The sequence below is a fragment of the Acanthochromis polyacanthus genome, chromosome 15 (assembly GCF_021347895.1).
Source record: "Acanthochromis polyacanthus isolate Apoly-LR-REF ecotype Palm Island chromosome 15, KAUST_Apoly_ChrSc, whole genome shotgun sequence".
Taxonomy (NCBI): Eukaryota; Metazoa; Chordata; class Actinopteri; family Pomacentridae; genus Acanthochromis; species Acanthochromis polyacanthus.
Window position 1 is genome coordinate 22,147,167 of NC_067127.1, and position 144,179 is coordinate 22,291,345.

The following is a 144,179-nucleotide window of genomic DNA, read 5'->3' on the forward strand; positions in this document are numbered from 1 at the left end:
TCCATTAATGAGTTTAAATATATCATAAAGAATACAGTGAAAGAGGAATGCCAGGGTTTTTCTTGAGAGGTCACTGTCCATGACTAGCTGTTACTCTGTTTTGTTGTTTATTTGTGCATCATGTATTTGTTTTACATGACTTTTTAAATTTTGTATGACTGCTACCTTGTTCAGGTCTCCCTTGCACAGGAGATCTCTAATTTCAGTGGGACTTCGTGTTTACATAAAGGTAAAAAATAAGGCTGGACAAGACACCTGCTGAACAACTTTATAAACTGATGCAAAAATGTGTCAAAAGTGACCCAAATCCAATGGAAAATCTCCTGACCCACGCTGCACATCAAAGGGTTAAAGCTGCACCTTATTCGTTTTTAATTCATGCAAATCATTCATTTAACTATTCACTGGTCTATTTGCATCACTCTTCTATTGTCACAGAGTCACATATAGAGACAAACAATCACACTCACATTCACACCTACAGACAATTAAGAATCACCAATTAACCTCTGCATGTTTTTAGACAGTGGGAGGAAGCCAGACTACTTGGCGAAAACCCACGTATGTACAGGGAGAACATGCAAACTCCATACGTGAACCGGGATCTTCTAGCTGCAAGGCGACAGTGCTAACCATCGAACCACTGTGCAGCCCATTCTTTAATCATCCATCCATCCATTCTCTATACACAGCTTTATCCTCACTAGGGTCACGGGGGGTGCTGGAGCCTATCCCAGGTGATTCGGGCGAAGGCAGGGGACACCCTGGACAGGTCACCAGTCTGTCACAGGGCTACATTTTCAGACAAACAATCACACTCACATTCACACCTACGGACAATTTAGAGTAACCAGTTAATCTCAACATGGTTTTGGACTGTAGGAGGAAGCCGGAGTGCCCGGAGAAAACCCACGCATGCACAGGGAGAACATGCAAACTCCATGCAGAAAGATCCCAGGCTCACCCCGGGATTTGAACCGGGATCTTCTAGCTGCAAGGCAACATTGCTAACCATCGACCCACTGTGCAGCCCATTCTTTAATCAGTTTAATCAAATTATATACTGACAGTTAATAGAAACTTTGAGGTAGAAATGTATGCAGAATTCTACTTGTAGGGGGGTTGTAATTATTCATTGTGGATTTACTGATGATCTAGTGCCCTGGTAGTTGAGATAATGATGAGTTGTCATTTTGTCATGATTCATTGCACATCGGTTGGTCGCTTTGCAAAAGTGAACCAAATACACACCAAGCAATACTCAGTGAGTATCTGCACAATTTGAAAATGGGGTTTGAAGGCCTATATAAAGGCCCAAAAAAGGCCACCATTGTTAGTCCAGTGAACAGCATCATGCCGCGTCTATAACATGAACAACGTCTCCTGGCACTGGGTATGGTGGAGGCCGGTTTGAGCTACAGTGATGTAGCCAGGCGTATGGGCTGTTCCCAACCCACAATCAGAAGCCTGGTCCAAAGCATGCGCCGACGGATCGCTGCCTGCATCGAAGCAAATGGAGGCCATACTCGGTATTGACTGTTGTGACTTTGTGTTTGGCGGGTGCCGTTTTCTTTTGTGAAATTCTTTATTTTGAAATCATTCTTGAAACTTTCGATTTTTGTTTCTGTATGCCAATATGCTAAACATATGATTCATATGAAGAAAATCCAGTTCCGGGCTTCGAAATAAAAATTATGTTGAAAAATATGGTCTCAAAGTTTTTAATGACTGTCAGTGTACAATACACACACATAGAATGATGAATTCAAGATACGCCACATGTCTATATTAAATTTCTTACATTTAAACACGTACTGCGCTTTTTACTGTGGTTATTTAATCTTCCATCACATTAAGCAAACACAGATAGAACAATCGTGTGTGTTGTTTGTCTTTAGGTCAGATGATAAAGTATGTTTTTGCTGCGCAGCTCTTTCTGTATTCCTCCACCCTTCCTTCTCTCAATAGAATCAGATCCGCTGGGACTGTATTTTATTTCTGTCAGGGGTTTTCGGTCTTTAGGGGGGAAGGGGAATGTGGGTGGGGAGGAAATAGTTTGTTTCCAGTGTAGATTGAAGAAACATATCACACAGTGGCATTTATTTCTTCTTTGGTCTTATTTTGCGAGTGCAAAGGACCACCTGTATATCCTCTACTGTTATCTTATTATTGAGCTGTCATCTAGCATGTTTTTCTGGATTATCTTTATTTACATGCATTTATTAATATAACATAAGAAACATTATATAAATGTTACAGGCACTGGTTCAGTTAAAAGATGATTGAGACACTTAAATTAAACTGAATTCTATAGGATCACATCAGTAAGACATTTGATTTATTTTCCAGCAGTAAATAGAAATCAGCAAACTGCTTTCCCAAGGACAATGAAGTAAAGTGAAAAACATAAAGTAGTTAGATTAAACACTAGCAGCAAACACAACGTACATATAAAAGCTCGTGACAAGTAAAAAAAAAAGAATTTTTTTAGTAAGGCACCACTACATTAGTGTTGAGTCTCTAAGTTTATGAACTCTGCTGGAGGGATGAGCAGCATCCTTCCAAAAAGTCAGTCCAAGAAGGTGTTTAGTTTATCATTAATTAATCATCAAACCGTTCAGTGACTCCTTGTTCCCTATGGATGAAGAGACTGCCATCAGGATGAAACTGCTTCATCAAATCATAAATCTGATCACTCAGAATGATTTTATGTTGATTTGCAGTGAATGATCCCTCTCAGGGGACAAGTACACTCAATTTTTCTTTCCAACAAAAAGCCATTTAATGTTATCTTCATTGGGAAAAAAAGCGTTTATTTCAAAAATAAGGACATGTCTAAGTGACCCCAAACCTTGAACAGTAGAGTGTGTATATGTATATATATGTATATATATATATATATATATATACACACAGAGACAAACATGAAAACATATAATACCACACATCTTTGTTTAGATTTTTTTTTAAATCAAAGAGTAATTATTTTAATAAGAATGTTTTTTGGTAAAACTTACATGAGCAAATATAAAACAGGCCAGCAAAACACAGTTGCCATTTGCTATTTCATTGGTATGCTCATAAGGACATTGGGATATTATGTCAACAACATGTAACTATTAAGTGTGCCACCACAGTGGGGTCCGGGGCTTTCACTTTTTTACACTCAGAAATGACAGATACAACATTTCTAAAACACTTGACTGAAATTTTGTTTGTAATTATTCCTATTATGAATAATATGACTAAGAAAACAGGTGAAAACTAACCACTGCTGCCTGCTTTCAGGTCTGCAGAGTGTTTGGTTCGTTCTGTGTTTTTTAATCAGTGAGTTCAAGTGAGTGAGCTTTATATAGCACCACTTTGATGTGGCAAGAACAATATACAAACTGGTATCTTCATTAAAGTGAATCAGTTGCTGCTCAATCCAATGAATGCATGAGTCATATTTCAGAAATATTTTAAGCATGATTAATATAATAGAAACTGCGGAAAAGTGAAATACATAGTAAGAGCAATATACTGTCAAGTGTCAAAAACTAAATTTTCCCATCAACGAGCTCACATCTTATGAAGAGGAGCCCACATCCACCCAGCTTGTAGTTCACACTCTGCAGCTATTTTTTAACTTAGGCAACATGATCTTTTGGGATTATATACAAATAGAATGCCACTTCAAGGACATTTTGTGTGTCATGCACATTTGAAGCTTTTCACACGTCACTGGTGACCTTGTCAAACATTAAGGTGAGATGGTTAGATGATAATAATCATAGAAAGCAGGTTAAGGTGAGGTCAGTACAGAGTACAGGGTGTGAACTGACACATGAAAAGCAAAACATGCATCTTGATAACACAAGAAAGAACATTGTGTACTATTCATATGCATTTTAATAATACCAGGATGAAGTACCAGTATCCTCTGGAATATCTGCACAATGACTTTGTGAAAACAATATCTATTTTAAATCCAGAAAGTGAAATTTAAAACTGAAAAAGTCAAAAGTCAAAGATAATTCTGACAGTGTGCACGAGGATGAGGGAGGAGTCTAAGTTTAATCTGCTTTTTACTTTGTTCTGATCTGTTTCCTTTGCTGTTTGTACTGAATGTACTGAATACTTTTGCTGTACATGGGCAACAAACAGATAACTTAACAGGAAGTTCTGATACAAAAGAAAGCAATTGATAATTATTCTACTGTCATTTGCGGTCACTTAGAAATGTCCTTATTTTTGAAAAAAAAAGCATTTTTTTTTTCAATGAGACAACATGAAATGAATCAGAAATACAGTCTCGACATTGTTAACGTGAAAGGTAGTGTACATTTTAACAGAAAAATCATAGAGAGCAAGTGTACACAATTACTGTCTGTAAAAGACCATTTTAAAACTCTAAGCATTTTTTATAAATTCATTGTTCTTGTGCTGCAGCACAATTTGAAAATTAAAATTTGCTTGATCTACAGTGCCTTGCGAAAGTATTCGGCCCCCTTGAACTTTTCAACCTTTCGCCACATTTCAGGCTTCAAACATAAAGATATAAAATTTTAATTTTTTGTCAAGAATCAACAACAATTGGGACACAATCGTGAAGTGGAACGAAATTTATTGGATATTTTATACTTTTTTAACAAATAAAAAACTGAAAAGTGGGGTGTGCAATATTATTCGGCCCCTTTACTTTCAGTGCAGCAAACTCACTCCAGAAGTTCAGTGAGGATCTCTGAATGATCCAATGTTGTCCTAAATGACTGATGATGATAAATAGAATCCACCTGTGTGTAATCAAGTCTCCGTATAAATGCACCTGCTCTGTGATAGTCTCAGGGTTCTGTTTAAAGTGCAGAGAGCATCATGAAGACCAAGGAACATACCAGGCAGGTCCGAGATACTGTTGTGGAGAAGTTTAAAGCCGGATTTGGATACGAAAAGATTTCCCAAGCTTTAAACATCTCAAGGAGCACTGTGCAAGCAATCATATTGAAATGGAAGGAGTATCAGACCACTGCAAATCTACCAAGACCCGGCCGTCCCTCTAAACTTTCACCTCCAACAAGGAGAAGACTGATCAGAGATGCAGCCAAGAGGCCCATGATCACTCTGGATGAACTGCAGAGATCTACAGCTGAGGTGGGAGAGTCTGTCCATAGGACAACAATCAGTCGTACACTGCACAAATCTGGCCTTTATGGAAGAGTGGCAAGAAGAAAGCCATTTCTCAAAGATATCCATAAAAAGTCTCGTTTGAAGTTTGCCACAAGCCACCTGGGAGACACACCAAACATGTGGAAGAAGGTGCTCTGGTCAGATGAAAACAAAATCGAACTGTTTGGCCACAATGCAAAACGATATGTTTGGTGTAAAAGCAACACAGCTCATTACCCTGAACACACCATCCCCACTGTCAAACATGGTGGTGGCAGCCTCATGGTTCGGGCCTGCTTTTCTTCAGCAGGGACAGGGAAGATGGTTAAAATTGATGGGAAGATGAATGGAGCCAAATACAGGACCATTCTGGAAGAAAACCTGTTGGAGTCTGCAAAAGACCTGAGACTGGGACGGAGATTTATCTTCCAACAGGACAATGATCCAAAACATAAAGCCAAATCTACAATGGAATGGTTCACAAATAAACGTATCCAGGTGTTAGAATGGCCAAGTCAAAGTCCAGACCTGAATCCAATCGAGAATCTGTGGGCAGAGCTGAAGACTGCTGTTCACAAACGCTCTCCATCCAACCTCACTGAGCTCGAGCTGTTTTGCAAGGAAGAATGGGCAAGAATTTCAGTCTCTCGATGTGCAAAACTGATAGAGACATACCCCAAGCGACTTGCAGCTGTAATTGCAGCAAAAGGCGGCGCTACAAAGTATTAATGCAAGGGGGCCGAATAATATTGCACGCCCCACTTTTCAGGTTTTTATTTGTTAAAAAAGTTTAAAATATCCAATAAATTTTGTTCCACTTCACGATTGTGTCCCAATTGTTGTTGATTCTTGACAAAAAATTAAAATTTCATATCTTTATGTTTGAAGCCTGAAATGTGGCGAAAGGTTGAAAAGTTCAAGGGGGCCGAATACTTTCACAAGGCACTGTATCTCAGTGAAATGTGTTTTAGTGTTTACCTGACACCAGGACAAAAAAACAGAGCCTCACCACCACCTAACCTGCTTCCATATGACTATCTGATGAACTCTGATGCTGTATCAGCAGCAACCCCAGCCTCAAAGGAAATTCCAGCTTCCCTACGAAACAATAAGCTAAGAATATACAGTCCAGAGCTGGACTGGACTATAATAGAAGACTTCATGTGGATTCCCCCTGTAAGACTTATGACCCAACAATGCCCTTAAAGCTCGTGTCCGGAGTTTGAATCGCAGCATCTCCCAAAACACTGGTGGTCCCACCCTCCCTCCCTCTGATTTCGTCCCCGTTATTTGTGCACACACGCAGTACATGAGAGAAGTGCCCGGAGTGATGCAGCATCTTGCCTGTTTTGCTGTTTTCCACTCTTCTACATTTAGTAAATAAAGGAATTACGTTAGAATGCTGTATTGAGTCTAACTTGTCCTAATACCAAAATAACATGAATCTGCTAGGACGAATGAGTAAAGTTTCAATATGTGATTACACTCGTGTATCCCTGTCGATGACGTTGTTTATCAAACTTAGTGCATTTACACGTGTATATGTGTTACATTGTTTATTTATTTCTATCTAGAGTTCAGAATTGCATGACTCCTCTGACGAAGAGTATGTCCCAGACGCCCCAACATCTTCCTCCAGAGGTCGGGCATCTAAACGAAGCCGTCAGGCGGGCTATGGAGGCCGTGGTCGGGGAGCGACGCAAGCACCCCGAGCCAAAAAACGTCCTGCAGTCTCTTGGCCTGACAAGCTGTGGGATTGGTAACTTTTCTGGAAGTTGCTGATCCCTGATGCTCTCTCCTCTACAAGCAAAACAAATGTGCGCGCGGTTGCGTAGTGCGTAGCTCGCCCACCTCTGCATGGGCTTGCTTGCTGTGCGCGTAACCGTTGATTGACAGCATGACAAAGCTGAAGCTCGAACTTGATTGGTCGGCAGCAACCGGCGCTTTTTGGAATAACATGGGGGTCTATGAGAGGAAGGCGGAGCTCATGAATAAATTTTCATATCGCATCATACTAACATTATATTATAGTATCGAACTAGACTAACACATTTAAGCTTTGTTAAACAATGATACATAAATTGAAAACAAACGGAAACTCCGGACACGAGCTTTAATGAACTGCACACAACTGCATTTTGCAATCAGTTGATTAATAAAAGACAGTATAAGCTGTAAAATAACCTCTTAAAGGACCATACCAAGCGCTTTGCATATTTTCTAGATTTCTAGACGTGGCAGCTCAGGTGGTGTTCTTTCTTTCTTTCTTTCTTTCTTTCTTTCTTTCTTTCTTTCTTTCTTTCTTTCGCTGTTTTAGCCTTCCTTTACACAATTCAAGCTTAAAAACTCTAAATATGCTAAGTGACTGTCATTGCAATAATTAATAGATTTGAGAAGTCTGATAATCTAAACTGTACATACAAATCCTAATACAATTCAAAAATGTGTTCCAAAAGAGCAAATAAAAATGTAAAGCATACATGTATATATCAGAATGTATTCAATGGTACTAAAAAGGACTTAAGCATCTTTTTAAAAGTGCACAAGGAAGCCTTAAAGAATTAATGGCACTCAAGTGTTAAAACTTGACAAAAAAATAGGATTACACTTTTCAGAATTCAAACATTAAAGGGCCAAAACTGGCAAAATACAGGAATGGTTTTCATCACGCAAATTACTGGTATAAAATGTGTCCATGCAATAACCTTTCAGTGATGGATATGATCTACATCATGATGAAAATCATAAAGCCAGCTACACACTTTGGCGAATCCAGCTATACCTCCTTCTCTCCGTCTTTCGGTATAGCCGATTCATTCCAAAGTATTGCAGCAGAACAGCAGAGGTCCATCAAAATGAAATGTGGAATTAGCAGCTAATGGTTATTTTTGTACTGTAAGGATTTCCTCTATCTTCATAATGAATCCGTGGAACACAGGAGATGAGAGCACATTTTTTCCAGCATTGTTGTCCAGGATACAAGAGCCATTAGAACAAAACCTCAGATGAATGTAGGCAGTCTGAAGAAGCACAGAAAACGGAAGAAGCAGCAAGAGATCACCTCAGGCATTAAAAAAAAGCATCCCAGAATACAGTCCAGTTTGTAGAATCTTCAGATTAAAGTCCTCATGATGATCTTCCTCTAAAAGCACAATCTCACATAGCATTCATGTTTCTATGACACTAAGATGCAGTATAAAACTTTAAAAATCTGTGGCTGCAACATTCACTTTCTTGGGATCCAGTATCAGATTATTCCACAGTTGTGGCTGGGCATTTTATACACCCTTTGTTTTCACATGACTGGCAAAATAAGTCACAGTTTAATGCTTCAGAGGACTGATGCTGGATTTGTTTGGGGTTTACCAGCCATGAAGACACAAACATAAGACAACAATCTGTAAAGTGATACAAAGGCTGAGAGTTTTCATAGAACTGGGACATCGGTGTCTTTTCCCACTAGAACTACAGCTTATTAATGCCATTTTAGTGTTGTTCATGCTTGAACTAAAAGGGAATTCCACAATTTCCCATACACATTGTCATGAGGACGTACACTACCAGTCAAACGTTTCGACACACATTCTCATTTAATGGTTTTTCTTCATTTTTATGACTATTTACACTGTAGATTCTCACTAAAGGCATCAAAACTATGAATGAACACATATGGAATTATGTAGTAAACAAAAAAGTGTGAAATACATCACAACATGTTTTATAATTTGGATTCTTCAAAGTAGTCACCCTTTGCTTTGATGACTGCTTGCACACTCTTTGCCTTCTCTCAATGAGCTTCATGAGGTAGTCACCTGAAATGGTTTTCACTTCACAGGAGTGCCTTGTCAAGGTTAATTTGTGGAACTTCTCGCCTTCTTAATGGGTCCATCTGATGGTTGCGACCACAAGTTGTGTTGTGTAGAAGTCAGATTGGTACACAGTTGACAGCACTATTTGACAACTGTTAGAATCCATATTATGGCAAGAATCAATCAGCTAAGTAAAGAGAAACGACAGTCCATCATTAATTTAAGAACTGAAGGTCAGTCAGTCCAGAAAATTGCAAAAACTTTGAATGTATCCTCAAGTGCAGTCACAAAAACCATCAGAAGTTACAATGAAACTGGCTCACATGACTACGGCTACAGGAAAGGAAGACCAAGAGTCACCTCTGCTGTCGAGGATAAGTTCATCCGAGTCACCAGCCTCAGAAATCGCAAGTCAACAGCACCTCAGAATAGAGCCCAGATAAATGCCGCACAGAGTTCTAGTAGCAGACACATCTCTACATCAACTGTTCATAGGAGACTGACCAATCAGGACATTATGGTCAGATAGCTGCTAAGAAACCACTACTAAGGAAAAACAACAAGCAAAAAAGATTTATTTGGGCCAAGGAATGGACATTAGACCAGTAGAAATCTGGGCTTTGTTCTGATGAGTCTCAATTTGAGATCTTTGGTTCTATCCGCCATGTCTGTGCAACACAAGACAGGTGAACGGATGGTCTCTACATGCATGGTTCCCATCGTGAAGCATGGAGGAGGAGGTGTGATGGTGTGGGGGTGCTTTGCTGGTGACACTGTTGGAGATTTATTCAAATTGAAGGCACACTGAACCAGCATGGCTATCACAACATCCTGCAGCAACATGTCACCCCATTTGGTTTGTGTTTAGTTGGACTATCATTTATTTTTCAACAGGAAAATGACCCCAAACACAACCTCCAGGCTGTGTAAAGGCTGTTTGACCAAGAAGGAGAGTGATGGATGACCTGACCTCCACAGTCACCTGACCTAAACCCAGTCACAAATGGTTTGGGATGAGATGGACCACAGAGTGAAGGTCCAAAGGTCATCAAGTGTTTAGAATCTCTGGGAACTCCTTCAAGACTGCTGGAAAACCATTTCAGGTGACTACCTCATGAAGCTCATCAAGAGAATGCCAAGAGTGTGCAAAGCAGTAATCTAAGCAAATGGTGGCTATTTAGAAGAATCTTAAATATAAAACATGTTTTGACCTATTTCAAACATTTTTGTTTACTACATAGTTCCATATGTGTTCATTCATAATTTTGATGCCTACAGTGAGAATCTACAATGTAAAAAGTCATATAAATAAAGAAACACCATTAAATGAGAATGTGCGTCCAAATTTTTTACCATTAGTGTATATCTTCTGTGGCTCTGGATGAAGCTTTTTAAAGACTGGGAGCGTAACTGTCAGGACGTCATCATGTTTATCTTGACATCAGTTTGGTTGCAACATAGTCACAGCACAAAACCTGAGCTGCGAACAGAGGACATGGACTTAAAAAGAACTGAGATGCATCACAGGGCAGGAAAGCAACAACATAAAGATGCTTCTGGAATGGGAAATGTAAGATCCAGTGTAATTTGGAGCTAAATGTTTGAAAATGCGTGCCTCTTTCTTTACCCATCTTTTCTTTAGTCAAGTCAAGAATCTTTATTGTCATTGTGTTTCCACGCAGCGAAATTATGATTGGTGACTCCCAGCTATAGATAAAAAATAGAAAAAGACACACTATATACGAATAAAATAAAATCACATTCTAAAAAAATCCTCAAAAATATAAATATGTAAACAGAGTTAGTACACATGAGCAATAGGATGAGTGTAAAGTGCAGTCCAGTGCAAGACTCTTTATTGCACATAGTGTGTCTGTTGTGTGTTTGGGGGAAATGGATTGGACAGCTCTGGGATAAAAAGTGTTTTTCAGTCTAGAGGTCAGAGTTTTTATGCTCCTGTACCGTTTGCCCGTGGGCAGCGGAACAAAGAGTCCATTTTTACTCCATCAAAGTACAATAATAAAGTGCTGATGGAGAACTTTTCTTCATGTTGCATGACAGGTAGCTTGTATAGTCTAAAGTGTTCTCCGTCCTGACATCATTATGACCTTTCTGCCGGGCTAATTACTGCTCATCACAGCTGTGAACTTTCTCCTTCTCCAAACATCGCTGCTTCGGTACATATGGTACATAGGAGCTCTGTGTGGGACAAGAAGCAGCTCTTTGCGTGACTTCCACCTCTGCGGGCCGCAGCCTATTGTGCATGATTGTCCATCATCGTTACTTTCTTGTAAAAACACCAAAGACAGACTCAGGGAGGGGGTCGCCGAGGAGAGGCTTAGCTTCCCTTTGAGCACTGCTTTACCTTTGACCTCTCACAGGGGGAAGAGATAAACACAAGGGGGGAGACAACAAAGCTTCGGTGACTTTTAATGACAGTCCTGGTTTGGGTTAGAATAGCAACACTGTCATCATGCAGAGACTAGATAAGATTTGGCCTCATCAGCCGAGGTTAGCCCCTGCTGCTCTGTTGTCCTCAGCATTCGTCTGTGTGTTTGCACTGATGTGTATATTGCGTGTTAGCATTACATTTATACACTATGCACTAACATCAGATGTGTCTCGGAGGTCGTTTGGTTCAGAATTTCCTTCAGGAAGCAGACATTTACAAACACGCCACTTCTTGGAGCAGCAAAAATGTGACTTCCACAAATGTTCTATCTGAGGCCCTGATCAAACTTGTCATCAACGTTCATTTTCACATAATCCTCACTTCATTCCTTTCACACAGTAATCCGCAAAAACAAAACACCTCCGCCTTCATTAAAAGCTCTTCACATTCTATTCACTGGTTATTTTTCCACGGGTTTCTTTTCAGTCTCTTCAATTAGGCCAATAAAAACAATGACTGATGACAACAGTTTCGAGGATAGACGCGGGCAAGGCTGTTTTGAGTTGGCGTCGATTTGAAAAGCGCAGTCATGCGGCGGAAGACATAATAAGCCTCCCATTCTTTCCAAAGCTGTACCAGCAGTTTAGCTGGACTCTGCAGACCCCTGAAAGGTTTTCCTTCAGTAGCACAAAAAAATCCGACATGCACGGCGATTCAGAATTCAGGGGGAAAATGCCCTTTTAGTGTGAGAATGGAGGGGAGTCGCCGTCACGGGCTGCTGACTACGCTTTGGCAATTGCCTCTGCAGCACTTGGCTGGACAAAAAACGACCATAGAGATAGAAGTACCTCAAAGAGCCCTCCATTAATCTGCACGGCCATGAAACACTCATTAGCATCATTCTCATGAACTTACATGAAAAGCTGCAGTTTTTTTCCCAGCATCAGTAAAGAAAACAAAAACGCAGGTTTTGTGGACTTCTGGGAAATATTGGGGTGGGAGTCGGGGGCGAGTTGTGATAGGACAGTTTGACATTTGGAGTCACTGGGGTCATTCAGTCGTAATGAGGCGCTCGCAGTCGGACAAAAGTAAAAGGGATTGCCCCGGCGCTCAACTCTCCCTGACTCATCGCCAAGCAAGATGACAGTTTGGTTTGATGGTAGTCAGTCCAATCACACGGCGGCAGGTTGATTAATCTCTAATGGAAAGTAATTAACAGGACGGGGCCATACAGACAGTCCTGATGTGTGTGTGTCTGGGTACATTTTAACTATGTGTGTGTATGCACTTGTTGTACATATCTTCTCCTTTCAATCAAGTGTTACAGATGCTTAAAATGTGATAGACAAAAAATGTTAAGACGCCATAAAAAAGGGCCTTAACCCTTAAAGCATAGGCTGAAAACATGATGAGTTATATCAGGGGTAAAGCCAAGCTGAGCTCACGCATTTATATATGCCACTTTTTGTCATAGCTCAGAGCATTTAATCTGTGATATGTTTGCTATTGTGATTTGTTTCATGGGCTTTCTGACATATCAAAATATTGTTCATTGATTATTTGGCCACTTGGAGGCACCAAGGGTTTTTGCTAGTGGCTGTTTAGGATTATGGACTGTACACACATTATGAATGAAGTCTGGGAATATGAAAAGTTAAGTCACTGCAGAACTTTTTAATTGCCAGCAGGGGGCGACTCCTCTGCTTTCAAAAAGATCAACTGTTTAGCAGTCGATGAGAAAATGGACCAACTTCTAATTTGATTTACTACCTCAATGAAGATTTTTCTAATGAGTTTATGGTCTCAACCACAAGCTTCAAGTGTGCTTCAATACAGCATGATGTTTAATTTGTAAATTACGCTCCCATTTGGAGTAAAACAGACAATAAAGAAGTATATGTTTTAGGCTGGGTGGCAAGTTGCTACTGTATGTGTGTATGTGGTGTCCTTGAGTCAGATGTACTGCTTACTTGTCATATTCCAAAAGACCAACATGGCAACAAACCAGTGGTTGAAATCACTGTCGCTTTGTCTATCTTTCCCCATCCACAGTGTGCAAATTAGCAAGATATACCACATTTACATTTAACATAACATTTACTACAGTAATTTTTAAGTACATTTTCCCATTATTTCTCTGCCAAGGATCACGGCAAAGCTATGTGATGCTTGGCGTTGGTTTGTCTGTCTGTTAGCAACATTACTCGAAAATAGACTAACGGATTTGGATGAAATCTTCAAGGAAAGTCAGAAATGACACAAGGACCAAGTGATTAGATTTTGGCAGTGATGCAGCTTATAGTCTGGTTAAAGATTTCTGGATACTTGCGATATAGGGGCACGGCGTCAATGTAACTATGACAACAAGTGAACACTACTTCAGCTGCCTGCTAATGATCACATGATTGCAATCCTACTACAAATCCACCACTGTGGACTTATCGGGACTTCTCTGTAGGAACTCATACAAGGAAAAATGGATTAAATTGCATGAGTGTTTCTGAGTCATATCAATTCCCGCTGGTCACTACAAATTTAGGTCACACGATTCGGTATCCGTACATAACGTCCACATGCATATCACATGCCTGTGCTCAGCGCAAAGTCATTTTGTTTGTGGGTACATCTGTATTAAATGACCAAATTTTATGCTGCTGTGACTTCTGATCATCACTAACTAAAAAACAAATGCAGCATTTCTGGCAATGCCATATGGGGGAGTGAACAGCCTTGGCAGTGTACTGCGCTCTTTGAGTGCTTTTCTAGTTACTAAAGTGTAAAAAAATCTTTGAGTACATAATTGATATTGTCAAGTCAATATTGTAAATGTACTATCAAAAAAATTCTACACACTACCGTTCAAAAGTCTGGGGTCGCTGCAGCAATTTCATGTTTTCCATGAAAACTCACATTTTTATTCATGTGCTAACATAATTGCACAAGGGTTTTCTAATCATCAATTAGCCTTTCAACACCATCAGCTAACACAATGTAGCATTAGAACACACAAGGGATGATATTCCATTAAAAGTCATCTGTTTCCAGCTAGAATAGTCATTTACCACATTAACAATATCTAGACTGTATTTCTGATTCATTCAATGTTATCTTCATTGAAAAAAAAAAGCTTTTCCTTCAAAAATAAGGACATTTCTAAGTGACCCCAAACTTTTGAACAATAGTGTACTTCCAATTGTTACAGCGTGACAATCAGCATACACATATCAGAGTTTTATCCACTAAGAATAGCTGCCTGCTGCTCTAAACTGAATTCATGTGAAGTGGTGGAAATGAACCAAAAACAGGCAGCTACAACCAACAATGACGGCTAAAAGATGCTAAAATGCTTTGCAAATCTGAAGGTAGCTGCAAACTTAGCTCATATTTTGTGTGTGTGTCTCTTTCAGTGTCTCCCTGCACACTCCACACAATCATTTGATCAGTTGTTGATTGAAAATCATTGATTTGTGCAGCTTTAAAATACCTTGCCATGGGTTTGCCCTTTTTGGAGCAGTTATCTTGGCGCATTAAAAATTCACATCCAAGTTTCGACTGCCAGACTTTTATACGTGTGATACCTCTCCTAAAGTTACCTGTTATTAAGTTACTCTGGAGATAAAAGCCTCTTTCTAGAAGAGCTGTGTCGTGTCTGGTTCCTTGTATTTCTTAAGTTCCTGATATTGTGTTACAGGTCTCTAAAAAGTAGAGTAATGGGAATAAAGGGTTGCCACTTTCTGAATTACTTTTATAGTTTCAAGTTGCTCATAAAATAATTGAGTGTAGTTTTTATACCATCTTTGTTTGTCTCTCTTCAATCAATGCAATATAATTAATAACTTATTTTATGAACCCTGTTATCTGATTAGAAACAGGTGTCAAATATGCACACCCTGCATTCATGATTTTATTTAAACTGGACTTTAGTGCATCTGTAAAGGAAAGGATATGTCATAACAATAACATATCAAACTAACAGAGGCCCACTTTTAGTGTTAAATTCAACCACTAGGATTTTAAACTTTAAGTGTCAAATACGTATTCCTATGCAAATTTGTCAAAAAATGTTGCTCAGAACATCTTTTGCTGGATAATTCCGGCATATAAATCTGTTATTTAATATCATGCATGCATGATAAAACCTCACTGGTGCATCAAAGATTACATCATAAAATCTTAACCAAACCTTAACGGGTCAGCGGTTATTCTGTGCCTGACTGACAGGCAGACGGAGGGAGTCCTGTGTTTAGTAAAGCTGTCAGTGGCTTTCCCTTCAGTTGTCACCCCCATAATGAAGCACATGTGCGTGACTGCACTGCACCTTTAGAATAGCTTTGGGCATTCCCCTCTGTTCCTCTCTTTTTCCCAGAAGTTCACAGCATTGATTCAGAGAATAAGATAAGCCTCACCAGTGCTGTAAAAGGCGTGCTTCTCTTCCGAGGTCTTGAGCATGCTTCCACTAAAAACAGACATAAATCACTGTAATGACCTGTTCCACTTATCATTCCAGCTAGCAGGTGATGTAATTTCCTGATATGACTTACTTTGATTTCCTCTGTTCGAAACTATGCCCTGAATGTGAGAAATGTTGTTGGAATCAGACATGGTCTCTGCCCTGCCAGGCTAGAACTTTACAATGCAACTGTACCTTCAGTGTCTGAGCAAATCATCACCTGCACACACCTTCCCAGGCTCCTCCCTGACCTCCATGCTCACTCACACGCGATGAGCAATTGAGCTGTCAGTCAAGTAGGAAGAGAAACTGGTGTTGAAACTAGCAGCGTGGAGCTTCAGGGGGCCCAAGGCGGAGGCCACTGTGTGGGCCCGTCTGCATCTCCATGGTGCTCTGCAGCTGAAGTCACCTCACTGCACCTCTGAGGATTAACCTGAAATGCTCTGCATCCAAACACTAACAAATGTGGCCTTTAAGGGCTGCATGAAGAGGCACACAGGCTCAATAGAGAGACTGATACTACAGTGACACTTATGTTAATGTTTGCTTGTTAAAAATATGAATTCCAGGCACCCAGATCATTCAGCTGGCTGAGTGGATGATCCATAAAGGGAATGATCCTGGGTTAGAATCCAGCATGGTCACTCACTGCATGTCCTTCCCCCACTCTTCTACCTTCTACCACGTTTCCTGTCTCTCTCTCTCCCCACTGTCATATATATATATGTGTGTGTGTGTGTGTATATGTATATATATATATATATATATATATATATATATATATATATATATTTATGGCATGCCGTTTAGGAAATTATATATATAATGAAACTTGATATATATATAATGAAACTTGATATATATATAATGAAAGTCGATATATATATAACGAAACTTGATATATATATAATGAAACTTGATATATATATAATGAAAGTCGATATATATATAATGAAACTTGATATATATATAATGAAACTTGATATATATATATAATGAAAGTCGATATATATATAATGAAACTTGATATATATATAATGAAACTTGATATATATATAATGAAACTTGATATATATATATATATATATATATATATATATATATATATATCGACTTTCATTATATATATATCAACTTTCATTATATATATATCAAGTTTCATTATATATATATCGACTTTCATTATATATATATCAACTTTCATTATATATATATCGACTTTCATTATATATATATCAACTTTCATTATATATATATATCAAGTTTCATTATATATATATATATCGACTTTCATTATATATATATATATATATCAACTTTCATTATATATATATCAAATCTTTTTTCCTACCGAGCCCCGGAAGGGACATGTCCGTATGGCGAAGCGACAATGAAGGACACTCACCCGGACGAGAATTTTCTTGAGTTTTATTTTGAAATCGGCCTGAAATACACAGACATTCAAGCAGTGCGATGCGCTAAGAGTCTGCCATGCAGACCAGCGATCCTGATAATGGTAAGTTTTATTTCTCCAACATCCTGCTGTTATCCTACTATGAATACGCTAGCTACAACAGTCCCACATCAGTATTATGAACGTTCCGCCAGCTAACGCGGTCCGGACACCGGATCACTGATTAGAGGTTGGCGTTGAACTATTGTTTGCCAGCCAGTTAGCCGCTGGTAAGCTAACAAGCTATGAAACAACTCCTTATAAAACCGGAGGAAAGCAGCAGCAATATTTCAGTCCAAGACCTGTATTCAGAACCTCCCACGCTGTTACACAATGACCCATTAATCATATTACTGAACTATATGGTTATCATTGAAATTTTCCTTGAAGAACCAGTGAACTCTTTGCGAACACATTTTAATTTATGTGTTGATTATGTTTCGTATCAGTAATACAAGTCTAAAAAACTGATTCAAATGATCAAGTTAACACAATGAAGTAAAGAGTACTGGTAATCTGCAGCTATTTTCATAATTTCAAGGTAAAATTCTGATGTGTGATTTTCTAGCTTTGCAGATGTGGAAATCCAATGCACTGATTTCTTATACACAGATGCTTTTGGTGTTTTTTGTTGTAAAATAAAACAAGGCATTTATCACTGTTGGAAATTATTACAGGTATTATTTGTAACACTTTCTAACATTGTATGGACAAAGCAATAAATCAGTTAATGGATAAAATCATTTGTATTACAGATGCTATCAACAGCATGTCTTGTTCATTTTATTTAGTTGTCGGCCTTGGATGATGAGGTCCAGTTACCAGGAGCACTAGTCTGCAGCTTACTGGTTCCGTCCTGCAGCTCCTCCACGCCGTCCTCCTCTCTACAGACCAAATCAAGTAAGATCTGTTTAGACTATGCAGACATCAACATGATCAGTATGTTATCTTTTGACCCATCCTAAAATCACAAAATAGAACATTTACTTTAAGTTAACTGTGTTTATGAAAATAGAAAATAATTACTGACAACTAGTACTTTTTGGTGCTTTTATGCAGGAAAAGGGAACCAGGAAGCTGCTGTGGATCCTCTGCAGTATCTGGAGAGGTCAGAGGAACGGTTCTTGGAACAGATCGGAAGACACCAAGACGTGACCTCTGCCATGCTCCAGAACATCCAGAAGATGAATGAAAACCTTGGTTGCACTGATGGGACGCATGGTGTCGGTGCTGGAGCAACTGTCCCAGAATTAAACTGCATTGTTGACTATTGGCTTTTCTAGAAAATAAATCTTTTTTAGTACTTCACCTGTTTTGTATTTTACCCATGCACTTTGGGTGAATAAACAGAAATTTGTGATGAGATGCAAATTTTGTCTGTAATCTACAGAGACTTTATTCAGTGTTCAGTGCACACTTTTGTTACACACATTTTGACAGATAAGCAGTTGTGCTTTTCAAGCAGATTTTAGTCAGAAACATCAGTAGCATATGTTTTTTTTTACTGTTACACCAATCTAGGTAGATAAACTGCACTACTGCAGCAGATATATTATTGAAATGTGCTTCTATTATGTGTCTACATACACTGCTCACAAATAGTTATTCAACTTTTGGGTGAAATTGATGGAAAATATAAAAAGTGCATGCTGTAGTGATATATCATAAAAGTAGGGTATTTAACTAGAAACATGCAATAGTGATTTCCTCATCTCAAAAAAATTTATTGAATCAAAAGCTAACAACAGTGGAGGGTATGTCACAATAAAAATGTCTCAGTTTGGACAGAACAGCAGCCTTCAGCTGAAATCCAGTGCAATTGTGTCCCACCAGTGGCGTGATCATGGATGTGTCCAGGCAGCAGCTGACCTCTGCCTCGTAATTAGCCTTAAGACCAGCTATAAAGATAAACATAGATATTATCATTATCATCAACATATGGTGCATGTGTTTAACCTTTAAGCTATGTAGGGATGCAAATGTAGTCGAAGCTAAGTAGCTAAGCTAATGCTAACACGTTCAGTGTTCAGAATCAAAACATCTCTAAAAATTACCTGTTTTCTCAAACGTAGTCGCCGTTCCCTGTGACAACCATGAAGACAGATAGATAATCACAGAAGAGCTCATCTGAAGAGCAAATGTCCAATAAGGTTCCTGTTTTTGTTTGCCATGTCCTTCCAGGGCTCAGTAGGAAAAAGTCTGAATATATGGAATGAAACTTTGAATAGATGGAATGAAAATCTGAACATTCTATATTCCGACTTTCATTATATATATATCAACTTTCATTATATATATATATCAACTTTCATTATATATATATCGACTTTCATTATATATATATATCAAGTTTCATTATATATATATCAAGTTTCATTATATATATATCAACTTTCATTATATATATATATCAAGTTTCATTATATATATATCGACTTTCATTATATATATATCAAGTTTCATTATATATATATATCAAGTTTCATTATATATATATCGACTTTCATTATATATATATCAAGTTTCATTATATATATATCGACTTTCATTATATATATATCAAGTTTCATTATATATATATCGACTTTCATTATATATATATCAAGTTTCATTATATATATATCGACTTTCATTATATATATATCAAATTTCATTATATATATATCAAGTTTCATTATATATATATCGACTTTCATTATATATATATCAAGTTTCATTATATATATATCGACTTTCATTATATATATAATTTCCTAAACGGCATGCCATATATATATATATATATATATATATATATATATATAAAGGTAAAAAGACCCAAACAATAACTTTAAAAAAGAGATGAATTTCAAATGCTCAAAAGCCTCATGAGATGTTTTTGTTTGTTTTTATGATTCCCTGTCCAAGCTGTAGTGGTCTGACAGTTAATCCCACTAAACAAGTGATGTCATGGGGTAATTCATTTCAACAAAAAAGAATACTTCAGCTGCATTGGGATGGATGTCTTGAATGAAAAAGACCAAATCTATTACTTCTCAATTCAGAACAAAGGATATCATGAAGACACAGCAATTTTAAAGGTTAATGTTTGAAGTGCCTGTCTAAAATAAATGATCTTTTTTTTTTTTTTTTTTTAAATTCAGTTCCCATTTTGATCACTATTCCACAAGGAGCATGTGGCCATTGTTGAACCAAAGACCCACTGAGCAACAAAAGTCAGTCTTGTGACCACGAGGATGTTCAGGATCACCAGTTTCAACCACTGACCTCACACACACAACAGACTGTGTGTGTGTGTATGTGAGACATCTAATGAAAACGTGAAAATGTTGCGGCTACTTCAACATTTACTTTAAATAGGAATATAATAAAATATTGCAACCATTACATGTTAATTTAAATTCAATATAATTAAATCTTTATCATACAGTGTCAATAAGTACTGCTTGTCAGATAAGAGGATTAGAGCATTTCACTGAAATACCTTATGGAGTAAAAGGCAGGGGAGCTGCTGGGCTTTATTCTAATAAGTGGCAGTAAATGAGGCCAGGCCACCAGTTTGTCTCCACCCTCACAGATCGTTCACATTTTGAATAAAGGAAGATCCCACAGTGCCACCATGGCAGACGTTCATGAGACCAGGAGAGGCCTGCAGACTCAGTAAGTACATCTGCTTTCAATTCACTTCACCTAAATATACTTGGTTTTAGAATGTACAGCTGAGTAAAAACAATAATAATTAAGTAATTTAATTTGGACATATTTATAACGCTGAAATTAGTCATTTATAGTAATTATTTTTTGTTGTTGCTGCTAGTTAATACTGTTTTAGGCCACAGGAGAGCTCTTAAAAGCATGATTAAACACAGAAAACTGAGAATTTTGCTTCACAAAAACGTGACTTTTTTTCATAATTATACAGCCAAAATATAAAAGTTCTTTAATGATCTGCAATTCTCGTTATAACACTGAAATTCAGATATTTTCTGCTCTGCATAAGTCCTAAATTTTACTAAAAGATATTCACTTATCAATATTTTTGGGAGCAATCAACTGGCTGGATTTTATCTAACGTATTTATTTAATAAAGTCTATTGTCTTTAAATGCGTGTTGTTGTTGTTTGTTTGTTTTTTAAAAAAAGAAGCTGAAATCACGACAATAAAAACGTGTCTGCAGTCTGTGGCAGAGCCGGAGGGTGACAGGTCTGGAGGAGGCCAGAGGAAAGCCGCTCTCCGTGGTGCTGAACAGGGTCCAGACACCCGTCAAACCAGACCTGAGCAGAACCCAGATCTGCACCTAAAAAACAAGATAAGATAAGATAAACGTTATTAATCCCGAAGGAAACTGTATTGCCAGAGTACAATACAATAAACAAAGGTTAGTGGAATATGTACAATTACACAGAGGTTAGTAGTAAAATAGAAATCAAGTGTTTAAATGTTTAAGTGTCTCAGTGTGTAAAGTATCTAAGTGGATGACAAGGAATGGTGTCTAATAATAATAATAATAATAATAATAATAATAAACACAAGTATAAAATGTGAATTGTAGACTAACATCAAGGAAGAAATTAACAGAAAGTGAACTGAAAGTGAGAGTAAATTGCACTACAAATATTGCACTTTAACAATGATAATACAGATCGTGAGGCTTTTCAGGAAAACTCCGTTGATGTTGCACGTGGAAAGAAGTCCCTAAAAAACGAACCCCTGATTGTTGACTGACAAGATCTGAGAGGAAATCTTTATTTAGTTTCAATGAAGTCTCTTTTTCAAACATATAAATAGATAATTCGTTTGTGTTGATTCAAGTTTAGAGCAGCGTTTCCTCACATCCTCAGACATTCTCATTCCTGAGCATTAAAACTAGTGGACCTAATGAGCTCCATCGGGGTTCTCCTCCTCCTGGTGGCTCGCAAGGAAAACACACTTCAGAGGGACAGAGCAGCAGACTGAGCCCAGACTTTCTGGAAACAGGCTGCTGTTTTATTGTCAACAGTGCAATATTTCAATCAGAGTTGATTTTAGGTCAATTTAGGTCAATTATTGTGCAACCAAATCACAAATCTGTCCGTCATCATTGTGTTTGCATTTTTCATCAAACACGACCACTTTGCAAACGTTTTCATTTTAACATTTTTTTTTTAATTTTTATTAATAATTGGTGTTTGCATTTGGGTTAAGAGTGTCAAACATATGGTCCGCGCGCCGAAACTGACTCACCAGAGCATCCAATCGGCCCGCAGGATGACTTTGCAAAAGGTATAAATTAACTGCAAATTTTTAGTTTGTAAAACTTTAAGTTAAAAATAATTTCGAGACCTTGACGGGTTGTTTTGGTCATCAAGTAAAATATTATATTGTTGAGCTCCAGATACCTGAGACTAAATGTTTAGTACCTTTACACACTGTGATCTGTAAGCTGTAATGTGTAAATGATAAACTGAAGCATTGTGTGGTTGAAACTGCACCTGTTGAAATGTCAGGTCGTTCATAATGTTTTATAAGAAGGTAGTTCATTAAATGTGAACAGTTTCAGAGTGTATTTTTTAACACTAAAACAAAGGGAATATTTTGTCGTTATTTATAGGTTACTATGCTGTGATTTAGATCAGTTTGGCCTGTATGTGGCCCCCGAGCTAAAATAAGTTCGGCACCCCTGGTTTAAGGTGCATGATTTATCTTTTAAAGTCCGTTGGCTTGTGTCGGATGTTTTATAATTCCTTCAGGCAGCGACGCACGTTTACAAGCACTTCAAACTGTGTTTTGTTTTTTTGTTTTTTTTAACGCTGGAGAGAACAACAATATACATACATATGTATTGAACAGTAGCGTATATGCATTACCAGCCGAAAATTTGGAAGACACACCTTCTCATTTGAATTATTTTCTACATTGTAGATTAATACTGAAGACATCAAAACTATAAAGAATACATATGGAATTATGTTGTGAACAAAATGTTGTAAACAAAAATGTTCATCTTCAGTATTAATCTAGAATGTAGAAAATAATACAAATAAATAAGAAGCATAGAATGAAGGTGTGTCTCTTCCACATATTTATATGTATAAACATTTTCTTTTTTAATGCAACAACATGCACGTGTAATTTACTAGTAATAGTAAAAACCTTTCACAGTATTAATATCAATGCTATTCTTAATAATAATAATAATAATAATAATAATGTTACCTGTCATTGCTTTCCTATAGCATTTGAAGTAGTTTAAACCTGTGTGTCTAACGCACTAATGGTGCAAATAATATCCAGACCTCAGTGAGTTCACTTGGTCCTTCTCAGCTTCTAAAGCTCCCATTTCCCAGTCAGACAATAACTGGCTGTGAGTAACAGTGAAGGAGGGGGAGGCGAGCGGCGGGTGGGGGGTAGGTGTAGGTGGGAGGGTGGGGTGACACCCTTTTTTGCTCCAAACCTGCCCACTGTAACAAACCGGGACGCGCTCAGACGCCGACGGGCCGTGATGCTGCGCTGTTTGCGGATAAATGACTGGAGTTGGCGCTGCGGCGCTTCAAAGCCTGAGCGGGCTGTGGACGGAGAGCAGAGAGCGCACAGTCTGCGCTTCACACGCTGTCACACACTCAGGAAAGATGCAGACTGAATATTTTTGAAAAATGTAATTTGTTCACCGAGTTCATGGAGAAACGCATCAGATGCGGGCTTTAAGTTTGTTTTTCTTAAAGTATTTTGGATAAATCATAAAGGCTGGTATTGTTAGATGAACCAAGGACATAACCAGGTATTTACTCACTTCCTGCTCAACAAAAGCTTGCTTATAAAAATTGTTTGATTTAATAAACCTGCATCTAAACATTCAACAGGCTAATAAGTGCGCTACATGTAATTTCCTCCGCAGGATCTCCATCATGGATGCGACTCTGCAAGGGTTTGATCCTGCGACTCCCAGAGCTCTGCTGGTGGCCTGTGTCACTCTGCTCTTCTCCCTCCACCTGTGTCGGTGGCTCCGGCAGCGGTCAGCGCTCTGTCCTCCCGGTCCTCTCGCCTGGCCAGTCGTCGGAAACGCTCCGCAACTTGGCAACACACCGCACTTGTACTTTACGCGCATGGCGAAAAAATACGGCAACGTCTTCCAGATCAAACTGGGCAGTCGGGCCGTGGTGGTGCTGAACGGAGACTCCATTAAACAGGCGCTGATCAAGCAGGGAGCAGAGTTTGCTGGTAGACCGGACTTCACCTCCTTCCAGTTCATCTCCAACGGGGACAGTCTCGCGTTTGGCACCAGCACGGACTGGTGGAAGGTGCACCGCAGGGTGGCCCACTCCACCGTGCGCATGTTTTCCACCGGGAACCCGGACACCAAGAAAACTTTTGAGCATCATGTCCTCTGCGAGATCAGAGAGCTGCTGGCGCTGTTTGTGAGGAAGACGCGGGAGCAGCAGTACTTCCAGCCCATGACCTACATGGTGGTGTCCACGGCCAACATCATGAGCGCGCTGTGCTTTGGGAAGAGGTACTCTTATGAGGACGAGGAGTTTCGGCAGATAGTGGGCAGGAACGACCAGTTCACGCAGACTGTGGGGGCTGGGAGCATCGTGGACGTGATGCCCTGGCTCCAGTACTTCCCCAACCCCATCAAAACCATCTTTGAAAACTTCAAGAGGCTCAACCTGGAGTTTGGGATGTTCATTCAAGATAAAGTCATTCAACACAGAAAAACAATCCAGTCGAGCACCATCAGAGACATGACGGATGCTTTAATAGTGGCGCTGGACCAGCTGAGAGATAAATCAGGGCGTTCATCTGTGAAGGACTACGTGCCTCCTACAGTTGGGGATATATTTGGAGCAAGTCAAGACACACTGTCAACAGCCCAGCAGTGGATCGTCCTCATTCTGGTCAAGTAAGCAACCATTTAAAATTCATTTTATAGAGATCATCTGCGTGCAAAGTAACAACCAGTGTAAAAGACAATGTAAAGGACAGCAGATCATGAATCAGAGCTGCTGCTGCACACTTGAGGAAGTTCAGTAGCATTTGTGTTACATAACAGTGCAATGGGGGAGCTGAGACACAGGCAGGTGCTGACAGCAAAACATAAAGAGTTGAAATTGCACACCAGAGAAAGTCAATGAAATGCCCAGTCAGCATTTTACTGTCAAAGACTGTTGGCAGGTTTTACACGAGTTCATTGTGTGATCCTTCACAGTGTTTAATGCATTCTGTGCTGGATGTCTTCAGCAGGACTGTGTGATAAAACAAGTACAGACACTGTTTCAAATCCAGTCAAATCAAATCAAGCTTCGTTGTCATTTAGCTGTACATACAACAGTAGGGAAGGCAAGATGAGAGAGTATTTCTCCAAGATCCAATTTAAAGCAATTCAACAAACTTTACAGTAGAGATAGAGAAAAGGGAAAATAGAAAATAAGTTAAAATGTTCTTATAGAAAGGTGTGTTCTCTCCAGCAGTGTGTAAGGTGCTGAAACAGCTGCCACAGATCTGTGTATGATGTCTGACTTGATGCAGTTTACAAGGTTGATCACTGATTGCTGATTTAACTGGAGCTAAGATGAGTGTACTGTCTCTGCTCTTCGATAGTCTTCTAAACTGTGGGTTCACCTGTGAATGCAGGTATCCTGAGATCCAGGTCCGTCTGCAGCAGGAGGTGGATAAAGTGGTGGACCACAGCCGTGTCCCCTCCATCGAGGACCAGGCTGCGCTGCCCTACGTCATGGCCTTCATCTACGAGGTGATGCGCTTCACCAGCTTCGTCCCCCTCACCATCCCCCACTCCACCACCACAGACACGTCCATCATGGACTACGTCATACCGAAGAACACAGTCGTCTTCATCAACCAGTGGTCTGTCAACCACGACCCGACCTTTTGGCCACACCCAGAGACCTTTGACCCTGAGCGTTTCCTGGACCAGGGAGGTGCTCTGAACAAGGACCTGACCAGCAGGGTGCTGATCTTCTCTCTGGGTAAGCGGCGGTGCATCGGAGAGGAGCTGTCCAAGCTGCACCTGTTCCTCTTCACAGCCCTCATAGCACACCAGTGCAGCATCACTGCAGACCCGGCCAGGCTGCCCAAACTGGACTACAACTACGGCCTGACTCTCAAACCTCATGTCTATTCTATAGCAGTGACTCTGCGTGAAGATATCACGCTCCTGGATGCTGCTACCGGTCAGTCGTTCTCTGAAGAGGTGATGGATGAGCGCTCGTTCGACTCACAAACAAAAGAATAGATAAACTCAAAGCTATAGTAAGCAAAAAAAAAATGAAGGCTGAAACAGAAAAACTGTGGAACTCTGAGTCATGTTTGTGGCTGAAAACTTTATTTATAACCTGAAATCTCAGGCTAAAATTGTATCTTGTACGTATTGTGATAAACAGTTGCAATTCCGGACCTATTTCTAACTGAAACATGTGAATTCTCTTTCACTATGTGTTCGCAGCACAGCAGCTCACTGAGGTTGAATCTTTAGCTTCCAACATACCACATAACAATTTATTATCTTCTTCTTTAGATTCATCAAGGTGGAGGACCGTAGTTAGCTGCTCACATATCCTTGTGATTTTTGTATGAATGCTTCTGCTGCAACAGTTTATTGAAAAGTAGAAACTATCCAGGAACACCGTAGTGTTTTCTAGTCACAGTTCCTAATAGATGGAAATATCAACTTGTCAGGAATCTCTTAAATTCGTTTTATTCATGTTTTTACCCAATAACGGGATTCAAACCTTTTCTGATGACAGAAAATTTCTTAAAACATATAACAATATGTTACATTTGAAGGTAAAGACAAAAAAACTGGAGATTTTTACATGACGAAAGTAATGTGCCAAGGTCAGACTCTTGACCAATGAACCGGTGAATAAGCTCATGGTCAGTTTTTAAGTCTCATGTCTAAGTGAGGCTTCAAAGCATAAAATGCTTAGTACTAATGTGTACTTTTTCATGTAAAGTATAAAAGTGTAGTTACTCAGGAATAAGGCTTAAAAAAGCCTATAACTATTAGAACTAGAATGCTTCTGAAAGTCTTCTAATATATTCTGAAACCTGCTGTAGATGGAACATAGGGCATACAGGGTAAACCAAGCAGAGCTGTCCACTGCTGTCCGTATGACAAGACGAATGTCAGATCAGTGTTATTTAGCCATTTATTCCTCTTTTTTTCACTTTGAATGTTGTTAACCTCCAAGGAAGCCCCATTACCCCATCTGTTAATTTTCATTGCCAATAACCAGATTATTTCTTCTTTCTTTTGTCTTTTAAAGTTTATTTTATCTACAAAAACATTAATGCTGTCAGATTTAGGGTTGGGTCACTGGGGCAAATCTGTATTGTGTTTGTGGACTCGTCTAACTGCTGCCTCAGCATGAGAGACTAATGTACTGACTGTAAAGTCTTGGATTTGTTGGATTCCCGCTAAAGCATTTTGGAATAATCTAAATCAGGCTAATCTTTGAAATAATAGGCGACTTCAAGAAAGTGTTAACAGATCTGGTAGAAGGTATTTGTCTCAGAGAATCCCAGTGTCTGGAAGTAAAAAGCAGGAACATTCAGTGAGATCAGAGAAGCATTGCATGAGCCATGTTCCATGAGCCCTTTTTCCAAACTAAAAACTAAACAAATGTTAACTTTCACATGCTGATTTTGTCATAGTTTAAATGGACATAGTGAAGACTAAAGTTACTATTGAAATAACATCCTGCAGAACGGTGGCTCACATCATATCCTAAAATACATAATACAGTTCATGAAATACCTTTATTACATACAATAATGTGGCGTACGGTAAGAGTGGGGCTAAATATCAATACAGCAACAGACCATAACGCTTAATCAATGCACTGCTGCCAGATCAGAGCGCTAATTCATCGAACTGACATGCCATGTTGCCATGAAATTTAACATTCATGACAACACACATAATTCCACAGCGCAGTTACTAAAAAGACGATTTCTGCTTTTTGCCTCTTTATGGGATATCTTTTCTTCTCAATTTACAGACATTGTGATTTATTATAAATTATTGTCTTGTAATGTACCGAGTATTGCAGAATCTCTGTTTTGTAATATTGTGTTGTCTATACACACTATTAGTCAAAAGTTTGGACACACCTTCTCATTCAGTGGTTTTTATTTATTTTAAACATTGCAGATTAATACTGAAGACACCAAAACTATAAAAGATCACATGTGGAATTATGTTGTAAACAAAAAAAATGCTAATCGTTAGTATTGATCTACAATGCAGAAAATAATACAAATAAATAAAAAGCATTGAATGAGAAGTTGTCTCCAAACTTTCGACTACCGTTCACAAGTCTGGGGTTACTAAGAAATGTCCTTATTGCGGAAAGAGAAGCATTTTTTTTTTCAGTGAAGATAACATTAAATTAATCAGAAATACAGTCTAGACATTTTTATGTGGTAAATGACTATTCTAGCTGGAAACAGCTGCTTTTTAATGGAATATCTCCATAGGGGTACAGAGGAACATTTCCAGCAACCATCACTCCTGTGTTCTAATGCTACATTGTGTTAGTTAATGGTGTTGAAAGGCTAACTGATGATTAGAAAACCCTTGTGCAATTATACTAGCCCATGAATAAAAGTGTGAGTTTTCATGGAAAACATGAAATTGTGTGGGTGACCCCAAACTTTTGAGTGATCGAACCAAAAGTTTGGACACATCTTCTTATTCAATGGTTTTTATTTAATTATTTTAAACTTTGTAGATTAATACTGATGAAAGATTACACATGGAATTATCTTGTAAACAAAAAAGTGTTAATCTTCAATATTAATCTACAATATTGAAAATAATGCAAATAAATAAAAACCATAGAATGAGGTGTGCCCAATTTTTTGAACGGTAGTGTGTATATATAAATATTTATATATATATATAGTCTATAAATAGTCTATCAAGTATTGTACCACCAAATCATTAATTAAAATACCTTATTTGCTTCTATTCATAGCCCTTAATTTTATAGTTTACTAACCCCTAGTGTCTAAGATAATCAACATGATGAAACTCAAGATGTGCCTCAAATTTACAGTAACTTTAAATATAATGCTTCTGTCAGACTATAGCGATTGAATAATCGTAACAAAAAAGGTATTTAGTCCTGTACTTTCGGCTTCTATCTACATATTACTGCAGTTGTCATGTTCTTTACTCTGCTCTTGTTTGGAATGAAGCTGTAGAGTTGCATAATAAACCGACAACAATCTTTTGTTTTTTGCTGGTTTAGTTTTCTATGTGGTGAAAGGACATCAAGCTGAAAACACTTGGTTAGAAATTAATTTGCACAAAAGTAAATGTACGTATTTGGTGCCAGTCCGTCAGAACTCTCAAATTAATCATTTCAGCTCTTGGCATGCTGCCATATCAGGTGGGGACAAAAGTGTTGGGGAGATCCCTCCCCCTGTGCAGCATTTTATCTCGTCCTGCCAGAACTTCCTGTAGTTGATCAGCAGGAGGCTTATAGCCAGCTATACGGTGCGTGACAAAATCAGACAGTTGCTGACTGCTGATATGGTGTACGCCATTCTCCAATTGTACAAATTGCATCTCAAGACTAAATAGGGCCAGTGAAGTCATGTGTGGCAATGCTCCAAACATAATCTTTATGAATGGGAAGGAAAACACTCAAACATAAATGTGCTGAAAAGAGCAGGAAAGCTGACAATGTCATGGCTAATACACCCAGTGCAGCTGCATAACAACTTGAGCTAGAACTGCTCAGAGAACAAAAGCAAAAACCCCTGCAGGCTCATATTGTCTACCTGCACGCATTTCAGGACGTAGAGAAGGAAGCAAATAATCCTTATATGCAGTTGCGGAAATGAAACACATAAAAAATGACGAGCAGAGGGCCCGATTAAAATGAAGGTAAACACAAGAAATGTCATGCCTTACACGCATTTGGTGGTCGAAAATCATAAATAAGAAGGCCTGTGTTGGCATTATCCAGCTGAGAAACTTGAAATATTGCCTGAAGTGGCATTAAGGCATCCTATGTCAATATAGCTTAGACTTGTCAAGACTGCATTAACAAGATCAGCATGAATCTCTCCGTTTAAAGCTTGTACCCTGCGCTGGCTGCAGATAAATCATGTACACATGCAGCACATACACACAAAATCCCTCCACTGTTGACTGTGAGTTGTGTAACTTTAGACATAGCTGAGCTTAGACTGTGAATGGAGGGATACGTGGAGATCTGAATGAATGTGAGCAGGAATGTAGCAGATGTGGTATTCAGGCAGAGCGTTGCACGCCGCTAAAGCCGACTGATAGGAGCTCAGGAATTGAGTGATAGCACAGAAACGTCACCGCAGGACCAAAGTTAAGATAATCTTGGCTGAGTCTAGAGCCACGTTAACACCAGGTCCAGACCAGCAGGGGTTAAGTTCAGGTCAAAACCAGAGCAGGTTGTGTAATAAAAATCAGTACATGAATAATATCCACTATGCCCGTCTGAGTAATAGGAATATAGACAAGTTTGATAAATTCCAGCACACCTTGCCACTGATAATGATTAAACTTGCTGAAAAAAATAGGTGCCAAAGGTGACATTAGATTTATTACATAATCTTGAGGCCTGCTTTTGTGGAAAGACTTGGAGTTTTCAAATTCATTTTAAGCTCTTATAAATATTTAATTTTAAATTATGCTTCTATGGCACATACAATTAGCTACAGCATTAAAGCTGGGGTAGGTAGTATTTTCTTTGATGGCATTGACCCAAAATTCCATATCAACCAAGCATGTTGTAATTCAAGTGGTCTGAGAGGAAACTATGGCTCAACACCTCCACCTGGCTCCATTTTCAGGCTTTATCAAATATAACCAGTGACAGGAAATTTCAGTCAATCCCAGGGCTTCTCACCAAGATCAGGTGAGAGAGTACACCGAGCTATAAAGTCCACCGTGGGTATGGAATGAAGGGGCACAATGGAAAAACACAGAGGAATTTCACTCAGGAGATAGGGGTTGAAATCAAATAAAAACATGAATGCTAAATAACTTTCTACAACTTAACTATGACAAATCGGACATAATAATGATCGGCCCTGAATCCCTCACGAAGAACACTGACAACTCCACTCTGTCCGCATCACCTCACATCCGTAATCTGGGAATCATTCTTGACAGCAACCTCACCTTCGAACAACACGTCAACCAGATCACCGCCTTCTTTCACCTCAAAAACACCGCCCACTTCTGCAGCAGCATTCTCTATGGTGCATCTTCAAAATAAACTTGAGTGTACAGAACTCTGCTGCTCACCTCCTCACCCACTCCCTCTCCTGTGAACACATCACCCCTGTCCTGCAAGACCACCACTAGCTCCCTTTCCCACAACACATACAGTTCAAAGTCCTCCTTCTCACCCTCAAAGTCCTCTATAGCCAAGTCCCCCCATACCTCAGAGACCTGCTCCACTGCACCGATTTGTGCTTACTGGAGCTTTAAAGCCACCTGCTTTATTTCTCCTTGTGCCACCAAAACAGCTGAGTTGTCGGGCCATGGACATGGGATACCGGGAAACTGACAGTGAATTCTGCGCGTCCTGTTGGGTTGCAGGGTGGGGCTGCTGTGCTATGTGTTCTGGCACATCGTGTGAATGCTCGATCAGACTGGGAGGCTTGTTCCTCGAGCCATTCTTGAGCAGTATTTGCAGTGTCCTGGGACACACTGTCCTGCCATCAGGAAGCGCTGCTGCCACAAGGGGGTTTGCTCTGTCATCAATGTTTAGGTAAGTGGTACATGTCACAGTAACATCCACATGAATGCCAGGACCTGAGGTTTCCCAGCGAAACATTGTATTGTGACTAGATCAAAAATATTAATGCTGCCTGTCAGCAGTTCTAATGTTGAGGCTGGCTGGTGTAGACATGAATGCATTTGTGGGTATTAATGTTTCTATAATTTATCAATATTAAATGTATTTACAAAGCACCACAAGTGGAAAAAACTATGGAGTCTGTAGAGACCCACTGTTAAAAATAGAGCAGTGTGTTTCGTAGTGTTTCAAAAAAAAAAAAAAAAGATATTTTGGGAAATGTGCCTATTTGTTGTCTGTTAAATATACAACACCATTCAAAAGTCTGGGGTGACTTAGAATGAAAGAAAATAATTTTTTCAGTGAAGATATCATTAATCAGATATACAGTCTGGACATTGTTAATGTGGTAAATGACTATTCTAGCTGAAAACGGCTGATTTTTAGTGAAATATCTCCATAGGGGTACAGAGGAACATTTCCAGCAACCATCACTCCTGTGTTCTAATGCTACATTGTGTTAGCTAATGGTGTTAAAAGGCTAATTGATGATTAGAAAACCCTTGTGTAATTCTGTTGGCACATGAATAAACGCAAGTTTTCGTGGAAATTATGACATTTCTTGAGTGACACCAAACTTCTGAACGGTAGTGTAATGTTACAATCAACATCCACTAAGCTTAGCATAAAGACCAGAAACAGCTAGCCTTGTTTAGCTTTTTCTTAGAATTAGATTGATGTAAAATCTGAAGCATGCTCATATATTGCGTTTACGTACAAAATAAAAAGTGTGAAAATGACGAATCACCAAAATATCCTGCAGAAGTCTGGCTAAGCTTAAATGTTGTACCCCCGACGTTTTAGCGTACAACTGGGTCACAGGGGTAACCATCAGTTTCTGTTTAAGATCATTTTAAAAAGCAACGTTTGAAAAACCCCAAAGAACACTTTTAGCTGTTATGAAGATATTTGCACAATCCCCATCTACACTCTTATAGCCATCTGAATCGAAAAATATTCCATCTGTCAAAGGACAGCAAAGATTTTAAACTTGTTCCTCAAGTTGCACACCAGGTTTAAGAATCCAAACAAAAATGGCAGTCTGCCAGCTACCTTCAAAGGAAACATAATTGAATGTCGGAAATGGTTCAAATGTCTTTACTGCAGTGCTTTGGATTGCAGGTTCTGAAAGATGCAGCATCTAAACTCTTAATGCAACAATGAGCTCCTAGCCTTCAGGCTAGCTTGTACAGACCGACTGCAAGTGATTTCTGCAGCTGTCTCAACTGAGGCTTTTGATTAAAGTACACAGGAGGCTCATAAAATCAGTCAGGAAAGGTGACGTTTTCATTGCTGAATAAACAAACACCTGTACTCGTTTGGGAGGCACCCATTTAGAGCGGTTCTACAGTGGGAAAAAAATGCTGAAACATGCCTTGACCGGTGGGAAGTTTGCCTGAATGTGATCCAGTAACAAATTCAAAATTGCGCTGGCACAAAATGTAGTCTGGAAGAAAATGGAAGAGATGCATTAAAAGTCCACAATCATTTACAGTCCTGCAGGAGCCTACTTGTTGCACTCTTTGCTGGATTTGGATTAAGATCAATTCAGTTTCTAACTAAATTCACTGCATATTTTAATTACAAGTTACAGATGATATAATCGACCGTGAGAGAGGTTTCTTGTAAACAGCAATAAAACTAACAAGAACACAAACAAGTCAGACAAATGACAAACTGAACTTTCATCAGGATTGCACAGATTTAATTACACACTACAGTACCATTAATCATTCAGTGCACACAACCTATGATACTGCACAGTATAAACTCTATCAGATTTGATATCACCTCGAGGATTATTGAATTTGCTTTGGCATTTGAAAAAAAAAAAAATCAAGTACATTCGTAGTGCTGGTAGAAAAATCTGTAAAGTGACAAAAACTATTCTTCTTGTAATTTATACACTGCAGGCAAAACACATAATTAAATAAGAATTAACCAGAGTGCACAACAAATCTCCAAAGTAAACCAAACTAAAACACTCATACAATGCACATTATTCTAAAATGCATCATACTTAGACTGAGCTGAAACATCAACAAAACAATTAGGAATGTGAGAAACAGTAAAAAATAAAATAAAATCAGACATTACTTTAGTCTAATTGAGTCACATTTTAGTGCCATTGTCTAACCTGGAATGCAACTGTATGAATCATTGCAATATGCTGAAGCAGTGGAGCTGCCTTTGCTGCTTTATGCATTCGTCATGAATCTAACCTTTCTGCCACATTGAGAAGTTCAGATGGCAAAAAGTAACTCCAGTAAGGTCATTTTTAAACAACATATGCATCTAAACACGTCATTTGTTCTTCAGAGTACTTATGTATCCTATGTTCACCATATTTCACCACTATAAATATGTTTTTACATTAACTGGAACCTGTGCCAAACCTTAATTGAACCTCAACCAGAATAACTAGGTGTTGTATATACATCATGTCGTGCAATGAGAGCCTCCTATAAACATTAAACCCTTTTTTAACTTCAAGTGGTGTGATTAAGATGGCTCACCAGTTCCTTTGATGTTGAAAAAGCCAGTAAAAAAAACAAGAACCAATGTCTAGATAAAATTCATAATAGATCAAGCTGATTTAAATACCATTTCAGGCTGATAAAATATAATTGAATCAGAGCTTCATGTAAATGTTAAAAATAGAACATGTGAAAAATCTGAGGTGTTAGCTAACCCCCAGGAAGTGGAAATATGGACTGCAAAAGGGGATTTGTTTCATATAAAACCTTAAGAGGAAAGAACTTCATCATTTATGAGTTCTTTTTTTTTTTTTCCATGATATGACAAACATGCAAAAGGGCACATTAAACTCAAGACCTCAGACATCTAAGGTCAAATCACACATATCAGCCAGATCTGATATATTCACATGGGAAGTGTCTGATTGAGAGTTCAAAGTAAGATGCATCAGATGGTTGTTGACATTTTCACATAGGAGGGGTCCAGGAATAACATTAAAGGCCTTTCTGTATCAACGGTTGTTTAACAGTCTGCTGTGTTTTCTTCATGTGGGATCATTTGATTAACTGCTCTGACACAACTGCCACAGCAGCTGAGTGGCAGTAGGTAACTCTTCAATGGACAGATGCCAACACCGACAACCACAGTCCATCAGATGTCATGAAACAGATCACAGAAGACATCACCAAGGAACACATTTACCTGTTCGTGTGAGTGCGGGTGTGGTAATCATTTAACAAAGTCTGCATGTAAATGGTACAAGAGAGCTTAATGCAGGTCTGTATGACAAGGAGGGAGGGCGAACTGTGAGGTGAACCAGTGGCCACAGCATTCCAAGATGTTTGGGTGCACCATTGTCTGATGGGCTTTTGTTGTTGTCACTTGAATGTGTGGTGGGAGATGCAACAAAACACAGGACGGAAGAGGAAGGAACAGCAAGTCCTGTGGTTCACTTTTCCAACGAGCGATAGGTCTTTATTGTCAAGGAAACAGTATCCTTGAGACGCCATCTCTATCAGAGCAATCAGACCTCTGAGAGAATGTCTGCTACGTCAGTCCAATTAACCTGATGGACAGAGATGTCATTACGTTTGTTTTCCATCATTGCAAATGTGCTCATAAGGAAAACATCAGAATGCAAGTCTGATTTAAAAGTACAAAGGACGGTTCTGAATGTGGCGGCCTTCTGCTCCCATGGATGATATCATGCCATGACGTACTTCCCTACACCCACAGAATGAATTAACATGACGGCCTACCAACATATGGTATATCCCCACATTCTCATATGATGCTAGTAGTATGTAGAAAGTTCACTTTTCACTGCTGTCACACCCCAAGGGCTGGGCAGAGTAAGTCCAGCTCCTTTTGGGCCTCTTCATCCTGGTGAAAGAAAATGATTTGAAAGAAATAATACACAGCATGCAACAGTGTATCACTTTGCCTTAAAGTTCCATTCTGGTCATCGATTAAACTTATTAAAACTTATCCTTGTGTATTAAAGTTGTGTTATATAAGTTAAAAGTGATTTATTACCATAAAATTATTCTTTCATGCCTTATAATGTCTTAGATGCAACTCTACATTGCTGCTCCTAGATGTGCAGATCTATTAAGTCGCTGTCTCTCTCCACTTAGCCTTGCAGTTCGAGCACACCAGCTCATCTATGACCCTGTTCAAACACTGAAAAAGTATCCTGTGCTACAGAAAAATTCACCTTTTTCTGAAGAAAGTTAATAATACTATCTGCAAATAGACAGGATTGTTTTTTTAGTTTGTTATATATGAAACCACCATCAGCACACTTGTAAAAATACTCAGCAATGATGTTAACTATTCATTTCGCTCAATATATGTCTTCTCGTGTAAAAAAAACAACATATGGACAAGTTAACAGGGAAAAAAATTAATTTGCCCTGGAGAGCATGCTTAATTTGTACTATTTAACCAGCAACTTGCTTGAGGTACCAAGGTGTTTGAAGGTTTTTAGGAATAACATCCTTATTGGCTCTTTTAGTCTTTCAGTTTAAAAAAAAATGCGTACGAAATGGAACAACGGAGGAACTACGATGGTTGCTGTTTGTTGTGTTAGCCTTCATGTTAAATTTTACAATGCTGAAGTTTGAGAGGACAACACTGCTAGTCTAAAAGGATGTAGAGAGGGAAGAAAAAATGGTGCCTGTCGCTTCCTATTTAACCAATCAGCACTGAGCAGTGTAGGTATTTTGTTCTACCTCGACAACTACACTGAAGGAGGTTCTACAGGGTCACTTAGTGAGTTTGGAACACGCATAAAGGTATGTGCCACCCTAAAAAGTACAAGTGGAAGTTTCTGCAGTGGAAAATAGCTTCATGACGTGTTTCAGTCTCTGTTTTCACTGAATCATAAGCTAGATGAGACTACACAGAAGAAACAGGCGTGAATAAAGCTTTGCAAATGGATGCTGACGATGTGTACCTCTTTGGACACGGCGTTCATTGAACAAGCAGCTTCACACATCTTCCTGGCCTTTTCCATTTGGCCCAGGTCTTTGAAGCACTGCCAAAGAAACAAGCAAAAACTGTCAAAGCATTGTTCAGTATGATCCTGCTGAACTGCTCAGACTTTACAAGATTGTCATAAACCTGATGTTTCTGGTACTGACCTTAGCTAGAAATACATAGTTGAGTTTGGAATATGCTGGATGGATCTCCTCAACCTGCATAAAACCACAGACAAAAAAAAAGGTTCCTCTGAGTTTTCAGAAACAGTTTTCTCTTTGTTATGTCTGTAAATGACAATGCTTACTGCTGGTATGAATTTTAGTGTGTATTTTAAAGGAACTACACAAATAGCATTTACATTTGAATGAGCTCCCCTTGCGTGAAAATGCTGATCTTCACACATGAATACCATAAAGATATATCTCCATCATTGAAAAGACCCAGAACAGCAGGCATGTCCACTGATTCCTCCTGACCCTTGTTCCTCCACATCACCACAGTCATGTACAGATAGCTTGTTTAGAGGCTGTGGATCTGTGTGACGTTACGGGACGCGTTTATCAACAGTCGACGGAGGACCTTTCCCAGGTCACAAGTGACATGCTCCAACAGGGACCACTTTAACTGAAGGCTGAGACACATGAGACATGACGTAGAGGCATGCAAAGGCAGATTGGCCAGGAGCGAAAGTAATTTCTCTACTATATAAACATTTGAATGTGGGAACACAGATAAAGCCTTTCTAAATACAGTGGGTTTGGGCTTTGGAGCCTGGGTACAGGAGTGACCTGGAGGCAAACTGCATTGGAGCACTAGATAAACAGGACTGTACGTTACATGTTTGGTTAATCGGAGCAGCTCAGGGGAGTACATGCAATCAGATGTGTGGCAGAAACAGGCAGGATTTTAACTTCTCTCTACAGCTTTATCTTAGTTACTCTCATCATTTGTGTGTATTAGAGACGACTATGCCATGATGAAAACTTGAATGTTGCTCTTAATTCGTACAGCTCATTACCCCTCTTTCTATGATATAGGGAACTACTTTTAAATTGAGATGTGGTTGACAAGTACTAACAACCAGTTTGTTTGGAGCATGATGCCTCCTTAAAGCTGTAGTAGGCAGAAATTCTAAACCCCTCCCACCAGATGAGTAGGAACATTTACTTGTGCTTCAAACAGACAAAATTATCAAGCCCAAAATCAGTAACTTAGCTTCACACAGGACTGAAAACCCACTCAAACCCCACGCTGCTGAGGACTGCGGACTTCTTTGCTCTTTATGTGATCATAACTCATCTTGTCTGTGATTTTCTTAAGCCTGAAAACAGAGCCAAAAGGGGTGCAGAAGAACAGTTCCCTCTCAGACCACTTGAATTACCATATGCTGAAAAACTATCGAGTGATTACCTACTTTTAGAAAATTCTTCAGTGCATCTTCCACTGTAGCACTCGGAGGTTCTCCAAATAGAGTTGCAGCAACTTTCCTCTCGATCCATGACAACTGAGCCACCTGCAAAACAGTCCAGCACATTTTTTAACGATTAACGTTAATACTCTAAGTAGTAGTGCATCGCTGCTGCCTCTCTCTTTAAGTCTGTTTTACATGCTGGGTGTGGTCAGAAATGTGCTTTGTCATCGTCGTCGTATCCAAACCCAACACCTGGTGCATTGCTGCAGCAAGGTGATGAGTTAAACCACTGCAGGTCAGCACGAACAAGATTTTTGGGATAATAAGGAATAATGAGCAGTAGAGCCCTGCGGATATATCGGTGAGCTGATACTATTGGATAATCTGTCACAGATATGCCAGTGTATATGTGGAAAAAGACGCTTTGGGCAATTGAGAAATGGTGCCATCACATAGTTAGTCCAGCAGAGTGGCTCTGACTCTGTCCTTTACAAGAGTCTTAGCACTGTCTGCAGTACATGTAGCAGAGCATGTAACACAGCTACTCAGCTGGTGATGCAAAGTCAGGCAGTGTTTTCACGGTGAGTTGCCAGCTAGTTTGTGAAATACCCTGGTAGAAAGTTATTAACTACTCTAAAATACAGCATGTGCATACGCATGAACACTACCGTTCAAAAGTTTGGGGTCACTCAGACAATTTAATGCTTTCTATGAAAACTCACACTTTTATTCATGCACTAACATAATTGCACAAGGGTTTAATAATCATCAATTAGTCTTTCAACACCATTAGCTAACACAATGTAGCATTAGAACACAGGAGTGATGGTTGCTGGAAATGTTCCTCTGTACCCCTATGTAGATATTCCATTAAGAATCAGCTGTTTCCAGCTAGAATAGTCATTTACCACATTAACAATGTCGAGACTGTATTTTTGATTCATTTAATGTTATCTTCAATGAAAAAAAAGCTTTTCTTTCAGAAATAAGGACATTTCTATGTGACCCCAAACTTTTGAACGGTAGTGTATATAGAAAATCTTTCCACTATAGTGATATCTTAATTTTTTACTCTCTAAAAATTTGTATCAATATTAGCCCCAAAAGTCAAGTACCAGTTGGTGTCTGATGAGCAGATACTGCCATCACTTTCAGTTTTTTTTTCACTGCATTGATCTTAAACATTTCCAAAAAAAAAGGTAAATACTCAGAAAATTCCGAAAGATAACCAAGAGCTTCCCTTTTTAAATATTTAACTTTTCAAAGTTAATCTGAATTTCTAGGCTCTTGCTAAGCCATATTGCTACCTTCTCTTGATACATTTACGTAATGTAGAGGTTCTTCCATTCACTTTAAAATAATTACATCTCTTAGCAACCAACAGTGACATAAAGTGTTTGAACAATTATAATGGAAAGTAAGGTAATGAACCTTGTGGGTACACATTTAAGGAAACATAACCTCCACAAAATTTCCAAGCAGGATTAGTTACATATCATTTTTCTGAACTAGTGCGGGCAATTTCCTATGACTTTTCCAGTATTTTCATGACCACGAGTTCGTACCCGGTACATTGATACTTTTCTCCTGACACTTTTTGCAGAAGATGATAATGACCAACACTAGCCTGGGTCAAACATGTAATGTTCCTGCCTCGCACTATTCATCAGAGCAGCGTCTAATTGCAGGTGTAGCATTGCTCTGGCGTCATCGTAGGACCTTTCAAACAGAACCGCTGGCTGAATGCAAACACTAGAGCATTGTTGAACGTGCACATAAAACAGACAGCCCGTAAAACTATCCCTGAAAATATCAGGTGTTACTGCTCTATTAAATTTGCAAAGTCCCTCACTCCTTCTCTAGTAGCAGCAGTGTAAGTGAGTGTTATACAATTCAATCAGAGCAATCTCTGTAATAGCTTCCTTCCTTTCAGGCACTTAGTTTGACAACTGGCACCAAGTTACAAGAGAAGTAGCTCATAAAACAACAGAAACACTCAACAGGAGAATGTCGGGAACACTTTACATCTAAATGATAATAATTCACCATCACACGTGATTTTTAAGTATACTAGTACAGCCTAAATGACTGACAGACGATAGCAACAATCACAAGCTGCATCAAAAACAACCGCCTACACTGAAAGAACATGAGCCGAACAGAAACAGGATGAAATTATCTCCCTGGTAGAATCTGATTTAAAGCTAACAATGGCTGGTGTGAACCTCCCATCGCTCACAGAGGGAAAAACAAACCTCGGGGAAACCTAAACAGTAGGAATGAATGAGGGGAAACCGTGGGTGGGTTAGCAGAGGGAGACGGGAGGCCATGCAGACATGTCAGCCTCCATAAATTCAGTTTGTCAATGTGAGGAGAGATGGGAGAGGTAGATGTGGAGTTGTCAGGAGGGTCACATACAGCGTAGCACCAGCGGCCCAGCAGGTAGTAGGACATGGGGTCCTGTGGCTTCAGCTCGATGGCTTTATCCAGATGATCCTGGGAGGCGAGGCAGACAGACAGAGAGAGAGAAGATTTTCACTGTTGATTCATGACACGGCTGCTATTTCCACTGCCTTCTGTTCTGACCTGATCTGTCCTGCTTCACCAACCCACAAGTATTTCACAAACACCTCTCACACACGCGATCTTACTGATCCACCACGCACCCTCCCTCGTTCTTTTCCATTCTCCTCCTCTCCGATTCAGTTTTTTTTCCCCTTTTTGTCAGATCTTCCCTCTCCAGCGCTCTCTCTCTCTCTCTCTCTTTCACCTGTCAAGAGTTTTGAAGGCACACAGTGTTTGGGGGAAGCTGCTGACAGAAGATAAAATGCTACGTGCCGTTGTTCCACACTCCATCTTATGCAACTGAATGGCTGTAGGAGTGGCTTACTGGCTTAAGTGATAGGAGCAGTCATTCCCCTTCAGTCTGAGTACATTGGAGAAGCAATGCTTAATGCACAGATTAATGTATAAACATTACAGTGTCGTCATTTCATTAAATGGCTTCAGAATGTGCACAGGCCCAGACACAACTAAAACACGATTTGCATACCTTACCTTAAATATGTATCCGTTCTTTATCTTGTTTTGTACTGTGTCATATTCAGCCATAATTCCACACATGATGGCATACCTGTTGAGAGACAATAACCACACTGACATCAGCTGTTGCTGGCTTGTTTGCCGCAATGATGGCTCTGACCGCCATAACTGTCGGTAAACAATATTCTCTTTTAGTAAGACCAGCGGTTCAGTTTGCTAAGAAAAAGTTCACATAAATACACAAAGCAAGACTGACTGACAAATCAATTTCAAATAAAAACTGAAAAACAAAAGGATAGGAAAAAAAATATTGGATATACATTATGCAGCGCCTCTGACTGAGGGTTTAAACTGTCATGTCATTGGTTTCATAAATTCATGTCATCCTCCCTATTTGGATGGTATCTCATAATGCTTAATCACATTTTCTAAATAATGTAAATGTTATGGGCTGCACAGTAGCTTGGTAACAAGAAGATCCCGGCCTGGTCCTGGGATCTTTCTGCATGGAGTTTCCATGTTCTCCCTGTTCATGCGTAGGTTTTCTCTGGTTACTCTAGCTTCCTCCCACAGTCGAAATACTTGCTGAGGTTAACTGGTGATTCTAAACTGTCTGTAGGTGGGAATGCCAGTGTGTCTCTATGTGGAGTCCTGTGATAGACTGGCAACCTGTCCAGGGTGAACCCAGCCTTCGCTCTAAGTCAGCTGAGATAGGCTCCAGCCCCCCTGAGACCCCAATGAGCATTACCAATGCACGATCTACAAATTAGAAAGTAGTAAAAATAAAGAATAAACATTGAATGAGACGGTGTGTCCAAACTTTTGACTACTAGTGTACATATTCTAAAGAAAACAATAAGTTCTGATCAGTAGGATGTATAAACTTAGTTCAAATCCAAAGCTGTCTTTACTTTATTTGTTCCAGCTAAGTGAAAAAAGTGTTCAATTGAAAGTGCCACTCAGTTTCAGCTCAGGTGCTTTTTGATGCCCCAACAGTGTCTGAAATGTCCTCCTTCCCGAGCTTTACAAAAACAGAAAAGGGCAGCTGTGTCCACCAGAGTGTTTGAGCTTCTGTCACTTTTCATGTTTACAGAAAGTACAAGAGGAAAGGGAAAGTGAGCCGACCCTTTCCTGTCTATGCCAGCAGGTTTTCCATTCCACCTTTGAACGTGGCAGCTCAGAACAGCAGCACTATAGCTTTATTATGCCATTGGTAGAACACGACATGAACTTGTTTGTTTTGAGCACATCCTATGCTAAAAACAACCGGGGATCTGACACAAGGGCATTCTAACACCATAACATGGAAGACTAATTTAGAAGTATTCACTGGAATGAAATCAAAGAACACAAAGAAGCAAAACATGGGAATGATATTTTAAATCGATGTGAATATTATCTCATGTTAGGAAAATATACATGGTAGCAACAGAGAGCTGTTGGTTGAATAGTCCTAATAATACGGAGGTAAAGCAGAGATGTTTACATAGATGGAGAACTGGAGAGATGTTCGGCTTCACCTTGCAGTCACACCACCTTTTCACTGGGTCACTAACAATGAGCCAACCAGGAGGGGGGCACCGAAAAACCACAACATTCAACGGTCTGAGGCCAGACTCCTCATTAGACAGCATCAGCAGAGATAAGCTGCTTCACCTTACTAGCTTGCTCCTAATTAATACACTGGCTTGGACCAATGGGCAGGTGTAGGGGGAAACATAGGGGAATTTCAACCTTGAAATCTGTAAGTGAGCATGACGCAGAGGGTTTGGAGAGGAGAGGAGTGAACTGATCAAAGTCTTCCCACCGCACGACTGCTTTAATCCTGTTGGTACTCTGTCAAACACCACAGAGTGACATGAACACCTTTTCATTTAAAGGATCGGCAAGTACGAAGGTCACCTGACAGCGCTGTCTTTACACTGTGGTGCTGATGATAGACAGCATCTACAACTGTATGTGTGTCTGGTGTGAGTGTGTGAGTGAATTCTTATGATGTGGTGGTGGAGTACTGTGGGCTATTTTTTTCTTTTTCTGTCTGACTTCAGACTGATCAGACACAGCACAACACCCAGAAAAAAGGAAGAAAGGTAACAGGGTGGGGATGAAGTGAGCTGTGGCAGTGTGCAAATTGTACAACATGATTAGCAGATAATTACTAAATTAAGATAATGCAGGTACAATGATTAACCTCGATGGCAAGTAACAACATTGTTCCAACTATTAGCTGAACAAAATGGACAAAAAGAAAAAACAAACATAGTTCAGGTGGTTATAGTTGGACAAAACTGCAAGCAAATGTTTATCTTGCTGCTAACTATTATTACTTGTACTTGCTGGAAAATTAAGAGAGACAAGTACTAACCACATCACTTCTACGTGTCCCAAATATGCCAAACAGATGAATTGTGTGCAACTGATACAAAAAAGATCTTTGTTTATTTTCTTAATGCAGAGCAGGGTGCGCCCACACTGCCACTGGTTGGCGCTCGATGAGTGGAGAGCTTCACAACATCAGAGGAGGAGAGATGCTATCTAAGAGCAAGGCTTCCAATGAAAACACGGCGCTGGATGTAAAGGCTTCAGCAAATCCATCAGCAGTGACTAAATATATACTGCGAGGAAACAGAGTGAGGACACCACATGTGCTAGACCACCACATCTTAATCCAGTGTTCAGCTTCCGTCATACAAGTAGTTACAAGTTGCTCACAGTCTCGTGCAATCTACCTGCATGACTCAAGTTTAACAAAGTGAGACAGTCAAAGCAGCAGTGGTTTGAAAATTATAACAAGTGTGAGCAGTCATGATTTCCAGCTGTTGTATTGGAAGGGAACTTAACCAGAGTACACTCAACAGCTGGGGGAACATCTGCTTGATTATAGACCTTTTACGCACTCTAGCAGCAATACTAAAGAAATCTGAGAAACCTTTGAATGGATTGCTATTATGATTTTATTGGGATTCACAGGATGGGGACAACCCCACTCTGGAAATCCACTGACTTTTCCTAAAGCGTCACCAAGAGGTTGACATTTGTGATTCTACATCAACTTGACAGCAACTGGATGGATTACCATGGGATTTGTTAGATACTCTTGTCACCATCTGGATAAATTGTAAAAACTTCCCATGTATCATCATCATCAGTTCCAACTTTCACTTTGTGCAATACTCAGGCTAATAATGGAAAAGATCCGATATTCAGCATTTTTCTAAATAGCTTTGGTATTTTGTTAATCTTAGTGAAATTTTTCTTTTACAAATGTACGACTGGCTTCAATGCAGTCTCACAGAACACTATTTTACTGAGCGTAAATTTTGAGTAAAAGTCATCAACACTGAAGGATAAATATTGAAAAGATCTTATCTAATTAAATAGATGTAAGAAATTAATAAACAAAAGCATTTCAACAAAGTTCTGTGTGGAAATCTGGGTTATTCTTAACTGGCAAATGTATATTGGTTCCAAATATTGTTTACTGGTCATCATGAGGACTGAGAATCAGTATGAAAAACATATTGGTTGCCCCTACTGCTCGTGACAATTCCACCTCTGCCATACGTAATCTGTTTAATGTTAACTCGCAAAAGGTAGCATGTTAGCATGCTAAGCTAAGTCAGTGAATATGGTAAACATTATCTTAGTGTATCAGTGTGAGCACAACAATTTTAGCATTTAGCTTAAAGCAGAGCTATGTACAGCCTTACAGAGCTGTTAGCATGGTATGATATTGCTGCAAGTTTTGTGCCTCTTAGTTGCAATACTTGCAGTAATAACATGCTTTGACTGAAACAACTGGATAAATAAATGATTAATCAGTCAATAAAAAATTACAATTTCATAACTGATTGCTTGTTTGCAAGCCTATGAAAAAAGTGCCTAAAATGTGATTACAACAGCATGCCAACTGTGAGAATTTCCTGCTTTTTCTTTTTAACATGACTCTAAACTGGACCTCTATAGAGTTCTGGGCTGTTGACGGAACAAATACTTTTCCTCAGTAAACATTTTCCTGATGGTTCATACTCTGAATTGCTAGTTTCAAGACTTTTTGAACACAGTATCATGTTCATTTAGTAAATTGTGGTTTCATGTCGAGTAAAATGGATGATACAGCAGCTTATGTTTCAGAGTTCTCCATCAGATCCAACCCTTTGCACATTATGTCTGATTTCAAAAAAGAAAGGTGGTGATTGCCAAATTCCAGACTCAAGGTTTCAAAACAGTAGTTCAGAAAAACCATTAGGTGACATCATGTAGACTACGCCCACCTTATTTTCATATGTTTGGGCTCTACTTTGGGCAGTGCCATTTTTAGATATCAATAGTTCATCAAGGAAATCCATCTGCAAACCTCTAATAGTAAAAATAATTTAAATCATAGCCTTGTTTAATATATTGCTCTGTTGATACACACGGAAAAAAAGTCCCACTAATCCTAATTAATAAACAAAAAGCAGTCCTTGTGTCTCCGTGAAATCACACACAATCTTCCAAAATAAACAAATGAGCACACGTAACTGCAATTTTGCTAAAGGACTCATGCTAACCATTAAATCATTCCACTCTTTCCAGAGCATGTTGTAATATGTTGCTGTGATTAAATGTAATAAATCGAAGTGGTAAGATGAGCAGACCAACTAGGGCAGCATACCAGAGAACAGTAATCATAATTGAGATCAGGCATTGCCCAGGTGAGGGCTGTGGGAGACGTTGCACAACATCCAGGCTACCGCAAGACATTTGTGTTTCCCCACTGATTGGCTAGCGCTAACATTATTCAGCATGTAGCAATTCTGTTTACTGAGAAGTGTGTGGGCCCAGTAGCAGCAGTGGCAGAGCTTCTCATGATTGGACCAGAATGACGTGTGGTTGGACTGATGGGAGCAGCCAGTTGTAATTACGTCAAAGTTCTTCCTACTTGCTAGTCTGTGTTCTCCATATAGTACTGCAAAAAGCAGCAAAAAAATTAAAATGAGCTTTCTTGTAGCATGGAGAAGATGGTGTGTGTGCTGTTCTTGATCTTACATGACAAATCTATTGTCCCTGTGTAAAGCTGCATCAGGAGCTCAGTGGAGAAGCAGAGATGGGGGCGGAGAAAAGGAAGAGGAGGGAGCGTATGAGGAGATGGGATGTGAAGGTGTACAGAGGTGTGTCTAGCCTCGGGGGCCTACCTGCTGTTGTTTATCCTTTTCTTTCTACTGTGAGTTGAAATACTATCTCTCCTCAACTGTCTTATCCAAGAAAAGGGAAATATCAGGAGGGGGGCGGAAAAAATGGGTGGCTGCAAAACATGGCATGGGAAGATGAGAGCAGGACACAGCAGTTAATTGCGCAAGGTTAGGTTAGCAAGGTTTTTATCGCGGCTCAATGAAATCCCCTACTCTACTGGGCAAAAACAAAAGGCCCTAAGTGTCAGCTGCTTGGCGGAAACAGCAGATTGATTACAGACCTTCAAATCCAAACATAGAGAGCTCATTCAAAGACAGACACTGCCAAGCAGGGCTCCAGGCTAAAACTTGTACAGAAACAGGAGGAGGAACTCGAGGAATTCAAGGCCAAGCTGTGCAAGACAATGTGTGAGACTATGTGAAGTTTGCTGACACACTCAGCCCATGGCACAATGAGCTGATAGTGTTTTCTTTGCAGTGTGTGTGGCTGTGTGTCAAGTGTTCCCGCAGCAATCAGCCAGACTATAGCGAGGTCTGAAGTTTATGCACACATACAGGGTTTTCCACGGCTACTGGGAACAGAGCACAATGCTGTTGCTAACGACAAGGCAAGAGTTTAAAATTAAAGTTGTCTTTGCAGAGGTCAAAGTGACTCCATGCCCTGTTTCCTCTGACTGACATTGCCGCAGTGTCTCTGCTTCAGCCGTTGGCCTTTGTACAGTCAGCGAGGCCCTACAATAAGGGATTTACATGGGCTGGATTCACACAGTGGGATCATTGAAAACGCTCCTATAAACAAAGCCGCTGATACAAGTATACAATCACATCTCGCAGCCATCAGCCTCATGAGATTATACAAATAGGCTCTACGCTCACTGTCAGGAAAACCGCCTGTGTAACCAAACACATGCATATCCTCACATACATCCAGACAAGCACAGACAAAAACACATCCTACACGGTCTTTCATTTGTGGCTCTCACAGCAGCTCTCTTGCGTAACATGCTTTACTAGAAAGCTCAGCGACAGACTCGATGGCTACACACCACTGCAGCGCTTTTGAAGAATGAAACCTGAGTAGGGACAAGTAGAGGGGAGGGGTCTACTCTGACTCCCACAGAGAATTGAAAGATTTTTGAAGCTGACAGTGTGGAGTATATGGGTTATATCTATCCCAGTGGTGCTCTTTGAGTAAGTCAAGTGCCTCCATACATATCCGACTTCAAAAGAGTCCTCATCCACCTCTCCCGGCACAGAGATTTGGTGCATGACAGAGTGGGAAAGTATGCGTACTCTCCTGTGAAGTGATGACTGTTACACGGACATCACATTCACTCATCACTTCAGGTCTTCAAACAACCAGTGTACAGGCTCTGAGAGGATGCCACATGTTTTCTGGAATGCTTGTAAGGTTCACAAATGTCTTGCAACTTGTTGCTGCACATCAACAGATTATGATGGGAAAACTTGTGGGTTATTTAGTATACGTCTGTGTTCTATGAAAAAAGCCGGAAATCTTTCATGATGGGAATCATTATGGCATATTCAAACCCAAAGGAGCTTTAAGGGTTTTTTTTTTTTTAACTTTTAACTTGCTAAGGAGCATTACATTGTTGAGGCCAGTACCACTAATAATCATATTAAATATACATAAACAATTAGGATTTATTAAATTGAATTGCTTGTAACTTACTTAACCAACATACTGAATGTCCTGATTGCATTATATATCAGTATGAATATTGACATTGGTCACTAATGTGTAGCAGACTGAGGTGAAAAACATTCCAGAGCAATACACAGAGAATCCAGAGACCCTTTAGTAAAGCTGTAAATTTGGTAAGAAACCATTTCAGAAGACAGCTAACCCAAAACTCACATCCAAATGGAGCAAACCACAACTCTGAAGAATATATTTGCATTTTTCAAAGGGACCTTCTGATCTCCCTACCTAACACACAGAACTTGCTATGCAGGAATGAATTAAACAGTTTAAATCAGAACATTAAGGAAATGCAGCATCACCAGAGTGACGGTCTGGACTACCAGTATTGAGTACAGAGGACCAGTATTGAGGAAGAACACATGAGACTTCCTATGTCTTATTTTTCTTATTATTGAATGTATATGCTTGTGTTTTAGCTGTTATATGTTTACTGTCATGTAGCCTAAAGTCTACAACTTATACGTTTATTCTTATGTTTACAATTTTTATTATTATCTCAGGAACCATATGAGATAAACACATTATGTTTGGTATCATTCTAAGCACCTGTTTGATGCGATTTTAGATCTGAGATCATCACAGATATTTAACTATTGGATTTGTACATTTAAGAAATGAACTAGAAGTAGTTTCTAAAGGCCTCTGACCTCTCCTGAACAGCGAGGCTCAACACCACCCCTTGGATGCTGGTTTGAATTTGGCTCTAAAACTTTCTATTTAAAAGAAAAGTCACTGGAATAAATAAGACAGGCTCACTCAAAGATTAAAGACTTTTTGAAACAGGCTCCGTCATGAAAATTTAAACTAAACTTGGCTTAAAACTGGGTTCTTTAATGACAGCTTAAAGAAACACATAACTTTAAACTAGGGCTTTGTTTTTCTACACTTTAATTAAAAGTTGGACTTCTTAAGTTTGCTATAATAATACAACAGTGTAAATATTCTTTGTATAACTATGAGCTTTGACTCTCAGTGTTTCTACTTAGGCACACTTTAATAGTACCTCCTTGTCTCTGCGTTGCGGAACCAACTCCCCCAGCAGATCATCACAGCTTTATGTCCTGCAGCAGCATTCCCCTCCCTCCTACAAAGGCTATGCAAGTATCATTTTTATTCTGTTTGATGAGTGAATTTACAAATTACATCTGGTTTTCCAGCTCCAGAGTGATTCCAGATTCATCAACTTTCTACCATGATGATCACAGTTAAATAGTTTGTTTATCTGCATTTATTCACTGTCTGTTACATCATTGTTGTATATTGTTTGTTTAGTATTAGTTAATAAATCTTTGTGTATAATTCAGTTCTACTGTGTATTTCTTTGTTAGGGGAACTCGAAGTCAATGAAATCAGAGTTTATGACTTTTGATCATGAGACTCATGAATACAAGTAGATTTGATTAATGAATGATTACTGAAATTGAAATATCCTTGATGAGGGTCTCTTAGGTGGCCTAGATTTAAAAAAAAAACACCTAAGTGGTAGCTCTGATAAACGAGTGCAATTTTAATTATGAAGTGTAGTTTTTACAATTATGTGATGCAGCTGCATTACGCTACACCATCTTGCTACATATAATTATATTTCTACATATGAGGCTATACATCGGTCTCTGGTGAACACTGAGCACATTTGACTGTCACTCCAGCTATCATATATGAATGTCTGTGCCCACCCCAAAATGCAACCACTCTACAAGGGCAGCGTGTGCAAGTGCATGAGTATGTACACGACCCACTGCACATGTACGCAGCACAGTCCTCCAAGGGGACTCCTGCGGACTCAAAAGCAGTATAATAACAACACTTGTGCGCCTGTGGGTGTCCTCAGTGGAGTAATCAAGCCTTGTGAACCCAGCCCCTGAAGGAAAGTTCGTCAGAAGACCTGCAAACAAGGCCCAACCCGTTTCTCCTGTTGAAGACTAACTGCACTCCAGTCTGACTACCAGCCATTAGGGATGGATCAATGTATGAGTAAGTGTACAGTATGTAAAGTAAAACACGTTATCCCATCCTCTTGTGATTTATTAAGCATTGACCCCAAATATTAATATATTTATTAAGACATGCAGCACTCTAAACAGTCTCATGGCAATTTGATTGACCAGAGTCACTATTTCATGGCTACTTGTGGAGATAGTTATGAAACGACTACAGGTAAAGTAAAAGTAAGCTAATCAAGTTACAGTGTGTGTTCCCTTTGGCAGACAGTGTGGAGAGCATATGAAAGAAAATCCAAGAACAAATTAACTGAATTGGCATATCATTAAAATAGAATAATGATGAAAATACACACATGCTGGCATCACAGTGTAGTAAATGAATATTAAATTTGTATGTTATGCCTTTAAAAGGGCATTTTTCCCTCTGTATCAAAGATGAACGTTTTGCAGTGTACTGAGCATTGCAGAATGATGGCTGTACACAGGTAGAGCATTTGTAGCTTTGACAGAGACAGGGTTCACTAAAATTATGTGACTTGCCATGCGAGCTGCAGATACAACAGAGCAGGTTTGCTCAGATTGTCTTTCTCACTCAACCTGTAAGCTGTCACTCACAGACATCTTAGTGAACATGGATCAGGTCACGGGAGTTTATGGTCTATAATTTCTGAATAAGCTGTATCTCAAAAAAATTACTTAAGCAAACATCCACACCTTAAAACCAGGTAATGGTTCGAACTGCAGCTGTGTTATTTCCTATAAACATGCAGGTATGTAAATATAAAGCATCAGCATGTAGCATGCACTTTTTAGTCGTGCTTGAATCATTTGTATTTGTGCACGTATTTTTACAGATCCATAAAAGCTGTGACAAGAATCTGAGGAAAAATCCTTTGTAGATCTTTCACATTCAGACCAGCAGAAAGCACTCATTGAAACCCATTTGACTACTATAAATTAGGGCTGCTGCAATGGAAAGTTTCGAAAAGCCTTCCATTCACTCACGCTATGTGAAGCAGAAGTAGTTTCAGTGGCTGAGCAGGAACTGACTGGCAGCGCCTCTAAACAACATGGGCCAAACTGTGACAACCTGGGCGGCATTCAGGAAAACAGGTGACAAGTTTTCTCACGGCATCGGTACACTAAGTAAACAGTTACCTCAGACATAAACTTCCTTGCAACACTGCCTGGCACCATCCCCAGTCCCTGCCTCCTCTCTTCTCAAAATGCGGCTTTACCTACTTTGCCCTGTCCATTCAACTTAGACAGCGTTTCTGCTTGGTTTAAGAATATTACAAATTCCATTAGTGGATACGGGATTAAGCATTAAGCTTTTTTAAAGCTGTTGCTCTTAATTAACTAAACAAACACGGCCTTCTATTTCACTTGACGTCTCGAGTGCTGCGGTATGTGCATGAGCTAATGCTAATTATTCCCTAACGAAGTGAGCAAACAGGGCTGCTGGCTCGAGCAGGCAGTTTTAGTCTGTTTTCCATGAGAAAACTTCACATGCGTGCATAGAGAAAGTAACCACATGATCTCAGTTACACAGGACACAAATTTATGGAATGCAATTAACTGTAACAAAAACTTACAATGGGGAAACTATTTGCATGCTAAAAACAAGCACGACAGACCATTTACTTTATGTGTATTAATAATGCCCAATGTTGAGTTAAACAGGGTTTTACAGGAGTACAATTTGCAGGGGGGGTTAAAACTTCAGCATTTGCGAGCTGATCTTAGAGCTGCATCTGCTACAATCTTCATCTCTCTATTCCAGACGTGGATTCCACGTATGATCAACAGTCAAGTTTTGACATGAGCAGTGTTTCAGACGAGGAATGCATTGGGGCCTGCACAAATACAAATGGGATTTATGCCATCAGGCCCACTCTGCACAGATAATTAAAAGCAAAGGGGATTTTTTGGCTGAGTCACCAAGCAACCGGGGTGGTACACCAGGGGAGAGGAGGTTCTCCTGATCTCCTTTCCTTTAATTTGCCTGGGAAGGACCTATGACAGCAAAATTCCCCTTAACTGAATGGTAAACAAAGCACGACAATTACTGGCCACTCTGAAATATCCTCCAGGACTACACAGATTTTTGAAACACTCGTACTGGTCACATCTGTTACACAAGTCAGTCAACAGTGACAAGAGCATATCAAATGCAAACAAATAACACCGTGCTATATTTATCACCAACATATCCTCAAGCACTACATTTGTACCGCAGTAAATAATATATGTACAGCTCGTGCTGTGAAGCAACCACCAACACAGATGAACAGCAACTGTAATAAGAGAGGATTATTAATCACATGAGATATTCCAGTATAACCGTCAGTCTATCTAAGCCAAGTTAACCTGGGTTGTGTTTACATTCCTGAAGCTGGATGTGATGCTATCAGGTGGATGAGGGGGTGATCTGAAGGAAGATGTTTAGGAGGTAAGCTACTATTACCTCACAAACATGCATGTCTGCATTGCATGCAGCAACGCTCTGCCGGAACACACTATTTCACTTGACAAAATGCGCTCCTTTTTAAAAACATATTTCACAACATTTTGTTTTGGTCCAAACAATTAACTAACAAAATGCATGTTGAAGTTACTCTGTCATCTACCCCTGTGGGTTTTCTGAGAGTTTCCTCTTGACTACATTTGCTAAAGTACCGAAAGAAATGCCTGAGTCAAACACCTGTCCATTGAAACATCGAGGAACAGCTGCTCCAGGGCAACACATCACTCAAACACCCATGCCCCCAACACCTCTCAACTGGGGAAAGTACCTGCTTTTTTGCTTTCATTCTGTCTCACAGCATGAACTTAAACAATTTAACTGGATTAGGATTCAACTATAATTCTGACATTCCATCAAACTTTATCTTCAAATTTCTGTGACTGATTTGCTTTTGAAACTGCACTCAAACTCTCAAAGGTAATTCAAGGAAAATATTCCCGAGGGATATTTAAGTTGAAAACACAATTTTGATTGTTTGGGTGACCACAATGATGTTGGTAATTGTATTAACTGACTATTATCTGTAATTTAAACTCAAGCATTAGTTGTTTTAACCCTCTGACGCACAACATAAGTCAAAAGATACTCATATTCCATTGAATATGGGTATCTTTTGACTCGTGTTGTGCATCAAAGGGTTACAAATACATTCAAGCTGAGGTAACTTACTGAAATTGGCTTGATAACTTTATTTTTTTCACTTTGAAGTCAGGACTGTAAGTCTCCTCCACTACCTAATTAACACCAGACCAACTACATCTTTTTCATCTGCCAACTCAAAAACGTGTTTTAAGATATTAAAAATTACTTTCAAAAAACATAGAAATACTACTTGGAGCAAACAATTTTTTTGAGTAATCAACTTGTGTTTATGCTACCAAAAATAAGTATGTGGTAATATACAATATTTTCAATTGTTGAGGAAAACCTAATTCCTCTAAATAAACAGCTTGTTGGTTGAACGCAATTTCATTTGAAGTTATAATAACTCAAAAAGATGGATGCTGACATTGGCGTTTTCCTTTGTTTTTTCTTTTTTTCAAGTCCAGACATTATTTTTCAGTGTAGTATGACTTTCTGAACCGAAAAAAGTAACTTTTAAATCACAGTTGTCAAAAGAAACAACTCAAACCTACCACTGATGAGATTCAGCACATGCAGGATTCAAGCTCACCGCCTGCTCACCAACTTTCTTCCCTAAGAGGAAAGAAAAAAATAGAGAAGAGATGGTGATCCTCGACTGAAATATAAATCCAACACGCACTCTGCACCCTGGATATTCTTCTTCACATGACAAAAGAAGAGGGGGAGGATTAGCAGAATCAAGGGTTATGTTGTCTGAGAAAACACAACAGGATACACATAAATCAAGGAGCATCACTGGGCACTGGATTAAAGCAATATGAACAGAAGTTATGTGAAATACAATGCAGGAAGAGAGCTCAGTTTTAAATCCTTCATCACTCAATGGAAAGTGTTTCATTTCATCTGATCTATTAATAACTAAATGAATGTTAAATATGATGCCACGTTGCTTTAAATATTCATGTCTATTAAGCTGTCACACACTTTGACACAGGTGTCTTTGAAGGAAGCACCTGGCCAGCTCTGATTTGAGGAACATCAGTGAAGAAGAATTACAGAGAAACAGGTCAATCCAGTCTGAACTTCAGTTGAATCACAAAACCACCTCTGTTTGCGGAAAAAGCATTGTGGTCTATTGGAAGAGAGTAATTAAAGGTGTCTCAGAAAACTCATCATGAATTTGGCCAGTAAGACTTTAGAGTGTCCTCTATGTTAAGTCCATCATCTACGTAGGTAAGGCAAACGGGTCAACAGAAAATGAATTAGCAATAAAGATATTAAAATGTTTTAGCTGTAACCTTACACTAGTTCACAGGGTATTTGATGTCATTTGATATCACAGATGTAGCATCACTCACAATGGGAGATTTCATCTTAACGTTGTACAAACAAAACTCTGATTTGGCTTGCCTTTGGCTGTGGAAGTTGTAAATCTGCTCACAGTGAACTTGTCTGTCAAGGTTTTAATTGGCAAACAGAGGTTTCACCACATTTGTCATCTGGAATGTCAGTTTTCATCTGGAACAATTAAAGATTGTATGTTGAACAGTCAATGTTGCGCTTCACTGACACGATATTATTGGAACCACAACAATGATGTGACTATTGTAGAAGAAAAGGTGAAGTACTGGACATCAATCAAGACTTGGAACTTTTGCTTAATACATTGGAGCGTGTTCAATCAGGATCCAGCAGTGGTCCAAATGTGATGATCTACATGAGCTTCTCTAGAGCTGTTTTGTATTCGGCATCAGCAGTACTATAGTGCAAATATAGATTAGAGGGCTGCATAGTGGTATGGTGGATAGCACTTTCACCTTTCAGATAAGAGATCTCTAGTTCGCATCCTGAGTTTGCATGTTCTTCCTGTGCATGTGTGGGTTTTGTCTGGGTACTCTGGCTTCCTCCCACAGCCCAAAAACATGCTGTGAATTTAAAACACCAAATTGTTTGTAGGTGTGAATGTGTATGTTTATGTAGCCCTGTGATAGACAGACTGGTGACCTGTCCAGGGTGTCCCCTGCCTTCACCCTAAGCCAACTGGAATAATCTCATGCCTCCCACGATCCTAATGAGGATTAAGCAGTGTCGAGATAATGAATGGATAGTCAGCATCAGAAAAATGAGTTGGTTAAACCAATCATTGATATTTCATTATTGCACAACACTGGTTCATTTTTGTGTAAAACATGTAACTCAGACACCTGCTCCACTCGGGCAGTCATCCTGTCTCATTGCTAATGCCTGGATGCTGGAAACCAGGTGGATAAGTGGGGCCGATGAAATGTTGGAAAACCATGTGTCGTGGCAGTATTTTGATCTGGACAATTACAATAAGGTTGTGTGTAGCCTGCGTCAGACTAAACTGTAGAAGAACCACTGTATATATGAATGTATGTTTGAAAATTTGACTATTGAAGAATAGAATTAATGGTATTAAGCAACTCTTAAAGACCTCTGTGGAAACCAAGTTGCCTACCTTGTTATCATGTCCATTTGGTACTTTTTATATGCTATATTTTATATACTACCAGTGAAATGTTTGGACACACCTTCTCATTCAATGGTTTTTATTTATTTTTATTATTTTCTACATTGGACAATAATCATCTTCATGTGGTGCAATAACCATTTCATACCAAGAATTTCACTGGGATTAGACACTTTAAAGCAAACATTGCACTATCACACTTTTACACTTTGTTCTATTTACTTATATATATATATATATATATATATAATACTTTTTGTACAGCTGTCCATTGTTAAGTTATACTATGTAGGTTTTGTTTTTGGAAGTGCCAACAAAGTTTCATTGCAGAAATGAAATGCATTGACAAATATCCTTGAATCTTGAATTGCAGATTAATACTGAAGATGAACTTTTTTTGTTTACAACATAATTCTGTATGTATTATTTTATAGTTTCAATGTCTTCAGTATTAATCTACAATGTATAAAGTAATTAAATATAAATCACTGAATGAGAAGGCATGTTCAAACTTTTGACCAATAGTGTATATCATGAGTGAATGCTGAAAACTCAAGTGTCCTGATGAACACCTGTAAAACATGGATTCTGACATGCAAGTGTTTATAAGTAACAAAACTAAGAAACCAATCCTGTCAACTTATAGGCTAAAGACTTTCTGTATCAATTTTCTACAGGATTAGTTTCAGGTTCAAACACATATAGCTGAATTATTCCAATACTACAACATGTAACAATAATGTAGCACAGACTAGCTTGACACTGTTTGAGCAATTATGTAGGTGAGCTGGTATGCTCCAGCTGCAGGGAGTAGGGAGGGGTGTTTTGAGAGGAAGGCAGGGACTTCACCGATCTGCACATTCTAAAGGGAGCAATGGATAGAATTTAGGGCATGGAGGCATTATTTTCAGGAGGAAAAACTTCAAATAAGTAACTTTTATACACAGAGAAATCTTTAGAGGTTAAATCAACGATCAGAGAAGGAATTCAAATACACAATCTCTTTTCAGGCAAGGTACCCTTATTGAATAAATTGTTCTCAATTTTAAGTCTTGTCTGAGTATTTTCTTACTTTCAGACTAATCGACCAATCAGAATTTAAGTTTGCATTTAATTGACTACAACTAAAAACTAGCCGTTAGGAAAATCCCAGGATGTACACTGCTAAAAAAAATTAAAGGAACACTTTTTAATCCAAGTACTGCATCAAATCAGTCAAACATGTGGGATACTGATCTGGCCAAGTATGTAAAAGAGGGTGTTTAAGAGGGTGTGCTTCTTTGGTGTTCATGAAATTAACAACAGATGCACTAGAGGGGTAACAATGAGACACCCCTCAAAACAGGATTGGTTTTACACATGAAGGCCACTGACATTTTACTCCCTTCTTGTGTTTTCTGACTGTTTTTCCAATAGTTTTGCATCTGGCTAGGGTCACTGTCACTACTGGTAGCATGAGGCGATACCTGGACCCTACAGAGGTTGAAGAGGCAGTCCAACTCCTCCACAATGGCACATCAATACGTGCCATTGCCAGAAGGTTTGCTGTGTTGCCCAGCACAGTCTCAAGAGCATGGAGGAGGTTCCAGGAGACAGGCAGTTACTCGAGGAGAGCTGGACAGGGCTGCAGAAGGTCCTCAACCCCAGCCTAGCCGCACTAGACCCATGCTCTGAAGACGCAAGGGTCTAGGCACGCTCGACAGGGAGGGAGGCGGGCTAAAAGGTTGTCTATCAAATCACTGTGCAGCAATTGGGTAGGTATACAACCAATCAGCGCAACGAATAGGCTCCTAGAGCGCCGGAAATCAGAGGATGCAGTAGTTCGGTGAAGCCTTATTTATACAGTCAATGGGTGAAGCTCAAGTATATTACAGACATGTTAACAGAAAGATTATTCAGAGTCGGTGCTAATGGAGCTCATGGGTGGCCCATGTTAAAGAGCTGAAATTCCTAAACCCTTCATCCAATTTGGATGTGGATACCCTCAAATGAAAGCTGAGAGTCTGCACTTTATGTCCATGTCCATTATATCACTATAATTGGAGTATGTTTCAGTAAACAGGTTAAAAAAAACAAAAACAACTTGTGTCAGTGTCCAAATATATATGAACCTAACTGTAGATTTAGGTTTTCCAGATGACTCTGTCATTTGGGGCTTGGCCAGCGTAACATTCGTGTTTATGACATTACAGCATCTCACATCCAGATTTAGATGCTTAGCAAATGAGGCATAAAATAAGGTCTACAAAATTACCACTTTCTGCATGGGTCTTCTTCTCTTCCAGAGTGCAGCTGATGTCATGAACATCACAGTAAGCTCGGATTAGTCGCCAAAGAAATGTTGAATTCTGTCCGAACTAGAGAAGAACGTGAAAGTACAGGCACACTGTTCAGTATTGAGCCATGAGAACGCAAACATGTACAAACTCAATGCATACACACCTCCTCTCTCTGCCCCAAAAGGATATTGAGACTTTCTGTTTTGTCAGATTCACTGCCCTGATGCAGTCGGTCAATTCTCTCCAGGAGGACAGATAACTTGTCCACAGGCGGCTCTTCATCCCTCTGCTCCGTATCACTGGGCTCGTCTTCGTCTGAGTCTGTCAGTGCAGTCATGTACCTGAAAGCATAAACAAACTGTTGAAGAAAAAGTGCTGATTCAGTCCGGTTTTTTTTACCATGTGCAATTAAAGTTTACTAGTGTGGATTAGACAGCTGTACTGAACACCTAGGTGGTTCCCATTATCAGACCAGACTGTCTCCAGCATGCTGTCAACAAGATGTGCAATTTTGCCTCAGGAAGCATCAATAAACAACCTAAATGTTGCCAGTTTTCTCTGAATTACAAGATGGTAGCCTGTGTTTCTGATAACCAAAGCCATCTTCTGCTTGTGAGGTGGAATGAACACAGATCAATCACGATCTTGTCATAACGAGCATTTTTATGAGACACTTTCTGCCAGGTGCTGATTATAAAGAATCAATCTTCAATGTCTGTTTAAACACAAACAGCACCAGTTTTGTTTACATAAGTGGGTCACTTAATTGTTTATATATATTGGCTGTTAAGGAACTCATGACGTCTAAATGTGGATACCTGAAGGCTTTTCTTCAAACACAGGGAGACTTGTTTTGCAGGGTGAGGCACGCAACACTTTCATTAGTTGTTTTATGGAGCCATTCAATGGCTGCAAGTATGCACTGGCACCTTAAGCTAACATTTCAGAAGCTGCTGTACAAGAAAACAGCGATATTAAAGGTATAGGTTAAAAAAAATGAAGACACACACAAAGGTAAAAAATATGAAAAGCCTCTATTAAGTGTTGGCAGCGGCTGCATGTGCGTCATTGGTGGTTAAGGGAATATTTTGGGCTGTGAGCCATGGTTCTGAAGGGATGTGTCAGAGCGGGCCACAGACAGAAACAATGTGGACCCAACAGGTGCCTTGTGCCCAAGGCGGCTTGCTAACTCCACCCCATAGCACAAAACTTCAACCCTGAGTGCTGTGATTACAGGAGTAATATGAGGGTAGCTGTGCTGCAGAGACTTTCGTCAGTCAAGAGAGGAGCTGTCAATAACAAAACACCATGACTGACAAAATCAGCAACACAAATAGAGACAGAATGGTGTGCTGAAATGAAGGAATTCGGTCCTGTTTTTCTGAGCACAATGCTGTTCCCTTTTAATATCAAATTTATGCTAATTTAAAGAAAATAAACATGCTTTAAACCTGCTATATTCACTGTGTTTATACTAACAATGGATCTCAGGATGCTGTGTGTAAAAAGTCTCCAGAGTGTAACCATTCTGGCAGCACATGCCAAATGCAGTGGTGAAATGTAAATCAACATTTTCATTGGTCACACCAGTGCACCTGACATTAGGATGTCTGTCCATGTAGCTCTGGATGACCTGCAGCTTCAGCTCGGGTAAATCCACCACCAGAACATCTTTTTTCATTTTTAAAACATAATTTATGGTCACACACTTATTTGAACCTGTCACCCTTCAGAAAGCATTAATTGGCCTCGAGTGTGCCACATTTACTGAGTGGGGAGTCGAGGATTCTCTGTGTCCAGCTGCCCAGGTAATGTCGACCAATGCATGTTTGCATTTTTACATTTTAGCATCTACCAAAAGACTGCTTCCAAGACATTTTGGGGACATCTATAAACTACAGCTTAGAAGAAAATCTGAGTGACACTCTCCCTCTTGAAAATACACAAGTCTTTGCATGCACATCAGTCACCTGCACCACCCACCACCTTATTCCAGGTAAACTCTCAACCTGTGAGAAACACTAAGCCAACATGCTTAGCTGTTATATCACAGTCATTCTGAAATAAAACATCATCTGTCGAGACAGGTGTGTGGTTAGCAGAGCAGCCCTCCCTTCTTGTAGCATTTCAGAAATAAGCCGAAACAAAGCAAAGTGGTGAAGTCAGATATGATAGAAAAATTTAATATTGCTTATAATGCAGACAAGTAAAGCCTAACTTTACGATGAAGATCAACCTCATGAAAAAGAGCAAAACATTTATCTGTAGCTTTATTCCTGTTACAATCATTTGCATGATGCAATGAGAAATTATTCAGCACTAAAAACTCCAGTGAGAAATTCTGAATGCACCTAAATTATTCGCTGGTGCACCGAAACTCACCTCTGCAGAGGATTTTAGCTTATTTCATTCTACGTTTTGGATTTTAGGTTCATAATTTACGATCGTTGCTTCACTCACTTTCATCACTGTCGTGACAGCTAAAAACAAGTCAAAGGAAAAGTCGATTTTGGACTTACATTCACCAACTGGACAGACTCTAAATGAGTACGTGTTTGTTGGGTCCTTACATAGACAACTGTTAAAAAGTTCTATCAACAAATTAGAATGTGTAACTGAGACAATAAGTCAAATGACTAGTGTCTCCTACCCCATGTTAGTTAAAAACTAGCAACAAATATAAACCTAGAAGTGTATTCAATTGAGCAAATGCACATTTTATTGTTTAGAAATTCAAAAGTTACACATTTGCACTTAAAAAAAAAACGTGAAAAAATTATTGAACATTGACATGTTTAGACAATCTAATTGATGGTAGCATTAGCCAGAAGCTGAAATAACTGATTTATTGGCTTACATGATAGCAAGCAAGAAAAACTACACTTTGCACTATCTCTACTTTAATCTCCAACTGTTTTTAGATCATCATTTTGGGATTGTCTGCCAAAGCCTTTCTACAATCTAAACCACCAGTCAAAAATCTGGATACACCTTCCAATTCACTGTCTTTTCTTGATTTTTACTACTTTCTACATTGACAATACATACTTAAGACATCAAAATCATAACAATTCTGAAATAACTCTAAAAATGTTTGATATTTTACATTCCTCAAAATAGCCACCCTTTGCTTTGATTACTGCTTTGCACACTCTTGGATTTCTCTCAGTGACCTTCATGAGGTAGTCACCTGAAATGGCTTTCACTTCACAAGTGTGCCTTGTCAAGGTTAAAACAAGCAGAGGTGATTTGTTTGGGTCAAGACACAAGGAATGGACATGAGACCAGTGGAAATCTGTGCTTTGGTCTGGTGAGTCCAAATCTGAGATCTTTGGTTCCACCTGCCGTGTCTTTGTGCAACACAGAAAAGGTGAATGGATGGTCTCTACATGAATGGCTCCCACCGTGAAGCATGGAGGAGGAGGTGTGATGGTGTGGGGGTGCTTTGCTGGGAACACTGTTGGGGATTTATTCAAAACTGAAGGCACACTGAACCAGCATGGCCACCACAGCATCCTGCAGCAACATGCCATCCCATTCCATTTGCGTTTAGTTAGACTATAATTTATTTTTCAACAGGAAAATGACCCCAAACACACCTCCAGGCTGTGTCAAGGCTATTTGACCAAGAAGGAGAGTGATGGAGTGCTGCGTCAGATGACCTCACCTCCACAGTCACCTGACCTAAACCCAATCCAGATGGTTTGGGATGAAATGAAAGCAGAGTGAAGATAAAAGGGCCATTAAGTGCTCAGCATCTCTGGGAACTCCTTCATGACTGTTGGAAAACCATTTAAGGTGACTACCTCATTGAGCTGATGTAAAGAATGCCAAGAGTGTACAAAGCAGTAATCAAACCAAAGGGTGGCTATTTGGAACAATATAAAATATAAAACATTTTGACTTATTTCACACTTTTTTGTTCACCACATAATTCCATATGTAAATGCAAATGTACATAATCCCATGTGTTCATTCATACTTTTGATGCCTTCACTGAGAATCCACAATGTAAATAATCATGAAAATAAAGAATAACCATTAAATTAACGAGAAGGTGTGTCCAAACTTTTGACTGGTAGTGTATATATGTGCACTAACTCCTGAGTAAACCCTCAAACTGCAGGCAAGGCTCAAATCATTTATTGGCCAATACCACCCGACTTAAAAAAATCTGAATGGGCGTGCTTTTGTGTTTACTCTGACTGTTGTGGTCTTTATTTGTCTGGCTGCACCATAATAAGGGGCACTGGCCTGCAACAGATAATCCCTGCATTTAAATGCAGCAAGTTAGTCACATTATTGGCCTCATGTCATTCATTCATTTCCAAATCCATTCATCTTTCTGTCCTTTTATTCATTCAGCAGTCCGTTGTCCCTCCCTCCCTACCGTTATGTACTCAGTGGAGCTGGAGAGACAGGCAGCGGAGTACTGAGTGATCAGCACATTCATGTCACGCCATTCCACGCCTCATGAATCACTTGAGTTTGAAAGAAAAAAGAAGCCAGGGATTTATTTGTATTACTGTGTGTTTATGTAATGTATATATGTTTGTGAAGGAACCATTATTATGCTTGTAATGTTACTAGCGGTGCACAGCTCTGAAAGAACGAGTCTAAATATTGTCATTAGTATTTCAACACTGACTAGGTGCATAATGTAGCAGTAGGCCTTCCTATGACTCACACATGACCAGATATGAAATTATTTTCAGCTGGCAAATTCATGACTAGGGCAGAAAAAATGTAAGCGTGTCACAACATAAGTTTTGTTTATGGTGCACATGAAAAGGACAACACAAAAAAGAAAGAGAAATAGTTTTGGTCTAAACAACTCTGACATTGACTTTTCGGTACTGAAGGCCACAGTCACAGTATTTGGTAGCTCAGGGCAACAAAATCTGACAGTTCCGATAACTGATTAAACAAATGCAAGGTTTTCCTATGTAACAAAAAGGCTGAGGCACACCATTAAACCGTTAAACTAACCTTTAGTGCAAAAAGGCATTTAGGCAGCATGCGAGAATGAATGTGAAGCCAACACTGAGAGTACATTGATTAAAAAAAAGAAGTGGTTTGATTTCAAACAGAAATGTAAGTTGGCATCTGACAGGATCTGCCAATCAACAACCAGTTTGTGGTGAGTTGGTGTTGACAGAAACTCATTGGCAAGCGAATTAAGGAGCTTACAACCATTGACTCAAATGAGCAAACTGAAAGCCAAAAATAAGGTTAGTTTCAACAAGTAGAATAGCATTAAGATCATAAGTTACACAACAATCAGCCATAATTAAATGAACAATGTACACTACAGTCCAAAAAAAGTAAACCATGGAAATAAATAACGAAAATAAATACAGAAAAATAAGAGTTAAGTAAATAATATAATATAAAATATATAGATATAGATATCTAAATATACATATACACACACACGTTCTCATTACTCTTCTCCCTCTCCCTCACTTATTTAATAAAGACACCTACACAATATAATCAATATAATGTGAGTGTGAGTATGTGAATGTGTGAGAATGTGTGTGTGTGCGCGCGCGTGTGTGTGTGTGTGCAAGCGAATGCAGCTACTCCTATGTACACTTTACTGGCTGGGTGATTGAATCAGTTGATTAATTGATTTATTGACTGATTGATTTGTTAACTGAACTGATTGGCTCTCAGACAAAACCAAACATAACCAAATGAGTAACAGAGTAGATATATGGAATTAGGACATTAGAAGATCAATGAAGGTGGACCTAGAGGACTGAGAATCTGCAATGTTATTATGAGGAGAAGATGTAAATTCCAGAGAGATATGTTTAATAAGCAGGTTCTTCCAGTGAACTAGAGATATGGAGTTTCTGGATTTCCAGTTCATGAGGATAGTTTTCTTGGCGATAGTTAGGGCCGTGAGAAGTATTTTATGGTTTGATTTATCGATTGTGGATGATGTTAAGTCTCCTAGGAGGCACAATGAGGGGGAAAGTGTGAGATTTCATCGAAAACTTGAAATTGCCTGGGTGACCCCAAACCTTTGAACGGCAGTGTAACATTTAGAATCATATAACAGTGTAGACACACATCCTAAATAAGGTTTTCCCTGTCACGTGCGGGCGTGTGAACCCAAGCAGCAGGCAAAACAGGGTGGTGAAATTAATAACGATTTAATGAAAAAATATAAATGAACAGAAAACACTGAATAAAGAAAGCCGAAGGAAAGCAACGGGGAGGAAAAACTAAACTAAACTAAACTAAGGGCGGATCAGAAGGCCGAGGTAAGCTAAACATAAACTAAACTAAATTGCAGGGAAGGTGACTCACAGAAAGTCCAGTCCAGTGTCTGATGGGCGGATGAGTGGGGAAGAACCGACAGAGCCGATGGAGGGGGTGAGCTGATGACAGGGAAACAGGTACGGAGTCCGAATGAGAGAACAGAGTCCAGGAAGCGATGTGTAGGAGATGATGAACGGAGAAACGGAGTGCGTGGTCTGCCATGAACAGGATGCAATGAACCGGCAGTGAGTTCTGAGGGAAGTTGGGCTTATACGTCACACTGATTGGAAACTCACGCCGGCTGTGCAGATTAGAATTTGAGTCAGCTGTGCATAGGCACAGCCGCTCGTGGTTCGCTTGATGAGCCAGAACACTGGAGCAGGCGGAGTGTGACATTCCCATAATATGGCTATGTTAATACAGCTAGTGTATTTAAACACTGCCTGAAAAAGAAGCTAGATTCTCTATGTTGACTCCAGAATCTCTATCTGTAAGAGGAGAAACACTGATTCTTGCTACTTCATATTCGACACTTATTTAACACTTTACACAAGGACACAGCTGTGTACACCCTACCAGCTATGGAAAGCTGACGGCTGGAAAACTTTAACTCATTTTCTGTGTTCTCCAGGGGAGATCAGCCATTCAGTGCACACATCTCAAGGGGCAATCTCTCAATAGAGCTTAGCAATAGCAGTCTCCGAGGTTACCCCGTTCAAAACAAACCTGAGTTACCATCCCAACAACAGTGGGCCCTGGAACATGCAGGCCAGCTTATTCAGTATTCAGTGTCTGATGACAGGACCAAATGAAAGGCTGCTCTACAACAATGGCTGACTGACTGGAGAGAGTCCAGTTATTTATTCTCTGTCTCCTCAAAAGCTGGACAGGGTCTGACACTGCTCCCTCCTGGGTTGTGATAAGCCATACAAGCAGGAAAAAGATGTGAGAAAAATAATTTGTCATTCATGTCTTGCTTACACAAGATGACACTGCAAATTGGTAATGAATGCAGTAATTCATCGAGCGTGTTCATGCTGTCAATGTAGTTTCATCTCTACTATGCAACCGTAAATAACACTTGTTTTAGGATGTGGTGAAACTCTTCTTAAAATAGCTCCAGGAAGAAACAAGTTTGGAATCTGACATTTGTATACAAATGACGTGCAGCTTGTCATATTGCCAAAAAGTAAACAAACAAGAAATACAAGTAAACTGAGATGTTCCGTAACAGACAAAGACACTTAAGAAATCCGTAACCAAAATAAAATATTAAAAGAATATGGTTGTTGAATTAGCGGAAACTGCAGACAACTTGCATTTCTGTTAACAGGAATAATAATTTAAAGAAATGTAGATGTGTACAAATCTCTCATACAATACAAAGTCATTTTTTCCCCGCAGACAGCTCACATTTCAATTTCATTCTTAATTTTGTGTATTGTATCTTACTGTTGCCTGTGTGTGGCGTTATGGTTGACCTTTGTCGTGTGTTACAGATAGGAAAGAGCATAAACCTTGACAGCAAATGACTCAGCAAATTCGAAGAGAAGTCAAAATGTTGTGTGGTTCTGGACCAAAACAAATACGAACAGCAACCAGCAGCTTGCATAGTTGAAATAGCTTTAAAGAACAGTTTGAACTGAAAAGACCTGCTTCTCTACTGTCCTCTCCTCTCTGATTGGAGGTATGGAAAATATCTGAATCTTTACATACTGCACTCTATCTAATTTTCTTTATTAACTTTTAGCATTCACTAACCCAGGCTGGATCAGACTCAGTCAAATTCTGTCACATCAAAATCATTTTGATCACTGGCTCAACAGGTGTAGCGTGTGCCTTGACCAATACCGCTGCATTTCCTTTGCCAAATACAAGACAGTGAGGGACACTGAGAAAAATCCAAAAATGGGAGGGCACTTTATTGTCACTCAGAGTTACTAAGAGTTGAAATACTCTTTTCTACTGTGCAGGTATAAAATATTAAGTTGTGTGATCGAGCAGTTCTTTACCAGGTTGATTATCAGCAAATAATAATCATCAATTAGCCTTTCAATGCCATTAGCTAACACAATGTAGCATTAGGACACAGTAGTGATTGTCTGTTTTTCTTTCAAAAATAAGTACATTTCTAAATGACCCCTGTAGTGATAGGTGTGATTGCGTATTCTGACCACCAGAGAGCAACGACATATGTTAAGCTACGCATGTGCAGAGGATAGAAGAAGATGACTGACAGCGAATGCATGCTGATTAAAAGTTAAACTGCTGCAAACCCAGAATTTTCATTGTATCAGAAACAATACAACCCCAAACATTTGAACGCTAGTGCAGGTCAGACCCCAGCCTGGGTGACTGAGGACACATCAGACAGCTGAATGTGTCTGCTCTGTGTGCACAGTGCACTGTACTCCTAAAACTCAAGTAAATAATTGTATTTGTTCGGCTGAAATCCTTTGATTGAGGAATGAATCTGAGGATAGAAATGTGAATGTCTCCACCAGCTGCGGAGCAACACTTATCATGACGTCACGAGGAAGTTTGACTAAAGCTTTTAATCACAACACATACAATGATCTCCTTTTTCTCTTTCTAAACAGTTATGTGTGTTGATCAGGCTTGCCCGTCACTAAACAAAACTCCTGCTTAAATCTGCTTAAATCAAAAACTATTCAATGTCATAAATGTTATTTTTTGGAAAAGGAAAAAAAGAAGTACTAATGTCCTTGAGCTACAGCGACGTGATGTGAATAAACTCAGTGGGAACTGTTCAAGGAAATACATGTTCCTGCAAGACACCTTTAAATGAAGCCTCTGACAGCTTGGCACACAGACAGTTTGATTGATGGGTCTCCTTACCTGCAGAAAGGAAGCTCTGAGGAAGTCATTGTGACACATGAGGAGTGAATAAAGTAAACAGCTGGAACTTTCAACCTTGTACCCCAACGTGATCGACAGTACCCTTCTTCATAGTTCTTAGATTATGTCACACTAATTGTTCTGTTGTTCGCGGTGTTTCTGTAGGAGTAATATGCTGTGTTACTCTCAGGCTGAAACCAGACTGTCTTGCCAGCACTGGTCATGTCTGAAATGTCTCTGTAAACATACAGGAAGAAAGTTCTCCAATAAAAATAATAATTTCAATAATTTTTTTATCCAACTAGAAAAACATTTCAACACAAATGTCAGAAGCCATTAAGCTTGTAAAAGCAGTCCCCAACAGAAAGGCATAAAAACATGCCTTTGCCCATTCATGATGTGCATCCACCATGTTCTGCAGATTTGTTGAAGGCCCTGTTCACACTTGCATGATGCCCCCTGTTGGAAATCTGCTTCTTCTTCACCAATGCCATTATCTACGGACGTTTGGGAAATCATACAATTTGAAACATTTTGTCTCCGATTTGTTCAATCAGTTGCTGACTGTATGTGACACTGAATACATGATTGCTTGTGTCTGAAGCAGCAAAATCTTAAACTGAAATGTTTGCAAACTTTGCAAATGCACTATCCTTGCTAATCGTCGATGTGTTCTTAAGGCCTCAGATTTCAATAAACTTGTAATGGCTTTTACCCAGAGCCCTTCAAATGAATGCCAGGATTAGAGAGGTTAACCGGCTCCTCTGGGGGAACTCTACACACTCCCTACGGTGCTGGAATTTCTTCATTGCAGCATTCCCACTAACCCCCACACCCCCTGCTCATACAAATAACAGAGCGGCAGGAAAGGCTCTTTAATTATGAGAGGTGTGTGCGTGATGTGATTTCTTTTAAAGCACAATAACCCGAACTGTAATTAGGAGCATTTGATGCGGCTGACGACTGTCACTCAAAACCTGTTAACCACATCTGCTAGAGGGCAGTGTTACACCTCAATCAGCTCCTCGAACCAATGATGGTAACATAAGTAGAGGCAGGCTGACCTGAAATGTTTATCCATCATGAAAGAGGGCTCATATGATATGGTGTTATTACCTGTCTATGAACCGTCTTGCTTCCAACGCTAAGAACCGCACATGACCTCAAACAATTTTAGAGTAATAGCGGTACTTTTCACTCTGGTCCTGTGACACTCTTGGCATGAAACAGGTGAGATAACATTTACTGCTGGAAAATGACGTAAATGGTGCTGATAAAATTCCAACTTTTTCAAACTATGAGTGAGACGTTAAGGTTTATATGTATCTGGGTGCAACAGATTTAACTCCTAAACATTAGACAACAAATGATGTTGGATTTCCTAAAAAAAAAAAAAATTCTCTTCTTCTTACTATAACATATTTTATTTAAATGACAGAATTTTGTAAAAATGTGTTTTCACTTTGATACTAGAGTTTGGTTTTTTGGGGCAAATTCTTGTCAAAAAAGCCAAATTATATTGACCATGATTTCATGTATAAAAGCAACGAAAGGGTGAAACAGCCAAGGGGAGTGAATACTTTTTATAGGCATTGTAAGTCTGTCTAGCTGCTGCAGATTTTAAAGCCTTGGGATAATCATCGCTATTTAACTGATGATACTTGTTTTTATAAGACGAGATTTTAAATGGTAGCCCATTGAAAAGAGACACATCTGTTGTTTATGTTATCAAAGGTTGGCCTGAGTTCAAGGCATCTGGCTGAGCATGGAGGTGGATGATTGGGCATGTGGTGCTTGATTAGTCTGCTGCTCTCTGCGGCACCTCAGGCAAATGTATGTACTGTCATAACCATAATTTAGTGCATAAAACAAGTAAGAAAGATTAAGTGGTAAAGTGGGAGGGCCAAGACTTTTTTTTTCTTAATCTCACAATGATCAACAGATAAGCCTGCAGAAGTGGAAATTAACTTGAAAATAATTCACAATTGGCCACTGTTTATTTCCTTGTGCATATATATTGGAATTATTTACATTAGGAAATGATTTGAGCTTAATGAAACTTGTTCTCTGCAGCAGATATCAATAATTAGCAGAAATATGATTCTAACATACCACACATGTAATGTTTGTGATCAGAATGTAATAAAGATACAGACTAGAGGTTGATATTTGCAGCTATTTTAAAACCTTTTACACTCCGACAGCTAGTGAACTGCAGCTCAGAACTGTAAACAGTGGAGTCTGCTGGACAAACTGTGTAATGATGATCTAAACTAATCCTCACATGATCTACACATGATTACAAGAAAAGTAGTTTTAATTTAATGTCAGTGTCCACATACATGTCCATTAATATGTATATATAATGGTACTGCAAGCAAACATGCAAAATTGCTCTATCGTTCAAAAGTTTGGGGTCATCCAGGCAACTTCGTGTTTTCCATGAAAACTCACACTTTTATTCATGTGCTAACATCACTGCACAAGGGTTTTCTGATCATCAATGAGCCTTTCAACACCATTAGCTAACACAATGTAGCATTAGAACACAGGAGTGATGGTTGCTGGAAATGTTCCTCATGGCATCATTTCGATAAGCTTCTGCAATGTTCACAGCATTGATTTATGTCTTGAGATGCATTAATTTTCTACAAAGACCTTATACTGTTGATGGGAGAGTCGAGCTGCTGTGCAAAGTCTTCTCCAGAACAACCCAAAGATTCTCAGTGGTGCTGAGGTCTGGACTCTGCGGAGGCTAATCCATTTCTGGAAATGATGTCTCATGCTCCCTTAACCACTCATTCACAATGTGAGCCCCATGAATCCTGGCATTGTCAACTTGGAACATGCCCATGGAATCAGGGAAGAAAAACTACATTTATGGAGTTAAAAGGGAGTTTTTTTTCTTGCCACTGTTTCCTTAGGGCTGGCTCTGGGGGGTCAGGCATATGGGATCTGTAACTCATTTTGAGACAGTTTGACCTGTAATTGGCGCTATATAAATAAAACTGAAATGAATTGAATTGAGTGATGGTTGATGGAAATGTTCCTCTATACCCCTATGTAAACATTACATTAAAAATTGTCCGTTTCCAGTTGGAATAGTAATTTATCACATCAACAATGTCTAGACTGTATTTCCGATGAATTTAATGTTGTCTTCATTGAAAAAAAACTGCTTTTCTTTGACAAATAAGCACATTTCTAAGTGACTCCAAACTTTTGAACTGTAGTGTATATATAATAGTACTGCAAGCAACAATTTTATGCGTCATCACAGTTTTAACTATGCAGAGCTTTTTGGTCTGTGGTCACAGAAAACAACATACTCCACCCGATTCCTAACTTCACAGCTGCATCTGGAATAATCAGTTAGAGAAATTTCCAAATTGACTAAACCACCTACAGTAAATTGCAGTCATGCAAATCCTCTTCCGTGTTTTTCCTGCACCGAGGAATTTTTGGCCAGCTTCAAAGACATACTACCATGACAATTAATTGATTTCAAATCAAAATTACAATTTGAAACAGCGCAATTAACAAGCTGCAAAGGCTGCAAGTTAGAATGTAAGCAATGCGACGTGTCTGATCAGGGGTTAAACACAGATTCATACCAGTATGGTATCTCAGGTTAATGATCCATTTTTAAATCTATTTCACAGCAAATATTGAACTGAAGCTTGAATTAAACTGCATATCAATTTGGCATCACAGTGTCTATTAGAAAGATCACCATTCATTTCATTTACTTGAGCATAGCCTTTTTTTTTAGTCTAACTGGACCGAACTGGACTGGCTCCATCCAAACCAGGAAACCCCTGTAATCCTATTATTCAAAAAGTCTGAAGAATGAGACATAATGTTTTGCACACTTCCTATGTAAATACAGAATCAATATTCAGACACTGCACTAACTACATCAGGGTATCAGCACTAGACTGCGCTGTAAATTTTCACAACATATACGATGCACGCAGAACTTGGAAAAAATATCGCTATTTATTCTGCGTACCAGTGTGTGATTAGAGTTCAAATATGTGGGAAGTGTGATACAAACTATGCTCTTTAGGCAGAAGGTGATGTGGCAAATTAATGATTGTCATAAGAGCAATAGTCCAAAATGCTGAATGTGATCAAAGGTCCAAGTCTGCTGTGCTTCACAATTAATATTTGATTAAAAAGAGAACTAAGGACACAGTGTGAGTGTGTGCCACACTGACAAAGGTTAACATTTGGGTTCATGCTGTGTGGGAATCTGAGAAATCTAAAAGCAGTTTTAGGATTTAACCCTTGTTAGGGTCAGAAAGGACCCGGTCACTATGTTTAATAGCAGTGAAAAACCCCTAAATAACCCTTTTTCAACTTGAAATTCAATTAGTTGTCCTAAAGTGACCCCAACATTAGAAAAAGTGAGACATTGTCTTTGTTTATATTTTCATCAAAACAGTACAGGGTACCAGGGGTCATTTTAAGACACACCTACATCACACACACCTCTAAAACCACAACAACACACTGTAGTTGAGTTTTTGTTGTTGAACTCCATTGTACAATCTATAGTACACTGTTGTTTCCCTTCAGATAATGCATTTAAAGCTACTTTCTACACATTTATGGCACTTTCTTCGGATATACAAGTACTATCTCTCGCAAACAAATAATGTTTACACCAATGCAGCACTTTTAGCAGCAATAATAGTAGCAAAGAAAACATAACGTGATGTGATAAAAATGAGTGGTGTATATTGATTAGATACAGTCTTTCTGCCCTCTGAAGAAGGAAAAACCCAGATATTCACAAAGTGTGTAATGCATGACAGGTTGTTTCTTCGACTAAAATAGGTTGAAAATTCAATTAAGCTGCGTTATTTTAGAGGGTCAGTGGAGGCGGGTCATTTTTGACCCTTAGGATGAGGAGAGTGTACAGGATGTTCAGATCGTAAGAGGGTTAAATGAAGTATTCATATTCAATCTGTGTGTTATTGTGAGTGAGTAAGGAAACGGAATACCATTATGATGTCTCTGGCTTGCTCAAAAAGATTACATTTAGGAAAACACAATACTGCCATGTACTCACCCTCCCTCACTCTCTGCCTCCTCTGAGCTGCGACCCTCAGCTCTGGACCCTGCGATGGCGCCGGCAGCCCTTTTCCGTCGTGTTGGCGTGGTCCTGTGCAGAGGGCTGACTCGACGCACCTCATCGCGTCCCCTCAGCTCCTCCCTGACTTGGTCTGGGAGCATTGGCAGAGCACTCTTCAACGCCTTCATCTCATCCTTCAGCTCAGACACACACTGGATCAGGGCTTCAAGGCGCTCCAGCACCTCAGCCTGACCACCAGACAGTCCAGGACCGTCCACCAACATGAGACTCGACCCCTGGTCATTTATGCGGTAGAACCCAGGGCATGAGGCTCTTCGCCTTGATCTAAAACCCTGGTAACAGACCACAGCCAAGCTAATGCCAGCCACTCCAGCTAACGCTCCCAGAACCAGCACCTTGCTGTCTGCCTGAGCCATCCTGCAGAGAATTCACAGAAAACACATTGTTTTTTAGGTTACTGACTTGGTAAACAGTTTGCTAAAAATGCTGCTACTTGGTTCAGTTTTTCAGTTGATTACATTTCCTTTGAATTCTGACTGGGATACTAACATTGATTAACTATTTACTTAATGAAATGTCAAAACAAAGTGAGAAATGCCCACGGCTGTCCTAAAGTCAAAAGCACCTTCTTTGTTTGGTCGATTGTCTGTTTGCGGTGAACTGAGCATCACGTGATGATCAGAAGTGGGTTCAGTTTGACTTGTTTACATACAACACAGTGCAAAACATCGTGCATCAAAGTTGGATGTAATATTTTTGTGGTTATGATTTCATGATTACTAAAAAGTAGATCTTCATATGATGTTGATTGTAAGCTGAGTGAAACCTCACTGTGACTGGATTACAAACTGCATATTTTAGGATTTATTCCAAGTACAACAGCAGCAAGAAAAAAAGATAGCAAGCTATTTTAAATACTTTAACTAGGAGAGGGCTATAATTCTAGAAAATGCCAGTAATGAGTTCAAATTAACCATATGTCCATACCCACTCATTTTTTCACCTTTATTTTTTTATTTAGTCGCCTTCTCTTGGCTACTGGCATATATGTGAAAACCACAGATATGTACATGTCAGTAGCCGCAAGAAGCAAAATCACACAGAAAAATAATGCTAGGATATCTTCTTGTTCTACAAAGAAAACTGATTTCAACTCATGACCGGGTGTTTTTCTTCCCAAAAGGCATTTATAGCCTCCCCCTATTTAAACACAAGCTCATGTGTGACTGACAATTAGCTCTGAAATTCTTAGTAGGTGACAGTGGGTAGCATTTCATTGTTACAGACAATTTTGAATACATATTCCATTTCAGCAGTTATTCTCTGTAGAAAGCAGCGACTGTAAAGGTTCTTGTTACTCAGTTTGAAGCACAAGGACACAAAAGTGTCCTGCTTATCTATGAAGTCAACATTTCTCATCAGTATCTCTTATTTGGGTTTGAACATAACTGGGAAACTGGAGGCTAAACGACAGAATAGAAGTTGTGCGTACGGTGGCCATAGCCTTTTTGTTTTACCTCCACTCTTCTTATGCTACTGAGTTCTTGTTGCTTCAGCGAACACAATATCAAACAAATGAGTCACAGGTGAGAGAGTGCCTGTCCTTCACCTACTGTTAACGAGGAGCTACGTACGACTTACTCGCTAACTAGCTTAGATAATTGGATCAGCTCATAATCACTGAGGGAGGCTGTTAGCCAGCAATTACAACTTGAACGCATTGAGGAATTTAAAGCCTGCCTGAGTCTCTTGCCCGCTTTATCCCGTGTGCCATCACGGCTCCATTGACGAACTCACCGTGTTTATCAGCTGTCAGGTTCCTGCTGCTAGCTGAGTCTGCTGAGTGAGAGTTCAGTCCCCAAGGTTGTGCTAACATTCAAAACTAAGTCATTAGCGAGGCTATGCCGTTAAATCGGATTAAACCGACCACACTCACTTTAACCCCCCCACACGAACGTGTTATTTCTAAATAAATAAAAACAAAACTGACATAAATACACAGCTTACTGTTCAGGTGAGAAAGGAGGCACTTCTGTGGTTTGACACTTGTCTTGTGTAACGGTCAAAATATTCCGTGCGGGAATTAGAAGCCCTATACAAAAGTTCCGGAAGCTATCCATCGTAAAAACAAAACAAAACAAAACAAACTCTCTCTCTCTCTCTCTCTCTCTCTATATATATATATATATATATATATATATATATATAAAGAGTTCATTTGCAAAAACAGGTAACTCCGTTTCAGAAAACTCATTTTTTTATTGTTTACTTGAGATAATAATAATAACACTAAGAATCTATTTTTTCTCTATTTTGTCATGTATATTTCTACTGAGTCAAATCCACTCAACTTCAGTTTGATTGATATTATCTCAAGTAAACAATAAAAAAAAGTTTTCTGAAAATGTATCAAAACGGAGTTATCTGTTTTTGCAAATGAACACTTCATATGTACAAAATTCATTAATATCAATTAATTGCGTTTTTGTCAGAAACCAAAGTTGTTGTTTTTTCAGTTCAAATCAGTTTTGGTTGAGTTGGCTAAATCAGTGAGTTCAGTATTGAGTCTGTTGTCCAGACTTTAGTCTGTGCCCAGATAACAAAATATGGGTGAATCAATGTTGAATCTATGTTGAGACCTAAAGTAGAAATTATACAGAAAGCGCAAGGTTGATAAAATGTTGAATCAGTGTTTGCTTTTCAACCATAAATCACACTTTACCTAGATAGCAAAATATGTTAAATCAATGTTGAATTGGGGTTAAGAAGGTTGAATTTTGGTTACCGTTGAAGATTGATGGTTGCATCAACGTCGATTCAACAACATTTTGTCAACATTGAAGTTTGTGTTTAAAAGATGCCATTGAATCTACGCTGTATTTTGGTTTAATTAAAATGTTTGACAGGTGAATGCTTAATTAATGTTGAATCTATGTTTGCAAACATGTAATCTATGTAAGCAAAAGTTGACTCAACATTTTAACAACCTCGCGCTTTCTGTATAATTTCTACGTTAGGTCTCAACATAGATTCAACATTGATTCACTCATATTTTGCTATCTGGGTGGCCTCCTGGGCCACCCATTGGGTCTCCTCTTGTCTTCATTCCAAACTGATCTGAGTCAAACAAGTGATCTGCCTGTTTGTATTGTACAGTATATGAAAGCATGTTTCCTCGTAATTTTCAGTTAAATTCGTTAGTGCTTCTACTAACCCTATTACTCTACCAAGGAATGTTTTGTGACGACTGGCATTGGTTTGTCTGTCTGTCTGTTCGCAACATTATTCAAAAATGGACACATGGATTTCAATGACATTTTCAGGGAAAGTCAGAAATGACACAAGGACGAAGTGATTAGATTTTGGCTGTGATGTCTGGATCCATGGATTTGTTAAAGATTTCTGTATCATTGCGAGATAGCAACATGGCATCACTGTAACTACGACAACGAGTGAACACTATTCAGCTGCCTGCTGACGGTCAAATGATTGCGATCGTACTACAAATCCACCAGGATTTATTCATTGGAAATCAAACAAGGAGCAATTGATTAAATTGTGGGGGTGTTTCGAAGTCCCTTCAATTCACACCGCCCGTTTCATATTTAGGTCACATGATTCAGTATCCGTGCATAATGTACACATGCATAACACATGCTTATGGTCAGCGCAAAGGTACATCTATATGGCCACATTCTATGCTGCCGTGATTTCTGATAATCAATAACTAATAAATAAACAAATGCTGCATTTAAAAAAAAACTGTATTTCTGACAATGACGTGGGAAAATGAGTAGGCTTGGCAGAGTACTGCACTCTCTGAGTGCTTTTTTTGTTTTTATTTTAGTCTATCAAATCCGGATCTAATGATAAACATTATTGCAGAGGCATGACCTTGTTTAAGTTCACTTTGACATGTAATGCATAAAAACAGTTCACAAACACAATCATTAGTTAGATTTAGATTTTTGATTCTTCATGCACAACATAAGAAGCTATATTACAAGATTAGATTGACACATTTTCATTTGTATTCTGTTGGTTCTTAATTACCTTTTATTTGACTAATTACTGTCAATGTCTGCCTATAATCATTCATGAAGTGACCTTAGTTTACCATAAAAACATTTGTATTTGTGATATGTTGCATGGAATCAGTTATAAAAGCCCATAATAATAACTGCCTCGAAAAGGGTGTCATTAGCTTTTTTAATAAAGACATCTCATTTAAATTGGTGGCACTACTACCTTCATTACTTTCTAATGTAATTCCTAATATATCATCATCTAGTTGTGCATTCATGTTATGCAAATAGTAAATATTCTGCAATAAGAAACTCAAGCCATGACTCACCTCTTTGATTTGCTTCTCTCCCTGCAGTGAAGTTGGACTGAACGTGCACCAGGTTTTAAAACGTTACTAAACACACGTTATCACATCAACCTTGGACCTGCAGTTAGTGAACACAGAGCTGTCCTTACTGAAGGGATGTCTGCAGTGGGGACGTTTTAGAATGGCTAACTTTGTGTTTTGAAAATTATACATTTGTGCTGTTTACACTCTCTTCAGATGCACAATTTCTTTTGATTTTGTTGAAGCAGAAATCCTTAGTTTTGTTACAAATGAACTGCAAAAAAATCCAAACAAACATAACAGATTTTGATTCATCGACAACATACAAATTCTCCCTATCTCTTGTCTCCATTGGACACTGTAAGCATGAATTACAGATTTCCATGGCCAATATTGATTTAAAAAAACAAATCTAATTTAGATATTAACTTAATTATTAAATACAGCTGACAAAGTCACTGGAGTTTAGAAAAAACAATATTATACTAAATATCACTAAATGTAAAGATGCTTTTGAAAAACCGGGATTTAGATTCTCATTGTTTATTGCCTGAATACTCTGTATTTCTCATATTCCATTTTATTATTTATTTACTTTGTTGTTCAAAAGTTTGGGGTCACTCAGGCAATTTCACATTTTCCATGAAAACTCACATTTTCATTCATGTGCTAACACAATTGCACAAGGGTTTCTAATCATCCATTAGTGTCACGAACTGAGCAGGGGGACCCGAGCAGAAAACCACACTACCAGGGCTGGCAGAATGTAAGTGGTTTATTGTAGGGGGTGAGAATGGTGGCTAGGTGGGGAAAAACCAGGGTGTAGGAGCGTGGGGGTCCAGGCAGGAGTGGGGGATCCAGGCAGGAGTGGGGGGGGTCCAGGCAGGAGTGGGGGGGGTCCAGGCAGGAGTGGGGGGGGTCCAGGCAGGAGTGGGGGGGGTCCAGGCAGGAGTGGGGGGTTCCCGGACAGCTGAACTGGGGGGAGGCAGGAGAAAACAAGGTCAGGAAACACGGCAGAAACTCAAAAACAGACAATGCTGACGGCGAGAGAGCAAACCGAACTGCGTGGTTCTTGTTTAACGCTCTGGCAGGGAGTGGAAGGCTGAGCCGGTCTTTATTGCAGCGGTGCGTCATTAGTAAATGGTCATCAGCTGTCCGGGAGCTGTGCAGGTAGTTGATTACCTGAGTGGAGTCAGCTTGAGGAGCTAGACTCCACTCAGGCATCGAGCTGTAGGGGAGAGACAGGGCAGAGGAGCGGATGGGAGACAACCAGACAAACAGGACAGAGGAGCGGACGGGAGACAACCAGACAGAGACAGGGCAGAGGAGAGAATGGGAGACAACCAGACAGAGACAGGGCAGAGGAGAGGATGGGAGACAACCAAACAGACAGGACAGAGGAGCGGAACCGTGACAGTACCCCCCCCTCAACGGGCGCCTCCCGGCGCCCCACGGACCCAACCAAACCCACCGGGGCAACCAAGGAGCAGACAGAGACACAGGGACCAGACGGAACAGAAGGGACCAAAAGGACAGGAAGGGCAGAAAACAAGGGGAACAGACAGGAGGGAAGGACGGGAGGGAAGGACGGGAGGGAAGGACGGGAGGGAGAGAAATGGGAGAGGGACTGAACTAAGACCGGACTGAACTGAGCGGAGCTGAGGGCAGGGCAGGACTGGACTGAACTGAACCGAGGGCAGGGCAGGACTGGACTGAACTGAACCGAGGGCAGGGCAGGACTGGACTGAACTGAACCGAGGGCAGGGCAGGACTCGACTGGACTGAACCGAGGGCAGGACTGGACTCGACTGGACTGAACTGAACCGAGGGCAGGACTGGACTCGACTGGACTGAACTGAACCGAGGGCAGGACTGGACTCGACTGGACTGAACTGAACCGAGGGCAGGACTGGACTCGACTGGACTGAACTGAACCGAGGGCAGGACTGGACTGGACTGAGCTGAGCGAAGGAAAGGACTGAGCTGAGCGAAGGAAAGGAAAGGACTGGACTGAGCTGAGCGAAGGAAAGGAAAGGACTGGACTGAGCTGAGCGAAGGAAAGGAAAGGACTGGACTGAGCTGAGCGAAGGAAAGGAAAGGACTGGACTGAGCTGAGCGAAGGAAAGGAAAGGACTGGACTGAGCTGAGCGAAGGAAAGGAAAGGACTGGACTGAGCTGAGCGAAGGAAAGGACTGGACTGAGCTGAGCGAAGGAAAGGACTGGACTGAGCTGAGCGAAGGAAAGGACTGGACTGAGCTGAGCGAAGGAAAGGACTGGACTGAGCTGAGCGAAGGAAAGGACTGGACTGAGCTGAGCGAAGGAAAGGACTGGACTGAGCTGAGCGAAGGAAAGGACTGGACTGAGCTGAGCGAAGCTGAGGACTGGACTGGACGGAGGGTCCGCTCCGGAGGACGGACCGTAGGCTGGACAGGCCGGGGATGGACAGGGCGGAGGGTCCGCTCCGGAGGACGGACCGTAGGCTGGACAGGCCGGGGATGGACAGGGCGGAGGGTCCGCTCCGGAGGACGGACCGTAGGCTGGACAGGCCGGGGATGGACAGGGCGGAGGGTCCGCTCCGGAGGACGGACCGTAGGCTGGACAGGCCGGGGATGGACAGGGCGGAGGGTCCGCTCCGGAGGACGGACCGTAGGCTGGACAGGCCGGGGATGGACAGGGCGGAGGGTCCGCTCCGGAGGATGGACCGTAGGCTGGACAGGCCGGGGATGGACAGGGCGGAGGGTCCGCTCCGGAGGACGGACCGTAGGCTGGACAGGCCGGGGATGGACAGGGCGGAGGGTCCGCTCCGGAGAACGGACCGTAGGTCGGACTGGCTGGGGATGAGTGGGCCGGTGAGTCCGTTCCGGTAGGCGGAGGGTCCGTTCCGGCGGGCGGACCGTAGGTCGGACTGGCTGGGGATGAGTGGGCCGGTGAGTCCGTTCCGGTAGGCGGAGGGTCCGTTCCGGCGGGCGGACCGTAGGTCGGACTGGCTGGGGATGAGTGGGCCGGTGAGTCCGTTCCGGTAGGCGGAGGGTCCGTTCCGGCGGGCGGACCGTAGGTCGGACTGGCTGGGGATGAGTGGACCGGTGAGTCCGTTCCGGTAGGCGGAGGGTCCGTTCCGGCGGGCGGACCGTAGGTCGGACTGGCTGGGGATTAGTGGGCCGGAGGGACCGCTCCGGGGGATGGCCCGAAGGCGGGACAGGCCGAGACCGGACCGGGCGGAGGGCCCGCTTCAGAGGGTGGCCTGGAGGCCGGACGGGCCAGGACTTAACAGACAGGGTGGATCGTTCAGGGGAACGGCCCGGGGGCGGTAAAGCCAGTATAGGCTGCTCCAGAGGACGGTCCTGGGGATTGACAGACAGGCGGGGCCGCTCCGGCGGACGGCCCGGGGGCCGGACAGGGCAGAGGGGCTGCTCCGGGGGCGGAGCCGGGTCCGGTGGGTCCTCCGGGGGCGGAGCCGGGTCCGGTGGGTCCTCCGGGGGCGGAGCCGGGTCGAAGGCCTTAAGCCTTTCGCAGGCAGCCGAAGCCCTGGGGGCCGGAGGCGGTGCGTCGACCACCGCGGGAACTGGAGGCGGAGCGTCGACCACCGCGGGAACTGGAGGCGGAGCGTCGACCACCGCGGGAACTGGAGGCGGAGCGTCGACCACCGCGGGAACTGGAGGCGGAGCGTCGACCACCGCGGGAACTGGAGGCGGTGCGTCGACCACCGCGGGAACTGGAGGCGGTGCGTCGACCACCGCGGGAACTGGAGGCGAGTGACTGCCATGGGGAAGTGTGACGGGGCTGTCCAGGAACTGCTGAATGTAGTCGGGCAGGTAATTAATCAGACCAGGTCGTTGAACCGCCAGTCGAAGGCCCTGGGCCACAGTCTCCTCCCTGGGATCTTTCCTCCACTCATCATGAAGATCTCGTAATGCATAAAAGTATATGCTGTTCTCCAAACAGGAGAAGAGAACTACAAGGGAGGAGCCCTGGGTCCAGGGCAGGGAGTCAGGGTCCTCAGTTGGTGGAACTGGGGTCTGGGTCCGGTTCTGGGGAGCTGAGGTCGGGGTCCGGTTCTGGGGAGCAGAGGTCGGGGTCCGGTTCTGGGGAGCAGAGGTCGGGGTCCGGTTCTGGGGAGCAGAGGTCGGGGTCCGGTTCTGGGGAGCAGAGGTCGGGGTCCGGTTCTGGGGAGCAGAGGTCGGGGTCCGGTTCTGGGGAGCAGAGGTCGGGGTCCGGTTCTGGGGAGCAGAGGTCGGGGTCCGGTTCTGGGGAGCAGAGGTCGGGGTCCGGTTCTGGGGAGCAGAGGTCACAAAAATGGCTCCCGTGTGGACTGGAGACGGAGGACCGGAGTGCGGTCTCGCTGAGGCAGAACCCCGGGAACCATGGTGCCTCTTGGAAGGCAGTTTTATTGCCCAACGGGTTCCCCAGAAGGGAGAGGATGTGTCATAACCTGCCATGAGAACTGTAGGATCCGGAGATGAGGTGAGGGGCAGAGCAGAAGGAATCCGGTTGCAGGGTTGGCAGCGACTGTGAGAAGAGAAGGTTGGTCCAAACCCTGGTAGTGCTTTCCGGGTCTGTTTATGGCCAGAGCGTTCTGTCACGAACTGAGCAGGGGGACCCGAGCAGAAAACCACACTACCAGGGCTGGCAGAATGTAAGTGGTTTATTGTAGGGGGTGAGAATGGTGGCTAGGTGGGGAAAAACCAGGGTGTAGGAGCGTGGAGTTCCGGGCAGGAGTGGGGGTCCAGGCAGGAGTAGGGGTCCAGGCAGGAGTAGGGGTCCAGGCAGGAGTAGGGGTCCAGGCAGGAGTAGGGGTCCAGGCAGGAGTAGGGGTCCAGGCAGGAGTAGGGGATCCAGGCAGGAGTAGGGGATCCAGGCAGGAGTGGGGGATCCAGGCAGGAGTGGGGGATCCAGGCAGGAGTGGGGGATCCAGGCAGGAGTGGGGGATCCAGGCAGGAGTGGGGGATCCAGGCAGGAGTGGGGGATCCAGGCAGGAGTGGGGGGGTCCAGGCAGGAGTGGGGGGTCCAGGCAGGAGTGGGGGTTCCCGGACAGCTGAACTGGGGGGAGGCAGGAGAAAACAAGGTCAGGAAACACGGCAGAAACTCAAAAACAGACAATGCTGACGGCGAGAGAGCAAACCGAACTGCGTGGTTCTTGTTTAACGCTCTGGCAGGGAGTGGAAGGCTGAGCCAGTCTTTATTGCAGCGGTGCGTCGTTAGTAAATGGTCATCAGCTGTCCGGGAGCTGTGCAGGTAGTTGATTACCTGAGTGGAGTCAGCTTGAGGAGCTAGACTCCACTCAGGCATCGAGCTGTAGGGGAGAGACCGGGCAGAGGAGCGGATGGGAGACAACCAGACAAACAGGACAGAGGAGCGGACGGGAGACAACCAGACAGAGACAGGGCAGAGGAGAGAATGGGAGACAACCAGACAGAGACAGGGCAGAGGAGAGGATGGGAGACAACCAAACAGACAGGACAGAGGAGCGGAACCGTGACAATTAGCCCTAACTACCACCATTAGTTAACGCAATGTACCATAAAAACACAGGAGTGATGGTTGCTGGAAATGTTCCTCTGTACCTCTATGTAGATATTCCATTAAAATCTGCAATTTCCAGCTAGAATAGTCATTTACCACATTAACAATGTCTAGACTGTATTTCAGATTAATTTAATGTTATCTTCATTGAAAAAAACTACTTTTCTTTAAAAAATAATGATAATTTTAAATGACCCCAAGCTTTTGAACAGCAGTGTATTTACTGTGATTTTTAATTGTTTTTGTATTTTCTGTGTTTAGTTCTTTCAAATGCTTGTTTTTCTTCTTTTTTTTTCTCTTTTTATCTCTTTCATCTGCACATAAGGACAAATTCATGATTAATAGTTTGAGAAGTGTTCCATGAGGATAAAAGAACAACAGCAATGTCCTTGACAACCTTAAGAGTCATTTCATTACATAAATGGTCTCTTTCTGGGGTACCCCTGTTTATTTTAACTGGCAGAGGTACGTGAACTCTTCAATAGATGTGTCTTTCAGCCAAAAGAGAAGCAGATCAGCATTCTAATTTGGACACAGAGGTAACAGGGAGGTCCCTTGCATAATATGATGTGGGGATCGCTACGTGCAGTTTCTTCCCTGCTCTCTGAACACAGTATTGTTCATGAGCCCTCAGCCAGCATCCAGCTTCCACAGGGAACAAAAAGCCCACCTGAAAGCCAGCAGCATGACGGTGCAAAAAAAGAAAAAGAAAAAGAGAAAAGCCTGGCCGCCATCTCTGGGTTGGGACGTAGATGTGGTGATAAGGGAGTTGCATCCAGCCATGGCCTTGCTCCCATCGGGTCAAAGCCGGCAGATGGGTAGATACTGTCAACAGTTTTGTTTTATCCACCCACCACACATCTGTCCAAGCTCTCAAACCACAAAAAGAGAAACGAAAGCAGCTTCAGATTTACCTTTGTGCACAGACATAAGCCCATTACAGCTGTCAAACAATACATGGCATAAGAATCCTGGGGAAATAAGGCGTCACTATCGGAAATGCACTGAGAAACCACAGCGTTAAGCCGTATTGTTCCCTGTCAGTCTTGTGGGAATGTTTTCCGCTTATGTGTGTGAAATGCCGACCTCATGGAAGCAGAACCAACCTCTGTATCAGTGGTGTGCTGTTTACAGATAGTTTAAAGCTTCATTCAGCCATAAAGATGTGGTGAGTGTTGTGTAACAGAAGGAACAATATCACTCAAATACAACATTTTTGAGGAGTTGGGAAGTCCAGCTCTTAGGTCTACACTTGTTCTACTGATGTCTATCTCAGCTGCAAGCACTCCGTTTTCTTATTCTCAGGGCTACCGACAGTCTAAGCTACAGAGTTACTGTATTAGGTTGTGTCAACAAGGAAGAAGAAAAAAATCAACTAAAAATCATGAGAACTCCTCAACAACAACAGAAGTGAAAAATCTAGACAGGTGAGAATGTTGATCTGATTTGAAGATCGACTGAACTGAAATTGAGGAGATGCTGGTTTTGAACACTGGGCTCACAGAAATTCATGTCTCGTAAAAACCAGTTTGAAAACCTGGATCTGTTGGTAGAGTGGCTCCTGATAGACTGAAACTAACTTGCTGTGTGGCAGGTTAGCTTGACTTTACCCCCTGATTCCAAGCTGATCTGTTTGACTTCAGTCGCTGATCTATCACAAGGAAGAGACCTTCGCTCCAATGGAACAAGAAGTAAAACTTGATTACAATACAACTGAATAGCACCAACAGCTGTCCTGCATGCTTGTATTATGAGCAATTTCCTATCATTGAAAAATGAATCAGATTAAATTTCTTTTGCCACATTAAACAGTACCTTGACTCTGGAAAAATGGTGTCCATCTTTATTACAGTTGATGATCCACCTTTCTTATATAACGTTTTGTGGGATTATTTTTTGGTAACAGTAAAGGCAGACAGTAATTGTAGGACAGACAGCAGGAGAATGAAATGCAGCAAAAGTCCAGTAATCTTGAAATGAAATTGAGGATTCTGGATTTTTAGCTGGTGAGATGTGTCCCAACCACTGAACCAAATAGCTGACCTTTGTTCTTTAGCTGGATCCCCATAGCTTCCAAACAATGGGGTGCTAGTCTAACAGAGATGCCAGAGAAGGAAAAGAAAAACATTGAACAGATGAGCCAGACATTGAAATAAAACCTCCTCATTCATTTTAGAAGTATTCGAAATTCTCTGACTTTTGAAGGTAAAAAAAACTTTTTAATGTTTTGATTATGTCACATTTCACATACTGTATCTTATTCTGGTCACAAGCCAAAAGAACAACTTTGAAGCCTCTTAAGTGCTTATATAAACAAGCCATTAAAACCCTGTATAAGCAGACACAATAACATCACCACTGTTGTAGACTGAGTAAGCATGGGTTGTCCATCCATCCATTGTCTATACACCACTCAGTCGTCATTAGGGTTGGAGGGAGCCTGGAGTCTATCACACCAGACTTAGGGTGAAGGCAGCCTTGGACAGGTTGCCAGCCTGTCGCAGGGCTACATGTAGAAACAAACAATCACACTCACATTCACACCTGCGGACAATTTAGAGTTACCAATTAACCTCAGCATGTTTTTGGACTGTGGGAGGAAAACCCACACATGCACGGGGAGAACATGCAAACTCCATGTGGAAAGATCGGAGACACGAACGTGATCTTCTAGCTGCAAGGAGAAAGTGCTAACCACCGAGCCACTGTACAGCTAAAAGCATGGGTTGTTAAATTTCAAATACATGATCTTGCATGCAAATGTACGATTGGTTTTAAAGGTTGTTCATGGTTATGCGCCCTGACATCTAAGGTTCTTTATTCATTGTGCTTCTGGAAATACCACCAGGACAACACGGACCTCCTCTAGGTGGCAGTGTTGCATCCTTTGGACAGTCGGCTTTCCTACAAAGCAGTAACGGACGAGAACAAGCACCACTCTGAACTAAAGACTGAAACAGATTTTAGAGACTTTTCTAGAGAGACAAAAAAATGGATCCAGAGAAACGACTCGTGTCAGAATTGACAGTGGACCGTGTGAATGTGTTATCTTTTAAATGTGATGTACTGCTTTTCTGCTTTTTCTGCCTTTTCAGCTTTCTGTCTTGCCTTCTTCAGGGACTGCAGATGGAAACTAGCGAGTGTGTTATAATCTAGTACAGAGCATCTTTACTCTGTGTTTAGTCTTCTTCTGTACATGGTCCCTGTCAAATAAACTAATGAAATAAATAAAATACAATATACAACGAGACGAACATAGATACTTCCACTATAAAAAAGCAAACAAAAAAACTCCAATGAATCACAAGGGGCTGCAGTGGCTTGGTGGTTAGTAGTTTCGCTTTGCAGCTAGCAGATCTTTGGTTCGCGTCCCTGCCTTCTCGGGATCTTTCTGTATGGAGTTTGCATGTTCTCCATGTGCATGTGTGGGTTTTCTCCGGGTCCTCTGGCTTCCTCCAACAGTCCGCAAACATGCTGAGGTTAATAGGTGATCCTGCATTGTAGGTGTGAATGTGAGTGTGAATGTTTGTCTCAATGTGTAGCCCTGTGACAGACTGGTGACCTGTCCAGGGTGTCCCCGGCCTTCACCTTAAGTCAACTGGGAGAGACTCCAGCCCCCTTGCGACCCTAATGAGCACTGAATGGTGTATAGATAATGGATGGATGGATGAATCACAAAGTCCCAAAACCACAAACACTATGAGTCAGATTTTATGTTTTATTGACAAGTGGTAGATGCTCACTTGAGCTGACTATATTAGAGGTTAGTCTGTGGTTCAAATGACCAGCTTCTTCACATTATTTAAACCAGGTCTTGGGTTTTGGTTTCAGTGAGCCTGATCATGTTAATTCTAAATTGTCAATCATCTGAAAGGAGTGAAACATCCTTTAGTGTCTTGATAACACCTCTGCAGCAGCAACAGTGTAACAGAAGCTGTGTTTTTATTAGTTATTCATTGTTATTTAAAATTATCTTGAGAGAAATAAAGTATCTATTGTTCAGTGTTGTTTTTCTACTGTAAAATACTGACTTGGTAGAAATGGTAGAATGCAGCTCATCTGCATGTTAACAGTAAGTTGATAAAAATCCTGATCCTCTGTTGATGGCGATTGCTTGGTGTGGTGGATAAAGATACTGTATATCCTAAAACATCAATAGCAAGAATAACAGTAATAATCTGCACAGCTTCCTCTTTAAGGATTTTTTTTTACCCTAAAGCCAGAATATATTTGCATCTGTGAGACATTTAGGCTTCCTTTACTGTTTGTGTTTTTGTTCCTGCAGGGACAAAAGGTCTCATCAGGTCTTAGACAGGTCTGGTGATAGTCGTGCGTCACTGAATGCGATACTAGACACTTAGATAATATCAGTGCTGCCCATGCCACATTAAATCAGTGTCCTTATCAAGTTCAGTCCCTCTCAGTAGCAGTCGCCACACCCCTGTGTCGAGCTAATTGCATTTATCAAGTCTATATAGATTATGAGTGACAAATAAACTTTTTACAAATCTTTATCTTTAGAATTGTTCAGGCTGTTTTTGCATAGTGAAATGGACAGACCACATGGACACGTTAACACACATACAGTCATCACACAACTTGAAGGAATCTTAAAAAATTAAAGTCAGGAAGTGGTGTGTACAGGTGTTTCAGATGACATATTTTGGCTGCGCAGGCTGCTGTACAGTGCTAGATTCATGAGTTAAATGATGTTATTACCATGACCTGATTTCTACGTAAGCTGCGAGCAACTTCTAATTTTGACTATGACAAACTGTTGAACTCCTTGACAAGTGATGCATGCTGGGAAAAGCTATGGAAGGAAGATTGCATCAGAGAGCGTTGTCAGGGTCCCTAATGAGAGGATGCAGAGCAGCTGTGGGACCGACTCAGCTACTGTTCATCCCATCACCCCTGCTATAATGACCGGTGCCACGTGCAATGCAGCGCTGGATCATTTTCTTTCGTTGTCTCCAGTCTGAGATTGAGCCGATGGATCAGCCTGTTTTTCCCCCTGCTTTCCTCCAGAGTGAGGACATGGACTCATGCCCCCCGACTGCCCCGATCGGCCCCCCGGACTGACACTCCCCTGGAGCCTGTCTCTTTTCCGTTATAGCTAGTGAGCGCTGGCCGTTGTTAATTGTCATTATTATTCTGAAAAATAAATTCTGTTTCTGACCTGCCTTCCGACTCTGCGTGATCTCACTTGGGTTCGAAATCCCACATGCCTGGAACAAGCGTTCTGGCTTTTGACTTTGTGGTTTAATGATTTCTTCCTTCCTCTGTCCTCCTCTGCAGTGATAATCAGGGATGCCATCAGACTGTGGGCATTCCTCAAAAAGCAGATACACATCACACATGCAACTTTTATAATTTCCTTTGTGAGATCTTTTCCCTTCACAATAACATACAAGAGTTGTTTTTTCCTCCCCAACTCATGGAATAGTTGGTAAGAACACGTGGTTCCCGAGCAAAATATTCAAATATAACACCAACACATTCCTGGCCCTGACCTTTGACCAAACCTCCCTGTCCTTTCCTTTTTACTGAATAAACAAACAAGCTTATAACTTATCTCTACTAAGAGATTCATGAACTTGAACACAGTTTTGTTTAAACAGCGGTTGTCACTATTAAATTCTCTTGTACACATCATCCAGTGTGCCCCAGCGGATAAATGTGACCTTACTGACCCCTCTCACTAAAATTCTCAGCATTATGTAGTTTAAGTCACTGATATAATGAACAAGGTATTAACTGCTTTTTAGTTGCAGATAGAAGATGACCAGCAGGTGGCGCCTAAAGAACTACTATTGAGATCCACCTGAGAGGATGAGCTGTCGACTGGGCACAGGTAGCACTGGATCCATGACACCCAACAAGTAGAGATGCTGCTCATCTTCATCAAAATGGATATTCTGATGGACCAAATGTGTTTCAACACTAGTCTGCACAACACTTGTTTGTGGTTCAGGGTGGAATAAACAAAAGAGCAAGTTAATCTGCTCTGCAACAAAACTTACGCATCAACAGCTCCAGATACATTACCCAGACTGTATTAGTGTATGTGAAAGCCTGAGTCATGCCTATCTTGAATAATGTCTGCTCTCTTCAGGTAGACCAGAACATGATAATTAGACAGGTCATTCCAAAAGTGGAGGACATTTTGGCTTCATAATTTTTGAAAAATAAACTTTCTCTTTTACAGTTTTCTGCTGCATATTCCTCATTGATAGGTAGTAAACTATCAAAGGCTTGATTAGCTCCACTTACAGATCAATGGTACTATTTGTATTCCATGTTTTATTGTTTGCTAACCCTTCTCTAATCACAGTAGCAGGGTTGCTAATCCATGCTAATGTTAACTTTTTCTCAGGAGTAAAAGCTAGCTGTTACTACTGACCAAGAAGACAAATTTACTCATGTAAAACACATTCATGACATTTATTGTTATAACACTTAATATTCAAATTTTTCATTTTAGTGTTTTAGGCTGATGTTTGGACTGTAACATTACTAGTATCAGTCGCTACAGTAAGCTACAGTCAGGACCCAGAGCAGCAGCACAGTCATGCATCTGAGCAGCAATGATTCATTAGCTGCCTTAATTTGATTCATTTTAAAGGTTTGCAACTTAATCAAAGACCTGCAAAGTGTCAAACAGACCATGCTATTATGCATTGATCCTGTGCTCTTTTCATAACAGCGTGGGTAGGCTAAATAAGTCAAAATAGATGATTATGTTTTACAAAACACATTACACAGGCACTAATGCTGTAGATATAAAGTAAGTGAAACCTTGTTTGGCATCATAATCTAGTCATCCAATATATATCTACTGATGAATATGTAGCAGAAAATTGTAAAAGAGAAAGTTTTTTTTTATTTTAAAGCCCAAATGCTAAATAATGACACAAGTAGCATGCTGATGTTAAACAGGTATCATTTTTACCGTGTTCATTATTTCAGTTTTAAACACCCTGATTAGCTGCAGGACCTAATGCCATTACTTATGAAAGTATTTTTGGATTTCCACTTTTAGGGGGTGGATTGGCTTTGATGAAGATGTCAGGGGAGAACCCAGACCTTTAATCTTCCAGGAACTATGACTGTGCAGTGACATATGAAATATTTGTTGGAGATATTTCCATCTCGACCAAAGTAGTTGACCAACGGAGCAATATTATCAGCCACAAGCCTGTTCTGTCTGTTAAAGTGTCTGCTATGGTCTCTGTCTACGTGTTCTTAAAAGCTGAAAAAACTTGACACTAAGTGAAATAAAATGCTGCCAGAGAATAACTCAGTCATCCCAAGAGACACGAGCAGAACATCCACCAGCTTCAAAGAGCAACTGGCTCTGTTGGTTCTATCTTCATTTTCTTTTGATCAAAGTTTCATGATTTTTCAAAGAGAGTAAGGTGAATGTGCAGCAAAACATAAATAAATAAAATCATTAATGAAAACAGAAAAGCATCAGAATGAGATGAAGATCCCTTTTTACCTGAGCGACATACTAGTAGAATGCTAAAATAAGTGAAGAAGATACTTTATTCACCTTCGGGAAAACCTAACAGGAGCAGAAAACATTGCAATATATACAAAAGACCAGAAACTACACTTTGTGCAAAAAGGTGTGATAGAAATTACAGATATGGTATTGTCTGTGTAGCATCCAACAGCCATTAACAATGGTGAAATGGAACAAGAGCAGATCTTTATCCCCCTCCTGTAGCTCCGGATTTTTAACACCTTCACAACCACAGACTGTAGACGGGGCTCTCTGTGATCAGTGGAGCAAAGAACACCAGATTTCAAAGGATTCCATGAAAACAGAGAGTCAGGTGAGAGCAATTGAACAACGTGTATAATGTAACCAAATGACTGACTCACATCCCCAGTCACTACTAGGGCAAAGGACCACATGATCCCAATAAACTGTTTGACTGATCCTGGACCTGCAGAATATGGAGCTCAGAGATCTTGATAGCAACTTCAGAAATGATTCCACTTCACTGACAATGCATAATCTGTTAGTTAAACAATTTGCCTGATAATTTATGAGGTTTTTTTTGTCTGCAACAAAAGACGTTTCATGTGCTGCGGTATTATAGTGTCTAATGTAAATATTTTGCTGGTTGAATATCACTTAGACTATTTCATAATTCTGCATAAAATAATACTAACCCCATTTGAGCAAACATTTACCCTACATTTCATAATTTGGTGGAGAAACATTTTCTACATTTTTCCCCCTTCTGATGTGTAATTCAGATGCATTTGAGAGGGTCATTAACAGAGAAAGTAGTTGTAAGGAGACAACAATGATCATCTCATCATGAGGTAAACTATAGAGGTTGTATCCCAAAGTTCAGGAGGAGGTTATTGCCCGTGACCAGATCAGCTGCTCTGACATGCAGCACAGGCTCGTATTGTCTGAGGGCAATGAGGCCTTACTGAGGAAATGGACAAATCTTTGAGTTATTCTCTGTGAGATTGTGGCAGTTACTAGATGAGCACATGAGGACATTTCAGAGTTATGGTGCTGTAACAATTCAAGGCATATAAGTATTATCGCAGACTAGAAGCTAGAATTTCAATGTTTGTCGTATCATATCAGGCCAATGTGACTGGCCAGTGGTCTGCTGGGGAGCAGGGAGCACTGACAGGGACAGAAAGAAACTGAACAGACTGGTCAGGAGGGCCGGTTCTGTCCTGGACTGTTCCCTGGACTCCATAGAGGAGGTGGGTGAGAGGAGGATGTTGGCAAAGCTCACATCCATCATGGACAATCCCTCTCACCCACTGCATGACACTGTGGAGTCTTTAAGTAGCTTCTTCAGCAGCAGACTGAGACACCCACCCTGCAAGAAGGAGCGCTATCGTAAGTCATTCATTCCATCTGCTATAAGACTTTATAACATCAGCATCACTGGATGATGTTAACATAAACTGGACTTCATCACATCATCCTTTATCACATAATCTGCACAGTTCTTGCACTATTTGAATTTTCTTGCACTTTACATTATTCCATAAGCCACTTTTTCCATCCTTCACTCTTGTGCATATTGTAAATATTATTATGATTATAACTATATTGTTGTTTATTGTTGCTCTTACTGTATGCTGTAACATGGGAAATTTCCCCTGACATGGGGAGTAATAAAGATTATCTTATCTTATCTTATCTTATCTTATCTTATCTTATCTTATCTTATCTTATTATAACAGAGGATCAAAAAGGAGTGAGAGCAAATGTAATGCTAAAGAGTGACTAATGGGGCTACGGCCCGACCAAGAATTAGAACATCCTGTCAAGACAGAAATTTGACATATAAGAAATGCATAATTTCATTGCCAAATGACCTTGTCAAGAGGAACCAGAGAGAATGAAAAAGTACATGCAGGCAGAAATAGAACAATGGAGAGACAACCTGTACCAGGCTACACTAGCAACTCTGGTGCTATTCACTCTCGTAACCCTGTTGGCAGTGTTACCTGGCAGTCAGAGGAAAAGTTCCAACAAAAATCTCCACAACCAGCAAAGAGATGTGTGTTACTGTGCCATTACTTCTTTGTCTGTTTTCAGATTTCTACCTTGAGCCTTCTGTGAGCACTTGGATTATACACTGCTCGTCCAAAAAAAAAATTCTCAACTGTCACCCTTTATATTCTGCTATCAGAAAAATAATCCCACAGAGCTTTATCGATAGATTTTTTAAAAATAGCATTCATGTGAGTAAGTGAACACCACTATGTCGCAAATCAGTGGATTCAAAGATGTGCAACCCATAAAGACCAGATGGATTTTTCAGCACATGTGCTCAGTGAGCACTTTAATAAGAATGAATGGATTCCCATCTTGGAATACAGCATCCATTTTTTAGAATTCATCTGTGGTGCTCACTCACTGCACTGTAAGAAACATTACTTCACTCATAAGAACACCTGAGTTCTTCATTCTCCGTGGGCGGATGAATGACCGCACCACATACCAGAATTTCAACTATGTTCTCAGAATGTTAACGGTCAGGGAGTTTAAATAAGAAGCTTATGTGCTTCATTACATGATGGTTCTGGGTCTTATTTTTCAGAGGTTCGACCATCATTCTTTTAAGTTTTAATAACACTGTAGTCACACAGTTGATTGCTGACATTAGAGCATGTGGAGACATCGCAAGAAAAAAAAAAGTCCAACAAAGCAAGAAATATATGAGAATGGATCATACAGGTTTAAAACAAACCATCTGGTTAGATAAATCTTATATCGAAGAGAAAACAAGGGCCCAAACTATCCACTGTCAGTTCCAGATTATCAACCAGCCTTCTCGGTTGACTTTGACCTAATGTTCTTGTCATTCCCAGAATAATGTCATCATACCTGACAGCAAAAACTGCACAAACAAGACCCAGGCTTCAGAGGGATAGACTTGATTTATCCCTTAAACATGGGTGCTGGTGCTACTATGGCCAGCATATTGTAAACTGCAGCAGGATGTCTTTGTTTCGACGATGCCGCATCCCCTTAAATCAGCTCACAAACCATATGATGGCAAGTAGTAATGAAAAAACAAGACAAACACTAAACAATGCATCTCCTCCCCTCCTCGCCTACAGCTCCAGTTTCTCATGTTTTTCTCACTGAGGCTTTATTTGTGTGGTTGCTGAGTGAAAGCCACCACAGTGGCAGAGAGGCCCAGAATAGCCGAGGGTGGGGAAGGCCAGCAGACTTGCATGTGGGCTGCTGAGCTGTGCGCTCTGTAGTGTCTCTAAACCATCCGCTGGCCTGTGGAATGGAAGCTGTTTCCTCATGCATGCCAGTGGTCAGAGCCCGGCCTACACACCCTCAACTATTTCTGTCCTCTTCTTTTACACTCTTTCAGTCACTCTCTTCTTTTTTCTTCTCTTTTTTCACACACAGCTGCCTCTCAGAGTACGAATATATCTGTAAATGCAATGGGAGCAGACAGAACGATGAAAACTAGGAAGAAAATTGAGCTCAAGAGGGATAAGAGTTAGATTACTCTGCTCTCTCCCCTGATTTCCACATGGTCATGCTCCTGCACAAATTTTTTTTAAATATATATTCTTCTCTACTCCTTTATTTCCACTATTTCTATTTTACAATTTATTATGAGCTAAATAACTTTTTGGCAAATGCATTTGACTTATTTATTCCTCCTACTGTCAGGTTTGAACCATGCACGTCTTATTTTTGGCTGCTGTGCTGTAATATAATACTGACGGTGACACAGAAATATTTATCTATTTTTCCTCCCGTCGTAAACTGCTGACGGGAGGGAGATGCGTGAATGTATATGGAAGAAATAATATACACTACCAGTCAAAAGTCTGAACATACCTTCTCATTTAATGTATTTTTCTTTATTTTCATGACATGATTTATATTGTTGAGTCTCACTGAAAACATCAAAACTATGAAAGAATGCATATGGAACAAGAAAAGCACACAGAGAATGCAGTACACCAAGGCTTCTCAGTCGTTGTATCATTTCCGACAGATGAAACCTTTACTAGAAAATGACCTTGTGCTGAGCACAGGCGTGTGTACCAAATTGCGTGACTTAAATATGTAGCGGGCAGTGGGAATTGATGGGACTCAGAAACACTCCCACAATTTAATCAAATGTTCATTGTCTGATTTCCGATGGATAAATCCCGCTGGATTTGTAGCAGAGTCGCAATCATGTGATCGTCAGCAGACAGCTGATGCAGCATTCACTTGTCATATTTGCATGCCGGCTGCTATCTCGCAATGGGAAATCCTTAACAAATCTGTGAATCCACACTATAAGCCGCATCACTGCCAAAATCTAATAAGGTGGTGTTTGTGTCATTTCTGACCTTCCTTGAATTTTTTTTTCAAATCTGTTTTTCTGTTTTTCAATAATGTTTTGCACCGACAGAGGGATTCACATACGTCAATCGTCACATAACTCCGCCGCGTTTTTTGGCGGAGTAATTAAGCAAGAAAGTGTGAAATAAGTCTAAACATGTTTAATATTTTAGATTCTTTGATTACTCCTTTGCACACTCTTTGCATTCTCTCCATGAGCTTCATGAGGTAGTCTCCTGAAATGGTTTTCACTTCACAGGTGTGCCTTGCCTTCTAAAATCAACAAGCAGAAGAGATTTATTTGGGCCAAGAAACACAAGGAATGGACAATAGACCAGTGGAAATCTATGCTTTGGTCTGAGGAGTCCATATTTTAAATCTTTGGTTCCACCCTCTGTGTCTTTGTGTGACACAGAAAAGGTGAACGGATGGTCTCTACATGTACGGTTCCCACCATGAAGCATGGAGGAGGAGGTGTGATGGTGTGGGTGTGCTTTGCTGGTGACACTGTTGGGGATTTATTTAAAACTGAAGGCACAGTGAACCAGCATGGCTATCACAGCATCCTGTAGCAACAGGCCATCCCATCCGGTTTGCATTTAGTTGAACCAGCCTCCAGGCTGTGTAAGGGCTATTTGACCAAGAAGGAGAGTAATGGAGTGCTGCGTCAGATGACCTGGCCTCCACAGTCACCTGACCTAAACCCAGTCACAAATGGTTTGGAATGAGATGAACTGCAGAGTGAAGGGAAAAGGCCCAACAAGTGCTCAGCATCTCTCGGAACTCTTTCATGACTGTTGGGAAACCATTTCAGGTGACTACCTCATGGAGCTGATGCAGAGAATGCCAAGAGTGTGCAAAGCAGTAATCAAAGCAAAGGGTGGCCATTTAGAACATATAAAATATAAAATATGTTCATTTTACTACATAATTCCAAATTTGTTCATTCATATTTTTGATGCCTTCAGTGAGAATCTACAGTGTAGATAGTCATGAAAAATATTGAAAAATCATTAAATGAGAAGGTGTGTCCAGACTTTTGGCTGGCAGTGTATGCAGTAAGTTAAATGCACAATGGTATTTCTGGATATAAATATGTAAGGAGCTACAGGAAAAAGGATAAACACACCCCATGGTGCAGTCATTAGAGTTAACGATAACACCAACATTCCTGGGGCGTTACTCGTGCTGATCACACAATTATGTGGAGTTGATTAAGTCTAATTCTGTGCCTAATGAATGTTCAGCTACCTTCAGGCAGAGGGAAAGAAATGCGAAACATTTCTTTTGTTTGCTATCTGAATGTGTCAACGAACTGCCCCGCTGGGAAATATAAATTGAAAACAATGTAATGGCAGTCTGTTGGGGAATTCTTCAGCTGTACAGAGAGCGGTATTGTTTTAGGGAGGCCTTAAGTTAACATTTGTTATTCTCCAGCTTTCTTTGCTGACTTAAATGCGCAGCACTCAGCAACACAAAAGACCATATGAGTGAAATATTGCCTGTTTATCCAGCTGCATTCCAGGCACCTGGTGAAGCACAAACACACACACACACACACACACACACACACACACACACACACACACACACACACACACACACACACACACACACACACACACACTGACTATAGAAGAATGTGTCCACTGAAAACTGTATAAAACTGCTGCTATATCCCACTCAAATACTCTCACCCCCTTTGTCTCCCTCTCTTTCCTCCCACACTCACACTTACTGTACTTTAATGGCTTGGAAACATGCCCACTAGGCCTACTGTATTTCTCTACTGTTCATTACAAGCTTGACAGGTTGTAAAAGGCCTCTTCTTTATGGTTAAGTGACCCAAACTGTCCATGCTGTCAAAGCCAACACATTTAAAACAAGAGATGTAAAGAAATCCTCTCACTATCCATCCCTTATAATGCAGCCCAGTCTTCACATCTCAGCTCAGACACTTCTGTCTGTATCAGTGGTTGAAGGCTCTGATTGACGGCTGGCTTTGACTTCAGAAAGTAAGAGATAAGCAGACCCAGATGGGGCAGGTCGGATGTGTCTGCCCAAATGATTTAGCCCTGAGTGTGGGACAGTGGAAAGGACCAGCAGCTAGCTAGTGCCCCCACCCCCATCCCATGTCAAATATATCCCACATGGAAGAGGTGGTGATCACCGTTTGATCTGCCCCTGTAGGTGAGTCAGGATTTCCATATGGAACTGGTCAGTTTCTCTGTCCTCAGCCTCTGTATGACCCAGCGACCATGAGCAGACAGAGCTTACTATGCATTAGATCAAACGTATGGCTGATCATTATGCCACAGGAGAAAGCTGATGGGATGATCTTGAACTTGAATCTCATCATTTTCTTTCCATCTCCTCTGACTAAGGCTAGGGATTCTGCAGTACGTTGAGCTGCAGTAAAACTGAGCAGGTTGAAAAATGGCTTCTAATCATGCCACATATGAGTGATAGGCCATAACAGTAGCAGATGTTCTCAAGTTCAGATAAGTGTTTCTGTGTGACCTGACTGAAAGAAAGGTTAGGACGTTATCATCCATTATGTTGTAGTAAATTTAATAGATGGCATGTCTGTGTCAGTGCTGATCTGGAGACAGAAGACCGGAGTTAGATTTGATAAGTTTTCTTTGAAGCATAAGCCAGATTGTAATGAATGTCTCCATACAACGCAAAACATCCATTCTCTATCAGTTTCCTCACATGCCTTTGGATTCTAAACATTAGTCAAACCCATTATCAAGAAGAAAGAAAACTGACGCACGCACAGGGAGAACACACAAACTCAATGCAGAAAGATCTCAGGACGGCAGGGACATGAACCGGGGATCTTCTTGCTGGAAGACATGAGTGCTAACCACCAAGCCAATGTGCAGCCAGGAAGGAAATTATGTGGTGTCAGAATTTAGAAGAGGCATTAATTAAGGATTTAAAAAGACAAAGATTTAACAGGCATGCTAGCAGCGCTGTCAGACAGAGACAGTGTAAGGGAGACTCGTACCTAAAGAATCCCGAACCAAAATTCAAGGGAGAATTCTGTAATGTCGTATGATTTGTTGGTGAAGACACTTTTTAAACGATATCATTGGGCAAAGTCAGCAAACGTTTTTAGCGTTTTCAGATTTGACTGGTGATTCTATCCAGTTCTTCTGTCTCAATAACCTTTGCAATTCTCATCTTTCATTTACATACGAGCCAGATTTTTTTTAGACTGAAAAACTGTTTTTTTTTTCCCACAGTGGCTGTCAAGTGGCAATACTTGTTTAAAAGGACTTTGGTTTTCTTAGATGTGAAGCAGCTAAATGTTAACATGACAATGCCAACACATGAATTTTTAGCAGGCGTGCCTTGAACAATGACTTCACATGAAGTCATGTTTACCATATTTTTAACTGAAGTTAATATAAATACCCCTCTCTTGTGATATTCACAAACATGTAAGTGGAAGTTTTCCTAAAGTTCATAATTCAAGACTTGTGATGTATTTGCTAATGTTTTCAGAAATGGAGTTAGGAAGTACATTTTTTATTGAATGGTAAGCAATATATTGTCATTTTAGTATTATGGATCTTTTCTTTGTAATTTCATATCTGAAGAATATGATGATATTCCCAGCAGCTTAATCTTTTCAGTATGCTTTTTCATGTCCAAGATTAGGTTAACCAGTCATGAGCTTGCTAAATGGTTAGCCTTGGTACATCAAGCGTGCCATCCGTAACACCGTGCTACCAGTCTTGTTCTTCGAACTTCGGGCAAAATCATGATTTCTGTAGGACCAATGCAGACTTTGAAAGCAGACAATGAACATGCACACGTTTTATTGATTTTGTGACAATACGCATTGATCTGCTACACCGACGGTCACATTTCCCCTCATATTGAGCACAGAAAAAATAGACAAGGGTTTTTCTAAAAGGCTAACTTTATCCTAACTTTGCACTGACAGGATGTAGCAGTTACTCATAGTTAAGACTCTAGCACTGTATCAGTGTGATTATTCTGAGGGTGGATATCACATTGGCTTCCTACAGAATTTTGAGCTTCACACTGTGTTTTGGCAATGCTGATAGAAACCATGTACAAATGAAAGCTCCTCCAAAATCCAGATGCAACAATTTCAACTACTACTCCTCTAATACTGAATTCTAAACATGTGGATGATGGACAATCTGCTCATACGGCCTCTTTTCATGACAACTGATTGTATGTAGCACCATTTATTTTTCTGCCACATGTACATTTAGCGTGGTCAGTCTGTTCAGTCACAAATTTGGGCTGAATGTAGAGTTTTGCAAAGGGAAATCATTGCAAACTAAAGCATGGAAGGCCTTTACAGTTAACAGTAGCACTTGAATGCTGAAAATTTGATGTACATTACGTCACGTCGTAACCACAAGCTCACAAGTTTTATTTGAAGATAGCAAATATTTACTATGTTCATGACTTTAGCTTAGCATCTTAGCATATTAATTAGCATTTGCTAATTACTAAGCACTAAGCAGAGATGGACGAAGCTAATAGAATTTACTTTTCTAGTGTTTGTGGACAAACCAAAGGATAGTAAAGGAGTAAAGCCTGATCTGATTATGGTGCAAAATGACAAAATCATTGTCATAGATGCAGCTAATTGCTAGCAAGGATAAAGTATTACACGCTGTTTTAATTTGATTAAACACAGTACATTAATAGATCGATAGAATCAAATCAAATTGACTAAAGTTGGCAACTTTTCAATAAACTTTTTAATTAAATTAAAAAGTGTTAGCCAACTGATGAATGATGGTGATTAACAGGTGATTAATTTACATAAGGAATTTTATTTCATTACTACAATAACTGACTGTGTAGTAAAGTATCTTTTTGGCTCTGAGTGCTCAGAACCTTCCAGGACTTTCATTAAGAAAACCTTTAATTCAGAATATTGGATGCTTACAGGCAACATTAGATCATAGTCTCAGCTGAACAATTCTCAAACTACTAATTAGTTAACTAGAAAGACAGAGTTGTGAGTTGAATATCAGCACAGCTTTAAATCCGCCTCCTCTTTGATGGTCTCTGTGTTGATGCCACACACAGTTTATGTTCAAGATATCAAATGCCCTGCCTTTCATATGATCAGCTCTTTTGTGGCCTCTCTGTCATGGTTGTTGGCCCTCGCTCAGTTTCACTGCACATGCTCGGTGTGTCCAAACCTCTGTGCACGCTCACTGCCTCTGAATACAATAAAGGGTGAGGTATCCCTGGCATCTGTGCAGCCCCCGCAGCAGCTTCCTTTGCTAGAGTTTTGGAGGAGCATGTCGTTATAACAGGCCTCTGCACAATCCTTTCCGAGCTAATTTCTACGTTTGAGCTGAGAAATGCAGAGTAGGATACTGTGTGTGGCATGTATTGTTCCATAAATTGAAGGGTCACTTTGTGAAGTTGAACAGAGGGGCGGAGAGGAATGTGACGGTCAGTGCGTTTCATTTAGTTGTTAAGGGTCAAGTTAAAATACCTGCAGTGTTGTTCCCTTCTGTGGACAGGTTTGGACAGGTCGCCACAGTATTACTGCTGTCAGCTTTGAAACTCCAATGTCAGCTATACGAAATTAGCAGGTAGTGGTTGTGAAGTTGCTTTACACAACTTTGCTTTGGGAGAAAACATTTGAGAAATAGTGCTTACTTATCATTTCTTGTTTTCTGAACTCAAAATAACAACAAACTTCCTTCACTTGCAATCCCTTAAATGAAAAATATGCAGATTTTTCAGAACTTACCTCTTTTTATGTCGCTATCACAGCTTCCTTATCGGCATCTCTGTCAATGAGTGAAGATGCACCAAATGGTAAATTAATCCATTTCAGTACGATCTCTACATGAGTGAATTAGTAGCAGTTCTGTTTAAAGGTTGCACAACAGATGTGTTCAAGACAGACAACTGGTTTTCCTTCACTTGGTCCAGTACTTTGGTTTGTTAACAGTCCTAATTTATTCATGTTTATTTAAATTAAAGCTGCATTACTTAATTTTGTTACAGTGAAATGCATTAAATAACAGACACGTTATTTTGGAATCTTTTTGCTGTATAATTGTTTTGGTTTTATGTCCTGCACTTCAGGTTTTTTGGTTCAGTCTCATGGCTCATAACAATCTTATACCATGACACAGTGGGAAGCATTTTCTATCCCCAAAATCCAAAATAAATGATAAACTCACCGTATGCTAACTGCTAAGAACCAAACAGCGGATAAGGTTGGTGTTTAGCAGAATAATACAGTGGACTGTTGAGCAGATAGAGAGACAGATGTTTCCCTTGGATTCCAGTGAAAACTGAAATAGAGCTTAAAGGACAGTAAAATTTGGAAACATGATGACTTCAAATAATCTTGTTGAAGCTGTTCTGTATCTGATGGATGTATATGCAACTTTTTTGCTAGTAGAAACTTTATTGAGCGATAAAATGCCACAGGATATTCTACTGTCATTAGACACCAAAAAATCAAATAGGATTACTGTTGGGTTAGGATTAGAAGTTATCAGTTATTGCAGTTTTTAAAAATATTGAGTACCTATTCAATACAGTTGTCATACAGTAATGCCAAACAAAAAAAATGAACTTATATATATATATATATATATATATATATATATATACAGATTTTGAAGATAATTTGTGCTATGGAAGTCTATTTAAAGCAAATGTTAATGAAATGCTTCTTTAGTTGTAATTCACAGATGAGCAAAACTAATTTCTCTGTTCATCTTAAACAGAGTGCAAAAACACTAAAAGGCCTAAAATTGTTCTACAACTCCATTCCCCTAGTATCTAACAGAAAAGAAAGTATATATTAATTGTTCAAAGGCAGTGACTGTTGAGCTAAACGTCATTATTTGAAAAAATATTGATGCCATGACATACATTGCAAGACTTGATCCAATTACATTCATCCCCAAAATAGAAACTCAACAACAGTGATTAATCGGATCCATTAAGAAAAGATGGGAGTTGCATGCTGAGCTACAGTCACTGTTAAAAAGAATATAATTGTCAAATTAAAACTGTTGAGATAATGAGCGCACCAGATGGGGTCTGCGTATCTTTAAAAACCCTGGCTCAAATCTCCTCATGCCTTTCTGCCTTTCCGTGCTTGGTGCTGTTTTGGAACCAATCATATGCTTTCCTGTGGGATGCGTGCCATCCACAGAGCTGCCACTAAAATGAACAGCGAATCCAATGTCCGAGAAATCCAGAAGAATGCGTTTCTTGTTCCTAATAACACAAATAAGCAATTTTCTAATAGGTATAAATGCAATCAATTTAATCAAGCGTTCTTAGGCTGGCCTCTGGAAATCTCCAACGCTTCTAATGAAGTGAGAATTTTCTGGAGATAATCTCACCAGATGTTGCAAAGCACAGAGCTGTTGCTGGAAATAAAACCACACATACTTCGATCTAAATCTGATGAGAAGTGGCCAACACACACACTCACTCTGATAATGTACAGTGCTGCAGATTGCTCCCCAAAATCGTAAATTTTCATTATTATTATTGGCATTAGCAGTTCTAAATGAAAAGCATAACTTTGTGTGAGTGATTCATCTCTTCTGCTGATGCTTCCAGTAGCAACAAATTTTCTGTTGTTTTAATAGACACAGGAAAATTGAATGTGTCAGCTTTAAACAGAAAGTTTTATCTTCAACCATGGAATGCTGTCTAGTAGCCAAACAGATAACATCATCACAAATCAAACTGGAGCGACACAAGCATTCCCATAGGGACATCTAAGTAGGTATAAAGAAAAACAGGAAGCAATCATCCGATCAGACTGGATCCAACAATGACGGGTTTCAGTTGAGGTCACTCCCCTCCCAAAGTGGTCATGCAATGACCATGTAATATACACCAGGTTCAAAAATAGAACAGAGCGGCTCTTGACTTAGTATCTCACTGGAATGTTGAATATTTTTCCTGCTCCCCTTGTGACCCATAAGATACACCACTGAAAACTTTACTGTCTGGGTTGTTGCTCAATAATTGCATCTAAACATCAGTTTACTCACATTATCTCCTCACGGGAAAGTTGCATAACCACTCGTGTGTACATACTCTAAATTCCTACATGGTGGAGCATGTTCCCAGAGCCTGGAACACGCTTCTAATGAGGAGCAGACTCTGGGGGGCTACAGAGTAAATCAAAGATCTGTTAAGAATCCAGTATATATAGTATACTGTGTTCTTCAGTAAAGCTAAAGATTTATAGATGTACATTACTGTTCAAAAGTTTGAGGGTCACCCCGGCAATTTCATGTTTTCCATAAAAACTCACACTTTTATTCATGTGCTAGCAAAGTTGCACAAGGATTTTTTAATCACTAATTAGCCTTTCAACACCATTAGCTAACACAATGTAGCATTAGAACACAGGAGTGATGGTTGCTGGAAATGTTCCTCTGTACCCCTATGGAGACATTCCATTAAAAACCAGCTGTTTACAGATAGAATAGTCATTTACTACATTAACAGTGTCTAGACTGTATTTCTAATTCATTTAATGTCATCTTCATTGAAAACAAATGATTTTCTTTTAAAAATGAGGACATTTCTAAGCGATCCCAAACTTTTGAATCATAGTGTATACAACATGAGATGTTCAATGACTGTCATTGGTGCAGATATCATACTCCCAGTCTATGATGTGAACACATTTTTTAGACCTTCAGCTGGCCTCAACTTGACTCTAGTTGGTATTCTACTAGGCTCAACCCTCTATGATATGGGCAAGGGCAGCCTGCCAGTTCTCATGGACATAATAGTGCTTGGGCTGTGGATGAGGCAGGATGTAAGCTGGTGGAAATGGACAACCGCAAGCTGATTGCAAGAGGGTGGCCTACGGCACAGCTACTGGAATTCCAATGGGAAGACTCACTCGATAGCCTGCGATGTATCATTTGTTCTCCTTCCAAGGATGTGAGCCAGACTTCGTCACACTAGCGTGGCTGTGGTCAGATAGTCTAATTTGTAGAGGAGAGAATTTGTCTCTGCAAAGTTCAGGAAAAATCCCCCTTGGATACTCTTACACCACCATTAATCTGAGATGTTCAGAGCATTCCAGGAGTTGTTTGGTGATGAAGTGTGACATGAAGGTACAATTACTTGTAAATTTTACCTCGGAATTTTTCCTCTTTCCGACTTCCAGAGAATTTCCCTCAGTGTGCTGTAGTCAGCTGTGGTTTATATGTGGTAATACATGAGAAAATAGTAATAATAGGAGAAAATAGCATTAATGAGTGAGTGTAGAAACTTAAAGAGTCAAGAGTCAACTAATAGTACCAAAACCAAAACAAGACACTTACAAGCCAAAAGGATATGTAAAGCTGAAAGGTTGTTCGATAATTGAGCAAAAGCTAGTCATGCCAACCAACCCTTTTTATTTTAGACATATTCATCTCACTCTTTGTTAATACAAAGCCTATTGAGTGGTGCAGCTTTAAAATGGCAAAACATAGAATTAGTTTCTATTTGATTTCAAAGAAAAGAAAATCAAAAAACTGAGACAGGAAATATCAAAATCCAGCTTAGTTATCTGAATCTAACATCATACCATCTATGTTTTGCCAATTACATGTGAAAAACAGCTTTTTGCTATCACTGTTGGAGCATATTGGGCTAAATTCCACAGGTTAATATTAAGTTGTATGATTAGAAAAGCTTTCTGATACAGATATGGTTTTCACACAGAGTAAAAACTATGATTATGAGAACAACATTCAAAATCTTGACTTCTTGCGGTCCTCGCTCTTGAACTCCATCTTTCACCTTGAGCAAGGCTTATGCAGTTGCTAAAACAGGCACAAAAACCAAGGTGCTACCTCTGGTGTGTGTGGTCTGCTGTAATTCAGAATGGTGCATCGCCCACGCACACACAGAGAAACATTTTGGGATACGGCCACAGAGCAAGACAGTGTTTAGACTACCCACAATCCCCTCCTCTCCTCCGCTCGGCTGCACCTCTCCTGCACTCAGAAAACTGGCCAGTGCCCTCAGCGTCGGGTCCCTCCCTGTGTGCTTTCTGCAGGCCCGAGAACATTGTGAAACTTTTACTGTCAGGATGAAAATAAATGTGCACGAGGACCTTCAGTGAAGCTCTGAGAGAGAGAGAGCTTTGCCGAGAATGTGAATGCAGCAGTTGCAGATGAGGCCGTGAACATGTGGTGTCAAGTCTCCAGCTGTTTACAATGTATGTTGGATGTGCGTGCGGAACATTCTAAAAGCTGTGAAAAATGCTGACAAATGCCACAGAAGCCCCCTTCAGAGAGTCGCAGGGAGGAATGTTGTTGTTCTAGCTGCATATATCGATTATATTACAGTGGTTCCCTTTGGAAATTTACCATTTCACTGTGCTCCAAAGATTTCATCAAAAAAAAAAAAGAAAAAAAAAGGAAAATTCGACTTGGTCCTAAAAATATTTGATACAGTATCCATCTCTCATGGCTGTAGTTATGATTGTGCCCACAATATGTGTTTCCATATCCATCACAATTTTCTATTTTAGTCACATGATAGCTGGATTACAGTATGTAAAGACTGGGCAATCTTCCACCACACTCTCAACAGCAGCAGTCTGTAGTAGTGTTTTTATATGCAGTTTCATATTGTTCCCCCCAGTTACTCTGCCTCCTTCAGACAGTAAGCGATAATGATGTAGCTTCCTGCATAATGGGTGTGAACACATTGTAGAAGCTGGAGGAGGACGGGTGAAGCTGAACGGTGCGTCAACCGAATGAGGGGTTAGCATGAGATTAAAACTAAATCTGTGACAGGAGAAAGTCATCAGCCACATTTGCTGCGAAGACATCTTAAAGCTGGAGAGTTCCAACGAGCAGCAGCGAGAAAAGCATAATAAGAGCTGCACGTGCCTCTTTAAATCCTGTTTTTCTTGGTTGATTTACTTCAGTAGACGAGCACGGCCTTGTTTACCTGACCTTAGATCAGTACATGGTGTTTCGGTTGGAGAAAAGTGACATCAGTGGAACAGTTTGGACAGGACAGCTAAACACTGGAGAGAAACCTCACACACACAGAGCTCTCTTGTTGAAGGTTCCAAATCCGACCAAGGCAAATTGACCTTCAACTGAAATTAAAAAAAAAAAAAAAAAGTCTAACTCCACCCATACAACTCAAAACATAGCTTGTGATGGAAACACGAAAATAAATTGCCAAGCATATCACTGGCAAACACTGATGTATTCATCAGAATACACTGTATAGCTCACTGTAAGCTTATGCTGCTGCTGCTACGTGTTCTTGGGCTGAAACAGTAGAAGGTAAAACACACTAAGAAACTGGTTACAAGTGGGTTCATGAAAGAAAATGAAAACCTTCACATTCAAAAACCCCATGTGTGGGTGTAAAGTTTTGATAGCGACCTGATATGACAAATTTAGCTTTCAACGGTTGCCGCTTACAAATATAAACACTACCAGTCAAAAGTTTGGACACACCTTCTCATTCAGTGGTTTTTATTGAATTATTTTACACATTGTAGATTAATACTGAAGACATCAGAGCTATCAAAGAATACTTGTAGAATTATGTTGCAAACAAAGAAGTGTTAATCTTCAGTATTAAACAACAATGTAGAAAATAATGCAAATAAATGAAAAGCATTGTATGAGAAGGTGTGTGAAAACGTTTCAAAGGTAGCGTATGTCTAAGCATTCACTGGAGTTCTGTAGTCACATACCAGCCAAAAATAAACTATATTTGTGTTTCAGGACTTTATAACTGATGTGGCAAAAATGGTTAATTTAATCAAACTTAATGCAGCTGTGACTCGCAGATCTTTCAGTGTATAACCTGTAACATTTACTAGAGTTATGGAGTTATATCAACTGTTTTTTTGTACTATACAACCTTATAGCTATCTGATAAGGCAGATTTATTATTTTATATCCTTATAGCAGAATCTAAAATCTGATATTTCATGATATATCGTGATGTATAGGTGCATATAAAAACATTTATTTCTCATTATGTTGAATTATTTATCATATTTCTGTCAACATTTTACTTCAATGAATATCTTGGTTATTGACTTTGTACTTTACGTTTTCGTGGTCTGTGCTGCTCATATGTATAGAATGCGATTATTATCAGGATTGCTCGTTCATCTTTCACACTGCTGTCCCTGACTACATACTGTTTCCTGACAGTAAATGTCATTATTACATGAGAAAAACTCAATAAGGGTTCTACTGCTTCTTGTTGTTCCACATAGCTGCATGATGTGTGCACAATCTTAAGAATTCTGATCTGTTGTGCTTGGTAGTTTATAGCCTCTTACTGTCCTACAGGTATTTGCGTATTTCTCAGCTGGTCCTAGCCTAAAAAAAAAAGCTCACAGCAGTAGTTCAATTAATGATGGCTGAATTCCCTTTAGCTTCTTCAGTTTTAGGATTCACTTTTGTGCAGCTGGTTTACTGTCACACTGCCAGAATGTACAGGAAGAGGCTCTTTAATACTCTGGAGCCATTGCTAATCCCTCTATGACTTTTCCTGCTAAAATACTATAAAATGCTTGTCGTAATTAAGGCCTGTTGGTTTTGGGACATCTTGCCAACAGACTGAATTTCCCATTGCTTCACTACTGAGCCATTTATAGTTAAGGGACGATTACTTATTGTTTCCTTTCTGAGCAGTAGTAGTAGTAGTCTGGAGTTTCCAAGGTTTCACGGTCTTCCTAAATGAGAAGACAGGGTTGTGTGTTCTTCTCACAGATCATGTGCCGGCCACATGGTTGACGCGATGACATCACCCCGGGGCGACATGACAACACCATGCTAAAAGAGCTTCATTCACAACTGCTGTTTAACTGGTGCTAAATAACGCCTGCACAAGTTAAATAGAGAGTGTCTGTGCGACTGTAAGCTGTTCACAAACAGACGCAACCCTGTATTCATTTCGGCTCATGATTTCACAAAGTGTTATTTATGGCTGGTTATTACAGTCATGCATCCATCATATGAACGCAGCAGAAAGGAGAAAGCAGATTAGGAAGAATGAGCAACCCAGGCCAAATTTACCAGGAAGGAGGAGTGGGAATTTGCAGTGTTTGCAGAAGGATGCGCTTTTGCACATGTCGGACAAGGCCGGATTATTGTTAGGGCACTATTACTGCTTGTGAGGACATGCTTCCACCTCTTCTCCTAACCGCAGACAGCACACACGTACATTGATTGAGCCACGAGCACCCTTCCCCCCACATGTGCTGCCTTCCTTTTGAAATACACTGTAAGAGACACACACCTCTCCATGTGCTGTCTTTGGGGGGAAACTAATCACCTCTCAGTTGTACCAGTTACCTAGGTGATGGTTTTTTTTTTTCTGTACAAGAATAGAGCCAAAAAAGGAAGAAAAAAAGGGATGCACTGACACCTTGTCCTTGACTTAAGGGCATCATATTGAACCTTTACATGCACTGTCACATGTCTCCTTCTACACATTTAAAATTCTAATGGAGAAACAGGGAAGAAGTCTGCTTTGGCTGCAGGTTTCCATGTGTCATCTCTCCGTCTGACTGTAGATGCTGCAGTGCTGCAGTACTCTGCAGTGATTAACCCATTTATACGCTGTCGCCTCAGCCTGCTGCAGCCTTTAAAAATAACCATGCACAACATGAATTGCATAGTAAGGATTTTTGCAGAGTTACAGTTTGGGATAATCAAGGGAGGACATGGGTGTGTGATCCACTGACATGGACAGCGAGAAGCAGCTGCAGAGACAGACAGGGTGAGTCCAGTCGGCTGTCTGCCAGCTGCATTTACAGAATAGATCTTATCAGATGTGAGCAGCCAGACAGGGAGAGACACATTCGCTGTGCACATCATGCAGGGCTGCTTCACAGAGGGGAGACAGCCGGGCATCCCATGAGGAATCTGCCTTTCTCCACGCAGTGCTAATTCTTTGGGGCTGCGAGACCAGAGCATGTGATCACTCAACACCGCAGCTCCACCGAGGCACAGGAAGCAAGGATGATCCTCAAACGCCACAGAGCTGCTTAAAAAAATCCAAGCTCTGGGTAGGAGAGAGGACAGACATGCACAGGTGCTGTTAGAGAGAGAGAGGAAGAGGCTGGGTGAGAGAGAGAGAGAGAGAGAGAGAGAGAGAGAGAGAGAGAGAGAGAGGAACCAGAGAGAGAGATAGGAAGGAGAGAGGGAGCGAGGGGAGGTGTAGGAGGAGACTTGACTTCCTTCAGAGGGGAATAGGAGCCGGAGAGCAATTCCAAAACAGCTGTCAGGCAGACGTCCCAGTCGACAGAAGTGCAGCCCCGAGGCAGAGACGGGAGGCAGGACGGTGTCAACAAGCCACAGGAGCAGCAGCAGCCTCTGAGCTCACACACATACAGACGCACACTTCAACGAAAGTCTGCAGGAGAAACACCAGCAAGACCTGTGAAGGATCAAGACCATCCCATCAGAACATCTGTGGTGAGTGAGAGCGAGAGCATGCTTTATTTTACCTTCTGATGCTGCTGTAATCAGAATTATTAGGTAGGACTATGCTGCTGGAGGTTTCCTGCTGTCATGTAAGTGCACAGGGGTTTTCTCACTGAATGTCTGCAGCAGAGCAGGGCATTGCTTAGTAACAGTGAAATGTGAAAGCGTGCATGGTAAGTTAAGCTTGTACGGAAACGTCTGTCTGACTCCCGTACATGTAACACAATAGTTGAGCAACATGATATCCTCCCTGCTTTCCAAGAGAGACGTTTTTAGTCGGGCTACATGCTTAAGGCATGTTCCTCTGAAATGCACAGCTGGCTTATCCTTTATCTGTCGGGAAAGCAGATTTGAGGAGGATTTTATGGTTTCACTGGGAGAAAAAGGACTTCTTCTTCTCCTTCTTTGCCAGTGTGTGTTGACATTCTCTTCATGTTTCATGCGCTTTGATTCGGTTTCCTGCTCATCTCTGCCAAAGATAACTCGAGCAATTGCTGGCCATGCTTGCGGGTGGCACAAGGGGTAAAGCGGGAGAAAGAAAGACAGAACAAAAACTCCACCCTGCTATTCATCCTAGTCGCGGCACCACCACCAGGCCCCTCGAAAAGTTAGGCCTTTGCCTATAATTGAGGCCTTTCATGTAGCAAACAGCTCAGTCTATTTTGTAAGGCTACCATTACTCTCTGTGGTATGTGCATTTGCTTTTTATAACAAAGAGAGGGTCTTCCTCGTGACACGTCAGGCCCACGCTTGCATGTCAGAGGAGTATTTGGAGACTTCACAAGCTTCCCTAAAGTTGCTTTGTCATATATAGCTCATATTGTGAACAGCTGCTCTGGAGCAGTTCGGATGACAGTGAACTGTATAGCATCATCAACCTGTAGCGTTTATTTAGACTACACTTAGATTACACTGCCTCTCAGAATAACTGACCTATTTATGTCACACGTGACTTTTAGATGTTCAGAAATACCCAGACAAATCACGAGCCATTAGTTTAATTACCAGATACCAGCCCCATATTTATCTTCCCCCACGCTCAAACTTTCATCACCTTGCTCCCTCTGCTGCCCTTCTGCTTGTATCTAAAGCCCCAAGCATGAGCTGATGAGGCAAAGCTCCACTTTTAAAGAGGCTGGAGTGGCTCCAGATCGCTTCATGCCCAGACAGATAGCTGCTGCTGACCCAATGACACAGTGGTTTTATCCTGCAGCTCCCATTATGACTGCATGGCTGCCCAGGCAAGCAATTTGGATAGGAGCATGCCATCGGATCCTCACTTCCCCAGAGGTGTAAATGAAAGCCAGGACTGCATTCTGCGGTGGCGGCGCCACCAGGCTTGGACCTCTCAACACGTGCCACGCAGCCTCTTTTTGAATCAGCTCCAAAAGTAGGGTGCAAATCTGGCCTTGGCTTTAAGGTTATATTAGAATACACCTGCTTGCTCAACTATTAACAGCCTGCAGAGACACTAAGAGATTCAGTGGGTCATAAGGGTCATAAGGGTCCATACTGGGATATCCTATCAGGTCTTGTAATTGATTAATTTCCTCCTGGGCCAACACAAACTTAACCAACATTGCTGTGGCTCAAAAGATTCTCCACATAGACTCAAATCAATATAAATTTACTCAGTCTCTCATTAAACTATCCCTCGTATAGGGAATGCAGTGGAGGCATGCAAGACATGAAAGACCAATATGAGGATATTGTTTTCCTCATACTTTGCTGGTGGCCTCTGGAATTCCATTCATGTTTGCCATATGAGCCAAACTGAGCCACCAGCAGGATGTCTGACATGAAGGTCAGACCTTCAGGCTTTCACCATACCAGCTGACTTCTCACCAGCCACAAGTGTTGACCTTGGGTAAGATGCACAGCAGATGTCTGCTTGCAAGAACTGGATTGCTGAAGAGTGTTGTCCATACCATTGATTCCAGCTCATTTTATCATCTTTTGTAATGCATGGGCTGTGTTTTTTTCATGCCACTGGAGAATAGCAGGTCAGGCAGTTGTTACAGATTCATCTGAGCAGACCAATAATCAATAATTGTTTGAGAGGAAGTGCTTCAGCCTGCAATGCAGCGGCGACCTTCTATTCTTGGGAGCAGCAGTGCAAAAGTTAATACAGATATGGATATGCTGCGCGCTCTGAGCCCACAGGAAGCAGCTTCTGGCTGGCTGGTGCATTTGTTTCACTTCCAAGCCCAATTTCCCACTGCAGTAAGCATCAGCTGTCAAGGTCAGAAAGGACTGAGGAGTGCCGGCAAAAGGGAGAGATGCTAAGAAAAGAAAAAACAAGTGGGTGGAAGAGAAATGTAGGAAAGTCAAACGAGAGAAAAGCTTGGGCTAAACAAGCTGCGGATTTTACCGTACACCCCCCCTTCCCTTCATCAAACACTGCAGCACTCCTCCTCCCCCTCGTCCCCTGTCCCCCTTTTTCTCCCTCACTATTAGCAAACAAACATGCTCTCCTCCGCACACATGGCAGGCATTCAGAACTGCTATCTCAGGCACCTCGCACAAACACTCGCACCAGCACTCAAACAGACAAGGATCCTTGGAGAGCAGCGTTGCCATTCAACACACTCACACATGTTCTGCATCCCTCAGTATTTGTCATAGCTATATATAGCCCCACAGTGCTCGCTGGGCGACAGGCTTATTGGTGTTGTGATGGCATCTCCTGAAGTGAGAAGACTGCATGGTGTGCTTTACATTCTATACAGCAGAGTGAAGTTTTCCTAAGGAGATATTGATGCTATGGCAGCTCATCAAACAGGTTGGAGACATGGAGAAAACGGACTGGAGATGGATGGTTTCCAGATTGCTGTTTGGATTCAAATGTGCAGCAAGTGTCTGTCTCTCTGGCTCCACACTAATGTGACTGCTGAATAAACATAGCCTACTTAAAGTGTCTCTGATAAGGTTGCAGCGGGAATGTGGATGTTTTCTCGGTGAAACCTTTTTTTGTTCTTAGGTGGACTTGACCGCCCAGGCACTTTGGTGCAGCGGTGTACTCTGTCAAACGGTCACTGCTGACAGACCTCTCATAAGTAAATATGTCTATAAATGGGCAAGCTCTCTTCTCACTGGTGCTCTCTCCCACCCCCATCACACACACAGATACACACACACAGATACACACACACACACACACATACACACACACACACACACACTATCAACTCCCTTCCTTCACGGAGTGTTTTTGTCTTTCTCCTTGGTTGCTATGTCATTTCAAACGGTCAAACTGATTCTCGCCCTCTTTTTTACTTAGTTCATCCTACACTAAGCCGGCTGCCAACATGGGGACATTCTCAGTTGGGTTTGTAATGAAAAAGCTCTGAGAAGGCAGCATGCAATCAGGCACCTTTTATCAAATCTAAAACCCCTTTAATAATGTTTACTCATCCCAATGTATTGTGCGACCTATCTGGTGTCTCATCACTTATTAAATTTGGAGTTGACCCTCTGCTCATCAAAGTCAAAGCAATTCCCAATCTGCACTACCTTCTTTCTTAAGATCCACTTGCTCTGTAATCCCTTTCTCAGTCACAATCCCACTAAACCTCCTTAAACCCCTTTCCTCAACTCTTTCTCCCCTCTAGTCGATCTCTTTCTATCTCTGTGCGTGAGCAGTAGCTCGTTCCTAAAACAGACTGCCCTGCTCTGATCCTTCTAAAGTCCCCCTTTGCTTCTCCTCTCCCAATCTGCTGTCCAGCTGTTCCACATTAGCACATCCAGAGCTGTGGAGGCCAAAGGAGGCTCATGTGTGGAAATGTGACGAGAAAAGCAAAAAGCCTGAGACTCTGGCCTCATCCTCCTCTGCTCTGGCATCTAAACTCAGCAGATGCAAGTCGAGGATGAGGATGTTTTTTTCCTTCCAGGATTCAGAGTTTATTCCTGGGACTTGTGTCTTTGGCTAGATTTCTTTTTCATGAGGGCAGGACAGTAGTTTTGTATTAGTAGCAGTTCTCCTCAAAAGGACCTTCAGGAAATGTGTCATTGCTGAGTTGATGTTTTAGAAAAATGCTGATATATTCTGCCTTTGTCTCTGATTTCAGGAAAGTGCCCATTTGACCTTTCTCCATCACTGGACATCATCAGCCCTCCTTGGAAAGCCATTTCCTGATCAATGCGACAATTATTTTTGGAGTTCTGCATACATTGTTTCTGAGAATGTAACTGGAGCTTCTCCCCTGGGGAACCGTGACATCCACAACTCATAGAGCATTTCTGACTGTTCTGTCCTGCATATTTGAGATCTACTTCACAGAAACAGCCATGCCAGCAAAAGCACCCATATACCTGAAACCCAGCAATAACAAGAAGGGGAAAAAATGTCGCCTGAGAGATATTTTGTCCCCCGACATGATCAGCCCACCGCTGGGGGACTTCCGCCACACCATCCACATTGGCAAGGGTGGGGAGAGGGATGCCTTTGGAGACATGTCCTTTCTCCAGGGGAAGTATGAGCTCCTACCAGGAAAGGTCAATGTCCACCCTCAGTATGGCATCCAAAGTGAATTTCTGCGAGCAAACAGCACAGGTGATGCTTCCGTTGCTGAGACTCCCTCTCCGGTACTCAAGAATGCAATCTCCCTCCCAACTATTGGTGGCTGCCAGGCCCTCACCCTTCCTCTGATCTCCTCCACTGTGTTCTCCTTGCCACCAGAGCCACTTGAGGACATCATGGGGCCTACAGCTTCCATGAAACCCAACAGTGTTGATGAGGTAGAGATTCTGCAGATGGATGCTCTGTTGCGCTCCATGGATGTCTTCAGCAGCGAGCCCTCATCTCCCTTCACAGAAATCCAGCCAAAGCCTGATGTCCTCTTGGATTTGCTGGAAAACACAGACAAGCCCGCCTCTAAGGCAGTTGAAAAAGCTAACAAAATCAACAAGAGTGAAAGCCGATTTGACAAGACATCATCATATTATATCAACGGTCACAGTAACAGCATTTATAAAGCCAATGGAAGCCTGAACAGCAACACAAGCAGTGACAGCTTTGACAGCTTTAGTGGTAAAGGGGACTTCCAGGGCAAGATCTGCAACGGAAGTGAGAGTCTCAATGGGAATGGTAACTGCAATGGTTATGGACACTTTAACAATGACATTACCCTGGGCTTTAAGCCGGAGCTCTCCAAGTGCAGCAGAGAGTGGGTGGACAGGGACAGTGGGGTGGAAGAGGGCCGCATCTGTGATTTTGAGTTCGAGTTTTCCAAAGAAAAAAGCAGGTCGCAAGATTCCCTCACCCAAATCACGGGGTCATTCCTCTCCCTCGAACTCGATCTGGGCCCATCCATCCTGGACGAGGTGCTCAACATAATGGATAAACCTGCAGCAAAGAGCAGGCCTTGAGCTGCGCTGAGGCCCCAAGAGGAGAAAGGGAATTATTAACGTGTAGCCATGAGGAGAGAAAGACTCATAAAGCAATCAAAATGGTGTCTGGATATATCATTGAGATGAAAATCAGCTACAATAGACAAAGCTGCTTATGTTTTTATTGTCAAAACATATAACTATTCTAGCTTCTATGGAGTGTCGATTCTTCTTTGTTTTGTTTGCCATGCCAGCAGCATGTTAAAGATGCATGTGCTTTTGAGTTACAGCTAAACCACAGCCATCGTGCCTTTGATTTTCAATTACTGTAAAAAAATGCTTCATGACAGATTGGTGTTCTTATGTTGACTTCCACAGTTTAAACAGAATAGCTTTGAGATCCTTTGCTTTTTTTTTTTACACAGTCTCGATTCTCGCATTTTGTGACTTTAAGCGTGTTTAACAAAGCACTATTTTCACACGATTCATTTGCCACATTAATATTTCCAACAACAGAACACTATGCATATTTGTGTTTTCAATATTGTAACACAAATAAATTCATTTTTTTTTCCTATTCCTGCTATCTTTTTTGTAGGCAATGTGTATGTATGCCAAGACAAAGTGTATTCCCAAAATGAGATGACTCAAGAAAATCAGGAGGACACTCATAAACCATAAAGACACCAAAGGAAATGAGAGCAACACACTGACAGATAGAAGGATAGAATGGGTTTATTTTCTCGCCTGTGACATTCCTTATATTTTGCTCCTTGCCCTGCAGTGGGAGCACCGGTGGGCCTTCATCTGCCCAATCAGGCGCCTGTTCCATTTGTTTGCGTGTGGACGGGACATGCAGAGGAGGGGTCTTTGAAATTCCTTGCATTCCAGTCACAAAGCACAAGTGTCCAGGACTAGACATAAATCAGCTGTTTCAAGTGAGGAGGGAGGGCTTCCGTCTACAGCCACACTATCCATCAGGCAGAATGTATAGAGAGATGAGGCTATAAAACACACTCTTACAACCTGTGGGCAAACTTTGCTCAGCGCCGAATGATAGATGAGTGCTGTCCTTCTGTCTTCTTAAACTAAAAATATGTTGACCCCGTAGTGCTGAAGCAACGTCCTGAAAGAGCAGGACAGCAGTGATTACTTGTTCATGCAGCCCCACGAACTCAGCCACACCTCAGCAGTGGTTTCCACATCCTCATCCCCTGTCCCTATGGGCTTTTAGTGTAGACACGAAGGGTCATGACAAGACCTCATGAAGCTTTACGGCAGACTCCCCATGTGTCACAGTGTCTTGCATGTTTACAGAAAACAAGATCATCTCATCTCTAGTGTGTTAATTTCATATGCAAATAATTATCTGGGTCTGATTCCACTTCTGTCATTGAGCAGACCAATGTGGCGAACCCAACGAATCCCTCAAACCCCTCAGAATGTTCGTAAACAACCGCGACTGGCCCAGTCGAGGCATCTGAGGCTGCTGTGAAACCAGATGTTAGAGGAGACATGAGCATTTCCCGACGCAGGCAAACCCATGTCATGGCAGATACCCCAGCAATCGGAAAATCCCAGCATTAGCGCCAAAGAGTTTGCATATGCCGAGGTGAAGCATACAGACGCTGAGCATGAGTAATGAAAACCTTTGCTGTCAAGGTAATTACTATGCTTATACCTGCAATGGTACATCACTGACTTGATGACAGCCTTCGCTTTGGCAGACGTGATGCACCCCAAGCAAACTCCCTCTGGTTTACAGAGGAGCTTACGACCACAGCAGCATAGCGTGTTGTGTAACATATTAGAAATGTTTCTGTAGCCATGCCAAAGCTCTCTGACACAAAATGCCAGGAAATACCACTGTTTTATGAAATCCAATACAAATACTAGACATATGTTACGCTCTGTTCATCACTGTGAGTTCAGCACTCCACATGAAATACAGAATGAAGGAGGTTAGTTTTTGTGTCCAGGTGGCACGCTACCTGCAGTGCCAGTTGAACAGGTTTGTCTTATGTAACATCATTGTCTCTGTTATTTCAGAGTCTAGATAACAAATCTGTATTGGATCAGAGTCTTAGAGTCTCTTTGTCTTGTTCCTGGGCTTAAGTGTTCTCTGAGGGCCGGCAGACAAAAAAATACCAGGGATGGAAGGTGGAACTATTCCTGGTGTACTGTTTTCTCATTACCACATGGCCAAGGTGGAAGTTTGACCCAAAGAAACCTTGGCTCCAGCTGCCCCTGATATTCCATGTTAGCACCACAAAGATGCTGTGCAGCAGCACAATCAGGCTGCTCATTGTGCGACACCCACGAACCCAGAACAATATTCCATTTGTTTTGCCAGCAAGTCACAGCTTGGCTTAGCTTGGACTTGCGTTTTTCACTTTGCTTGAATTTCTCTAGAGATAAATTCACAGAAAAATCTAGGGTTATTATGTACAAACAGTTTTTGAAAAGTCAAACTGGTGTTAGAGGGAACAGGGCAGCGACTGCCAAATTGGTGACGTTAGTCCAAAAAGGGAGTAGACACGGGTGTTGCCACTACCTGCTGCCTTGTAATTTCCCAACCAGTTGCTGTCTTGACAAAAACAGCAAAAGACAAATTGCTAAATGATGCCTTTCTGCCGTGGTTTAAGTAGGACGGTAGAAAACACAAGGACTAAAAGAACATACACAACTTGTTAAGCATGTTCTGGTTTGTGCTAACCAGGAAATGTACTTTTAACGCACCTCATGGGGTATATTGTATCATATAAAATCAAAAAGAGGCACATAAAGGGTATTTCCTCAAAACATCTGCCCTTACATTACAAAGTAAAGAACATTTCATCAGCGTGTCTCCGCAGCACATGATCCAGGGATCCAGCTCCTCGGTTTCCTGGGCTAAGGTGAAGCTGTCAGTTCACAGATGAATAAGCTTTGGCCCAGAGGCCACCGGTGCCAAAGAAAGCACAGTTCAGACCCAGCAAAATTTTCCACCCTACCTCCACAACAGAGCTGCATAATGTGCACACTGTCTTTCACATCGAGGTGTTGGTGAAGGAGCCCCTTATATGAGAGTGGACGAGAGGGGAAACTTCAATAAGATGTTTCCCTCACTGGCCCTAGACGGAGACAGCAGAGATGTGAGCTGAGGGATAAAGCTCCTCTTGTCCTCACCTGCTGTAAATGTCCTACTGCACAAAATAAACCCAAACACAGATAGAGCCCTTTCCGTCCAGCCAACACTCAGAGCAGGAGGAAATATCTGAGGCATGAGCCCAGCTTCTCCCAGGAATATTATTGTTAAACATTTCTTTTGCTTGCTGGAGAGATATCATTCATTGTTTATACATACCGTTCGTGTTCCAAAATTGAATGCCATGACCATGATAATCGGGGGCCTCAGTAGTAGAAGTTTCTTGGGAACATTTACTTTAGGATGCTGAGCGTAGAGCTTGGACTCAAGTGTTCTGCAGATCTGCTGATTTAGCAGCGTAGAACTGCAGCTCCCTTTCAAAAGACAACAAGAGCAGAGAGCAGAGAGAGCTTATTCTCAGGGGGGAACCAAATGAGCAGGGGTTGATGCAGTGCAGATACGAGCGAGCTCACATGCAGTTTGGTCTGGCAGGCTGTGGATACCTCAGGCTCACTGCAATGTTGACTGTTGTTTGGCTGACAGTAACCATAGCAAGTTGAGTTTGTATCTCCTGCACGTGAAGGCTGAGCTGAAAGGAGGGCAGGGAGACTACCAGTGCTAAACAGAGCTGTGTCACCTCCCAGGCACCAGAATGCCTCAGTGACAAAACCCAGGCACGCTTAATCATGATGCCACGCTATGTAGAGCAAAACAAGAGCTACTGTATGCTGGAGTGTGTGCTTCATGTATCTGTGTCTTTTTTCTGTTTGCATGCCACAGTAATCAGAACATCCATCCATCCATTCTCTATACACCGCTTATCCTCACTAGGGTCACAGGATGTGCTGGAGCCTATCCCAGCTGACTCGGGCGAAGGCAGGAGACACCCTGGACAGGTCGCCAGTGTGTCTCAGGGCTACATATACAGACAAACAATCACACTGACATTCACACCTACGGGCAATTTAGAGTAACCAATTGACCTCAGCATATTTTTGGACTGTGGGAGGAAGCCGAAGTGCCAGGAGAAAACCCACGCATGCACAGGGAGAACATGCAAACTCCATGCAGAAAGATCCCAGGCCCACCCCAGGATTTGAACCGGGGATCTTCTTGCTGCAAGGCGAAAGTGCTAACCACTACGACGCTGTGCAGCGTAATCAGAACAGCACCTGATATTTAGTGAACTGTGCCAGTAAAGGTCAGGTATTGTGACGTTTTTCAGCAATAAATCAAAATCTTACATATCCAGCAACTTCACACAGCCATTGAAGAGGACTGAATCCCCCCCTCAATAAAACAAAACTGCACCTTTCAGAATGGCCTTTTATTGTGGGCAGTCTAAGGCACACCTGTGCACTAATCATGGTGTCCAATCAGCATCTTGATATGGCACACCTGTGAGATGGGATGGATTATCTCAGCAAAGGAGAAGTGCTCACTATCACAGATTTAGACAGATTTGGGAACAATATTTGGGAGAAATGGTGATATTGTGTGTGTGGAAAAAATTTTAGATCTTTGAGTTCATCTCATAAAAATGGGAGCAAAAACAAAAATGTTGCATTTATATTTTTGTTGAGTGCATCATGTTTTTAGTCTAGTCATAATTATCATTTTATCAATTAGAAAAGAGCATCTGGAAAATATGTGTTAAGCTTCTGAATAAAAAGCATGTAAACATGTCTTTGATGAAGCACAACAAGGCATTTTGAAAATAAATGGCAAATGAAGGATTAAGGAAAAACTAAGTTTGTAGATGTCATAGTAATCTGTTTCTGTGAGCTCACACTCACTGGTGACTTTGTGTCCTTCACTTTAAAGCCCATGATTAGGTGCTATAGTACAACACATTCTTTCAGATACATGCTACATAAGGTGCATTACTGTGTGAGGTTCAGCCTGCAGTCACTGACATTAACCGTCTTCTTGTCAGCTCAATGATAAATACTGGAGGGCTGCTCTGACACATTGGACTTAGCACAAAGTTTGTACTTGTCATTTTAATCTGCTTAATTTACAACAATGCCCACACTGCAAACAAACCATGAATTATTCATATCCCTTCATGTTTATTCCAGCCTGGGAAGGCTGAGAGTGTGACTGGGGACAGACAGCAATGAATTCTCTCAGTCTCTGAGCTCTCCTTCTATGGCAGCATGAAGAAATGAAACTAAAGCCATCATGTGAGTCTTTCTATAATCACGTGTGCCTATATTTTGTCTCTTTTTAAATGGCATGCCCCCGTTCCAGGGCAGCAACTGGCCATTTGGTTGCCCTCCTTCAGACAGCAGATTCAGTCTTAGGGGATATTTATATATTTGCACTTTGATGCATTTCCTCCAGACGGCCCTTTGAGAATTCCTTCAATACCATGTAGAGGGAAGGGTGGGGGAGGGGAATGGGCTCAAGGGTATTTCCCCTTATAGATATGGGTGACATCACCTACCATCTTTTCCTTTCACAGGTCAACAGTGTTTCTGTGGGCCTTATGAGGTGGCTGAATTCAGTCACCTTCTGAGAGCCAATAATAAGACCAGGTCACTGAGTTGGTGTGGGACTGGTATTTACTGGGAATACATGGCACTCCTAAGAATAGTTAGAGGCTGTTTATGAGATTTAAATGCTTTTTCTGCAGCATGATGTGTTTGATTTGTTTGAAGTATATATAGTCTATTGTTAAGCCCATTTTAAATTTAACCTGTCAGCTGTAGTTTTTGTTTATATCATCTTCCTTGTTTTTGGGCACATGTCAGTTGTCTTCCTCTGCAAGAGCCGATTTAGAACATTAATATCATTTTTGTGAATGTTTGGTAATGCTGTATCTATGCAATGTCAACAAAATGCAGTGAACAGGAGTGTTTGCACATGAAGTATCCCCACTGTCCGCCTTGTTGTTACACTCGTAAAATAGTGGAAATTGTTTATTTGAGCTACATTTGAAACTTTTTATTATTAAAAAATCCAAAGAAAAACAAATGGGATATTGTGCATTCTAGCATTATGACCGTTTTCTTTAAATGCAGCTGACATGTTACCATACAGTCGGTAAGTATGGATACAGTATAATCTTTTGCAATCTCTGCAGACCCGATTTTTAAACTAATTTTGGTGCCCAATTTATCTCACACAACTTGAAATAAATTGCTTGTGCATATACACTAGAACATCCGTTTTTTCCCCCAGCTTTTTAATGAAATTCAAGTAGGTCAAGTCCAATGAATAGCATGAAATGGTACAAAGGTAAGTAATGAACCGCCAGTTTATTAAAAGGTAAGGTTACCCAAAATGGGAAAATAATGTGCATTTCAGAATTATACAAAAAGGCATTTTTCAGGGAACAAGAAATGGGTTAACAACTTAAAGCTGTTCTGCAGCAATGGAGGTTGATCAAGCCATGAAAGTTGGTGCTACCAAATCCTACAGGTACCTCATTTACTTTGATAACTTGATTACTTACAACCCCCTCTGTCTGCATAAAAGTAGCGTTGGAACACACATGAAACCAAATCCTCCAGAGCATTATTTGAACAGCATGTACTGCAGAAAGTAGTGTGTTGCAATAAAAATGGGAAAGAAGAGGCAATTAACAATAGAAGACCAGCACAGTCTCCAGACTTAAACCCCATGGAGGTGGTTTGGGATGAACTGGAAACACATTTATAGGAACTTCTGTCACAGAGCTGGGAGGAACTTTCTTAAGAATATTTGGTTTCCATTGTGGAAAACATGCCACAAGTGTATTCAGCTGTTATATCTGTCAAAAGTGGCTACTTTGAGCCAACAGTTTAAAATACATTTTGGTTTCTTAATTGCTTTTGTTAAAACTTAATTTGTTTATTTATTCTATGCTTTAATTTCAGAGTACAATGAGACATTAACATGCATAAATTCCATTAAAAAACTGGAAAAATTGGAGTGTTCTGAATCCTTTAACCAGTAGTGTGTATTTGCTAATAGCACTACAAACTGTTGTCTGACATTTATGGAAAACTTACCAAAGTTCTCGTTCAAACGTGAAGCTAACCCTTTCAGATGCCATCAGATTAATGAAGGGAGGGCATGTCTGAAAGAGGCTTTAGCTAAACAAACAAGATGTGTTGATAGACAGATGGACAAACTGATACCATTCTCCTGTTTGAGTGGTAAACATGTAGCCATCACCGGCAGCCATTTAGCATAGTTTAGCACAAGGCCTGAGGGTGAAACAGCTAGCCTGACCTTGTCCAAATGTAGCATCATCTGTCTAACAGCAGAATGTTAATTGAGGAGCTTTACAAGCACTGGTTGGCAGATTTTTAAAAACTTTGAACCGAACCACACTCACTAGTTCCAGGTGTTTCTGCTAATCTGAGGTAATTGGTTGCTGCCTGTAGCTTCACATTTAACATACAGAACTGAGAGTGGTGTCAATCTTGTCATGTAGCTCTTAAAAACAAAGACAGTATGTGTATCTTCTAAAATGTTAAGCTCTTACTCTATGAGCTGCATCCTTCAACTGCACTGACAGTAAGCAGGGAATGACTGTCTTGATTGATGGGTTGTTACAATCTGGTGAGCACAGAGCATTTAACGCTCAGAAGACTGTTGTAAAGTTTACAGCTCTCAAAAAGCAAATTCACTGCACTGCCAGAAAATCACTTGGATGTAGAAAGTTCATCTCCTGTTTATTGTCTCTGAATTCCTGAAAGTCTTATTTTCACCAGAGGGATGATTCACTGCTGAAGGGTCCAAGACCGTCAGGAAGTTTGCTAAAGTGCATCAACAACCTCTTTTGGAGCTTATATAGTCATATATTATTCGGTATTTAGCAGAGAATGTGAAGGGGTATTACACAGTGATAGAGAGTGGAGTGCATGAAACCAGCGTGTGTTCAGGTTCAGGTCAGAGGAACATTCCTGAGGTATGGCCTACAGCCTTCAGGATTCTGCCTTTTAAGGTAAGACCCCACTCTGTTTCTCTTCAACCCCATGCAGGCCCGATCCCTCCGTCCCCCCGGGGGCTCACTAGGTGCCCCAGAGTCTCTTTTTATAAGTTGTCACCAGCCTGTCATGCATTCACATCTGTAGGAAATTTCCGAGCAGGTTCCTTTCCTATGACCCTAAAAAGAAACAGCAGCTGGCAACCATTCATTTTATGCCTTGTTTGGAGGAGATTTTACACTTTAGGTTTGCACAGTTGAATTACAGTCCGGGCCGGTAAAGTGGAACAACACAAAGCATGCATGGGGAGATCTTCAAACTTCCACTTTTAGAAAAACAAAGAAAGGGTTACAAATGAGTGTTGATGATATTCTCATAGTGCTGTGACCTTTGTCCTGCTCTCAAGAGCTGCATTGTGCTTCCACCTGAAACACACCGAGCTGTGTCTGTGAAATTCATCTCATTTGCATTTGACGCTGTGGGGAGTAAAGCAATATAACAACTTGTATGTCGACCGCTTTCACTGGATTGCCAATCATCTGACAACTGGCTCTCCTCATAACCTCCTTCAACATTAAAATGTCTTGGATAGATTCCCAGCATGCATCAGGATCAACAATAAATGTCTACCAAGAGTTGAGCAATACAATAGGAGCCAGTGTCTGGATGTGGATATCTCAGAGGATGACTCAATATATTTTTCTCAGATATTTTCTTGTAAAAGTATACCTTTAAATCTCATCCCCAAAGGTCTTTGAGTCGGTCAATCCTTTACTGAGCTGACTGAAGAAAAGCAGTAAATCAAGTGAGCCCTCTACAGGCAGGTTGTGACATAACAGCATTTTGGGTACATTTCTTGAAACTTTCCCAGTTATCACGTTTTCTTTGCTAGTGGCATGACATGTACTGCAGTGCTACACAACAAGTCCATTAATCCCATTCATCAACTCTTACATAACTGACCTTTCCCAGGGATCACAGGTCACAGGGGCTTCTTCTTGCGAAAGAGAGAAATACCAGCGAAGAAGTCTCCCTGAGGCGGGTATAATTTTTCAGGGGGTTTGAGGAACATTTATCAGGAATATTCCAAACCAAGCTGGCACCACTGAGGTCAAGGTGAAGGACCTCTTAGAACCTAAGTGGTCATGGTCTTTTGGGTCAGATCTGCTGTCCAGTTTAGGAATTTTCCATTTGTCACATTGATGAATTATTCATATTTACTGAGATAAGGAGACCACACACAGCTGCAGGGAGAGATGTTGGTCGTACCAGCAAAAAACAAAACTTCAACTTCAAGCAGTAGCAGTGCTTGAGTGGTCACGTGGATGAAAACAGAAGCAACCAGGACACACAGAAACACAGTGAGGTGCATTGGGTGGAATAATAATCCAGAATCAAATCATCATTAACTTCAATGAGTTTATTCCAGAAGATAATTGTTAAAGAAGCTGGAAGAAGTTGTAGAAAGCTCAACCACTTTCTCTTGAAACTTTCATTATCCATTTTATTTGACAACTTTCCAAATGGATAATTGACCTTCAGTTTAATTTTTAATTGTTCAAGTTTTCCTAGTTACTTCAGAGTTAGATTTTTAAGCAAAAATAAAATATGTCTTAATATTCAAATTTCCAATTGCTGTGTTGTGTGCTTGTGGTTGGACTGTACCATTGGTGGTACCATGAAGAGTCACAGATTTAGTAGTGCAGTTGCATTTTATTTGGTATCGCTCCTCTGACCATTTAAAAATGTATTTGCTCCACTATATGTTTGGAATTAATAAAATCTATACACAGTGCACTGTTTATAACACTATTTTGAGAATGCTGGCTTGACCTTAATTCATTCATATGATTATTTATGAAGCCATATATCCATTTAATTTAAATTTTACAACTTGTACCATTACATACATGCTACTCACAAATATGATACTGTCCTACTGAGTTGTGTTGGGAGAAACACAGTCCCAAAGGTATTTAAAGGTTGGCACTCTATATTTTATCTGGACAACGACAAGAACACAGTGACCTAAAGTCATGTCTGTGATCAGTGTTCACGTAAGTCTCCAAACCCTCCCAAAATAGAGAAGCTGATAAATGATTGCAGGGTCAGATGTGCTGTACATAAGATGTATATAATGTATATCACTCATAGACTGTGCAGTCTAAGGTCACACTGGGTCTGTAGCAGGCTGCAGACGTCATATGATGCTAATGATAGTTCATTCGCAAGTACAAAACAGAAAAAAGATGATCTGTTTGTTTTTGTTCAGGGCTGCACAGTGATGTAGTGGTTAGGACTGTCACCTCACAGCATTTGGAGGCTCATGTGGACTTAGGCCCTGAAAACTTGTTGTGTTCAATTTGACTTCATGGACTTGAAATGGGGTGAGAAAAACATGTTGCCACAATATTATTAACAACTCTTTTTTTCAGTTCTAGATAGTCCTTGTAGGTAGTTGCTGAAATTCACATTTGCTTTTATTTATCTTTATTAATTAGATAGACTGTAGTGTATGAAAATCATCCTAAAACAACAGAAGTGCAGGTGGGGAATAAGGCTTTTAATCAAGCTACATCTAAACCGTTCTAACAAAATGAAATTTGCAGATTTTTTTGTCAGACTGTACCTTGAGATGTTGCTTCTTTAAGTATGAAAAGTTACTGTTTCAGCTAAAGATACAAAATTTTAACATTTAGAATTTTCCAAAAAAAAGTGATACGTTATATTTTTACAGAAAAAAGAAACCTGGTGGTGCTCCTGCAGTTCAGTTATGTCTGAGAACTTTGCTGCGTGTCTGTATCTAATGAGAACAACAGCAGAATCACTGTGAAATACTGTCATTTAGATTTTACATATCATGATTACTACTTAAATGGCAAAAATAGCAGGAAAAAAATGGATCAGCCAGAGATTTGTCTAAGAATGCTGCATACAAGCCTTCAGTGGTATCAGGATGAGGATGGTGAGCAGCTCCCTCTGCTGTTCTAACATGTCAGTGTCTGTCTGGTTTTCTCACTGTTCAGCCCACAGTCACTGTAAGACAGACTCATTTAACAAAATCCCAGAGTTTTAACAATCATAGCTTATTCTCTATTAAGAGGATTTTTCCATTGTTGGCATAAAGCTGATCTGCAGACCACCCAGACTGGTCTTAGCACTTGACTAGAACATTCCTCGCTTATGAATGTCAAACTCGATTAAGGTTGGATGTGTCCTCAGTGTTGACCAAGATCTCCGTCATTTGAAGTGAATAACATGTGGGATGTTTGATCAAATATTACTCTGGAAGGCTATATTTTGCATACACAGATGTATATGAAGCTAAAACATCCATACTGTGTTTGTCTTGTCAGAAGTATCAGCCAGCTCGTCAGACTGTTGTGACTACTGGGTGGAAGTGTTTGAGCGATCAAAGCTTGTAAATGACGACACAGATCAACATATTTTTGCTTTAACCTCACAAATCAGAGGATCTTAAGTGGGCTGTGGCACCTTCAGGGTTAAACAACTTCCATGTTTGGCTGCAGCATCAGGTCAGAGGTGACCCTGGGAGCTAAACAGTCAAAATGGTTGATGATAAAAGTTAAAATGTCACATGACGCAGAGAGCAAAGAACATCACATGAGGATGATTTAACGGTAGCTTGCAGATTTCTTTTTAGATAGAATTGGAGTCTGAAGTGTAACCTTGCAAATGGACTGACAGTGAAGGGTTAATCTAAAGCTCTTTTACAAAAGTTATGTTTTACTAATGAGATTATCTGCGTTTGCACTTCCCTCTGAGGGCTGGGGGGAAAAAAAGAATGAAAATGACTCAACTATTTTGTGGTCTGGCCTGATTCCAAGTCCTTTGCATGCAACCTGCTAATTCGCCCGGCTGGCTAACGACCCGCTTGCGTGCAAGTTGATCATTAGCGCCCTGTCAGAAATGGTCACCAAAGATGTCACATGGCCCCCCAGCCGCCCCCCTGTGGCTCCATTCAGGGCTGACTGCTGGCAGTCGAGGTGGCCGTGACACACACCGCCGAGGAAAATGAAACAAATTAGCAGTGAGAGACATGAGGCCAATAAAAACACCAAGAACTAATGTTTATGTGATTTCTGCCTGTTTAATTATGTTTGTCCTGACCCAATTAGCGCTCGACAAATAAATCACCACATTGTAAAACATCATAACATAATTCAGTCACATGCACCCTTCTTTTCGAGTTTAGCTGATGTAAATGAATGACAAATTTCTGGTTCATTGACCTTGAAATGCAAAATCTTTATTTTCAGATTGATTTACAACTGTAAAATATGTTTGTTTTTTTAAAAAAAAAACTTTACCTAACTTAACTTTACCTAAATTGATGAGTGGAATGAATGAACAACAGAGAGTTCATTTAAATTAGGTTCGGAAGAAATCATTTGAGCAGAGGCAGACTTCCTAGGATTTTTGTGGTTTAAGAAAAGAGATATGGTGGAAACTTCCTGTGTGTCCTTATACGTGTTACATTAAGTTACTGTTGTTTCATTTTGTAACAATCCCCACATTTTTAACCTTGACAAATGTTATGAATTCACGACCCACATGCGAAGACTTCATTCATTTTTCTGTAACTGGGAGCAGCCTCACAAATGATAAGGGGTGAAAACCATAAACAGAACACAAACCCTCAAGACATACAATACCAATGCTACAGAGGTGCATATTTGACTGAACAAAGATGCACACAGTAATTTAATGCTTCACATTTGTAGCAGGGACAACAGATGATCACACTGACCACAGTTTTGAAACAACAATAAACACACCCTTATTTGTTTTGTAAGTGAAAAGAGAATTTCCTCTTACCATATCAATAAAGTAAATCAAAAAAAGCATAATATCATTTTTAAATATGTAAACAGCGTGTATTATCTCCCCTGAATCAGTTCAGCCTGTTATCTCGTGCATGTACGTTACTGGTCAATAGATTTAGAACACCTCAATTTTTCCAGTTTTTTATTAGAAATTCTGCATGTTAATGTCTCATTGTACTCTGAAATGAAAGCACAGAACAAATAAACAAATGATATTAAAAAAAAAAGCTACTTTGAATTCCCAATGTATTCTAAACCTTTGACTCATCATGGCCACCTTTGGCAGATGTAACAGCTGCACACATTCTTCACAAAATAGAATTCAAATATTCTTCAAAAAGGCGAGCCTCTTTTTCTTATTCTGGTATCTTAACAATGGCTTTGTTGCCACAACTGGACCTGTCAAATCTGCAACTCCAAGTCTTCTCTTCACAGCTGAAACAGAGATTTGCTTACTACGACCACTATTAAGCTGAGCTCATGTGAACTGCCTATCACCAAGCTGTTGACTCTCAGAAACTTGTCTGCTGATTCTGTTGTGGCTTTGGGTCTTCCAAATGTCTTCCTGTCAGAGTTTCCCCCAGTTTCTGAGCGCCTTTTGAGTGTGAAGAAAACTGAGTGTGTGAAACTGAACCATAAGAAAAATATTGACAAATGAAGTGAATAACATTGATTATCTTGTCACAATGAAGTGTTCTGCTGGAAAACCTTTGGTCTGACATCCATGGACGTACAAATCACCACCGTTAACAATGCGTTCAGTCATACACCTCAAGGAACATCACAAAGAGCCTTGGGTGCTGACCTGTCCAGATCTGAGCTGTTTTGGCTCCACAAAAAAGACCTACACAATATTACATGTCTTCATATTCTGTGTGTTTTCTTGAAGTTTGTGGAACCACTGGGTGGCAGCCTGCCATCACCAAATTCTCTATAAAACAGATAACAGACCAGCTTTTTCTGTAGTGCAGGACAGCTGTGAACTTTATTTCTTCATAAATTTAACAGCAAACAGTAAAAATTGAAAATTGTTTTGGCACAGAGGAACTATTAAGTTACTGGTTTGATGGCATGTTTTGCTTGTTTGTGTGTTTGTTTTAGTGTTCACTAATTCACCACATGCAGGACACTAGGGACTCTTTTTTTTTTTGACAAGTTCAAAAGACATGCTTTTGGCTGTACTGTAATTTCAGTGAAAAGCAAGATGGACCATGATTTTGTAAAGTTTATATAGCTATTTATACCAGAAATATGAAATTCTGTCCCTGCTTTTTAACAATTCATACTGTTTTGCTGTAGAAAGATTTGTATTTTTATTCAAACTGTAAATTTAGTGTCACTTAGGTGAGTAAGTGACACCTTTTTGTGAGCCAAATTATTAATTAACTCGGATCTTAGCATCATTAGCTCTGAGCATCAAGCTGTATGTGACTCCTTGAAGATATTTTCTTGCAAACAAAATTGTTCAATTGAAGCACAACAAAACAAACAAGAAAAGTACCCGGAGAGGACAGTACCCCACCAAGGCTGCTCAGCCATTGTGTCATTTCCGAATTATGAAATCTTTAATAAAAAATGACCTTGCACCGAGCACAGGCATGTGTTATGCATGTTTATTTCATGTACGGATACCGAATCACATGACCTAAATCTGTAGCGGGTAGTGGGAATTGATGGGACTCGGAAACACTCCCACAATTTAATCAGTTGTTCTTTGTATCATTTCCAGTGGATAAGTCCTGATAAGTCTGCAGTGGTGGATTTGTAGTCGGATCACAATTATGAGATCAGCAAGCAGCTGACATAGTGTTCACTTGTTGTCATAGTTACAGTGATGCCATGCTGCTATTGCACAATGATACAGAAATCTTTAGCAAATCCGTGGATCCAGACTATAAGCTGCATCACTGCCAAAATCTAATCACTTGGTCCTTGTGTCATTTCTGACCTTCCCTGAAAATTTCATCCAAATCTGTGAGTATGTTTTTGAGTGATGTTGCTAAAAGAGAGACAGACAGACAGACAGACAGACAGACAGACAGACAGACAAATGTCAGTATCCTTGAGCTCTGACAACCTTAATGAGCGCATTTCCTTTCACATAATACATTTGCAGAACAGATTGTTGTTTGTGTGTTACTGTGATCCACACTGAATCCGCAGAATCACCGAAGTGTGTGTTTCTTACCACCCACCTGGTTAGGGAAGGGTTTGATACAACTGAAAAGGGAGCCTGCTTGTACCTTGTAGCTCCATAGTACTGATGGTGGTCTCATTCTCCAGAATGCATCTTAAGGACTCCACTGTAGGAAGCCATGTCCCACAAAAAAATATGTTCCTAGACAACTAAATGCATTTTCAGTTTGAAGGAATTTAGTATTCTGTCCCATATGGGTTTGTGACCTATCGCAGATGCGCTTCTAATCAACAAACCTGTCATGTATTTAATGGAGCAGGACTTCACCTCCTGGTAACTTAGAAAATAGAGGAGAAGCTTCAGACATGAGCAAAAAACAATAATGATTCCACATCCAAAATGAATCTCGATCTTCGGGGTTAGAGTGCTGTGTCATAACCATCTCTACACACTCCTAATGAAGACTTGGTGGCTCCTGGAAAGTGGAAACTTTTCTGGCATTATACTGTTACCTTACCTGGAGAAAACAAGTTTCTTTGGGAGACAAGTTTACTGTAGGACAGCAGTTCCCAACAGCAGTTTGGCTTGTGTCTCCTAAACACTGAAGTAACGGACACTTGTGAACTTTTTTACAGGTCATGGACATGTACACTACTGTTCAAAAGTTTATGGTCACTTTGAAATGTCCTTATTTTTGAAAGAAAAGCAGTTTGTCTCAATGAAGATATCAACAGAATTAATAATAAATACAGTTCAGACATTGTTAATGTGGTAAACGATTATTCTAGCTGGAAATTGATGATTTTTAATGGAATATCTACATAAAGGTACAGAGGAACATTTCCAGCAACCATCACTCCTGTGTTCTAATGCTACATTGTGTTAGCTAATGGTGTTGAAAGGCTAATTGATGATTAGAAAATCCTTGTACAATTCTGTTAGCACATGAATAAAAGTGTGAGTTTTCATGAAAAATATGAATTTGTCTGGGTGACCCCAAGCTTTTGAACGGCAGCGTATTTCAAGCAGTTCAACCAAAAAGTGACTTTTCTTCTTCACAATTTGTCTTATTTATTGTGTGGAGGATTTCAATAGGAAAACAACCCCATTACATTAGTGTCAGTTTTTCTTTCTACAACAAAAAAGCTGCTACAAGAGAACAAAAGTTACACCATTATCATTCAAGACTCACCCAGTTTGTCTCCATCATCCCTCTGGGACAAAAGATATTAAGGGTTGAACCCTAAAATATTCTCACCTCAAATGTTGAACACATATATATTTTTGAAAAGAAGTGTTCCACTTTAACGGTATCTCATAATGACTTGCACCGTGTGTTTGTATTAAAGCTGGAGCCGATGCAGAATATCATTAGGCATTATTCCAGCAGCTTAATCCTTGCATGCTAACTGATCCATTAAAGCCCCAAAATGATTCGATCCAAGTCAGCTTTTCTAAAGTACATAAACCTTATTAAAAGAGTTTAACAACTCTGAAAGTAGAGCAGTCACTATACAGTTGCCATATGACTGAAACGGCATTGGGGAACGCAGCAAAATTCTGTTTTGAAATCTCTTTTGTAATCTCACATGAAAAGCATTTGTTGCATATTTAAACCAATCTCACTGACTTAGCAAGCCATGTGGAAAGTTTTTATTTGGTCTTAAGTGGCCATAATTCAATTTCTAGCTTTGCTATAATTAGCAGGTTATGAGTTTTTGCATGCATATGTGCTAAAACTGAACAGTATGCATCTGTTCTGTATTTATATTGTACATATTTGAACAGTGTGTGTAGTTACCACTGATTTGTAGAGCATCAAATGAGCTGACAAATGGTATTTGCACAATCATATTCCATTTGACTGACTCTTCCATTACAGTGATGAGGCTGTAATGTGTTTTCTGTCAGATAGTGAGTCTCCAAAGAACAGACAGCTTGTAAATCTGCAGGTTGAGCTGCTTGTTTCACGATGATGAGATCAAGTAAAGCTCTTTAAAGCTGATTCCAGTATCAAATAGACAGTTTTAGTGTTTGGAGTTTTAGTTGCCTTTAGCATTTAAAGTTATGTGAGTTTCTCAAACTTCAAAGAGTGCTTGAAAATCAAAGGGAGTTAACGTATCACACCGCGAAGACCCTTCATGGGAAATAGTCTATTTCATCATTCCTGGCTGTGATGTGCTGTTGATTTTTGAACCTCATGTGCCACCTAGTGCTCAGATCAGCACGGTGCAACACCAACCGCAGGGTGTACACATAGGTTCAGAGAACATCTATGAAGTTGAGACATTTTTGAAATGATATTAACATTTATTCTGTAATATAGGTCAGTGTTATTGCATTTGTTTAAAAGTGAGGAACAAATGATCAAGACTCTGCAGGGGAAGACTGGAAATGAAAATATGCACCACCAACTGTGACTGACATTTAAATGAAAAGCCCGGCTTCCATTTTATCTGCACGTCCTTTGTTAAACTTCCTACTGTTATCACATTATGGCAACTGGGGCAGAGTGCGTCAGTCGACCCATATTTGACATCTGGAAGTCAGCAATAAAACCTGAGCTTGTGTAACTGGAGACAGAGGACTTTTCAAGGTGTGGATGTGTTGTACAGCACATTTGCTCTGCAGTCCTTTGTGACTCATGACAGCAGCGACTATGTCATTGGACTTCACTGATTGGGATTAAAGTCAGGCATTTGGTGTCTGACTGTCTGCTGGCGTCTCGCATACAAATAGGCATCGATCAATAGCGACACAGGAAAGGTTGCATGAGCAGGAAAAGTTAGTGTAAGATAAAATACTGGGACTTCTGTTTAATCAGACATCTCCTTCTACTATTTCAAGGAACTTTTACCTTGAAATAAGTGAAAAAATCTGCCGGTAAAACAAGTGAAAAATGGCTTGGTAAAGTTTCTTGAAATAAGATATGCTATTTAGAATACTGAGATCTTAAAATTAGCTGGGAAAACTTATTTTAAGCTATGTTTTACCAGGATTGTCTAGCTTAGGTGTCTTAAAATAAGCCAGAGATGCTAAAAAAAATAGCAGTTTTTCACTCAAAAATAGATTTATGCTCTCATGTAACCTAATCTGAGATATATTAAACTAATTTTGAAATATGAAGTTATTATAAGTATTATTAGAAGTATTGTTCTAAATTCTACATAATGGTGTATACTTGAGGCAATGTAACTGTCTAAAATGTATAAGAAATTTAAAACATAAAGGTATAATATGTATTAAATCAGTCCCAAAATAATAAGGCAAAGTCTGAACATGTCTGGGCATGTTCTCTGTAAAACATGACCACATGATAACCTAATGCACATGTCCTCTGTAAAATGTGGCCTAATGGTGAACTATGATAACCTGATGTCAACATCTGACGAATAGATTTAGAAAAGTGCCATGGTATTAGAATTATCTCTCGAAAAATATGCCTTACAGATGTAGGAAAATGACCAACTCTCACAAGATAAAAGACGATGCACAGCTCAGTATCTCTGTTTTTCTTGTGGTGTTAGTCACTGCTAAGAACTGCTCCTAGATTTTCTGCCAACAATAAATCCTGCTGCCCTTCAATGCTGACTTCTCCTGGTGATTATTTCAAAAATCTTTAAAGAAGTTTTTGGACATGTGAGCATGGTCAGATTCTGGCCCATGATTTGGGACTTAGTTTCCACATCGCTACATGCTTTTCACTGTCTGCCGACAGCAAACTTGATAAAATCACAAATAAAAACAAATAAAGAACTTGCTTCTGATTGAGTGATTTGGTATTGCCATGGATTTACCTTCAGTGTAGTGAAGCTCCATTTAACACATCGTTTACCTGCTACCTTAGCACAATATGATATTTTAAGTAGTTTGTTCCAACACTGAAGTCACCAAGTGAGGAGAAAATGTTTATAGTCTTGATTGTAAGCAAGAGAATTCACCCATTTATTGAAGATTTTTGTTCCACCTAAAACACCCATTTATGACCATAAACCAAGAATAGTCAAAGGATGGGTGTAAAGTGAAAACAGAACTGCTTATAATGCTTAATATAGCAGCATTGTGCAAGAGAAAACTGACTCAATTTCAAAACAAGTGAAAATGAAAAACTTTTCTTTTTCTTGCTGATTTTTTACAACATTTATAAGTTCTTCTTCCCACACACAGTCATCTGAAGCTACAACCATCATCAAATCTGTGGGAGTTTAATACTCAGCATAAAACTTATATATGTTGGGCTAAAAGAAGAATAATTGATTTTGGGTGACTTAACACCCAACTTCTTCACAAACACAAACTTAAATCCTCAAAAGATTTGACATGAGCATTGCACATATACAAAATGCACATTAACTACCCAAATGCAGGCAGGTAAACCCCAGCTGGAAACAGCTTTGATCCTCTTTGAGTGCTGAGTAACTCTAAGTGCATTAAAATAATTAAATTACTCTCTATATGCACGGTATGGTATCTCAGACATCTATAGGAAGCCATTGTCAAATTCCGTCTGATTCCCTTCAGAAAAGGTCATTGGACTTATAGCTGCTTTGCTATAATAATGGGAGGTAATGACGTCAACTATCAAGTGGCTAAATTTAATGACATGTTTTTAAATGGCTGGCAGGAGGGGGTACACAGCATGCTGAAACCTCATCACTCCAGGGTTATCCATCAACCTGTGTGGCACTGATGAAACTGCGGAAGGCAGTGAAGGGGAGGGAAGACACACCCTCCAGTATGAGTCCCAGTTTCCACCTTTCCTGCTCTCCAATGACCTGCTGTCATAAATCACCGGTCATCAGGAATAATACATGGTAATGCATCATTGTCCTTCTTGGAGGCCTTGACTGATTTAATAAGTGATAATGATGCCCCTTTAAAGGGAAATTTTGAAATATTTCCATATATGTTTTGATACAAGTGTAACCCAGGGTTATTTTTGCTTTAACTGTTATTATTTTATTTTTATTATTTTATTTTTATTTTCATGTAAATGTGTTTTTGAAAAGTTTTGGGTTCTCCCATGCACTGTGAACGCACCTTCAGTTGCTCCGGTAAAACACTTGCTCAGAGCACTTCCTTTCTCTTTCCGGCATCTCTCTGAACGGAGCGAGATGCATAAAAGGTGCCAGTCCTGTAACCTGTTGAGCTGAGGATAAATTGTTTTTGTTGAAGAATATCCTGGCTGGTTTTAAAATCCGGTAGAATCTGCTGCTGTGGACTGAGCGGTGCTGGTGCTATCCTGGGTCTGGATACCACCTGGGATGTCGATGCAGGACGCTCCAAACTAGCCACCTGGTTCGCTGGAGGGTGGTAGGATCAAGGATTTCCCCTTCCGTTCAAGGATTTCCCTTTGTTTTTTCTTTTATCTGAGATCTCAGTCACTTTTGGTTGTTACTTGTGGATGGTTCAGATCTGATACCAAACAGATAAAACTGATGCATCAGGAAAACCTAAATTCAACACTGGAAGATACCAAGGAGTGGAAATCTGAGTGTACTAAACTGGAATGGACAGTGTTACTCTGTGTGCCTAAGGACACTTAAAGGGACGGTGTGGAAAATTTAGAAAATGACTGCCAATTGGGATTTGAAGGGTTGATGACATGTTGTTTAGGTCCATGTTTGTTTGGACAAGTGTGAATGTTCAATTTAATTTTTGCATCTTCCTGAATACATTTATTCAATATTTTCTTTACCACTTGTCGGTGTGTCATTAAGGTTGGGGTTTAAATTTGTTACTCTCAGCAAACTACTTATCACCAATCTCCTTACGAACCTAACTGAACCCAAATTGAGTAGATTTGAGAATTGTTTTGTCTTTGGAAACTAGATTATTCGACACTTTGATCATCTTTGGACTACTCAGTTAAAAGGGTGACACCTAGTGGCGAGCCAGCCAGGAGATTGGCATAGTGTTTAATTTTATCTCTAACCATAACGACACACTATTTTGACAATATTCCTTCAAAATGGAACTTGACCTTTGTCAACGCTTTCGAGTTGATAGCAAGAGAACCCTGTATGTTACAGGTGTTGATGAAACCTGTAGTGATGATGACATTTCTGATATATTTGTGATAAATGGTAAAATCTCCAAGGTCATCAGAGTCCCCGATGAGCCGCACCAGCTTAAAGGCAGAGCCCTTGTAGAGTATGAATCTGAACAATCTATCTTAAAGATAGATCCTTCAACCTTAGGGGAACTTACCAGTCCCGGAGACCCAAACCTGAAATGGTTTTGTAAAACTATAAGAGACATGGCCCAAGAAGAGATTGGCAGAGAAATGGCCCGTCGATACCTCAAAGAACTCGAACTTATAGGAGGTAGTAGTAAATCAGGCTTCCTCAGTTTCTTCCAAAGTGAGTTGCAAGCCAGCGCTACTTCTCAAACCGAGACTCCCCCACCTCTTGACCAAAATATCAATATGACTACAGATGACATTCCAAATACAGATTCGTGTGAGCATGTAGAGCCCACCAGTGCTCTTCGCCCACACACCAACATTTCTCAGGGCTTTGTTCCTGTAGACGAGAACATTTACAACCCTCCACATGTTCAGAATATAGTAAAGCACGTGGTTGAGCATGTCATCCGAAATGATCCAACTCACATGCCACTCACGCATGCAAAAATACGCACTTTCTCAGGCAGACTTCCACGGCCTAATGGCGAAGTCGACTATGAAACATGGCGCACGCAAGTCGAACTTTTATTGAGTGACCTTTCAATGAATGATGCACTCAAGGTGAGGAAAATTCTTGAGAGTTTGCTTAGTCCCGCATCTGAGGTTGTTAAGCCTCTCGGGGTCACTGCATCCCCGAGCACTTATGTCACTCGGCTTGATTCTGCCTTCGGAGTTGTTGAGGACGGAGAAGAACTATTCACTGCATTTCTGAGCTTACATCAAAACAGTGGAGAGAAACCTTCTGCTTATTTGAATCGTCTTCACAGTCTTCTTACTAGAGTAATTTCTAGAGGGGGAGCGTCTGCTGCAAATGCTGACGAGCTGCTCCTTAAGCAATTCATTCGAGGCTGTTGGGACCAAAGCTTGATAATAAGTCTGCAGCTCGAAACAAGAAGGAGCATTCCACCTTCTTTCCCTGAGCTGCTTCTCATGTTGAGAACTGAGGAAGATCGACGGTCAGCCAAGTTAGACCGTATGAAAAAACATTTAGGTGCAACCAAAGCTGCAGCGCATGCTCACTCAGCTTTCAGTTTGCCAACTTTTGACCAAGCACCAATCGCGACAACAACTCCCACAGAAAATGAAACTGTGAAACTTGAACAAAAAGTCAACCAACTTGCAAAACAAGTGGAAAAGTTAAGTCAAAGAGCAAAGAGTGTTACCTTAAATACGGAATCCTCTGAAAATGCAAAGCTTGAAAACAAAATAGCTGAGTTGACCGAACAAATCCAAATGCTTGTTCAAAATCAAAGACAATCGGCCAAACCAGACAAGCCTGAACCCAAAGAGTCGTTAGCTGTTAACACCAGACCCCCACGGGCTGCTAAGGCCCCAGGCACACCTCGAGCATGGTTCTGTTTTAAGTGTGGCGAGGACAACCATATTGCTGCCAATTGCACGAATAATCCAAATCCCACACTAGTTCGTGAGAAGAATGCTCAGTTGAAAAAGAGGCAAGCTGATTTTGTCGCACGACAGGCCACCACTCCATTTGCTTTAAACTAGTGGCAGCTCCTGTCGTGGGGCGCCCAGGAGCTGAAACCCCTGATTCAGTAAGTCCCAGGACACCAAGCTATGACACTGTAATGCAAACATATGACCCAATGGGACTCAAAAGCAGCTTGAATCCTGACTCCATTCTGCCCCAAGGTCTTATAGGCCCGCGCTGTGCAGCTGCAGTGCTTGTCGATGGCACACACTGTGAATCCATCATGGACTCAGGCTCACAAGTTACAACTATTTCTGAGTCCTTCCACAAAAAACATCTTTCCCATCTCCCAATTCAACCTGTACACGCGCTCCTTGAAATTGAGGGAGCAGGAGGGCAAAATGTTCCTTACTTAGGCTACATTCAGACAAACATCCCATTCCCCAAGAATGTTACAGGTACAGAACAAGAGCTAGTTGTTTTGGTTCTTGTTGTTCCTGAGTGTCACTTTAACAGTCAAATCCCACTTTTGGTAGGGACAAACGCACTTTTACGGCTTTATGGGAAGTTGTTAGAGCAAGATGGGCCTAAGTTCATTCACAAGCTACATTCAAAGCAGTTTGCAATGATCCTTCAGCATGTGGCCCAAACACAAAGAAATGACACTCACTCCTGTAATGTGATGTTACACAGTAAAAGGCCAGTGACAATCCCTGCAAAACACAAAATTTGTATAACTGGTAATGTGAGACTAAGAAAGAACAACCAAAATACAAGCTTTGTCCTCGAACCACATGAGCAGTACAAGTTGCCTGGTGGACTCCTCCTCGAGTCAGCTCTAGTAGACATCCCTTTCAATGCAAACAACAAAGTTCCTGTTATTGTACACAATGTGAGTGAACATAGTGTTACATTGCAACCAAACAGTATTGTCGCTCAAGCTTGTGCAGCCCAACATGTTTCTCCTATGTCCACTGGTCAAACTCAAAACCCTGTAAGTCAACACAATCCAGACAATGACAAACTGACACAGAGTCTCAATGATTCCCCTATCTCAGAGCAATGGAAAGAGCGCATTCTAAAAAAGTTACGCTCTATTCCAGAAGTTTTTGCTTTTGATGACGTGTCATATGGTCACACTACAGCTGTAAAACACCAAATCCGATTACATGACGAAACACCTTTCAAAGAACGGCCCAGGCCCATACATCCAAGTGACAGAGAAGCAGTAAAACAACATCTCAGAGAACTGCTCGATGCGGGAATTATAAGAGAGTCACAAAGTCCCTTCGCTTCGCCAATTGTATTGGTTAGAAAAAAGAACGGCTCAATCCGGCTATGCATAGATTACCGTAAACTCAATCTGAGAACCATCCGGGATGCATATGCCTTCCGAATATTGAGGAAACTTTTACCGCCCTTAGTGGAGCTAAATGGTTTTCAGTCATGGACCTTAAGTCCGGCTACTATCAGGTGGAGGTAGCTGACGATGATAAGCCAAAGACAGCCTTCGTGTGTCCCCTAGGCTTCTATGAATTTAATAGAATGCCTCAGGGTGTCACAAACGCCCCAAGCACTTTTCAACGCCTAATGGAGAGGTGTGTAGGCGACCTCCATCTCAACGAAGTGCTTGTCTTTTTAGACGATCTAATAGTGTTCTCAGACACATTAGAAGAACATGAAACCAGGCTAATGAAAGTGCTTACCCGCCTGAGAGACTATGGGCTTAAATTGTCTCCAGAAAAATGCCACTTCTTTAGAAGCTCTGTCAAATATTTGGGTCACATTGTGGACGCTCACGGAGTCCATACTGATCCTGAAAAGATCTCTGCTCTAAAAACTTGGCCACGGCCGTCTACTCCCAAAGAGCTCAAATGTTTTTTAGGTTTCGCTGGGTACTACAGGCGATTTGTCGAAGGGTACTCCAAAATAGCCAAACCATTGAACCGCCTCACAGCAGGCTATCGCCCACCAAAGAAAAGAGGCAAAATCTACAAGAGAGAACCTCCCAAATTAGCAGACAATCCCAACCTGCCTCTTGCGGAGCAGTGGACTCATGAATGTGAAACCGCATTTCAGACAATAATTGGAAAACTTACATCTGCACCCATCCTAGCTTTTGCCAACCCACAGCTCCCTTATATATTGCACACTGATGCTTGTCGCGATGGGTTGGGAGCTGCGCTCTATCAGGAGCAAGGGGGGAGGCTGAGAGCAATTGCATATGCTAGTCGGGGGCTTTCCAAAAGCGAACAGAACTATCCCACACATAAGCTCGAATTCTTAGCCCTCAAGTGGGCTGTGTGCGAGAAATTTAGTGATTATCTTTATGGTTCTAGTTTCACAGTCCTGACCGACAATAATCCCTTGACTTACATTTTGACAACCGCAAAGTTGGATGCGGCAGGACACAGGTGGTTGGCTGCCTTGTCTACTTATCACTTCACCATAAAATACAGAGCAGGCCAGGCCAACAAAGATGCCGATGGGTTATCACGGCGACCCCAAGAGCCACCTCATGAAGACGAGGCGTTTGTCAAAGAAAAAGCTCGCATTGATGACATGAAAAAACGTCTCATTGATATGCCAGATGAACTAAGTCATGAAACATTTTCTGCTTTATGCCAACGTCATTCAGTGTCATGCCCATCTGAGCCTCTCATGATTGTTGAATCTCTTGCCATCGACCCCAAATCAGTCAGTGAAGCTTATGGGGAAGACATCTTGCCATCAATGACAGACGCTGATTGGCACACTGCACAACGAGCTGATTCCTCCATTGCTCGTGTCATTGCCTTGGTTGAAAAAAGCGTGAAACCAAGTCTCAAGGAATGCAATGCTGAACCTTCTGATGTAAAACTCTTGCTCAAACAATGGAACAAACTCGAGCTCAAGAATGGTGTGCTGTATAGGAAATTCAATGATGAAGATTCTCCTGTTTACCAACTAGTACTTCCCAAGCAGTATCATCAGAGAGCAATGCAAGGTGTGCATGACGAGGTTGGTCACTTAGGGTATGATCGTGCCCTACACCTCGCTCGAGCAAGGTTTTACTGGCCAAGAATGGCCCAGTCCATCGAAGAAAAGTGCAAACAATGCCCTCGCTGTCTCAGAAGGAAGGCCCTTCCTCAAAAAGCTGCGCCACTTGAGAACATTCGTGCAACTTTTCCTCTTGAATTAGTGTGCATTGATTATTTGTCTATTGAGCCGGATAATCGAGACACCAGAAATGTCTTAGTGCTGACGGATCATTTTACGAAATTTGCCGTCGCTGTGCCGACTAAAGATCAGAAGGCAAAGACAATAGCCAAAGCTCTTTGGGACAACCTCATCATTCCTTATGGTATCCCCAGTCGTCTGCTCAGTGACCAAGGCAGAGATTTTGAATCTAAGATTGTAAAAGAGCTTTGCGCACTGATTGGCACAAGTAAAATCCGCACCACCCCCTATCATCCTCGGGGCAACCCGGTGGAAAGGTACAATAGGACGCTCTTAGGCATGCTAGGCACACTAGAGGACAAAGACAAGTATCATTGGAGAGACTTTGTTCGGCCATTAACACATGCCTACAATTGTACCAAAAATGATACAACGGGGTACTCTCCGTTTGAGCTTATGTTTGGCAGACAGGCAAGGCTGCCCATTGATCTTGTTCTTGGTACTCACCCAGGCAGGAACAGTCCAAAGTCTTACTCCGACTACATCAAAAACCTTCGTCAAAATCTCCAAGAAAGCTATGCTCTTGCCATCGAGCACTCAAAGAAGATGGGAGTGAAAAACAAACAACGATTTGATAAAACGATCAGAGCTGTCGAACTGTTTTCTGGAGATCGAGTTTTGGTAAAAAACGTAAATATCAGAGGAAAACACAAACTTGCAAATCGTTGGGAACAAAACATTCAGGTTGTTGTAAAACGAATCAAGGACAGCCCTGTTTACGTTGTTAAACCAGAAAAAGGAGATGGTCCCCAACGAACATTACACAGGGATTTGCTTCTTCCTTGTGGCTTTTTACCGATCGAGGACCAAAGCGAATCAAATTCTCAAAACGGAAATCAAAGGAAGGTGAGGACAAGAAGTAAAAGAAACAATGTCAAAGGAAATGACAGTACCAACCAAGACGAGTACAGTGATGAGGATGAAATGAGTGATGAGGAGGGCTTTTGCATTGGCACATGGGAGCCATATGTCAGCACAAATAGTCCTTTAGTACGACCTGAGTTACTTCCTCCTAAAATCCGACCACTCATGGATATACGTTCCCCTGTCATCCACCCTGACACTGTTATTCCACAGGTATTCTTACCTGACAATGATAAACCTACCTTGACACCACTTGAAGTCCCTAGTACAAATAGCCCTGACTATGCACATTCAGGTGCTAGATTTTCAGATTACGCTATTATTGACATTCCTGAATCCGATTTGACACCCACTGTGACTGACATAGGTCTCGCTCCACCAGAACCTGTAGCCAGTAGTGACAATGCTGTTAATACCAATGCTGGTACAACAGAACCAGCTATGTTGAGGCGTTCTGAGAGAGAAAGACGCCCACCTCAGAAGTTCACTTATGATGAATTAGGAGAGCCACTGACATTGGCTATTAGCTCTTTTTTCCAAACCTTAGGTGTTGCATTCTCCAAATCTGTTTTGACACCGTCACAGTATCCTAGCTGGTTAAAGATGCATGAAGAGACTCATGCCGTTTAGAGGGGAAGAGTGTAACCCAGGGTTATTTTTGCTTTAACTGTTATTATTTTATTTTTATTATTTTATTTTATTTTCATGTAAATGTGTTTTTGAAAAGTTTTGGGTTCTCCCATGCACTGTGAACGCACCTTCAGTTGCTCCGGTAAAACACTTGCTCAGAGCACTTCCTTTCTCTTTCCGGCATCTCTCTGAACGGAGCGAGATGCATAAAAGGTGCCAGTCCTGTAACCTGTTGAGCTGAGGATAAATTGTTTTTGTTGAAGAATATCCTGGCTGGTTTTAAAATCCGGTAGAATCTGCTGCTGTGGACTGAGCGGTGCTGGTGCTATCCTGGGTCTGGATACCACCTGGGATGTCGATGCAGGACGCTCCAAACTAGCCACCTGGTTCGCTGGAGGGTGGTAGGATCAAGGATTTCCCCTTCCGTTCAAGGATTTCCCTTTGTTTTTTCTTTTATCTGAGATCTCAGTCACTTTTGGTTGTTACTTGTGGATGGTTCAGATCTGATACCAAACAGATAAAACTGATGCATCAGGAAAACCTAAATTCAACACTGGAAGATACCAAGGAGTGGAAATCTGAGTGTACTAAACTGGAATGGACAGTGTTACTCTGTGTGCCTAAGGACACTTAAAGGGACGGTGTGGAAAATTTAGAAAATGACTGCCAATTGGGATTTGAAGGGTTGATGACATGTTGTTTAGGTCCATGTTTGTTTGGACAAGTGTGAATGTTCAATTTAATTTTTGCATCTTCCTGAATACATTTATTCAATATTTTCTTTACCACTTGTCGGTGTGTCATTAAGGTTGGGGTTTAAATTTGTTACTCTCAGCAAACTACTTATCACCAATCTCCTTACGAACCTAACTGAACCCAAATTGAGTAGATTTGAGAATTGTTTTGTCTTTGGAAACTAGATTATTCGACACTTTGATCATCTTTGGACTACTCAGTTAAAAGGGTGACACATGCAGCAGATATTCTGGAAACAGCGTATTCTTTGTATGCTGTCCAATCCATAGCTGTAAACCCCCCCAAATATAGACTAATTTCTACAGCTCAGTGTTTCATAGATTTTTCCATGAGGAACCATATCCATCAAAGCGTTTTTTTTTTCTCTGAGGCAATCGTATTATTTCATTTGACCGTAATGTGTGCGTCATATTTACACTAGAAAAACGAGGCAAGAAGTGCACGCATTCTTAGCTTAATATTTTGGTCACCAGAGTTGCAAAATATTTTGAGTTTCCTCACATTTATATAAAAAAAGTAGCAATAAAATTATCTGTGTTTGTTCCTGTCACTTTTCAACCAGGGCCATGTGTCCAGCTTCATCTATTGAACTGAAAACATTGTGTTCTTCGTCCAGAAAATCTTATGAACCTACATAGACTGGCAGATCTGTCCTCTTTCTCAACATTGTTCAGTCTTCCCTTCATCCAGACCAGATATTTTATACTGACATTTTTACATTTAGTGCTTGTTGATAATACAAATTATCTGCAACACATAAATTCTGCATGTATGTTATCATAGTCACCAAAGAGTCTCAGTTTTAAAAAAAAACACTGCACATCCTAAGCGCTCCCTGTTTTCAGAAGAGTGGAAACTGGAGCGTTCAGTTGGAAAAGAACCTCCTAAGAGTAAAATGTTATAGAACTGATTTGAAACCAACTTGATTAATATTGGTCTCTAACAAAGTCAATAATATCTTTCAGAAAATCTGACATTAATGATCCACTTACCTGTCTGCTCATGTCTCATGAGACGGCTACTGTAAATTTCTGTCTTCCTGTGCAGCCACCAACCTGTGGATGTACTGTGAGCCACACCGCACGCATTCATTCACTTATTTGTCACATGTACATTTTTGGTACTCACCAGACATGAAGTAAAATAATATTTTGTAATTTCTGTATTTTGTTTACAACATCTGGTAAAGCTAGTCCTTCTTATATAGCATCCTTCTGACCGTTCTGTTAGTCAGTTACTCGCAGCAGTGAAAAGTGCTGAAAAGAGTGGAGTTTGTTGCTGGCAGACTTGAAAAATTGAGACATCTCCGTGGATGACAATGAGCTGACAGCCAAAAACAGTTTGCTCTCCCTATGGTAAGCCAGAATTGCCAGCTCTCAGACATTTGGCATAAAACACCCACATCCTGTCTCTGTTTCTAGTTCTCACGCTGCCTAATATAACATCAGATAAGAGGAAACCTCAAAACCTCTCCTTTCTGAAAAAGATTTTCATTTTACACAAGACAAAGTTTACAGATCGGGCTTTTTTCCCAACAGAAACAGTTTCTGTACCTTTAGCGGATGAAGTGGCACACAGAGCTCTCCAAAATCAACCTTCTGGTATTTTACTCTACAGTAAGTTACTGTTGTTAAATCCATTCATTTAGTCACTTGTTTTAGTTTTTGTCTGTCACACAGACAGCAGATTGATTGAGATCATTATGCATTATTTATATATGGTATTGTGTTATGAAACTTTATGCATGAACTGGACTATTTATCCTGGTGTTAAGCACAAAATGTCTGCCATAGAATTAAATGGCATTGTACTAACTGGATAACCAAGCTAGGTGTCTGGTTTGCAGTCATTACTGTAAATTCCTTGTTGTTAGCAAAGTTAGCCTATCTGAGTTGCTATTCTCTATGGATCCTTTAATTCTGACACAGCAAATGCATTTAAAATCATAAAGTTATTTGGCTCACATTCCAGGTTTCGTACAATGAAGAGTCTACTACTAACACAAGCCTTTCAAATTCAGCCTTTCACATCTTGACACTGCAGTT

The 144,179-nt window shown here is 40.7% G+C and overlaps 3 protein-coding genes and 1 long non-coding RNA gene across 8 annotated transcripts; 2 read left to right on the plus strand and 2 right to left on the minus strand.

The window, feature by feature from the left end:
- Positions 1-18,949: 18,949 nt before the first annotated feature.
- On the minus strand, positions 18,950-24,226 carry LOC127537485 (uncharacterized). Its single transcript, XR_007947143.1, has 3 exons — positions 24,106-24,226; positions 19,304-21,546; positions 18,950-19,147 (listed from the first exon to the last, which is right to left on the minus strand). It is a non-coding gene; the product is annotated as an uncharacterized LOC127537485 (long non-coding RNA).
- LOC110967647 (cytochrome P450 1B1) lies at positions 20,828-29,482 on the plus strand. The gene is made up of 3 exons (XM_022217337.2): positions 20,828-20,909; positions 24,124-25,128; positions 25,860-29,482. The coding sequence occupies exons 1-3, from the start codon at positions 20,869-20,871 to the stop codon at positions 26,476-26,478; spliced, it is 1,665 nt and encodes a 554-aa protein (XP_022073029.2). The 5' UTR covers positions 20,828-20,868; the 3' UTR covers positions 26,479-29,482.
- Positions 29,483-33,776: 4,294 nt separating this feature from the next.
- On the minus strand, positions 33,777-76,916 carry LOC110967659 (regulator of microtubule dynamics protein 2). 5 transcript variants are annotated; one of them, XM_022217354.2, is made up of 11 exons: positions 76,826-76,916; positions 72,448-72,888; positions 58,402-58,579; positions 58,214-58,316; positions 54,020-54,080; positions 41,529-41,604; positions 40,890-40,967; positions 38,475-38,573; positions 37,222-37,275; positions 37,035-37,115; positions 33,777-35,959 (listed from the first exon to the last, which is right to left on the minus strand). In XM_022217354.2, the coding sequence occupies exons 2-11, from the start codon at positions 72,885-72,887 to the stop codon at positions 35,906-35,908; spliced, it is 1,224 nt and encodes a 407-aa protein (XP_022073046.1). In that variant the 5' UTR covers position 72,888; positions 76,826-76,916; the 3' UTR covers positions 33,777-35,905. The 5 variants fall into 5 exon arrangements, with proteins under 5 accessions (XP_022073046.1, XP_022073038.1, XP_022073054.1 ...); XM_022217346.2 differs by lacking the exon at positions 76,826-76,916 and adding an exon at positions 74,479-74,557; XM_022217362.2 differs by lacking the exon at positions 76,826-76,916 and adding an exon at positions 74,269-74,529.
- A 30,937-nt stretch (positions 76,917-107,853) lies between these two features.
- cdc42ep3 (CDC42 effector protein (Rho GTPase binding) 3) lies at positions 107,854-114,593 on the plus strand. The gene is made up of 2 exons (XM_022217369.2): positions 107,854-108,679; positions 112,756-114,593. The coding sequence occupies exon 2, from the start codon at positions 112,976-112,978 to the stop codon at positions 114,053-114,055; it is 1,080 nt and encodes a 359-aa protein (XP_022073061.1). The 5' UTR covers positions 107,854-108,679; positions 112,756-112,975; the 3' UTR covers positions 114,056-114,593.
- Positions 114,594-144,179: the final 29,586 nt, after the last annotated feature.

Bases quoted from the DNA above. Each gene is read 5' to 3' on its own strand.
- LOC110967659 (XM_051959977.1), bottom strand. The intron at 54,081-58,213 runs GTAATTTTGTAG...CTTTCCTCTTAG, and splicing joins GAAGACCCATGCAGAAAGTG to GGAAGAAAGTTGGTGAGCAG. The intron at 35,960-37,034 runs GTACACATCGTC...TTCTTTCACCAG, and splicing joins TGAACGCCGTGTCCAAAGAG to GATGAAGAGGCCCAAAAGGA.
- cdc42ep3 (XM_022217369.2), top strand. From the start codon at position 112,976: ATGCCAGCAAAAGCACCCATATACCTGAAACCCAGCAATAACAAGAAG.
- LOC110967647 (XM_022217337.2), top strand. From the start codon at position 20,869: ATGGCAGACGTTCATGAGACCAGGAGAGGCCTGCAGACTCA. The intron at 20,910-24,123 runs GTAAGTACATCT...TTTCCTCCGCAG, and splicing joins AGGAGAGGCCTGCAGACTCA to GATCTCCATCATGGATGCGA. The intron at 25,129-25,859 runs GTAAGCAACCAT...CTGTGAATGCAG, and splicing joins ATCGTCCTCATTCTGGTCAA to GTATCCTGAGATCCAGGTCC.